Consider the following 124,520-nt stretch of genomic DNA (forward strand, 5'->3'; position numbering starts at 1 on the left):
GTTCCAGCTGGAATTGGGATATTGCCTTCTGCTGCTCATGGATCCTGGCCAACATATGATAGGTTGAATTCCATCTCATAGGGAGGTCACATATTAGTCTGTGACGAGGCAAGCTTTAAAGCCGCCACCAGATTAAAACCATTATCGCATACTACAATCCCTAAACGGAGGTCCAAGGGTGCAAGCCACTCATCTGTCTGCTCAGTTACTGCTTTGAAAAGCTCAGGTGCCATGTGCGATTTGTGACTGATACAGATGAGCTTCAGTAGAGCATGTTGCCACTTTGCCGAGGCAGTGCTGCTGAGATCCCAGCTGGGGAATGATGTCAACGGTTGGACACCGGTGGATGTTGAGGAGGATGCACAGGAGCCAGATGAAGAGTAGGAGTGTTACGGTATGGCTAGCTGATAGACTAATAGATGGAGAAATATGCCAATCTGAAGTAAGCGTCCACCGTACAGTGATGTTATGGCTGTTGCTGATAGATAGGTGCCTGAAATGCTACTAAATATTAGAGTCCCCTGAGTTAAAGAACCCACAGGGAGGAAAGTAAAGATAAGACCATGAACTCTATTACAACACAGAGAGGTATGGGGTATAGCTAAAGTAATGGCAAATCTGTTACTGCACAGGGCACCAAGACCTGAGATCTCGTGTTACAGATCACACGGATGCTCTAATATAAACTCTAATGAGCACTCTTAATTCACAGTGTGAGATTACGACTTATCACTTCTGTTACTTCACAGAAGCAAATATATATATATGTGTCGTACACAGTACGAATAGGGTGTATTTAGTGGACACTAACCGTATCCCTCAATGGAGGAGACTCAAAGGGTGTGTAGAGGAGTCAATGAGGTCACTAGCTCCTATCCAGGACTACTGTGGAGTTCCACCGGCTAACCACCAGTGAACCCAGTACTAGCGTAGCCAAGAAGCTTTGCCTAACCGGCAACTGACCCTAAACCGGTCTGATGTGACCGCGACACCTCGCCCTACACCTGCCTCCTAACTAGAGTTGAGCGCGGTTCGAGGTTCGAGGTTCTCCAGTTCTAGGCTCGAGTGGTTTTGGGGCCTGTTCTAGATCGAACTAGAACTCGAGCTTTTTGCAAAAGCTCGATAGTTCTAGAAACGTTCGAGAACGGTTCTAGCAGCAAAAAAACAGCTAATTCCTAGCTGGCTTTCCGGTGTAATAGTGTAAGTCACTCTGTGACTCACACTATTATGACATTTCAGTGTATAGTGTGCGTGAACAGCGCCTTCAGATCACTCCTGTTTGTATAATGGCGATCGCCATTTTTTTTTTTTCCTTGTCTTCCTTCCCTAAGCGCGCGCGTGTAGTGGGGAGGGCCATTATGTCAGCCAATCCCAGACACACACACAGCTAAGTGGACTTTTAGCCAGAGAAGCAACGGCATGTGTGATAGGATGTCCATGTCACATGTCCCTGCATTATAAAACCGGACATTTTCCTCCAGGACGCCATTATCTGCCTTCTGCGTCCTTGGTGTCAGACATCACTGGCGCAGCTCCGTCCTGAGTCCTATCGCTGATACAGCTGTATGCGCTCCATACACAGCGCTGGACAGCATAGGGATAGCACTTTCCATCAGTCCTTTTAAGGGCTCGTACCGGCAGGGTCAGAGCCATAGGTGACAGGTCCTGAAAACAGAGACAGCGTCTGTGTAGCTAAGGTCAGGGATTTCGTCGCTGCATTTCCCCATTAGGAGGGAATAGAAAGGCAGGCTTCCATTCCTCTACCCAGAGCCCCACAATCCTGGCACTGTACCCTCCTGTCCTCTGCACACTCCAACTCATTATAACTAAGCCATTATACTAGCAAACACTCAGTGTACCTAGTGGCATCCTAAACGTGGCTATTGGACTTTTGTCTAGTCACACTAGTGCAAAGACATTTGCAGCACCTCTACCTGCATTGCACACTCCAACTCATTATAACTAAGCCATTATACTAGCAAACACTCAGTGTACCTAGTGGCATCATAAACATGGCTATTGGACTTTGCTATAGTCCCACTAGTGCAAAGATATTTGCAGCACCTCTGCCTGCATTGCACACTCCAACTCATTATAACTAAGCCATTATACTAGCAAACACTCAGTGTACCTAGTGGCATCCTAAACGTGGCTATTGGACTTTTGTCCAGTCACACTAGTGCAAAGACATTTGCAGCACCTCTACCTGCATTGCACACTCCAACTCATTATAACTAAGCCATTATACTAGCAAACACTCAGTGTACCTAGTGGCATCCTAAACGTGGCTATTGGACTTTTGTCTAGTCACACTAGTGCAAAGACATTTGCAGCACCTCTACCTGCATTGCACACTCCAACTCATTATAACTAAGCCATTATACTAGCAATTGATGCTGCCAGCTTAAGGGCCGTAGTTGCATTGTCAGGGATATTTATTCTTTATTATTCTGCTGTTAATAAAGCTAGAACACCGCTGCAATCTACACCACCTCTCAATTTTTACTACCACATTTTCAGTGCACAATCTTGTCGCAATCAACATGAGTGGCAAAATGACAGATGCTGGTGGAAAGGGGAAGAGGCGTGGTGGAAAAGGAAAAAAAGGGTTTGTCCGTGGGGAAGGTGGCAAAGCTCCATTATCATCTGCTGAAGATAGACCATCTACCAGCAAAAGTAAGATGTCTACTACTTACCGTGGACAATCCGATGTGCTCCCTTTTTTACGGACACGAACAACAGGAACAAATGTAGATGATGGCCAAAAAAGGAAAATGCTTGAATGGATCTCAAGTGGTCCAACAAGTGCCCTCTCAGCCACTTCAAGTACTGCATCCAAAAAACACCAGTCCTCTGAGTTGTCATCCCAATCAAACTTGCTTTCTCCCAGCTCTGAAGTCTCCATCAGCCCTGCACAGTATGGTGGAACTGAGATGGCTGAGTCTGCAGAGCTGTTCAGTCACACTATAGCCTGGTAATCAGAGGTCTGCTCCCAAGCTACAGTGAGTACAGAACAGGAAATGGTCTGCAGTGATGCCCAGAACCTTTGTGACTCTGATTCAGGCCGTGAGGACCAAGTTTCAGAGCATAATGTTGACCCTTTGTCACAAACTGTAACACCTGTGGTTATAGACAATGAGGAACATACTGATGAAGATGAGACGCAGATACCCGATTGGGATGACAACTTAAATATTCGGTCAGGGCAAGAAGAGGCTCGGTCTGAGGGTGAGGGGAGTGCAAACACAACAATTGATGATGAAGTTCTAGATCCCACCTACTGTCAACCCACAGTCAGGCACTCGAGGAGGTCAACAGAGGTGGTGGAGGAGGATGCAACTGATGAAGAAGTTACCTTGCGCCTTCCTGGACACAGTCGGAGTACTGGTAGCACGTCTACAACTGCATCCTCAGCCACCACTCTGCCTCTGAGCATTATTCGGGGTGGATCAACAGGTCGCATGGCCTCTAAGCCTTGCCTAGCCTGGTCCTTTTTTGACATAGAAAAAGATCGCCCAAATTATGTGATCTGTAAAATTTGTCATGGTTCTCTTAGTAGAGGTCAAAACCTCAGCAGTTTGACAACTTCTTCCATGAATCGTCACATGAATAAATATCATATGTCCCAGTGGGAAGCTCACCGTGCTGCAATGCGGCCTAGCGGAGCGAACCATCCACCGCCTGCCCCTTCCAGTGCATCCGCGCGCTCGTCATCTTCTAGGACTGTGGGGACAGCTGTCACACCTGTTTTTCCATCCACAACTTCCATCACTGTAACCGCAACAGGCAGTTTGCTTGGTAGGTCGTCAGTTGGTTTGGAAGGGGAAACAAGTGAGTGTGTACAGCTCTCTCAGACATCGATAGCACCAACGTTGGATGAAGGCAACATCATGTCTCCGCCTGCACTTTCCTCACAAACCTGCATTTTTCCAGGGACACCCTACTCAACACCGTCTACACACAGCAACCAGATCTCTGTCCCTCAGATGTGGTCAAATAAAAGGCCACTTCCTGCGACCCATGACAAAGCTAAGAGGTTGACTCTATCCCTCTGTAAGCTGTTGGCTACCGAAATGCTGCCTTTCCGCCTAGTGGACACACAGGATTTTAGAGACCTTATGTCTGTCGCTGTGCCCCAGTACCAGATGCCTAGTCGCCACTACTTCTCTAAGAAAGGTGTGCCCGCGCTACACCAGCATGTCGCACACAACATCACTGCTTCCTTGAGAAACTCTGTGTGTGAACGGGTGCATTTCACCACCGATACTTGGACCAGTAAGCATGGACAGGGACGTTACATGTCGCTGACTGGGCACTGGGTAACTATGGTGATAGATGGTGAAGGGTCTGCTGCACAAGTCTTGCCATCCCCACGACTTGTGTGTCAATCCTCTGTCTGTCCAAGTTCCGCCACTGCGTCTGCATCCTCCACCTCATCTGGGTCCTCCACCTCCGCCCCAAGCCTGCCTGGTCAGGCCACCAGCGTTCTCACTGCGCAGAAGGAATCACGCACCCCTCATTACTATGCTGGCAGCAGAGCGCAACGGCATCAGGCAGTCTTTAGCTTGACATGTCTTGGGAATAAGAGTCACACAGCTGAGGAGTTGTGGTCAGCTCTGCGGTCCGAGTTTAATAAATGGTTGTCTCCACTCAACCTGCAGCCTGGTAAGGCCGTGTGCGACAATGCTGCAAACCTGGGTGCGGCCCTTCGCCTGGGCAAGGTGACACACGTACCTTGTATGGCTCACGTGTTGAACCTTGTCATCCAGCAATTTTTAACACAGTATCCCGGCCTAGATGGCCTTCTGAACAGGGCACGAAAACTGTCTGCTCACTTCCGCCGTTCAAGCGCCGCAGCTGAGCGACTTGCATCGCTCCAGAAGTCTTTCGGCCTGCCGGTTCATCGCCTGAAATGCGATGTGGCGACACGCTGGAATTCAACTCTCCACATGTTACAGCGACTGTGGCAGCACCGCCGAGCCCTGGTGCAATACGTCATGACGTATAGCCTGGGCCAACGAGATGCAGAGGTGGGTCAGATCACCCTGATGGAGTGGTCTCAGATCAAGGACCTATGCACCCTTCTGCACAGTTTCGACATGGCGACGAATATGTTTAGCGCTGACAATGCCATTATCAGCATGACGATTCCAGTCATTTACATGCTGGAGCACACGCTAAACACTATTCGGAGTCAGGGGGTGAGACAACAGGAAGGGGAGGAACTACAGGAGGATTCATATGCGCAAGGGACAACAACATCACCAAGGTCCAGACGTTCATCATCACCAACGCGGCAGGCATGGGACCATGGGGGACAGGGATCAACAAGGGCGCATAGTAGCAGGCTAAATGTTGAAGAAGGTGCAGGAGAACATGAAGAAATGGAGGACGAACTGTCCATGGACATGGAAGACTCAGCAGATGAGGGAGACCTTGGTCAAATTTCAGTTGAAAGAGGTTGGGGGGAGATGTCAGAGGAAGAAAGAACGGTTAGCACCTCTATGCCACAAACACAGCGTGGACTTGGTCCACATGGCTGCGCAAGACACATAAGTGCCTTCTTGTTGCACTACCTCCAACATGACCCTCGTATTGTCAAAATTAGAAGTGATGATAACTACAGGCTTGCCACACTATTAGATCCCCGGTACAAGTCCAAATTTTGTGACATAATTCCAGCCATAGAAAGGGACGCACGTATGCAGGAGTATCAGCAGAAGCTGTTACTCGATCTTAGCTCGGCTTTTCCACCAAACAACCGTGCAGGTGCAGGGAGTGATTCTCCCAGTTGTAACTTGCCAAACATGGGACGGTCTCGTCATCTTCAACAGTCTACCCGTACCAGTAGGACCGTATCTGGTGCTGGTAACAGCAATTTTATGGAATCTTTTCATAATTTTTTTAGACCCTCTTTTGCAAGGCCACCAGAGACAACAAGTCTGACACATAGTCAACGGCTGGAGAGAATGATACAGGAGTATCTCCAAATGAACATCGATGCCATGACTTTGCAAATGGAGCCTTGCTCCTTTTGGGCTTCAAATCTAGAAAAATGGCCAGAGCTCTCCAGTTACGCCTTGGAGATTTTGTCGTGTCCAGCTGCCAGCGTTGTCTCTGAACGTGTCTTCAGTGCTGCTGGGTGTGTGCTGACAGATAAGCGCACGCGTCTGTCCAGTGACAATGTGGACAGACTGACGTTCATCAAAATGAACAAGTCATGGATCCAGAAGGAATTTACTACCCCTGTGTCATCCTGGGGAGAGTAAATGCTTGTGGATTTGGAATGTGCTTGATGCAAATCAAAACATCCTGTTTGCAACTAGGGCACAACTGCTGCCACTGAAGGGGTGGGTGTGTGTGGGGCCCAATTTTTGGAAAAAAGGGAGACTCCGCTTGGAGTAACCCTTGCTTGCTGTGTTTTTTAAAAGGAGCCAAGATGAACAGAGCTGGGATCAGGAAAGACTTTGCTACCTACCCCGGAGTCATCCTGGGGACGGTTAATTATGGCGTATTTTTGAATGTGCTTGATGCAAATCTAGCTGTGAAGTGTACAACTGGGGCACAACTGCTGCCACTGAAGGGGTGGGTGTGTGTGGGGCCCAATTTTTTGAAAAAAGGGAGACTCCGCTTGGAGTAACCCTTGCTTACATTGTTTTTAAAAGAAGCCAAGATGAACAGAGCTGGGATCAGGAAAGACTTTGCTACCTACCCCGGTGTCATCCTGGGGACGGTTAAGAATAGCATATTTTTGAATGTGCTTGATGCAAATGTAGCTGTGAATTGTACAACTGGGGCACAACTGCTGCCACTGAAGGGGTGGGTGTGTGTGGGGCCCATTTTTTTGAAAAAAGGGAGACTCCGCTTGGAGTAACCCTTGCATACATTGTTTTTAAAAGAAGCCAAGATGAACAGAGGTGGGATCAGGAAAGACTTTGCTACCTACCCCGGTGTCATCCTGGGGACGGTTAAGAATAGCGTATTTTTGAATGTGCTTGATGCAAATGTAGCTGTGAATTGTACAACTGGGGCACAACTGCTGCCACTGAAGGGGTGGGTGTGTGTGTGGCCCAATTTTTGGAAAAAAAGGGAGACTCCGCTTGGAGTAACCCTTGATTGATGTGTTTTTTATAAATGATCCAAGATGAACAGAGCTGGGATCAGGAAAAACTTTGCTACCTACCCTGGTGTCATCCTGGGGACGGTTAATTATGACGTATTTTTGAATGTGCTTGATGCAAATCTAGCTGTGAAGTGTATAACTGGGGCACAACTGCTGCCACTGAAGGGGTGGGTGTGTGTGGGGCCCAATTTTTGGAAAAAAGGAAGACTCCGCTTGGAGTAACCCTTGCTTACATTGTTTTTAAAAGAAGCCAAGATGAACAGAGCTGGGATCAGGAAAGACTTTGCTACCTACCCTGGTGTCATCCTGGGGAAGGTTAATTATGGCGTATTTTTGAATGTGCTTGATGCAAATGTAGCTGTGAATTGTACAACTGGGGCACAACTGCTGCCACTGAAGGGGTGGGTGTGTGTGGGGCCCAATTTTTGGAAAAAAGGAAGACTCCGCTTGGAGTAACCCTTGCTTACATTGTTTTTAAAAGAAGCCAAGATGAACAGAGCTGGGATCAGGAAAGACTTTGCTACCTACCCCGGTGTCATCCTGGGGACGGTTAAGAATAGCGTATTTTTGAATGTGCTTGATGCAAATGTAGCTGTGAATTGTACAACTGGGGCACAACTGCTGCCACTGAAGGGGTGGGTGTGTGTGGAGCCCAATTTTTGGAAAAAAGGGAGACTCCGCTTGGAGTCACCTTGCGGTGTTTTACATGATTTTAGAAGGGCGTGCCATGCCTATATCTGTGTGTCCTCCACTTTTTCCTTGTCCTGCTCTTTTTTTTTCGCATGAGTATATGTCCTTGTCACTTTCCCATGTGTTTGTGTTGTGAGTTGTTTGTCACCTTTTGGACACCTTTGAGGGTGTTTTCTAGGTGTTTTTATGTGTTTGTGAATGCCTGCCATTGTTTCCTATGCGGTTCGAGTTCGGTTCGTCGAACGTTCGACGAGCCGAACTCGAACGGGACCTCCGTTCGGCGAACCGACCTCGAACCGAACCGGGACCGGTTCGCTCATCTCTACTCCTAACCCTGTATCAGTCCCAGAGGACTTAGACGCCTGGCCCTGTACTAACGTGGTAAGTGATTGCTGCACCATGTATGAAGACGACTGAGCGTGGCCATGTGGGTGCCCACGGCCTAAATAACCTAAGGACAACCCACAAGATGGGGATCCCTATGGCCCGCCCAAACCATAACCAATGAGCGGTCTTTCATTTGACCACACATCACTGATGACGTCACTGTGGCCAATGGGATTGTGCCACATCATCTGTGATGTCACTACGGCCAATGGGATCGTGCCACATCATTTGTGATGTCACTAGGCCAATGGGATCATGCCACGTCATTTGTGATGTCACTACGGCCAATGGATTGCACCACGTCATCTGGACACCTGATGCAGTAAGTGCCTGAGCATGCTCAGAAGCCTGAACCACTGACTTAGAGATACTTTGTACGCTGCGACATCACTATTGCGATATCGTCTGGGTCAAATCGAAAGTGACGCACATCCGGCGCCGGTAACGACGTCGCAACGTGTAAAGCCTAGATGCGCCGATAAACGATCGCAAAAGCATCAAAAATCGATGATCTGTGTAGCGTCGGTCATTTTCATAATGTCGCACCAATAGGAGATACAATGTTGTTCCTCATTCCCGCTGCAGCACATATGGCGCCCTGGACTAGCCAGGTCATCACAGGTAACACACACACACCCCCCCAACCCCCCAGACAGTTACATTAGCAAGACACAAAACCCTTGTTCCCTCCCTCCAGAGCATGATGTCCACACCAGGTGGGGCGGAGCCGGGCCGTTGGCCCCACCCACTGAGGAGTTCACAGGCCTGGAGCCGGGAAAAGTGACAGTTTAGTTCAGGAGGTGGAAGTGAGAGGAGTAAACACTTGAGGTGTATGGGTCGGAGCCCAGACACTGACAGCAAGGATTGGCAGATCGTGGTGGCCATCTGCAGGAGTTGGTGGAACTCCGCAGAGCCGTAAGGACCGGGGCTGGGCGGTGGCCCACTGGTACCGGACCGGGAAACAGAGTGAAGCTAAGCACACCCAGGCAGGGCCATCGGATCCCGACCAGGCTTGGAGCCGCTGTCAATAGTCAAATCCGAATGTGACAGGAAACCCCAGGGTTCCCTAACAATCAAGTCCCGATTGAAGGCAACCGCTCACACCGTGAGGATACACAGCCACCGCCAACGGCTAGAAATCCAAGGGCCAGCGCCTACGGGCAAAACGGGCTCCTCCGGTATCTATACACCGGGGAGCGGACTACCGTTGGGAAGCCATTGGAGTCAACACAGTACACAAAAAGGTGCAGGGAGAGACAGCCACCATCACCTGTCCGGGGAGAGACACAGCAGCCGCCTGCGGGACCCGTCCATCCAGCCGTTTGGTTTACCGGAGACTTTGTGCATCTCTTGCTGAGTGAGTACACCCATGCCATCCGGCACCGCGCCGCGCTGTCCCTGCAACCCTGCACCTCCCCGACCCTGCCTCCCCATCACACCACCGGGTCCCGGGACCACCAACCCCTACCCACGGAGCAGGAAAACAACATCCCAGCTGCTCCCTACCATCGCTCCCGGGATCCCTGTCACCAGCAGCGGTGGTGCCCATCTTCACCACAACCCGTGGGTGGTGTCACGGACTAAATCCCCAAACAATCCACCCCCTTTTAACTCACGGGCGAGGAGCGCCGCTCGAGTCCCCAGATCCGGCCCACTGTTCGAGCCACCGAGCAGCAGCAGCAGCGCCGGACCCGAGCGTTAGCGAGCGCAGCGCCCCGCTGCCCGCGACAACTTGGCGTCACGAACAGGATCCCCAAACAAACCACCCCCTTTTCACTCACGGGCGAGGAGCGCCGCTCGAGTCCCCGGATCCGGCCCACCGCTCGAGCCACCGAGCAGCAGCAGCAGCGCCAGACCCGAGCGTTAGCGAGCGCAGCGTCCCCTCCGCCCGCAACTTGGCGTCACGAACAGGATTGAACCCATCTACTTACCAGTAGAAGTGCGCCTTGTGGTCTCCGCCGGTGGCGTCCGGCCGAAAAATTTGAAGCGCCGCCATCTTTGGCGCGAAGATTTCCCGCTCGAGCGTCTTCCCCGAGCAGGGAAGGCGTGAAAGCCCCGCCCCGAACAAGCGGAAGTGCTGAAGAGAACCAAGGGGGGACGGGAAAAAAGATGTCTGCGCCCGACGGAGCCGTCGGAGGAGTGGCGGTCGCAGCCGCAGCAGCGCCCGTAGATGGAAACGGGATAGCCCATGCTCCGGCCGCAGTAGGGGAGGAAGCCGCGGGCCCAGCGGTCGCCCAGGTAATGCCGTTCTCCATGCCCTATATGCCCGGTGCTACCTGGCTACCGCAGTGCGATTGGAAGCCTGATGCTTTGCAGGTGTTCTGGTAAAAGATTAGCCCGGTCCTCGATTTATATCCCTTGATTGATAGGCAACGGGCAGCGGTGGTGCTAGGGCAGCTAACCGGTGCGGCTGAGCAGGAGACAGAGACCTGGACCGACGCGGACTGGGCCTCAGTGACTACCATTTTCGAGAAGCTACAAATCGCTTTTGAGACCCGCACGGAAGCGGAGCTGCGGATGCAGTTTTATCAGTGTCGACAGCGGCCTGCGGACAATATAAGATACTATGCCTTGCGTCTGCAAACAGCTCTCCGTACGCTGAAGCGGGTGGATACTATTAATGATTCGGATAGCAATAAGATGCTAGTGGAACAATTCCTGCAAGGGCTGGGGTCTGCAGAAGACCGCAAGCAGCTACGGCTGTGGGCCCTAGAACACCCCAATCTGGACTTTCAAAAAAAGAGAAAAGAGGCGATCAACGGTTCAATACTTATTTTATTAATATTCATAGAACATGTGGACAAGTGAAGGGAGGAAAAAACGGTGTACATCACCGCAAACAATATAGGTATAGATGATAATGTGCCAATTATATCCCAAATTCATAATATAGGGTCATATCCAGAAAGGGTGAAGGTCCCATCATTTGGAGAAAAGACCACATCAAGCCGCCACATCAAAACAATTCCTGCTAGATAGATACAATATATAGTATATATCTATATAAATAGAAGCAGGAAGGGTGAGACAAGACCCTTCAATGTGGAAGAGACTCCTTAGTCATCATATAGTCTATATCATGTGAAATACACCATAATAGTACACATCCATGTGCTCATACATCACATGAAGAACCCCAGTCAATATACATAAAAGTAACAAATGACAAGAACAGCAATATGGGGATACCTCACAGGATAATTGCAAGCATGTGTCTGCATATACACACATTTAATCCCACATGGAGATCAATGAATTGATCCCACGTGGAAGTCAATGAATTAATCCCACATGGAGGTCAATGTGTGTATCACATAGCATGAGGATTAAAGAAATTACTGGTGTATACATGCGCACATAGACGTGTTTACAGATGAGGCTGCAGCGAGAGGACACACACAGGCTATACCATCATAGCATCGTAAGAGCAATAATACAAGGCTCATACATATATATAACCTCACAATGGTGGCCAATCGTGTGTTCACCCTGCGGCGGCAGCGGCAATCACCAAACCACAGCACGTGCAGGTGTCAGTGTGAAATAAGGTATATAACACCACGGGGTAGAAAACCAATAGTACCACCGGGTAACCAAAACTATAACACCGACACCCCACACATGCTACCAGCCGGCGACCGCCACCATACTAGTACAGCACCCGGCGTCCCCGTCGCCATAGAGACGCACCTGCGAGAACAGGAAATCCAGGCAAGCGGCGCATGCGTCAACTACCCAGTCTCTATGGCGACGGGGACGCCGGGTGTTTTTACCCGGCGTTCTGTGGGGCCATGACGTGCTTGTGAGGCGGGACTTCCGGTCGGCCGGCGGCGGATGCGTCCGATCGTCTGCCCAATCAGGTGGGGGATGAAGGCCTATTTTAATGACACCCCCGTGTTTTCCGGTCACGCCCCCTGACGAAGGTACACTCCGAAATGCGCATCGGGCGCATTCCCTCTGCAAACTACTTATCTTAGGTAATGCCTTATCCATATTTTGGTTGATCCAGGAAGTGTCTTGATGTCCCTCATTGTGGGATTTTTCTTCCCATATGCTTCTATCTTGCTGTACTAGTATGGTGGCGGTCGCCGGCCGGTAGCATGTGTGGGGTGTCGGTGTTATAGTTTTGGTTACCCGGTGGTACTATTGGTTTTCTACCCCGTGGTGTTATATACCTTATTTCACACTGACACCTGCACGTGCTGTGGTTTGGTGATTGCCGCTGCCGCCGCAGGGTGAACACACGATTGGCCACCATTGTGAGGTTATATATATGTATGAACCTTGTATTATTGCTCTTACGATGCTATGATGGTATAGCCTGTGTGTGTCCTCTTGCTGCAGCCTCATCTGTAAACACGTCTATGTGCGCATGTATACACCAGTAATTTCTTTAATCCTCATGCTATGTGATACACACATTGACCTCCATGTGGGATGGTGTAGCCTGTGTGTGTCCTCTCGCTGCAGCCTCGTCTGTAAACACGTCTATGTGCACATGTATACACCAGTATCTCTTTGATCCTCATGCTATGTGATACACACATTGACCTCCATGTGGGATTAATTCATTGACTTCCACGTGGGATCAATTCATTGATCTCCATGTGGGATTAAATGTGTGTATATGCAGACACATGCTTGCAATTATCCTGTGAGGTATCCCCATATTGCTGTTCTTGTCATTTGTTACTTTTATGTATATTGACTGGGGTTCTTCATGTGATGTATGAGCACATGGATGTGTACTATTATGGTGTATTTCACATGATATAGGCTATATGATGACTAAGGAGTCTCTTCCACATTGAAGGGTCTTGTCTCACCCTTCCTGCTTCTATTTATATAGATATATACTATATATTGTATCTATCTAGCAGGAATTGTTTTGATGTGGCGTCTTGATGTGGTCTTTTCTCCAAATGATGGGACCTTCACCCTTTCTGGATATGACCCTATATTATGAATTTGGGATATAATTGGCACATTATCATCTATACCTATATTGTTTGCGGTGATGTACACCGTTTTTTCCTCCCTTCACTTGTCCACATGTTCTATGAATATTAATAAAATAAGTATTGAACCGTTGATCGCCTCTTTTCTCTTTTTTTGGTTGTTCCTTTAGCGATTTGGTTCATATATTATAGTCCTTTCTGCGCTATATATGATAAATATGTATGTATATGTGCATTACTATTTGAATTAACGATATGCAGATGTTTATGCCAATCTCTACCCCAATCTGGACTTTGCAGTATTGAAAGAGCGGGCCATCAAGACCCTGCAGGCCTCAACGCCAGACGCCCCTGAGGCGGCCTCATGGCCGGCTGAGACCGCTCCCATCATGGTGGCACCTCCTCTTCTGGCCCTACCGGCCCTTGTAGCACCCGTCCGTCGGGATGATGGAGGAGTTGGCTGCCCAGGTCCGCCGCATGGATGGAGACCTACCAAGATCCTCGCCGCCCTCCAGCTTCCGACGAGAGTCAAGCCCCCAGGAGGGATCCAGCTCGCCGACAGCCTGGAGGACGTCCCCTGGATGCAGCGGAGAAGGACCAATGACTCACGGTATGGGCCTCCTATTTGTTACAAGTGCAGCAAGCCTGGCCACTACTCTAGGCGGTGCCCGTTAAACGAGCAACCCCTGGGGCCAAGGGCCAATCCTCAGGAGTAGACACCAACGGCCCCCCCGATTGGCGAGACCGGTATGTCGGAGTTCGCCCCATAATCCCTCTGGCAGTGGATGGCATCGCGCTCATGGCCCTCTTGGACACAGAATTACAGGTAACCACTATACCATATACACTGTACCAGCAGTATTGGGGTACTGACGAACTTGCCCCCTCTGATGATAGCCTGACCCTTGTCGCAGCTAATGGACTCCTGCTAACCCAAGTGGGATACAAACAAGTGACCCTGACCGTGGGACGTGCGGAGTTAAAGAACCAAGGGATGATTGTGGTGATGAATGAACCCAGTGACCATAACCCAAAAGTAATCCTAGGGACCAATGTGATGGAGCATTGTATGAGTGAGGTGCTGAGTCTGTTGCAGCAGTTGGCCACCACAGCAGGAGGAGGCAGACAGAGGGCTGGGCAGCGTGAGATCCGGGCCCTTCTGTATTGGCAGCAAGTGAACTCAACCAGCAGTGAGGCTCTGGAACTCTCTTCCTGAGGAAGTGGTGATGGCCAACTCACTGAATGAATTTAAGAGAGGAATGGATGCATTTCTTGTTAGCAAAAGTATAGAAGGTTATAAATAGCATAATCTTACAGGTAGATAGAAGAGCGACCTAGATTATTAGAGGAATGGGGGGGGGCTGCAATACCAAGACAGGTTATTAAACTTGGGGTTAGTTAGTTAGGAAAAACAAAGGCTTAGGGGGATCTAATCACAATGTATAAATATATGAGGGGACAGTACAGAGACCTTTCCAAAGATCTCTTTACACCTAGGCCTGCGACTGGAACACGGGGGCATCCGCTACGTCTTGAGGAAAGAATGTTTAATCATAATCACAGATGAGGATTCTTTACTGTACGAGCAGTGAGACTATGGAGCTCTCTGCCGTATGATGTTGTAATGAGGGATTCACTAGTAAAATTTAAGCAGAGCCTGAACGCATTTCTTGAAAAATATAATATTACCAGTTATGTATATTAGATTTTATGACAGGGTGTTGATCCAGGGAACTAGTCTGATTGCCGTATGTGGAGTCAGGAAGGAATTTTTTTCCCCATTGGAGCTTATTTGACACATTGGGGTTTTTTTGCCTTCCTCTGGATCAACATGTTAGGCTAAGGGTTGAACTAGATGGACTTAGGGGCACTTTGCACACTGCGACATCGCAGGTGCGATGTCGGTGGGGTCAAATTGAAAATGACGCACTTCCGGCATCGCATGCGACATCGCAGTGTGTAAAGCCTGGATGATACGATTAACGAGCGCAAAAGCGTCGTAATCGTATCATCGGTGCAGCGTCGGCGTAATCCATGATTACGCTGACGCGACGGTCCGATGTTGTTCCTCGCTCCTGCGGCTGCACACATCGCTGTGTGTGAAGTCGCAGGAGCGAGGAACGTCTCCTACCGGCCTCACTGCGGCTTCCGTAGGATATGCGGAAGGAAGGAGGTGGGCAGGATGTTTACATCCTGCTCATCTCCGCCCCTCCGCTCTGATTGGTCGCCTGCCGTGTGACGTCGCAGTGACGCCGCACGACCCGCCCCCTTAACAAGGAGGCGGGTCGCCGGCCACAGGGACGTCGCACGGCAGGTGAGTGTGTGTGTGAAGCTAGCGTAGCGATAACTTTCGCTACGCCAGCTATCACCACATATCGCTGCTGCGACGGGGGCGGGCACTATCGCACTCGGCATCGCAGCATCGGCCTGCGATGTCTTAGTGTGCAAAGCCCGCCTTAGAGTCTCCCTTCAACCTTAAAAACTATGAAACTATGAAACCGGTGGAGAGATTGGTGGAGTAAGGGTGATGGATGTGGCCCCCTTGGTAGTGCCACCCCGAAGTGAGATGATGATTTGGTGCAGGCAGCAGTAGGCCCTCAGGGGCGCAACTACCCGGCGATGGTGGAACCCACGCCTTCTGAGCACTGGCCCACGGTGAAGGCAGCCAGAGGGGTGGTTGACGTAAAAAAGGGGAGAGTGCCTGTAAGAGTGCTGAATTGTAGAGAGGAGGAAGTCAAGCTTCCCTGTTACGCTACCCTTGCCAAGTTGCTCACCTTAGACCCTCACACCATTCACAAAGCCGTCCCTCCTACCTCAGCATCCTCTGCCAGTAACCATACACCCCCTGAACAGTTAGAGGAGTGGCGCCAGGAACTACGCGTAGGCACTGACTCCACACCCACGCATCACAAAAAGGGAGTATACAGGGTGGTGCAGGAGTATGAACAGGTTTTCAGCAAACACCCGTTAGATTTCGGGAGGATTAAGGGGGTTCAACACCATATCCCTACAGGCCTACATCCACCCATCAAAGAGAGGTATAGGCCCATTCCGCCAGCGCACTATCAATGCGCCAAAGACATGTTGAAGAAAATGAAGGAGGCAGGGGTCATTCGGGCTAGTTGTAGTCCCTAGGCAGCCCCACTGGTACTGGTAAAGAAGAAGGATGGCACCATGAGAATGTGTGTCGATTACCGGAAGATCAACCAGATCACGCATAAAGATGCCTATCCTCTCCCCCATATCGAAAAGTCGCTAGCTGCGCTGAGGACTGCTAACTTCTTCTCTACCCTTGACCTTACTAGCGGGTACTGGCAGGTAGCGGTTGCACCCAAGGACCATGAGAAGACTGAATTCGCCACTCCCATGGGGCTCTGCGAGTTTAACAGCATGCCGTTCAGGCTGTGCAATGCCCCTGGAACCTTCCAATGGCTCATGGAGTGTTGCCTGGGACATCTCAATTTTGAAACGGTCCTACTGTACCTGGACGATGTGATCATGTAGTCCCAGACGTACGAGGCCCACCTGGAACATCTGGCTGAAGTTTTCGCGTCCCTAGCCAAATATGGGTTGAAACTGAAGCCCTCTAAGTGCCACCTACTGAAACCCAGAGTGCAGTACCTCGGACATGTGGTGGGCGCGGAAGGCGTTGCCCCAGATCCCGAAAAGATCACTGCCATTCAGGACTGGCCGAGGCCGACCACGGTGAGAGAGGTGAGACAGTTCCTGGGTCTGGTGGGCTACTATCGCCGCATCATTAAGGGATACACGAAGACGGCTGCCCCCATGCAAGACCTCCTCGTGGGGCAGACCAAGGGTGGCAGGTCCCCTGGAACTCCGTTTGTGTGGGAGAAGAAGCATGAGGAGTCCTTTCACAAGCTGAAGACGGCCTTGACGGGAGAGGAGATCCTGGCGTACCCCGACTACAGCCTCCCGTTCGTCCTCTACACCGACGCCAGCAATGTGGGCTTGGGAGCAGTCCTATCCTAGGTCCAGGGTGGGCGAGAGTAGGTGATCGCCTATGCCAGCAGAAAACTCCGGCCCACGGAAAGGAACCCCGAGAATTACAGCTCCTTCAAGCTTGAGTTCCTAGCCCTGGTGTGGGCCATTATCGAGCAGTTCCGCCATTACCTCGCAGCAGCCAAGTTCACCGCCTATATGGACAATAATCCGTTAACCCATCTGGACACAGCCAAGCTGGGTGCGTTGGAGCAGCGGTGGGTGGCCAGGCTGTCTAACTATGACTTCACGATCAAGTACCGAGCAGGCCGCAAGAAAACCAACGCGGACGCGCTATCCCAGATGCCCCACCTGCCGGATGAGGGGTCGGAAGACGATGATCTCGAAGAAATCGAGTTTCTCGCATTCCACCGGCCACCAGTCGAGAAGTTGCATGTTAAGCAGCAACAGGTGAGCTTGGACCCGCTACCCAGTCAGGGTTGGAGAGAAGCTCAAGACCAAGCGCCTGCCGTCCAATTGATCAAGACCATGATTGAACAAGGCTCTGCTGGAATGGATCCTGCTGCTCCTCCCGAGGCCCAACGGCTGTGGAAAGAATGAGCCCGGCTGCATCTGTGCCAGGGGAAACTGTATCGGGAACTGATCAACCCGAAGACTCATGAGAAGGTTCGTCAGCTGGTGGTTCCCCAGGCTAGCGTGCCCGCAGTTCTACGAGCTTACCATGACGGTGTCGGGCACTTTGGGTGGAAGACGCTGGAGATGCTGTTGTGAGAGCGGGTCAATTGGAGTGGGATGCGGGAGTCTGTAGAGGCCTGGTTCCGAGAGTGTGGTCCCTGTGCACTGAGAAGAAGGGATGAAGCCAGCCAGAAGGCCCCTCTACGACCAATCATTACCCATCAACTGCTGGAGTTGGTCGCCATGGACCACGTCAAACTCACCCCTAGCCGAAGTGGGTACACATACGCCCTGACCATTGTAGACCAAGGTTCATGGTGGTTGTCCCAGTCAAAGATCTGACCGGCCGTACCGCAGCTAGAGCATTCCAGGCCTACTTTTGCCGACCTCACGGGTACCCGGAGAGGGTGCTTACCGATCGGGGCTCGGCTTTTGAAGCGGAGGTGTTTCAAGAATTCTGCCAGTTATACGGGTGTAAGAAGATTCGGACCATGCCATACCATGCCCAGACTAATGGCATGTGTGAGAAGTTGAACCATCTGGTCCTGGGTCTCCTTAAGACGCTACCGTTAGAAGACCAGAACCTGTGGCCAGAAAAGCTGCCTGACCTGGTAGACATGTACAATAACATTCCCTGTAGCTCGACCAAATGCACACCAGCGTATCTGATGAGAGCCCGACCGGGCCGGTTGCTGGTGGACCTGGAAATGGACTTGGAAGCTCCAGAGGCCCTTCCTTCGACTGCTGGTTGGGAAACTCGGCGGAGAGCACAGTACCAACAGGTCCAGGAGTACGTGGAAAGGAATCTGTGTTGGAGCCGGGAACAGCAAGAACAGTACTTCAACAGGCGGGCTCCAGCTGGTCCCTTTAAACCTGGGGATGTAGTGCTAAAACGGAAAAGAAGAACCCATAAGCTTGATGACCAGTGGGAGAAAACCCCGTATGTCATACAACCCACTGAATGGGAGAATGAGAAGGCCTACCAGATCAGTCGTGACCAGGGGAAGACTTCGGCCACAGTTTCCAGGGACCACTTGAAGAGGTGCCCATCTCCATTGAGGGTGGCAGCTGAAGTTCCGGCCCCTAGACCAACCGGGGAGAAAGAAAAAGAGGTGATCCACACAGTAATGGGTGACTTCCCAGCGGCCTGGCCTACGCAGAATGGCGTGGTGATTATTCCGATGATAATGTTCCCACAACACGTGGAAGAAACGGAGATGCCCGCCAGTGAACCACTAGAACAAACGCCCAGGGACGCACCTATACCCCCTCCCCTTGGGTCTCCACTCGCTATACCTGCCATCACTGATAACATTGGGCCCAGAAGGTCCACACACCCCAACCTAGGTCGACCTCCACTTAGGTACAGGGAAACTACCATCTAGGGGTGTTGTATGTTAATTGTGTAAATATGTGAGTGAATGAAAATTAATCAAACCGAAAAATCATCTGATTACCGTCCGAAAAGAGAACCGTCCCCGTTGGGACTGGAGTTGTCCTTGATAAGTTAACTCCCCATACCCACATGAGAAACTCCTCATGGACATGGCCGAGAACTTGCAGGCCACCCACGAACTGGTGGGTTTGTAAATAGTGTTGTGGGATGGATACCGTTGCCGCCTCCGGAGAGGCAGATTGGAGGAAGGGCCCGCAGCAGAGGAGGCTGTGGCCCGGCAACCACCTGGACCGGTGGCTATCCTCCGGGGGTCAGGGGTCCCCCTTTGACGTGGGGTCCCCTGAAGTGACAGTCGGGTGCGAGTTACCGTACCCGTTCCCGCTCGGGCAGCCTGAACCTGGACTGGGGTCAAGGGGTGCTGCCCACTTCTTAGGGGCAGCATCAGGGCTAGGTTGCTTGGGTGGGAGAGCGGAAGACATCCGTCCGTCTGTGATTAAAAATGTTTATATGTTTAACGTTTAAAGTGACTAAAATAATGCTTATGTTTTAAATGTTTACCATTACCATGTTATTTATATTTTTACAGTTTTGAAAAATAAAACCGGTGATGGACGGGCAGCCCGCGGATGGTCTGCATTTTACCAAGGGGGAATGTGGCGCCCTGGACTAGCCAGGTCGTCACAGGTAACACACACACACACACCCAACCCACCAGACAGTTACATTAGCAAGACACAAAACCCTTGTTGCCTCCCTCCAGGGCCTGCTGTCCACACCAGGTGGGGCGGAGCCGGGCGGTTGGCCCCACCTACCGAGGAGTTCACAGGCCTGGAGGCGGGAAAAGTGACAGTTTAGTTCAGGAGGTGGAAGTGAGAGGAGTAAACACTTGAGGTGTCTGGGTCGGAGCCCAGACACTGACAGCAAGGTTGGCAGACGGTGGTGGCCGTCTGCAGGAGTTGGAGGAACTCCGCAGAGCCTTAAGAACCGGGGCTGGGCAGTGGCCCACCAGTACCGGACCGCGGAACGGAGTGAAGCTAAGCACACCCAGGCAGGGCCATCGGACCCCGACCAGGCTTGGAGCCGCCGTCAATAGTCAAATCCAAATGTGACAGGAACCCACAGGGTTCCCTAACAATCAAGTCCCGATTGAAGGCAACCGCTCACACCGTGAGGATACACAGCCACCGCCAACGGCTAGAAATCCAAGGGCCAGCGCCTGCGGGCAAAATGGGCTCCTCCGGTATATATACACCGGGAAGCCATTGGAGTCAACACAGTACACAAAAAGGTGCAGGGAGAGACAGCCACCATCACCTGTCCGGGGAGAGACACAGCAGCCGGCTGCGGGACCCGTCCATCCAGCCGTTTGGTTTACCGGAGACTTTGTGCATCTCTTGCTGAGTGAGTACACCCATGCCATCCTGCACCACGCCGCGCTGTCCCTGCAACCCTGCATCTCACCGACCCTGCCTCCCCGTCACACCACCGGGCCCTGGGACCACAACCCCTACCCACAGAGGGGGAAAACAACATCCCAGCTGCTCCCTACCATCGCTCCCGGGATCCCTGTCACCAGCAGCGGTGGTGCCCATCTTCACCACAACCCGTGGGTGGCGTCACAGACTAAATCCCCAAACAACCACCCCCTTTTCACTCACAGGCGAGGAGCGCCGCTCGAGTCCCCAGATCCGGCCTACCACTCGAGCCACCGAGCAGCAGCAGCAGCGCCGGACCCGAGCGTTAGCGAGCACAGCGCCCCGCTGCCTGCGACACACATTGCTGTGTGTGAAGCCGCAGGAGCGAGGAACATCTCCTTACCTGCCTCTACCGGCTATGCAGAAAGAAAGAGTTGGGCGGGATGTTTACGTCCCGCTCATCTCCGCCCCTCCGCTTCTATTGGCCGCCTGCTGTGTGACGTCCCTGTGACGCCGCACAACCCGCCCCCTTAGGTAGGAGGCGGGTCACCAGACAGAGCGACATCGCAGAGGAGGTATGTGCGTGTGAAGCTGCCATAGCGATAATGTTCGCACGGCAGCTATCACAAGATATCGCATGTGCGACAGGGGCGGGTACTATCGCGCTCGGCATCGCTAGCCGATGCTAGCAATGTCGCAACTTGAAAAGTACTCCTTAGTCTCAGATTGAGACTATCAGGCTGAGTATGCTCAGAAGGCACAACCCAAGCTGAAAACACCTAGATGTTCGGGTCAGTACCTGAGACTCAAGGAAGCGAACCGAACGAGGCCGAGCATAGGGGGAAATCATCCCAGGAGGCATCCGAGAAGATTCCGCAGCTAGCTTTGTGACACTACCCCCTGTCTAAGACCCCCTCTCCTCCGGTGCTCAAAGGCAGCGGTCAAATCACGAGCCCTAATATTCTCCACAGGTTCCCAAGATCGGTGTTCTGGTCCATAGCCGTCCCAATCAATAAATAGAAGCGCAGGCCCCTAACCATCTTCATCTCCAGAATGGCCCGTACTGGGAAATCGGACGAGGAGGAATTGGGGGACGCTGGATCGGCTCTATAGGCATTAGTGAGCCCTATGGGCTTAAGTAAGGAAACATGGAATGTATCATAAATCTGGAGAGGAGATGGAATACGGAATTGATACACAACTGGATTTATCTGCCTCAGTACCTAATAAGGACCTAAATACTTCGGAGCGAACTTAATAAACTGTACTTTTAGTCTAACATTTTTGTCAGACAACCAAGCATAATCTCCTGGCAAGAAAACAGGTGCTGGACGACGAAATTTGTCTGCTGCAGTCTTCATACGTTCCTTCCCTAGCCGCTGACGCCCAGTCTGAAATGGCTGGAGAAGCGGATGTAACAGGCATGGGTACTGGCATTCTGGGATGTTACCCATTGTTTAAAATAAATGGGGTTTGCCCCGTTGCTTCTGAGACAAAATTATTTAGCGCAAATTCAGCCCATGGCAATAAATCGTACCAATCATCGTGGTTAGCTGAGATGAATTGTCGTAAATACGTAACGAGAGATTGGTTAGTACGTTCTACCAATCCATTTGTCTCAGGGTGGTAGGAAGACAAAATATTCAGTTCAACGCTGAGAAGTTGGCATAAATTCCTCCAGAACCAGGAGGTGAACTGAGGCCCCCGATCACACACGATCCTATTCGAAAGACTGTGTAGTCGAAAGACGTGCTTGATAAAGAGTTTGGCAAGTACTTGAGACGATGGGATACGAGGAAGGGGAACAAAATGAACTATGCGAGTGAAATGATCAGAAATCACCAAGATGAACTTATAACCTGGGGACTGTGGAAGATCACCCACAAAGTCCATCCCCATAACCTCTCATGGCCTATCTGGAACCGGTAAGGGATGTAATAAACCGGCAGGTCTCTAGCAGGAAGGTCTATTCCTTGCACACGACACGCAGGCTTGCAAGTACTCTCGTACATCTCGAGCCAAACATTGCCACCAGTACCATCTTTTGACTAGCTCGCGTGTACGATGGACTCCAAAATATCCCACTACCTTAGAGGTATGAGCCCAAGAGAGAACATCATTCTGTTTGTCGGGTGGAACAAACGACTTCCCTTGAGTTTTTTGATCCAAGAACATGGCCGAAATGCCACGGAAGGCCTCAGATGGAAGAATAAGTCTAGGTTCCTCGTTCTCCTCTTCCTGAGACAGGCATGATCTGGAAAGAGCATCAGCTCTAAGATATTTGTCTCCAGACAGATAATGAAGAGTGAAATCAAAATGAGAGAAAAATAAAGACCATCGAGCTTGTCTTGCATTGAGTCGTTGAGCTGTTTGAAGAAAGACCAAATGTTTATGGTCGGTAAATACTTGGAAAGCGTGTTTAGCTCCTTCCAAAAGGTAACGCCATTCCGAAAAAGCCAGTTTCATGGCTAACAGCAATCTGTCACCAATAGTGTAGTTTCTCTCTGCAGAAGAAAACGTTTTTGAAAAGAACAAACACGGTTTTTTTCTCCCATTATCATCTTTTTGATATGACTGCTCCAGCTCCAATGTAGGAAGCATCCACCTCCATCAAAAAGCGTTTTTCTACATTAGGTCGGTGTAACACCGGAGAACTTGAGAAATGCTCTTTCAGTGAGGTGAAAGCTCGAACGGTCTCCGGGGACCAGTTTTTTGGGTTAGCACCGTTTTTGGTGAGACCCACTAAAGGAGAAGCCAGTGTGAAAAAATGAGGACTAAAATTGTCTATAGTAGTTAACAAAACCAAGAAACCGTTGAATAGCCTTCAACGACCTTGATTCTGTCCAATTCCTCACCGCCATGACCTTAGCAGGATCCATCGCTAGTCCTTGATGGGAAACAATATAACCCAAAAGAGGAAAAGATGGCTGCTCAAAAATACATTTTTCAAGCATATAGAGAATTGTTGCGTAATCGGGTAAGCACCCTTGCAACGTCACGTCGATTTGTTTCTAAATCGGGGGAGTAGATCAAAATGTCGTCTAGATAAACTACGACGGATGACAGAAGTAAATCCTACAACACATCATTTACAAAATCCTGGAACACTGCGGGGGCATTACATAGTCCGAAAGGCATGACGAGGTATTTGTAGTAGCCATCATGAGTGTTAAATGCCATTTTCCACTCGTCACCCTCTCGGATTCTTACCAATTTATATGCCCCCCGCAGGTCCAGTTTTGTAAAAACGCAAGTCCCTCTCAAGTGGTCAAATAGTTCGGAAATGAGAGGTAATGGGTATTTTATATTTTACTGTAATGGCATTGAGACTGCGGTAATCAATGCATGGCCGTAAGTGCCCTCCTTTTTCCGAGCAAAAAAGAATCCTGCTCCCGCAGGTGACACAGACTTCCTAATGAACCCTTTCTCCAAGCTCTCCTTTATGTAGGCTGACATAGCCTCTGTCTCAGGGTACCGGGTATGAGATCGATGGCACAATCACACAATCGGTGGTGGGGTGGTAGAGTCTCAGATCCCTTTTTGGAAAATACATCAGCAAATTGATAAGGAGAAGGTAATACTGCTAATGGAGACGGCGTTATAGTAGCCATGGTTTTGACAGAAACCGCAAGACTATTCTCTGTACAAGCAGCACCCCAGGTTGTAATACATTCTAGACCAATCAATGTGTGGTGAATGGAGACGTAACCAGGGTAGACCGAGAAGGACTTCATCCATACCATTAGGAAGAATTAAAAATGAAATAACCTCTTGATGGTTCTGAGGCATAAGTAATGTGAGAGGCTTTATGGGTCACTTCCTCAGATAATAGCGAACCGTTCACCACACGTATAGGTTTTGGTTTTGGTAGTAGAAGAAGGGGAATAACATGTTGTTGGGCTACTTGGGAAGAAAGAAAGTTCCCATCTGCTACGGAATCTACACATGCCCTAACTTCTACTGTGGAAGTAAGAAAGGAAAGCGACCCTCGGAAAGATAGTTTAGAGGAAAAAGCAGATTCATCTAATAACCCCCCTCTACGAGTTATTAGATGGGGGCGTTTCGCTGACGTGTGGGTCATTTATTGGCATAGTGTTCCAGTTGTCTACAGGCAAAACATATGGGTGTAGGAACTTGACGACGCCCTCTAGCCCCAGTACGAGCAACCTCCATAGGAGTTGTAGTGGAATCAGATACCTGAGAAGAAGTGATAGGATTAGAGAAAGATGGAGCCAATCGCACCATAGGATGTGACTGGGCGACCTCCAACTTGCGCTCAGAATGCCTTATGTCGATTCTAATAGCTATAGTAATGAAAGCTTCTAGTGTACTGGGAATCTCTCTCGTAGCTAAAGCATCCTTTACGAAACCTGCTAGGCCTTTCCAAAATGTGGGAATTAGCACCTTCTCTGGCCAATCTAATTCTGAGGCCTGAACCTGATGGCATATGTACTGGTGCTGGACGATCCCTGACTGATGTTCAATAACTATAAGGCTGAATCAGGCGTGACTTGAGGGCCCACAAAAACATTTTTTAACGCCTCAAGGAATGAATCGGCTGTGGCAACTAGAGGGTCATTTCTCTCCCATAGGGAAGTGGACCATTCCAGGGCCCTGCCCTCTAGCAGGGACATGATAAACCCAACTTTTGACCTCTCCATAGGGTACTCCCTGGCTAGCAACTCTAAATGGATGGTACATTGGTTGACAAAGCCACGGCACTCTCTCCTGCAAACTTATTGGGAAGAGAGAGTTTGGGTTGAGCCTGCATAACCTGGACCACAGGGGTAACCAAGGCGGCTGCCTGAGCAGCCACTACCGCAAGGTCCGCATTAGCTGCATTAGCAGATCCTTGCTCCAGACCTTTGAGTCTGGTCTCCAATTTTTGGTACTTGTTGCAGCTAAGACATCCCAGCCAGACCCTTGGCTCAGTCGTTCTGTTACGGTATGGCTAGCTGATAGACTAATAGATGGAGAAATACGCCTATCAGAAGTCAGGGTCCACCGTGCAGTGATGTTATGGCTACTGCTGGTAGATAGGTGCCTGAACTGCAACTAGGCAAATGTTACTAAATATCAGAGTCCCCTGAGTTAAAGAACCCAGAGGGAGGAAAGTAAAGATAAGACCATGAACTCTATTACAACACAGAGAGGTATGGGGTATAGCTATAGTAATGGCAACTCTGTTACTGCACAGGGCACCAAGACCTGAGATCTCGTGTTACAGATCACATGGATGCTCTAATATCAACTCGACTGAGCACTGTTAATTCACACACACATATATATATATATATATATATATATATATATATATATATATATGTGGCATACACAGTACGAATAGGGTGTACTTAGTGGACACTAACCGTATCCCTCAATGGAGGAGACTCAAAGGGTGTGTAGAGGAGTCAATGAGGTCTCTAGCTCCTATCAAGGACTACTGTGGAGTTCCACTGGCTAACCACCAGTGAACCCAGTACTAGTGAAGCCCAGAAGCTCTGCCTAACCGGCAACTGACCGTAACCCGGTCTGATGTGACCGCGACGCCTCGCCCTACACCTGCCTCCTAACCCTGTATCAGTCCCATAGGACTTCGACGTCTGTCCCTGTACTAATGTTGAGGAGAGCCATAAGATGAAATACTTAATTAACTTCTTGACAAGGGATTGTGGGAAATATGTCGATTTGCCTTACATAATTCAGGTTTCAGATCATATACATGACACAGATATAAAGATGGCTGCCTTTTCCTGTTCTCCACACCTTGCTTGGAATGCAAGGAATGTCCAGATGAAAGAAGATACCATATAAGGGAAGACCCCGGGTCAAGCTAGAAGACCAACCCACAGATCAGATGAAATTGCAGACCAAACCATCAGCATGGATCCGTGGATCCACCAGATGACGTCCCTCCCATTACCATGGTTTCATCCACTGAAGTCAGACCCGCCCATCAACAGCAACACGGATCTCCCCATTGGCTAGCTCATGAACTGTTCCACTAAATGTGCATATCTGAACTTGTGTAGGCCCCTAGCCTTTATCAAGAGGATGCATGCTTCTCCTCAGTCTGTTCGGTGCCATCTTTACTGTGACCAAGAAGAGATTTCATATCCGACTGTGTCTGGTGTGAATTCTTTTACGCATGCACTTGGTTCATACCAATTCGGCCAGGCAGTAGGCAACTAGTGATCTCTGGTTAAGAGTTCACCTCAACATTATTCATGCCCAACGTGGGGCTAATAGACGGAGATACCTGAAATCCTGATGAACCCGCAACTGGAATGGCATGACGTGCTGGACACCCCAAGAATTTGATCACTTCCTAACAAGAGTACGGTAGGTCTGCTGATTTTTCCTAATCTGTAGTCTTCCCGTGGTCTCGGTGGGGTGTGTGGCACTGATTGCCTGACTGTGTCCGGTTTGTTGGGGTATCTGTTGACAGGCATACGGATCTCACGGCTATTGGCCATGTTAATCTCAGAAGAACCGTCACATATTCAGTTGCCTGCTGTCTATTGTGTGTATTTGTGAAGAGGGGAGATTGACTGGTAGTTAAGAGAGCATGTGGGTTTGTGAGTTCTGTTAGTTGTCGCCTGTGATATGGTTTGTGGTTCTAGTGGAGACTTAAGTAGTTAATACGGTTTGGTACAAGACCTAGAGATATAGCGCAGGTTTTAATTGGTCAGGTTAGGCACGTGTTTTTCACGGGCTCTCAAATTTGTTAATATGGTTTTGTACAAGGCCTGGATAAGAGGCTGGTATGTAATGACTAGAGATAAAGCGCAGGTTTTAATTGGTCAGGTTAGGCACGTGTTTTTCATGGGCTCTCAAATTTGTTGATATGGTTTTGTACAAGGCCTAGATAAGAGACTGGTATGTAATGACTAGAGATAAAGCGCAGGTTTTAATTGGTCAGGTTAGGCACGTGTTTTTCACGGGCTCTCAAATTGATAAAGCGCAGGTTTTAATTGGTCAGGTTAGGCACGTGTTTTTCACGGGCTCTCAAATTTGTTGATATGGTAAAGGATATTGTCTGGGGTACAGTAGTATACGGTTGTCGCCTGTGGTACAGTTTATGGCTCTGTAAGGAAATACGTGGGACTGCTGGTACGTGGTAATCTTGGGGCCTAGCGCAGTGTAGCGTGGAATGGCTGGTACGGATACCATTGGGGCATAGCGTTTAAGTTGCGCATTGTGGCTGGTACGTGGTAGTCTTGGGGCCTAACGCTGGACGTGAACTGGCTGGCACGGATACCATTGGGGCTTAGCACAAGCTTGGGTGATATAATTGGTATGAGGTGTCTTGGGGTCTAGAAAGAGCGCTGGACGTGAATCGGCTGGTACGGGCACCTTGTAGCCAGGGATGACACCATTGGTGTCTTTATGAATTACGGACCATGTAGAAACTGGGCAGGGACACCGTGACGAGTCGCCTGCTGCAAACTTAACAAAACTTTACTTAGTGTTTAAGTTGTGTGTGAGTTGTGAGTCATCTCCTCCTGTTTTTGTTCGTTGGTTTGGTTGGTGTTGTTTATCTTGAGAGAAAGATGGAGAAATTGATGAAGCGGTGTCTAATTGTTCCGGAAAAAAGCCAGATGAGAGTGGACTTTGTGGGGACTCTAGGCCGTAATCCTGTGATAAACCATGTGCTAGTCATGGAGGCAGACATTTTAGGTCAGATTTCAAAATGGTGGATGAAGCACATGGTGGCGAGGCATGCATGGTTTAAACAAATAAAAGGAAGTGAGTCGGGGGATGTGTGAAGATCATGTGCTCTGTAAATATTTGAACAAAGACTGGGTGGACTACTATATACTTAGACAGAAAAATAAGTGTTTTTATCTATAAGTAGACTTAGATCGTGGATGTGTGTGTGTGTGTGTGTGTATAAATATATATGTATAAGTACAGAGTATAGAAAAGAGGGGAGAAAGAGTTTGAGAAGATGTAAGGTAAAAATTCATAAATAATGTACCTTTGCAGTAGAGGTCATGATAAATAAGTAGATAATAAATATTCCAGTTATGTATCTGATAGAATAAATCCTGAGAGTTAAAAATAAATAAATAAATAAATATATAAAAAGATAAATATATCCATGCGAAGAGAGGTCGCAATGTTGAGTTGTCTTACAAAAAAAAACAAACAAAAAAAACAAACAAACCTGTTTGTGTCTTTGTGGCTACAGAGGGAGGGCGAAAATACAGGTTTTTCCACTAGAGTATCAGGTTACGGGGGGGGGGGGGGGGAGTAGTTCTATCTATTTAAGTTTACACCTAAAAGAACAGCCCAAGCAAAAGGAAAGGAAAAAAAAAATAGCTTTCTGCATTTAATTCATTGCAAATTATACTGGAAAAAGGTATAATTTATTTTACTAATTTTATCCTAAAGGAATAAAACTTAATTGTGTAAATGTTTAGATTTACTGGTAGATACAAAAGCATAGGAAGCTGTTTAATCAGGTGGATTTCTATGGTAAATCAGCATTTTATAAAAAAGTAGTAGTATTCATGGACAGAATTATCACAGAGATGCTGAAAATTTGCTGATGATGTCCTCAATTTTGCAAATATGAACGCCTCTATATCCATAGGTTGTGTTATGTTATTAATATTATTGTTGTTGTTAATAATAATGATAAAAATAATATTTTTTATTAATAATAATTTATTCATAATTACAATAATTTGGTTTAAAAGTATGTGGATTATTTATGGCATTCTGTGTTTTATATATAATGTATTGAATCATCTGTTTTCTTTTTATAGAAAGATTGTAATGCAGATTTCTGTGATTCAAGCGAAGGTTGAAAAGCCATTGAAATAGTTTTCCATTATAAAGGTTACACATAACATAATATTTATGGTGTTTCTGGTTAGGTACAATCTATACAATGTGACTTTCATGCCCAAATGTAGAGCTCTGGGGCCACGCACTTTTTGAATCTAATTATGCTTTGGATAATAGATTCAAAAAGGGGGGAAAGATGATGTGGAAAATCACACATATTATTTAAGGTTTTAATTTGTTCATCAAATTGAGTTTTTCTATTAAGTTGTCTTTATATTTTTATCTGTAAGGAGGATACAGCAGATTTACATATATCTCATGATTGCTCTGATGTAACAAGAATTGTCAGGTTTTGAACATGTCTCAGATGAGCCCATTGCTAATGCAGATTTTGAGTTTTTCCATAGATGGATCCAGATACCAAGATGCTTGTTGATTCTGCACTGGATATGCTGAGGTTATGCAACATGAGGTAATAAAAATCGAACCACTCACTCCTCTCCCATCGGAATAGGAGAACGAGATAAAGATTTGCGATCACTGTGGTTTGTAGAGTGGAGGGGGATAAGATAGTCAAATGTGGAGTGTGACGTGATAAATCTATAAAGACCATAGAGCGTGTGTATGAGCCCAGGTGGAGGCGCTCTCCTGTTATCAAAAGAGCCGGTGACTGATGGAGCAGACAACAAAAAAGCAGTGAATGAGCCTAGAGTTGAGAGTCCTTTACCAATGCAGACAAGTACCAGTACCTCGGTGGCTCCTGTCATGTCGTCTGTGACATCTGTCACTCCTTGTGTTCTTAAATCCTTACAGGAACAAGCGATTCAGCAAGGAACGGAGTGTGAGACGCATGGAGCCAGTGACCGAGGAAGGTCTGTGGATAAAGGGCGGTAAGCTTTCTCTGCCATGAGCGCTCTACTCAGTAATGGCCCAGGTAACCAATGAGCATGTGACAAAGGTGTTGGGATGGACAAGATATGGGCGGCACCACTGCTTCAGTACCCAGGTGGCCAGACACCTCCAGTCTTGTAAGATGTGTCTATTAAGGTAGAAAAAACTGTAAAGACCTCGCAGAAACACCCCCTCATCCACTCTACAGCTCCGGTGATTGCAGATTAGTCATATACATCTATCATGAGTAGGTTTATATGAGTTTTGTGCGTGTTGTGTGAATTTCTTTTCAGGCCTGCTCTGAAACATATCCAGTGTGGAAAACATTACTGCTGAAAAACTCATGATGCTGGTGGTATGTAAAGATGGAGTTTCTAAAAAGTGGTAAAAGTAGATATTCTATAGCAGAGGTCATTACAGAGATCTTACAGTACCTGGGGATGCCCTGATGAACCCCTGTCTGCCACTGTGAAGAGAGGAGAAATGCGTTGGGCTTCTTTCATGCTGAGTGTCTGACAAATATGCGTTTATTTTATTAGTCTGAGGGTGAATTGTACAGTGGAGAGTCTGTGATTGGACAAGATCTCCTCATGACTTTACCTGGCCTTATTATTATTATTATTATTATATTGATACAGTGGGTACATGTTATACATGTGAGATATTTAATTTCTTTTAGGGTTTGGTCCTTGAATTTGCTGTATCATATTGATTTAAGCTATTAAACAGCTATGTAAAATGCAGAGTTTGAATATTTAATCTTTGGGAATGAATTGGATATATATAATTGAATATTGACGTCTCTTTTTCCCCTGTATCTCATGGTTTCTATATTTCCTCACTGACATTAGCAGCACGTATTAGCTTAGCAGTGTAGGGATAGGGAGGGTGAGCCGTCGGTGAGCGGGGGCGCCAATTCGCCTTATAGGGTGCCGACCTCCGCTGCGAGGTAGGGAGAGTTTAGGGCTATTGCCCCAATCCCTGCCCCCTCCTTTATTGGAATATCTAATTGTGTTTATAGTTACTCACATGGGTGTATGTATGTTTGGAATTTTAATGATTATAACATAACATGCAATCCACAAGATAATGGTGGACGCTGGCAAATCATGTAACAAATGTTTGTTTTCCTTTTCCTTAATAATTAGATCTTTATATAAGATATTTTCGGTTTAGCACCTAGAATGTGATTATATTTCTTAGATACAGTGTGATATCCTGACTGACCAGTGATGTACGAGCCGTATACAACTGCCTGTATAGAGTGTTAAACAAGTGTATCCTCCAATTCCAGATCCTAAATCAGTGTTAGGAGCACGTGGTCTCCAGCCCGGAGACTGGGTGATCCTAACAAGACAAGTTAGAAAGAGCAATGAGTCAGAATCAGATGGGCCGAGCCAGCTTTTCCACAGAAGCTTGAGGGAAAACCCATCTGGAGACAACAACCGCTGTAAAGAGTCCATCGTACCAGCAGAATGAGGGTCACAACACACATAGTGCTGGATTATCTCACATAGAACCTTCTGGAAAATTTCTAGATTGGGGATGAAACATAGGAAATAACAATGATAAGGGAACAATGGGTACAGGAACATTACACAAATAAGGGCTCATAGTGGGAAAAACATTATCTGACCTGAACCAATCAATTATTTTATAAGTTTAAGTGACTTTTTAAAGATAACATACACCTGTAGGTAACTGGTATTGTCTTATTTGTTGGTATTTGAAGCCGTAAAAGTGCTACTCTGTGTTACTGAAGGTAATCGGATCCATGGGTAAGGGAAATCTTGTTAAAGACCCCGTGGTGGTAGATTATGAACCCAAGACAAAAAAAAAGATCCATTAGAGGTGTGATACAATCAGGTGTATTCAGGTAGAAAAGTCTAGAAGACGCGGACAGCACTCGGATGTTGACTGAGTATCAGTCTTTCAGAAACAGTAACGCTAAAAGCTGCAGCATAACGGTGAGAAGCTTATTCTTACAATTGCCTTACTCTTTCTAATCGATTAATCTCAAAATCTGGGTGAGCTCTTCAGCATTAAATAGTCTGTTCTAAGGACTGGGACATTACCTGTGCCTCTGTGAACTGTGTGTGCGGGATGTCATCAACTCTCTGATCATCAGTCTGTACCAGCGGGGTCAAAGGCTTAGCATTGCTTGTATAGCGGATAGAAAAATGAAAAAAGGTTGCAGTTAAAGCATTAGAGCTGATGTGTTAGAGGACCACGGTAGGCTCAGAAAGATAATAAAGTATTTAGGGGGGACTGTTGAGGAGAGCCATAAGATGAATTACTTAATTAACTTCTTGACAAGGGATTGTGGGAAATATGTCGATTTGCCTTACATAATTCAGGTTTCAGATCATATACAGTTAGGTCCAGAAATATTTGGACAGGGACACAATTTTCGCGAGTTGGGCTCTGCATGCCACCACATTGGATTTGAAATGAAACCTCTACAACAGAATTCAAGTGCAGATTGTAACGTTTAATTTGAAGGTTTGAACAAAAATATCTCATAGAAATTGTAGGAATTGTACACATTTCTTTACAAACAATCCACATTTTAGGAGGTCAAAAGTAATTGGACAAATAAACCGAACAAAATATTTTTATTTTCAATATTTTGTTGCGAATCCTTTGGAGGCAATCACTGCCTTAAGTCTGGAACCCATGGACATCACCAAACGCTGGGTTTCCTCCTTCTTAATGCTTTGCCAGGCCTTTACAGCCGCAGCCTTCAGGTCTTGCTTGTTTGTGGGTCTTTCCGTCTTAAGTCTGGATTTGAGCAAGTGAAATGCATGCTCAATTGGGTTAAGATCTGGTGATTGACTTGGCCATTGCAGAATGTTCCACTTTTTTGCACTCATGAACTCCTGGGTAGCTTTGGCTGTATGCTTGGGGTCATTGTCCATCTGTACTATGAAGCGCCGTCCGATCAACTTTGCGGCATTTGGCTGAATCTGGGCTGAAAGTATATCCCGGTACACTTCAGAATTCATCCGGCTACTCTTGTCTGCTGTTATGTCATCAATAAACACAAGTGACCCAGTGCCATTGAAAGCCATGCATGCCCATGCCATCACGTTGCCTCCACCATGTTTTACAGAGGATGTGGTGTGCCTTGGATCATGTGCCGTTCCCTTTCTTCTCCAAACTTTTTTCTTCCCATCATTCTGGTACAGGGTGATCTTGGTCTCATCTGTCCATAGAATACTTTTCCAGAACTGAGCTGGCTTCATGAGGTGTATTTCAGCAAATTTAACTCTGGCCTGTCTATTTTTGGAATTGATGAATGGTTTGCATCTAGATGTGAACCCTTTGTATTTACTTTCATGGAGTCTTCTCTTTACTGTTGACTTAGGGACAGATACACCTACTTCACTGAGAGTGTTCTGGACTTCAGTTGATGTTGTGAACGGGTTCTTCTTCACCAAAGAAAGTATGCGGCGATCATCCACCACTGTTGTCATCCGTGGACGCCCAGACCTTTTTGAGTTCCCAAGCTCACCAGTCAATTCCTTTTTTCTCAGAATGTACCCGACTGTTGATTTTGCTACTCCAAGCATGTCTGCTATCTCTCTGATGGATTTTTTCTTTTTTTTCAGCCTCAGGATGTTCTGCTTCACCTCAATTGAGAGTTCCTTAGACCGCATGTTGTCTGGTCACAGCAACAGCTTCCAAATGCAAAACCACACACCTGTAATCAACCCCAGACCTTTTAACTACTTCATTGATTACAGGTTAACGAGGGAGACGCCTTCAGAGTTAATTGCAGCCCTTAGAGTCCTTTGTCCAATTACTTTTGGTCCCTTTAAAAAGAGGAGGCTATGCATTACAGAGCTATGATTCCTAAACCCTTTCTCCGATTTGGATGTGAAAACTCTCATATTGCAGCTGGGAGTGTGCACTTTCAGCCCATATTATATATATAATTGTATTTCTGAACATGTTTTTGTAAACAGCTAAAATAACAAAACTTGTATCACTGTCCAAATATTTCTGGCCCTGACTGTACATGACACAGATATAAAGATGGCTGCCATTTCCTGTTCTCCACACCTTGCTTGGAATGCAAGGAATGTCCAGATGAAAGAAGATACCATATAAGGGAAGACCCCTAGTCAAGCTAGAAGACCAACCCACAGATCAGATGACATCACAGACCAAAGCATCAGCATGGATCCACCAGATGACGTCCCTCCCATCACCATGGTTTCATCCACTGAAGTCAGACCCGCCCATCAACAGCAACACGGATCTCCCCATTGGCTAGCTCATGAACTGTTCCACTAAATGTGCATATCTGAACTTGTGTAGCCCCTAGCCTATATCAAGAGGATGCATGCTTCTCCTCAGTCTATTCGGTGCCATCTTTACTGTGACTAAGAAGAGATTTCATATCTGACTGTGTCTGGTGTGAACTCTTTTATGCATGCACTTGGTTCATACCAATTCGGCCAGGCAGTAGGCAACTAGTGATCTCTGGTTAAGAGTTCACTTCAACACTAACGTGGTAAGTGCTTGCTGCACAACATATGAAGACGACTGAGCGTGGCCATGTGGGTGCCCAAGACTTATATAACCTATGGACAATCCACAAGATGGGGATTCCTATGGCCCGCCCAAACCATAACCAATGAGCGGTCTTCTATGTGACCACACATCACTGATGACGTCACTGTGGTCAATGGGATTGTGCCACATCATCTGTGATGTCGCTACGGCAAATGGGATCACGCCACGTCATCTGTGATGTCACAATAGCCAATGAGATCGTGCCACGTGATCTATGATGTCACCATGGCCAATGGTATTGTGCCACGTCATTGGGACACCTGATGCAGTAAGTGCCTGAGCATGCTCAGAAGCCTGAACCACTGACTTAAGGCCGCTTTACACACTGTGATATTGGTACCGATACCGCCATTGTGCATACCCGCCCCCATCTGTTGTGCGACACGGGCAAATCGCTGCCCGTGTCACACAACATCGCCCGGACCCGTCACACTACTTACCTTCCCTGCGACGTCACTGTGACTGGCGAACCGCCTCCTTTCTAAGGCGGCGGTTCGTTCAGCATCACAGCAACGACACTGCAGCGTCACTGTACCGCCGCCCAATAGAAGTGGAGGGGCGGAGATGAGCGGGACGAACATCCTGCCCACCTCCTTCCTTCCGCATTGTGGCTGGGAGGCAGGTAAGGAGAGCTTCCTCGTTCCTGCGGTGTCACACAGAGCGATGTGTGCTACCGCAGGAACGAGGAACAACTTCGTTACTGCTGCAGTAACGATATTTGAGAATGGACCCCCATGTCGCTGATGAGCGATTTTGCACGTTTTTGCGATAATGCAAAATTGCTCATAGGTGTCACACGCAACAGCATCGCTACAGCAACCGGATGTGCGTCACAAAATCCGTGTAAAGCCCCCTTTAGTCTCAGAATTGAGACTATCAGGCTGAGCATGCTCAGAAGGCATGACCCAGGACTTAGGCTGAAAACACCTAGATGTTCAAGTCAGTACCTGAAACTCAAGGAAGCGAACCGAACGAGGCTGAGCATAGGGGGAAATCATCCCAGGAGGCATCCAAAAAGACGCCGCAGCTCGATTTGTGACAACGAGGAGGAGGGAGTTGTTGCTGTGTAGGAGGCAACTGAAACTGTGATTGAAGTGGGGCCTGCTATTCTGGGTGTGGGAATTATATGGGATGTTGCCGGCTCAGACTCTGTACCAGCTGCCACCAGGTTCACCTAGTGTGCCATCAGTGAGATGTAGCATGCCTGTCTACTTCCACTTGTCCACATGTCTGTGGTTAAGTGGACTTTCCCTGTTATGGCGTTGGTGAGAGCCCGTTTGATGTTTATGGACACGTGATTGTGGAGTGCTGGGATGGCACAATGAGCAAAATAGTGGTGGCTAGGCACAGAGTACCGATGTTCTGCCACCGCCAAAAGGTCGCTGAAACCTTCTGTTCCGACAAGCCGATACGGCAACATCTCAAGGGCTATCAATCGTCCAATGTGTGCAGTTATGGTTTGTGCTCTTGGGTGCGTAACAGGGTATTTTTGCTTCTTTTCGAAGGTCTGTGGTATGGACAACTGAATGGAATGCTGAGACACCAAAATGGATGTAGTCAATGATGATTGAGTGTGATTCAGGTTGGGAGAAGGAGGCATCAGCGCCACCTTCTTGCACACGAGTTTGGGAAGCAGACAGCCCAGGGAAAGTGGCAGTGTTTTGAGTCTGGAAATCGTGTTTTTTACCTAGAGCTGTCAACCACCTAGTGGTGTGCTTGGCTAACATATGGTTTCTTATGCTGAAGTTGCCCAAGCTGGAAGTATTTCTGCCTCTGCTAAGCTTGGTCTGACAGATTTGACAAATGGAATCCGTTTGGTCTGAAGGACTCTTAGAAAAAAACTGTCACACAATGTGATCGAAACCCTATCTCTTACAGATTTTTTCATTACTATGTGTACATGCTCCTCAGCGCTGCTGCTCTCGCAATCCATGCCACCCGTCCATGTTGGATCAGTCACCTCATTATCGACCAGGTCGTCTTCACATTCCTGAAGGTCAACATCTTCGGTAAAGGAGGTTTCAGGCTGTCCTGAGGGCAACTGTGTCTCATCATCCTCCAACACTTCCACCTGTTTGCCCAGCATGTCACGGCCAACAACATGGCTTTCTTGTGGCCTTGGGTGCTCAAAGATCTGTGCATCACTGCATACCACGGCCTCACGTGCGTTGGTGGTGTTGCGCGGTGAGAGGCAAGAAAGGTCAAAGGGTCCCGTAAACAGTTCCTCAGAGTAACCTGCTTTGCAGTCATATGTTTCCTTAGAATACTGATGTTGTGAAGAAGGAGGACCAGGCTGAGGATTCTATGGTCAAGCCTCTGGGCTACTCAAGTCTGTCTGTGTGGGCCCTTGAGATTTGCTGCTAGACAAGTAACTGGAGTTATTTTCTGCTGGCCAACTTATTACCTGTTCGCACTGTTCAGGGCGCAAGATCAGTTTCCCACGTGGAACAGAAAATTGGGATAGGAAGGCAGAGGTTGATAAAGCAGGAACCTTTTCCTTTGGCGTGGTCACACTGCTTGGGCAACAACCACTGTCACTACTACCTCGTCCACAGCCCTTACCGCCTCTTTTTCCAATTTTTTGGGTTTGATTATTTGAAGGTGAGCACTGTAATGTGACTTTTTGTACAGGCAGTGGAACAACATTGATGCCGGGTTGGTAAACTTGTTTTAATAGTTTCCCACGATAGCTGTTTCTGTAAGTCTAAAAAAACGCAAGGTACCTTTATTGGACAAAGTACCACTTGGAGGAGTCGACAAAGATGTTATGTTGTGTCTTTCAGCCCTAAAAGAAAACAGGGTTTGACACCACTTTTTAGTATTGGTTTTTGGCACTCAAACTGTGTTTTAGTAGCAGCAGGCCACTATCTAGGTTTTGAAAGATATTAATGAAACACCAGGATGCTAGGTTGGTGCTGTAATGGTATTTGGCTACAGGCAGAAGTAGAGCCACTGATACCAAGTACTAATTAAAATTTTGTAACACTGACACTGTGTTTTAGTAGCAGCAGGCCATTATCTAGGTTCTGTAAAATATGAATGAAACACCAGGATGCTAGGTTGGTGCTATAATGGTATTTGGCTACAGGCAGAAGTAGAGCCACTGACATCGACTATTAATTAAAATTTTGTAACACTGACACTGAGATTTAGTAGCAGCAGGCCACTATCTAGGTTCTGTATGATATGAATGAAAGACCAGGATGCTAGGTTGGTTCTATGACGGTATTTGGCTTCAGGCAGAACTAAAGGCCGTAACAGCAATTTTTGTTGTTTTTTTTTTTACACTTACACTAATTTTTTTTAGCAGTAGGGTACTATGGAGTTTTATACTAGAACTACTGAGGTAGTCATTTTGACTACTTCGCACTATGTATTTCTCCTCTGTGACTACATTTTTTGGAATTCTGGCTTGAGACTCGGTGACATTTCCTCAAATAGGATGTTAAAAAAGATTTTGTGGCAATAAATAATTTAGGTGCAAAAATTGCGCATTTATTTCAACGTTCACCTATAACTACTAAAGGTAGTCATTTTGACTACCTGCTATATTTTGCTGTCCTTTTGTCACTAAAAGTTGCTGTAAGTTGCTGTAAAGTTTTGTGCATAATTTTTTCACTGTATCTTATTTACCCTGATGTTCATATAGATGTAGTTCAATTCAGATGTCAACTTTTCACATTTTCATTGTGTTACCTGGTTGTATTAATGTGTAATGCTGATCTGAATAGAGCTTTTTTTGTAAAACTGTAGGCTCTTATGTATCCACAACTAGAGATGAGCGAACTAGTCGCGGTTCGCCGAACAGAGACCTCCTTCGAGTTCGGTTCGGCGAACCGGTTCGGCGAACCACTCGAACCGCATAGGAAACAATAGGAGGCAATCACAAACACATAAAAACACCTAGAAAACACCCTCAAAGGTGTCCAAAAGGTGACAAACAACTCACAACACAACACAAACACATGGGAAAGTGACAAGGACATATACTCATGCGAAAACAAAAGAGCTGGACAAGGAAAAAGAGGAGGAGACACAGATATAGGCATGGCATGCCCTTCTAAAATCATGTAAAACACCTCAAGGTTACTCCAAGCGGAGTCTCCCTTTTTTCCAAAAATTGGGCCACACACACCCACCCCTACAGTGGCAGCACTTGTGCCCCAGTTGTACATTTCACAGGTAGATTTGCATCAAGCACATTTAAAAATACGCCATCCTTAACCGTCCCCAGAATGACACCGGGGTAGGTAGCTAAGTCTTTCCTGATCCCAGCTCTGTTCATCTTGGATCATTTTTAAAAACACTGTAAGCAAGGGTTACTCCAAGCGGAGTCTCCCTTTTTTCCAAAAATTGGGCCCCACACACACCCACTCCTTCAGTGGCAGCACTTGTGCCCCAGTTGTACACTTCACAGGTAGATTTGCATCAAGCACATTCAAAATCCACAAGCATTTACTCTCCCCAGGATGACACAGGGGTAGTAAATTCCTTGTGGATCCATGACTTGTTCATTTTGATGAACGTTAGTCTGTCCACATTGTCACTGGACAGACGCAAGCGCTTATCTGTCAGCACACACCCAGCAGCACTGAAGACATGTTCAGAGACAACGCTGGCAGCTGGACACGACAAAATCTCCAAGGCGTAACTGGAGAGCTCTGGCCATTTTTCAAGATTTGAAGCCCAAAATGAGCAAGGCTCCATTTGCAAAGTCATGGCATCGATGTTCATTTGGAGATACTCCTGTATCATCCTCTCCAGCCATTGACTATGTGTCAGACTTGTTGTCTCTGGTGGCCTTGCAAAGGATGGTCTAAAAAAATTATGAAAAGATTCAATAAAATTGCTGTTACCAGCACCAGATACGGTGCTACTGGTACGGGTAAACTGTTGAAGATGACGAGACCGTCCCATGTTTGTCAAGTTACAACTGGGAGATTCACTCCCTGCACGGTTGTTTGGTGGAAAAGCCGAACTAAGATCGAGTAACAGCTTCTGCTGATACTACTGCATACGTGCGTCCCTTTCTATGGCTGGAATTATGTCACAAAATTTGGACTTGTACCGGGGATCTAATAGTGTGGCAAGCCAGTAGTCATCATCACTTCTAATTTTGACAATACGAGGGTCACGTTGGAGGTAGTGCAGCAAGAAGGCACTCATGTTGATGTGATGTTGTGGTGTCTTGCGCATATGAATCCTCCTGTAGTTCCTCCCCTTCCTGCTGTCCCACCCCCTGACTCCGAATAGTGTTTAGCGTGTGCTCCAGCATGTAAATGACTGGAATTGTCATGCTGATAATGGCATTGTCAGCACTAAACATATTCATCGCCATGTCGAAACTGTGCAGAAGGGTGCATAGGTCCTTGATCAGAAACCACTCTATCAGGGTGATCTGCCCCACCTCTGCATCTCGTTGGCCCAGGCTATACGTCATGACGAATTGCACCAGGGCTCGACGGTGCTGCCACAGTCGCTGTAACATGTGGAGAGTCGAATTCCAGCGTGTCGGCACATCGCATTTCAGGCAATGAACCGGCAGGCCGAAAGACTTCTGGAGCGATGCAAGTCGCTCAGTAGCGGTGGTTGAACGGTGGAAGTGAGTAGACAGTTTTTGTGCCCTGTTCAGAAGGCCATCTAGGGCGGGATAGTGTGTTAAAAATTGCTGGACAACAAGGTTCAACACATAAGCCATACAAGGCACGTGTGTCACCTTGCCCAGGTGAAGGGCCGCACCCAGGTCTGCAGCATTGTTGCACATGGCCTTACCAGGCTGCAGGTTGAGTGGAGACAACCATTTATTAAATTCAGCCTCCAGAGCTGCCCACAACTCAGCCGCTGTGTGACTCTTATTTCCAAGACATTTCAAGCTAAAGACCGCCTGATGCCGTTGCGCTTTGCTGCCAACATAGTAATGAGGGGTGCGTGATTCCTTCTGCGCAGTTACAACGCTGGTGGCCTGACCAGGCAGGCTTGGGGCGGAGGTGGAGGACCCAGACGAGGTGGAGGAGGCAGAAGCAGTGGTGCAACTTGGACAGACAGAGGATTGACACACAAGTCGTGGGGACGGCAAGACTTGTGCAGCAGACCCTTCACCATCTATCACCATAGTTACTTAGTGCCCAGTCAGCGACATGTAACGTCCTGTCCATGCTTACTGGTCCAAGTATCGGTGGTGAAATGCACCCGTTCACACACATAGTTTCTCAAGGAAGCAGTGATGATGTGTGCGACATGCTGGTCTAGCGCAGGCACACCTTTCTTAGAGAAGTAGTGGCGACTGGGCATCTGGTACTCGGGCACAGCGACAGACATAAGGTCTCTAAAATCTTGTGTGTCTACCAGGCGGAAAGGCAGCATTTTGGTAGCCAAGAGCTTACAGAGGGATAAAGTCAACCTCTTAGCTTTGTCATGGGTCGCAGGAAATGGCCTTTTATTTGTCCACATCTGAGGGACAGAGATCTGGCTGCTCTGTGTAGACGAAGGTGAGTAGGGTGTCCCTGAAAAAATGCAGGTTTGTGAGGAAAGTGCAGGCGTAGACATGATGTTGCCTTCATCCAACGTTGATGCTATCGATGTCTGAGAGAGCTGTACACACGCACTTGTTTCCCCTTCCAAACCAAATGACGACCTACCAAGCAAACTGCCTGTTGTGGTTACAGTGGTGGAAGTTGTGCGTGGAAAACCAGGTGTGACAGCTGTCCCCACAGTCCTAGAAGATGAAGAGCGCACAGATACACTTGAAGGGGCAGGCGGTGGATGGTTCGCTCCGCTAGACCGCATTGCAGCACGGTGAGCTTCCCACTGGGACATATGATATTTATTCATGTGACGATTCATGGAAGAAGTTGTCAAACTCCTGAGGTTTTGCCCTCCACTAACAGAATCACGACAAATTTTACATATCACAGGATTTGGGCGATCTTTTTCTATGTCAAAAAAGGGCCAGGCTAGGCAAGGCGTAGAGGGCATGCGACCTGATGAGCCCCCCCGACTAGTGCTCAGAGGCACAGTGGTGGCTGAGGATGCAGTTGTAGACGTGCTACCTGTCCTACTCCTCTGTCCAGGAAGGCGCAAGGTAACTTCGTCGTCAGTAGCATCCTCCTCCACCGCCTCTGTTGACCTCCTCGAGTTCCTGACTGTGGGTTGACAGTAGGTGGGATCTAGATTTTCCTCATCAAGCGTTGTATTTTCACTCCCCTCACCCTCAGACCGAGCCTCTTCCTGACGTGAACCAATATTTAAGTTGTCATCCCAATCTGGTATCTGCATCTCATCGTCATCAGTATGTTCCTCATTGTCTATAACAACAGGTGTTACAGTTTGTGAATAAGGGTCAACATTATGCTCAGAAACTTAGTCCTCACGGCCGGAATCAGAGTCACAAAGGTTCTGGGCATCACTGCAGACCTTTTCCTGGTCTGTACTCACTGTAGCTTGGGAGCAGACCTCTGATTCCCAGGCTATAGTGTGACTGAACAGCTCTGCAGACTCAGCCATCTCAGTTCCACCATACTGTGCAGGGCGGATGGAGACTTCAGAGCTGGGAGAAAGCAAGTGAGATTGGGATGACAACTCAGAGGACTGGTGTTTTTTGGATGCGGTAGTTGAGATGGCGGAGAGGGCACTTGTTGGACCATTTGAGATCCATTCAAGCATTTTCTTTTTTTGGCCATCATCTACCTTTGTTCCGGTTGTTCGTGTCCGTAAAAAAGGGAGCACATCGGCTTGTCCACGGTAAGTAGTAGACATCTTACTTTTCCTGGAAGATGGTCTATCTTCAGCAGATGTTAATGGAGCTTTGCCACCTTCCCCATGGACAAACCCTTTTTTTCCTTTTCCAACACGCCTTTTCCCCTTTCCACCAGCATCTGTCATTTTGCCACTCATTTTGATTGCGACAAGATTGTGGAACCGTACACACTACACAGGTGCAGGCAAAGGCAGTCACCATCAACCTGCCGGGAGGAGAAACACCGCAGCCGTCCGTGCGACCCTTCCATCTAGCCGTTTGTTTTACTGTAGACTTTGTGTACATCATTGGCTGAGTGAGTACCACCGTGCCGTGCGGCACAGCGCTGCCCCCGCGACCCTGCACCTTGTCAGGCCCCGTAACCTGCCTGCCATCCAAACCCTACCCCCTCACCGGGCCCTGGAACAACCAACCCCCCTATCCACGGAGGGGAGAACCAACATCCAAGCTGCTCCCTGTCATCGCTCCCGGGATCCCCGTCCAGAGCAGCGGTGGTGTTACCAAACTCACCACAACCATGGGTGGCATCATGGACAATATCAAATCCCCACAATCAAAGCCCCTTTTCACTCACGGGCGAGGAACGCCGCTCGAGTCCCCGGGATCCGGCCCACTGCTCGAGCCACCACCGAGCACCAGCAGCAGCAGCCGGACCCGAGCAGTGGGAGAGCGCAGCGTCCCCTCCTCCGCCCGCGACATCCCTACCTTCGGAAGGACTGACACCATGAGGCCTTACGTCATCTGCCCGGTACTCCCCTTACCGCAACCCGCAGGTGGTGTCACAAATTATTTATCCCCTGTAAATACCCCCTTACATTTGAGTGGTCCAAAGCCCCCGGGTCTGGAGACTCTCGAGCCACAGCAACCCCCGGATTCGAGCAGTTAGACTGCTGCAGGGGCGGCACACATTCCTGACTCTATAAGTATAGTTTGCTTTTTTAAATCTTTTTTCGTTACTGCCATTTCCACTTGACCAAACAATTTTTATTTAAGTAATTCAATGCAAAAAGGGAAACACATATATTGTAAAGATTTATTACAAACAGAGTGATCTATTTCAAGTGTTTATTTCTATTAATGTTGATAATTATGGCTTACAGCCAATGCAAACCGAAACGTTATCTCAGAAAATTAGAACATTATATAAGATCAGCTGAAAAAAATATTTTAAATTCAGAAATGTTGGCCTATTGAAAAGTCTGTACAGTAATTGCATGGAGGTGATCAGCCTGTGGCACTGCTGAGGTGTTATGGAAGCCCAGGTTGCTTTGATAGCAGCCTTCAGCTCATCTGCATTGTTAGGTCTGGTGTCTCTCATCTTCCTCATGACAATACCCTATAGATGCTCTATGGGGTTTAGGTCCAGCAAGTTTGCTTGGCCAATCAGGCACAGTGATACCGTGGTTATTAAACCAGGTATTAGTATTTTTGGCAGTGTGGACAAGTGCCAAGTCCTGCTGGAAAATTACATTTCCATCTCCAAAAAGCTTGTCCGTAGAGGGAAGCATGAAATGCTCTAAAATTTCCTGGTAGATGGCTGCGCTGACTTTGGTCTTGATAAAACACAGTGGACCTACACCAGCAGCTAACATGACTCCCCAAACAATCACTGATTGTGGAAACTTCACACTAGACCTCAAGGAACTTGGATTGTGGCCTCTCCACTCTTCCTCCAGACTCTGGGACCTTGATTTCCAAATTAAATGAAAAATTTACTTTCATCTGAAAACAACACCTTGGACCACTGAGCAACAGTCCAGTTTTATCTCCTTGGCCCAGGTAAGACACTTCTGGCATTGTCTATTTTTCATGAGTGGCTTGACACAAGGAATGCGACACTTGTAGCCCATGTCCTGGATGTGTCCGTGTGTGGTTGCTCTTGAAGTATTGACTCCAACAGCAGTCCACTCCTTGTGAATCTCCCCCAAATTTTTGAATGGCCTTTTCTTAACAATCCTTTCAAGGCTGTGGTTATCCCGGTTGCTTGTGCACCTTTTTCCACCACACTTTCCATCCATTCAACTTTCCATTAATATGATTGGATACAGCACTCTATGAAAAGCCAGCTTCTTTAGCTATGAGCTTTTGTGGCTTACCCTCCTTATGGAGTGTGTCAATGATTGCCTTCAGGACATTTCTCAAGTCAGCAGTCTTCCACATGATTGTGTAGACTACTGAACCAGATTAAGGGATCATTCTAAACGCTTAGGAAGCCTTTGCAGGGGTTTTGTGGTAATTATTCTAACTTTCTGAGATAATGATTTTTGGCTTTTTATTGGCTACAAGCCATAATCATCAACATTAACAGAAAGAAACACTTGAAATAGATTACTGTTTGTAATGACCCTATATAATATATGTGTTTCCCTTTTTGTATTGAATTACTGAAATAAATGAACTTTTTGATGATATTCTAATTTACTGAGAGGCACCTGTATAATGTTTTTAATTGGTGAGGGCCCGGAGTAATATAAATATGTTGGTGTGTACTCTGTTGTCTATGGCTTGATAAAGAAAAGAGACCTATCTTTTTGTAAAGATGAAATGTTGTTGTCGCCCTATATTATGTGATGCATTAATATATGGTAGATGCTTTTTGCTTATGTGGATGCTGTTGTCACTTTCCTCACCATTGTGTAATCGAAAGAAGAGTCGGATGTCGCGGGCGGAGGAGGGGACGCTGCGCTCACCCACTGCTCGGGTCCGGCTGCTGCTGCTGCTGCTCGGTCGGTGGCTCGAGTGGTGGGCCGGATCCGGGGACTCGAGCGGCGTTCCTCGCCCATGAGTGAAAAGGGGTGGTTTGGGTCTAGGGATATTGTCCGTGACGCCATCCACGGTTGTGGTGAGGTTGTGACACCACCGCTGCTCTGGATGGGGATCCCGGGAGCGGTGACAGGGAGCAGCTTGGATGTTGGTTCTCCCCTCCATGGGTAGGGGGGTTGGTTGTCCCGGGGCCCGGTGAGGGGTAGGGATGGATGGCAGGCGGGTTACGGGGCCTGGTGAGGTGCAGGGTTGCGGGGGCAGCGCTGTGCCGCACGGCACGGTGGTACTCACTCAGCCGGTAATTTACACGGAGTCTCTGGTCAAACAAATGGCTGGATGGACGGGTCCCACAGGCGGCTGCGATGTTTTTCCCCTGACCCCAGGTTGGTAGTGTAAGTCCTTTCCTGCACCTTCGTGTACGCTCTTCCTGCGCTCCGGTTTCCAGCTGGCTCCCCGGTTCGGTACCGGTGGGCCACCGCCCAGCCCCGGCTACCTACGGTTCCACCAAGACTGTCTTCCCTGCTCCCGCAGACGGCCACTACCGTCTGCCTCACTGGCTACACGAGGGACCTAGGCTCCAACCTAGGCCCCAGTCTGTGTCTGCCTCTCTGCAGACCTCCTCTCTCTTCCTCTCCCTGGACTTGTCTGAGCTGGTTTTTGCCTCAGGCCAGCTAGACTCCTCGGTGGGCATGCCTATCTGCTTGACTCTGCCCACCTGGTGTGTCTGTCTGAACCCGAGGGAAGAAATCAGGTCTTACTGGGGATAACTGCTGGGAACTGCTGAGGGTGGGGGTGTGTGTGTGTTGTTACCTGTGGCCCCTGTCTTGTCCAGGGCGCCACACGGACATGCCAGAAAGTAAGGGGATTTGCAGGCCTCCAAAAGAGCTGTCACAGATTATTGACCTGGCCGATGTACTGAAGTCCTGCAAATTGATTCTCCAATCCTTAAAACATTAATGAAAAAAAAAGTCACATGAAATTTTAAATCTCTAATAATTCTATATTTTAGTCTGTTTACGACTCGTATATGTAGCATTGTCTGTCCTGGTCACTTGTTGCTGTGGGTAAGGATGGAGTCACACTTGTGTGAGACTCGTATGAAGATCGCTTCGCACTGCCCGAATCGGCCAGCGGCTATCCTGATAGGATAGTGCAGCTTCATAAAAATACATGAAGCTGACCTGCTCCTGTCAGGAGAGCCAACGGCCAGTCTAGGCAATGCAAAGCGATCCTCACGTGACTTTCACGCAAGTGTGACTCTAGTCTATTGGTGGCACTTAGCTGTGTCCTTTCCTCCTCCTCTCAGACATTATATAGTCATAACATTTGTCTCTTAGCAGTTGCCTAGAGAGTCACTAGTTAAGACTAGAGATGAGCGAACTGGCCGTGGTTCGGCTCGAGTTCGGTTCGTCGAACGGAGGTCTCGTTCGAGTTCAGTTCGGCGAACGTTCGACGAACTGAACTCGAACCAATAGGATATAATGGGAGGTAATCACAAACACATAAAAACGCAGTATAAACGTACACATACAGTTAATAAACATTGCCATAACACTTACCGGTCCCCGCGATCCCTCCTGCACTCTGTCTCCTGCCGCTATTCCATCCGATGATTGCTGAATCCTCCCGGTGACCAGCACTGCCAGCAGTGAGGCAGGACCTATCGTGACGTCAAAATAGCCATGTGACCAGTCACGTGGCTATTATCTCATTGGCCACAGACTGGTCACATGACTATGACGCGTCATTTAGGACCTGTCATTGCACTCTCCGGTACACGGTGCACATTTGTGTATCGCCGTGTACCGGCGACATGCTCTAGCACACGGTCGACTCCCCGTTCCGTTAGGGACCGGCTGACACAGCCGGTCATTAACGGAGATCCCCGTTGCCATAGCAATGCAGTTAGCGGTGACGTCACCGCTAACCGCGTCTCCGGGAATCACATGATCGGAGCCCTGTTGCTATGGTAACGCGTCTGTCACCGCCAGCAGCACTGATCTCTCATGGAGTGAAGGCTGCACGCTGCTTTCCGTGCAGCCTTCATGGAGTGAAGGCTGCACGGGAAGCAGCGTCTTCCCCCATGCAGCAGTGATGGAGCAGAGCTGCATTTGTTGAACGAGAAAGACAGAAGACCATGGATCGTGGAGGGCTGACAGGGGGTAATAAAGATGGAGTCTCTAATGTGTCTGTGTTTTTATTTCTATTAAAGTATTTTTTCTCTGTGTGGTGTTTTTTTTTAACCCTTTATTGGAAATTCTTAATGGCCGGGTCAAACGTGCCTGACATTAAGAATCTCTGGCTTAATACTGGCTAGTAAAACAAAGCCAGTATTAACTCATTATTACCCAACAAGCCACCCGGCTCCAGGGCTGTTGGAAGAGTTGGATACAGCGTCAGATGATGGCGCTTCTATGAGAGCGCCATTTTCTGGGGCGGCTGCGGACTGCAATTCGCAGCAGAGGCGCCCAGAAACCTCGAGCTAACCTGTGCTGTGGATTCCAATCCCCAGCTGCCTAGTTGTACCTGGCTGGACACAAAAATGGGGCGAAGCCCACGTCATTTGTTTTTTAATTATTTCATGAAATAAGTGAAATAATTAAAAAAAACGGGCTTCCCTATATTTTTGGTTCCCAGCTGGGTACAAATAGGCAACTGGGGGTTGGAGGCAGCCCGTGGCTGCCTGCTGTACCTGGCTAGCATACAAAAATATGGCGAAGCCCACGTCATTTTTTTGGTGGGCAAAAAACTTCTGCATACAGTCCTGGATGGAGTATGCTGAGCCTTGTAGTTCTGCAGCTGCTGTCTGCTCTTCTCCATACAGACAGACAGCAGCTGCAGAACTACAAGGTTCAGCATACTCCAAACAGGACTGTATGCAGAAGTTTTTTGCCCCCTGAAAAACTTATGTGGGCTTCGCCATATTTTTGTATGCTAGCCAGGTACAGCAGGCAGGTACGGCTGCCCCCAACCCCCAGTTGCCTATTTGTACCCGGCTGGGAACCAAAAATAAAGGGAAGCCCTTTTTTTATTATTTCATGAATTTCATGAAATAATTAGAAAACAAATGACGTAGGCTTCGCCCCATTTTTGTGTCCAGCCAGGTACAACTAGGCAGCTGGGGATTGGAATCCCCAGCACAGGTTGGCCTGAGCTTTCTGGGCCCCACTGCTGCGAATTGAAGTCTGCAGCCGCCTCAGAAAATGGCACTTTCATAGAAGCGCCATCTTCTGGCGCTGTATCCAACTCTTCCAGCACCTGCCTGCTATACCTGGCTAGCATACAAAAATATGGCGAAGCTCACGTCCTTTTTTCGTAATTTTTTGGCAAAAAAAATAAAAAATGCTTCCCTGGATTTTCCATTGCCAGTGAAGGTAACACCAAGCAGTGGGGGTTAGCAGCCAGTAGCTGCTTGGATTACCCTTAGCTAGCAATACAAAAAATGCAGCGGGAGCCCATATACAGTGCCTACAAGTAGTTATCAACCCCCTGCAGATTTAGCAGGTTTACACATTCGGAATTAACTTAGCATTGTGACATTTGGACTGTAGATCAGCCTGGAAGTGTGAAATGCACTGCAGCAAAAAAGAATGTTATTTTTATTTTTATTTTTTTTTTAAATTGTGAAAAGTTTATTCAGAGGTTCATTTATTATTCAACCCCTCAAACCACAAGAATTCTGTTTGGTTCCCCTAAGGTATTAAGAAGTATTTCAGGCACAAAGAACAATGAGTATTATTAATTATTCTATGTCAGTATCATATAACAAGTGATGCAATTTTTTTTAGGTATATTTAGTTTTTATGCCTTAGTTTTTCTATTAAGTCGGACTATTGTCCGTGCTCTGGCATAATCATCTTGTGTTTGTTTATTACGTTGGTATGTTCTTTTGTTTTTGAACCAATTCGGCTATATGCCTAACATGTTTATCTAATTGTGATATCTGACCACTGTCAGTACCATGTATAAGAACATGATGAATTTTTGTTAGGTATATTCAGTTTTTGTGCCTTAGTTTTTTCTATCAAAATTGGACCAAAAATCCATATCTGGCATAAACATATTGTGTTTGTTTATTTTGTTGGTTTATTTAGTTGTTTGAACTAGTGTGTTCATTGTCTTTGAACCAATTCGGCTATATGCCTAACATGTACCAATAATCGCGGTATCTGACCGCTGTCAGTACCATTATAAGAACATGGTGAATTTTTGTTAGGTTTATTTAGTTTTTATGCCTTAGTTTATTCTATCAAATTGGACCAAAAATCCATATCTGGCATAAACATATTGTGTTTGTTTATTATGTTGGTTTATTTAGTTGTTTTTGAACTAGTGGCCTCCACCATGACGTTCTAAAAGCGGCATGAAATGGGCACGCACTGATTACACATGGTGAAGGCTTTGTGAATTGAGAATTTATTCGAGGGAGTGGATTCCTCTTTTAGAATAATTAATAAAGGATTTATTTTAATGCTCATAACTATACCTACTAATTGGGATTGCTGTATTACCTACAAAGAACAATGAGCTTCACATGTTTGGATTAATTATCTCTTTTTCCAGCCTTTTTTGACTAATTAAGACCCTCTCCAAACTTGTGAACAGCACTCATACTTGGTCAACATGGGAAAGAGAAGGGAGCATTCCAAGGCCATCAGAGACAAGATCGTGGAGGGTCACAAGGCTGGCAAGGGGTACAAAACCCTTTCCAAGGAGTTGGGCCTACCTGTCTCCACTGTTGGGAGCATCATCCAGAAGTGGAAGGCTTATGGAACTACTGTTAGCCTTCCACGGCCTGGACAGCCTTTCAAAGTTTCCACCAGTGCCGAGGCCAGGCTTGTCCGAAGAGTCAAGGCTAACCCAAGGACAACAAGGAAGGAGCTCCGGGAAGATCTCATGGCAGTGGGGACATTGGTTTCAGTCAATACCATAAGTAACGTACTCCACCGCAATGGTCTCCGTTCCAGACGAGCCCGTAAGGTACCTTTACTTTTAAAGCGTCATATAAAGGCTCGTCTACAGTTTGCTCATGATCACTTGGAGGACTCTGAGACAGACTGGTTCAAGGTTCTCTGGTCTGATGAGACCAAGATCGAGATCTTTGGTGCCAACCACACACGTGACGTTTGGAGACTGGATGGCACTGCATACGACCCCAAGAATACCATCCCTACAGTCAAGCATGGTGGTGGCAGCATCATGCTGTGGGGCTGTTTCTCAGCCAAGGGGCCTGGCCATCTGGTCCGCATCCATGGGAAGATGGATAGCACGGCCTACCTGGAGATTTTGGCCAAGAACCTTCGCTCCTCCATCAAGGATCTTAAAATGGGTCGTCATTTCATCTTCCAACAAGACAACGACCCAAAGCACACAGCCAAGAAAACCAAGGCCTGGTTCAAGAGGGAAAAAATCAAGGTGTTGCAGTGGCCTAGTCAGTCTCCTGACCTTAACCCAATTGAAAACTTGTGGAAGGAGCTCAAGATTAAAGTCCACATGAGACACCCAAAGAACCTAGATAACTTGGAGAAGATCTGCATGGAGGAGTGGACCAAGATAGCTCCAGAGACCTGTGCCGGCCTGATCAGGTCTTATAAAAGACGATTATTAGCTGTAATTGCAAACAAGGGTTATTCCACAAAATATTAAACCTAGGGGTTGAATAATAATTGACCCACACTTTTATGTTGAAAATTTATTAAAATTGAACTGAGCAACATAACTTGTTGGTTTGTAAGATTTATGCATCTGTTAATAAATCCTGCTCTTGTTTGAAGTTTGCAGGCTCTAACTTATTTGCATCTTATCAAACCTGCTAAATCTGCAGGGGGTTGAATACTACTTGTAGGCACTGTATATTTTTTTTAATTATTTATTTAAATAACTAAAAACAAAATTGCCTTCCCTGTATTTTGATTGCTGGACATCACAGTGCTGTAAAAATAAATCTTTAAAAAAATGACGTAGCGCTTCGCGGTATTTTTGATTCTCAGCACAGATAAAGCAGACAGCTATGGGTTGCCACCCCCATCTGCCTGCCGTTACCTTGGTTGGCAATCAAAATACAGGGAAGCCCATTAATTTTTTCTATTTAAAAAATAGTTAAAAAAAAAAATGACGTTGGGTCCCCCCATTTTTGATAGCCAGCTAGGGTAAAGCAGACGGCTGTAGCCTGAAAACCACAGCTGGCAGCTTTACCGTGGTTGGGGATCCAATGTGGAGGTCCCCCCAGGCTCTTTTTTTATAATTATTTTATAAATATTAATAATTACACAAAAAAAGTAGGGTCCCCCCTAAATTGGATCACCAGCCAAGGTAAAGCGGACAGCTGTGGTCTGGTATTCTCAGGATGGGAAGGTCCATAGTTATTGGGCCTTCACAGCCTAAAAATAGCAGGCCGCAGGCACCCCAGACGTGGCGCATCGACTAGAAGCGCCAATCCTGGCGCTTCACCCCAGCTCATCCCGTGCCCTGGTGCAGTGGCAAACGGGGTAATAAATCGGGTTGATACTAGCTGTAAAGTCACCTGAGATCAAGCCCAGCAGTTTGTGATGTCATGGCGTCTATTAGATACCCAACATCATAAACTGTCAGTACTAACAAAAAAAAATCGACAAAATAAATTTATTTGAAAAAACAGTCCCCAAAACATTTCCTCTTTCACCAATTTATTGTAAGAAAAAAAATAAAGGGGTCCCACGACGACTCTGGACCGTCTAGAATATGGGGGGGAGACACTCAGGAAACGTATCCCCCATTTTCTAGGAGTGCAGACCCTTCATGTGAGGAGTGTGGGTGCAATGATTCTGCACTCACTCTCCCCGGGTCCACAGCAGCAGAGTCCATGTCGTAATGGTTGCTACCAAAGCTGCAATGCCCTGCTCATGAGGTAAGGGCATGCCTAATCAGGAGAACTATTCTACATTTCCAAATATTGGTATTTGCTGATATTATTGCTATTCCACCTACTATATATTGGGGATAGGATCTTGGAGATGGAATACCCCTTTAAGTCCAGTTATCCAGCTGAATGAATACTTAACAACAGAGCTCGCTATTTAGATGTGTTTTCTTGTGGCGTATAACGGACTCTCATGTTTGGTAGTCGTTCAGCAGGGAAACTATAAAAGCAAATCCCTCCATTTGGAAATGTAGTATATAGCTCTCCTGATCAATTATGTTCCTTACCTCATGAGCAGGGCATTGCAGTAATAATAATAATTTATTCATTTATATAGCGTTATTAATTCCATAGCGCTGTATGTCTTTGGAGTGTGGGAGGAAACCGGAGTACGTGGAGGAAACCCACGCAAACACGGGGAGAACATACAAACTCCTTGCAGATGGTGCCCTTGGTGAGAATTGAACCCAGGACCTCAGCGCTGCAAGACTGCAGTGCTAACCACTGAGCAACCGTGCCGCCCATTTAGCTTACAGATGCATAACCACCAATCACTGTGTCTGAACACAGGAAGCTGAGCTGACAGCCGCTCTGTGCATGCGGCAGCGTCTATTGTGAAGGAGAGGGCCGCGGGGGGATCAACGCTGCACAGGTACCGTGGGACACCGGGGAACACCGGTGGGGTTATAGGGGGTGACCTGGCAGGGCCTGGGAAGGAGTTTTCTGTCGCATGTGTCATGGCACATGCGACAGAAATCAGAGGAGTAGGGTGAATGCGGCCGGCGCGCTGCTGTGCGCGCGGCCATCTTGGACTTCTGGGAGGGCATCAGGGGGGGCAGTTTGGTGACACCGGGGGACCGGAGGGGACCGGGGAGGAGATTTATCATGTTTGTTCATGCCAGATGGGAGATAAATAATTTTTTACTGGCGCTGTCATTTACTGTAACGTGATCATCGGTATACGGTGTATACCTGTGATCACATTAGCGGGGACCGGAAAAACCGTCCTGAATCATGATCTCCAGGGTCTCAGCTAGCCCTCAAACCCCAGAGATTTTCTGACGCTGGGGGGCATTATTCACTTATTTCTGCCTGCTGTTTATAAACGGCAGATCAGAATAAGGCTACATTCACACGACCGATCCATTTTTGTGGTCTGCAAAAAACAGTCCATTTTTTTTCACGGGTGCATCCGTGTGGCATCCGTTTCCGTTCCGTAGACGGTCCGTCATCTGTTTGTCATCCGTGTGCCTTCCGTTTTTTTTGTGTACTGCAAAAAAACTGAAGGAGGGAAAATACATAAATTTACCCAGGATCCTTAGCTTCAACCTACATGAGGCGGTCACATGTTCACTCCAGTGCCATTTTCTACTCCTTTTCACAGCGTAAAGCGCTCTGGTGATTTTCCTGTGCTTGTACACTTCATATCAGTCTTTTCTGTCATTATAATGGCAGAAAGACACATAATGTCCCACTCTCCTGCATTTTGTAATTTTGCACCCTTTGGTGCCTTTCATGTGGCACTAAGGGGTGCTTAGCTTTGTATTTAGCCAAAAAAATGAAAAAAAAAATGACGTAGGGTTCCCCCTATTTTTGTAGCCAGCTAGGGTAAAGCAGACGCTGCAGCCTGCAGACCACAGCTGGCAGCCTCACCTTGGCTGGTAATCCATAACTGAGGGAACCCCACGCTGTTATTTTAAATTAAATAAATAGTTAAAAAAAAAAACACGTAGGTGCCCCCCCAAAATTGGATCACCAGCCAAGGTAAAGCAGACAGCTGGGGTCTGATATTCTCAGACTAGGGAGGTCCATGGTTATTGGACTCTCCCCAGCCTAAAAATAGCAGGCCGCAGCCGCCCCAGAAGTGGCGCATCCATTAGATGCGCCAATCCTGGTGCTTCGCCCCAGCTCATCCCGTCCCTGGTGCGGTGGCAAACGGGGTAATATATGGGGTTAATACCAGATGTGTAATGTCACCTGGCACCAAGCCCTGGAGTTGGTGAGGTCAGGCGTCTATCAGATACCCGACATCACCAACCCAGTCAGTAATAAAAAAAAATAGACGACAAACACATTTTTATTTGAAAAAACACTCCCCAATACATTCCCTTTTTAACCAATTTATTAGAAAGAAAAACAAATCCAGGTCTGGTGTAATCCAAGGGGTTGCCATGATGATCCACACTGTCCCAGTCAATGAAGAGCAGGATGTTCCCCATTGGCTGGGAGAGCAGTGCAGTGACCTGAGCTAACATCAATGGGTCAGTCCAGGTCACTGCAGGGCATGACAAGTGCTGCTGTCAGCGAGGTACATTACCTGCGCTGATCTCCTGCACTGCTGACAGCACCTGTCACTGAGTTCAATGACCGCCGCCTTCACAGCCAAGTATCGCGAGAGGCCCGTGACGTCACCGCTAGTCAGTCTCGGGTCGGAAGCGAGAGAAGGTGATGTGACAAGCGGCGGCCATGGAGGACAGTGACAGCGCTGAGGTCGGGACTTCATCACCGCAGGTAAGCTGAGCGGGACCATGTGTGCAGAGTGCCAGGAGGACGTCAGTGTCGTGGACTGCATGGCTGGGGACGTGTGTGTGTGTGTGTGTGTGTGTGTGTACATGCCGCGTGCAGGAGGGGGCGGAGTGAGCTGAGCGGGGAAGTGTGGGCTTCCTGCACGTAACTAGGATAAACATCGGGTTACTAACCAAAGCGCTTTGCTTGGATACCCAATGTTTATCTTGGTTACCAGCTTCTGGCAGGCTGCCAGCGATGGCTCCTGCACACTGTAGCTGTAAAAAGCCCTGCTTTTCGCTGCTAGAACCGTTCTCGAACGTATCTAGAACTATTGAGCTTAAGCAAAAAGCTCGAGTTCTAGTTCAATCTAGAACAGCTCCCAAAATCACTCGAGCCGCGAACTGGAGAACCTCGAACCGCGAACCGCGCTCAACTCTAGTTAAGACCATGCTCATAAGTTCAATATTTTACCTCAGTATTTGTAAGCCAAAATCAAGAGTGTGTGATAAATTACGAAGTGGTGCCCGCGTCTCTATTAGGCTATGTGCGCATGTTGCCTTTTTTTGTGACCACAAAGATGCAGTGTTTTTGGCAGCAAAAAACGCACAAAAACGCACCCGCGGTGAAAACGCATGCGTTTTTACCGCATTTTTGTGTGTTTTTGGCTGCATTTTGCTGCGTTTTTCCAATACATTGCATGGGTAGAAAAATGCAGAAAAGAATTGACATGTTGCTTTATTTTTCACCTCAAAAACGCAGCTAAAAAAAAGCACAGTGTGGACAGCAAAAATGAAAACTCATAGACTTTGCTGTGGAATCAAAGTCTTGCAGTTTTGTGACTAAAAACGCACCCGAAAAATGTGCAAAAATGCAGTGAAAAATGCACTGTGTGCACATAGCCTTAGGCTGCAGACACGTTAGCGTATGACATCCGATGCAAGAGTAACGGATGTGATATGCTAATGACCCTCGGCTCAGGCTCTGCTGTGAGCGTGAGCCGAGTGTCATACGAGTGTGACCGGATCTTGCGATCGGATCACAGCTGTGAAGATAAAGGCGGACGCTGCGTAGGAGAGGGAGGGGTTAATCCCCCCATCTCCTCCATTGTCAGCCTATGCGTATATCACACTACACTTGGATAACATCCGAGTGCAGTCTGATGTTTCTATCGCACCCATACACTCAGTGGCGTAACTAGAGTTTGATGGGCCCCGGTGCAAAGTTTGGACCTGGGCCCCCCTCCACATACACCAACACTTAAGGTACGGGACAATGACAATGACACTCGGGGTACGGGATAATGACGCTGACACTTGGCTCTTACCTTCAGCATCCAGATTTCCCATGATCTGAAATCCCTCTATCAGCACCCAGCTTTCCTATGTTCTGATATCCATCTTGTCCTTGGCACCCAGCTTCCCCATGCTCTGCTATACATCTTTCCCTCAGCACCCAGCTTTCCCATATCAGAGCATGGGAAAGCTGGGTGCTGAGAGATATATAGCAGAGCATGGGAAAGCTGGGTGCTGAGGGAAAGAGCCCTTTTCCCTCAGCACAAAACGTTCCCATCCCATGCTTGTATATTTGTCCCCCCTTGTATATAGTTCTCCAAATACTATAATGGCCTCCACATAGCCTTCCATATAGTATAAAGGGTGCCACATAACCCTTCATATATTAGAATGCATCTCCATAGTCCTCCATGTATTATAATGCATTTCCCATAGTTCTCCATATATTATAATTCACCCCATAGTTCTCCATATATCCCCATAGCACTTCATATATTATACTGCACCACATAGTCCTCCATGATTTATAATGCACCCCCATAGTCCATGTATAAGGTAGCCTCCATAGTCCTCCATATATTATAATGTAGCCCCCATAGTCCTATATGTTTTATAATGCATCCCCATAAAACCTTCATATTGTATTATGCAGCCATGTATAAGGTGTCCGTCATGTTGTATAATGCAGCCCCATTGACCTCCATGTATAATGCAGCCAGCCCCCCATGCTCCATGTATAATGCAGGCAGCCCCCCCATGCTCCATGTATAATGTAGGCAGCCCCCCCATTCTCCATGTATAATGCAGCCCCCCATTCTCCATGTATAATGCAGCCCCCCATGCTCCATGTATAATGCAGGCAGCCCCCCATGCTCCATGTATAATGCAGGCAGCCCCCCCCATGCTCCATGTATAATGTAGGCAGCCCCCCATTCTCCATGTATAATGCAGACCCCAAGCTCCATGTATAATGCAACCCCCCAAGCTCCATGTATAATGCAGCCCCCCCATGCTCCATGTATAATGTAGGCAGCCGCCCCATGCTCCATGTATAATGCAGGAAGCCGCCCCATGCTCCATGTATAATGCAGGCAGCCCCCCATGCTTTATGTATAATGCAGGCAGCCCCCCATGCTCCATGTATAATGTAGGCAGCCTCCCATGCTCCATGTATAATGTAGGCAGCCCCATATTTTCCATGTATAATGCAGCCCCCCATGCTCCATGTATAATGCAGCCTCCCCATTCTCCATGTATAATGGAGGCAGCCACCCCATGCTCCATATATAATGCAGGCAGCCCCCCATGCTCCATGTATAATGCAGGCAGCCCCCCCATGCTCCATGTATAATACAGGCAGCCCTCCATGTATAATACAGGCAGCCCCCTATGCTCCATGTATAATGCAGGCAACCATCCATGCTCCATTTATAATGCAGCCCCCCCCCCTCTCCTTGGCCTCTGGCCACTGTGTATGCACTAATTTAAAAAAACAAAAAAAAACAAAGAAATACAAACAAGTTCTTACCTCTCTCCTGTTCCTCCACTGCTCCGTCCCCACCTCTCTCCTGTTCCCCCGCTGCTCTGGTCGGCATCCTCCCATCCTGTGCTCTGTGCTCTGAGCACAGCAGTCGCACAGGAGTGACGTCACCGCGCAGCCACAGGAGGAGAATGATGGAGCGTGGAGCGGCACGGACTGCTCCACGCTTAATTTTTGCTGTGCGCGATGATGGAGGAGGGGGGCCAATGCCACCGCTGACACAGGGGGCTTGATGTCAGCGGCAGTACCAGGTCATATAGCGGCCGCGTGGTCTGCGCCAGAACTGCGCAGCTCCTCTCTGACATAAAGGAGCTGGCTGCTGATCTGCAGAGCGGGCCCCTAAGTTTCCGGGCTCGTTCGCAGTCGCGACCTTTGCGACCGCGGTAGTTACGCCCCTGCATACACTTGAATGGATGCAACTGATACGGCTCTTGCAGAAAATCGCAGCATGCTGCGATTTTTTCCTCAGTCTGTTTAGGGCTGAGAAAAAAATCACAGATCTGAGCTACAGCATTGTCTATCATGGGACCGAGTGCAATCCGATATTTTCTCACATTGCACTCATCCGATTTATACGCTCGTGTGAGCGTGACCTTATACTTTTTCTCTGTTCCTTTCCTGGTTTTGGCTGCAAATACTGATGTAAGAAACTTGTAAAATACTGAACATGGCCTAAAAGACACATTCACTCTGCTGAAAAGTGTCATATTACTACTGTAATTCCCTTCAGCAACGAGACCTTTGACCCAGGGCAGTGTGTCCATACGTCTGCTGGTCCCATCACTTTTAGGTGAGTCACGGAGCTTTTGTTTTCACCATTTGTTTTCACCATTTGTTTGCTTTTATTCCTTGACACTTATTTTTACATTCTAGAATGACGTGAAGTGGGTGGATTGATACTAAAGACTGAAAAGACCATGTAAAAACTGCTTAATTTTTGCTGTGCGCGATGATGGAGGAGGGGGGCCAATGCCACCGCTGACACAGGGGGCTTGATGTCAGCGGCAGTACCAGGTCATATAGCGGCCGCGTGGTCTGCGCCAGAACTGCGCAGCTCCTCTCTGACATAAAGGAGCTGGCTGCTGATCTGCAGAGCGGGCCCCTAAGTTTCCGGGCTCGTTCGCAGTCGCGACCTTTGCGACCGCGGTAGTTACGCCCCTGCATACACTTGAATGGATGCAACTGATACGGCTCTCGCAGAAAATCGCAGCATGCTGCGATTTTTTCCTCAGTCTGTTTAGAGCTGAGAAAAAAATCACAGATCTGAGCTACAGCATTGTCTATCATGGGACCGAGTGCAATCCGATATTTTCTCACATTGCACTCATCCGATTTATACGCTCGTGTGAGCGTGACCTTATACTTTTTCTCTGTTCCTTTCCTGGTTTTGGCTGCAAATACTGATGTAAGAAACTTGTAAAATACTGAACATGGCCTAAAAGACACATTCACTCTGCTGAAAAGTGTCATATTACTACCGTAATTCCCTTCAGCAACGAGACCTTTGACCCAGGGCAGTGTGTCCATACGTCTGCTGGTCCCATCACTTTTAGGTGAGTCACGGAGCTTTTGTTTTCACCATTTGTTTTCACCATTTGTTTGCTTTTATTCCTTGACACTTTTTTTTACATTCTAGAATGACGTGAAGTGGGTGGATTGATACTAAAGACTGAAAAGACCATGTAAAAACTGCACTGTCCATGACTGATTAGCAGGTAAATTATATTGTTATGCTAGACATAAGCTCTAGGTTACCAAAAATGTGACAAGTATGCTTGTGACCTGTAATCGTTTACAGGTCTGAAAGGGTTAATGATTGCAATGATTCACTGCTAGGTGCCTGGTATGGATGACAGTGCAGTAATTCTAGCACTGTGTACACTTCCCAAGCAGCAGAGCTCCCAGAAGAAGGCTAGCTCCGAACTCTGCGGAGTGGACCTGTTGTCTTTCCAGCCCCCATAGACACAACATGCATTGGTATGACAGGATTACACACATGAGCCGGGGTTCTGACCTACACGGGTTTAACCTTTTAATGGCTGACACAAAACATCAGGCACATTTTCTCTCTGTTGTTCAAGTTTGTGAGATCTCTCCTATTCGGTTTATATTACTACAGAGATTCCTGGATATTGATTTGTGAAGAACCCTTTGATTCCATGAATAATAATTTACATTAGAAGAGACAACCTGCTAGGGACAATGGAAAACGTGGAAGTAAAATGAAAAGGAAAATGAATGACTGAAGAGTAGACGTGAAATACAAGGTATGTTATTTCCTGTTATTAGATTTGTTATTTCCTATTATTAGACTTATTTCCTATTATTAGATTTATTTCCTATTATTAGATTTGTTATTTCCTACTCCCACTCACAATCTGATTTCAATATTTGAAACTCCTTTTTCACAGTATGTCGGGAAGCCGTCACCAGATTTTTCATGTGTAAACTAAGACTTGCGCCTTTAGCATCATCTGTGCTGCATTCCATAAAGGTGTATATTATCCCCTGACTCCCCTTGTATAAGGCTCCAAAAACCATTTTATATTCTCCCGCACTCTATGTAAATCCGGACGATCCGTTCTGATGGGCATCCTTGGTGTGGTGTCTATCCCTCCTCTTCGCTGCTGATTTCCATCCTCTTGCTTTGATTAATGTGGATGACACCTCCTGCGTCACACACATAGCCAGGCGAAATCTCATGTCTACGCAGAAACATCGTCAGCTCATGCATGTACACTTATGTTTTAGACTCTGCCTGCAGTATGGCAGAGCAAAGTGCGCATGCGGATGTCTTGGCTCAGTCGCAATGATTTGCCCAGCGACGTGGATTACCGATGCGCACTTATGTTTAAGGCTCTGCCGGCAGCAGCACAGACCAAAGTGCGGATGCGCGAGTCAGCGATGTCTCTGCACAGATGTTAGATTTTGCCCAGCTATATGGATGACACAGGATGCATATGTAGCACCCAGGGGGCAGGGGTTTGTCAGGCACGGGGTGTCTCGTATCTGCGTTACTCGTCAAAGGGCGGGTGTGATGATCTGGGATGTCGCGGTGGCCTGCCCGGCTTCGTGCCCTGAGGTGTACACCAATTAGGAGGTTGGATTATGGGGGCAGTAGTAGGATGAATGTCGTGACGCCACCTGTGGCATGTGGCCAGGAACTAGCTGCCGCTGCTTTCGCTGTTCTCCGGGGCAGATGGTAGTAGCAGCTGGAGATGGTATCGCTCCCCACAGGTGAAGCGGGCCCCGGGGAGGATGATAAGGGGAGTAGTGATGGCGTTTGGCACCGAGGCGGAGGGCGGCGGCACTGGTAATCAAGAGTCAGTAGCTGCGGTTCCAGGTGTCTTTACTTACTCTTTGTGCCGCTCGCCCGGATAGTACTGGTCACCCGCTGTGATTGGCTCCGTCGAACCCGAATTCCTTAAGAGGTCAGTCCGGTGTGGTGCTCGGTGAGTCCCTTCCTCCTAGTGCCGTGTGTGTTGGATCCCCGTGGCTTAAAGCTACTTGGGGACCCCAGTTCATCTCGAGTAGTACTCTTGTCCTTATTTGCAGGTACCGCGGCTCCGCAGTGGGGCCTGGCGCTGTCCGTGGCCCCAGATCCTATCTGGCACTGTGCTTTTGGGCTCTTTGTGGCCAAGGAAGCTTGAAAACTCCCTGTCCCGGCAGATTTTGGAAAACAAACTTGGAGAATGATATTCCCTAGGGTCCTGCACCCTGAGTGTGGCGCCGGTTTTGAGGGAGCAATGAAGCTCTCCCTTCGGCAACTGCATGAACTCCTGTGTCTCACCAGAGCACCGATGAGGCACATCTTCTCCTTTCCTCTTCTGCTGGGGAACGCTGTTAACTGTTGTGTTGGCTCCTAACTCCCCCTTGTGGCTGCTCCTCCCACAGGTCCCTGTCACTGGTGGGTGGTGCCCCCCAAGTTTGAAGGCAACCTTAAGACCCTACCCTAGCCCGGTCCCCATTGGGGAGGGCAACCTGGTTGTGTATTTGAGTGTGTAAGTGGTGAAACCGGTACCAACCTCCTCCAGATCCGGGTGCAGCATTACACCTTAAATCAGGTACAATACTATGTGGGAACAGAAGCCTCAGGGGCACACATAGTCCATGTCAATCAAAGCAAGAGGATGGCGATTAGCAGTGGAGAGCACGAATAGATGCCAATCTAAGGACATGGTCATGATTAAGGACACCTGGTCTACTCATGCTGTGATTATGGACTTTTTCTGTTTTTAATGTTTTTCAATAAAAAGTCATGTTTTAATCTTCAATTAGCAGTTGCTGGATCCTTTCCATTTTTTGCCGATCTAAGGACACCCATCAAATAGGACCATACAATTTACATAGAGCACAAAAGAATGTAAAAGGATTTTGGAGAGTTTACAAGGGGAGTCAGGGAATAATATACGGTACATCATTATGGAATGCAACACAATCGCTGCTGAAGGTGCTAGTTAGTTCACATATGAAAAAAACTAGAAAAGTTCCCTTAAAAGTGTGGGAAGGAAATATAAACACTGTACGGATGTTGCTTGTGGTCAGATTTGCACCCATAGCACCAGCATTTCATACAAATTTGCTAACCACAAAGCTGTTGTTTCTCTTTTTTGTCAGCATTTTTTCCCTCTGGGTCTGTGGTTTAAGCATTTTTAAAGTGGTGTTGGGCCTCAATTTTTCCGGTACGTGTGCTATCTGTTATTTTTATGGATAGATCATAGACCCAATACAATCAATGGGCCTTTTTTATGTTCTTTTTTTGTGGACCAGTTACAAAGAAGGAGACATGTCCTATGATGAACTTAAGGAAGTCAAGGGCCTGGGCAAAAAAATTGGATAGCACATGGATACAAAAAGGTTTCTAATAACTGAATTATGACTCAAAACTGGATCTAACACCATGAAAGAAACATGTATGGGGGAAAAAATGATGTGTAAAGCTATCCTCACTGTTTTGAGATGAAATAGTCAATAAACATGTACATTCATAATCTTTCTGAATTTTTACTTAAAGTGTTTGAATGTAGTTTTCTGCAGGCTTCCATAGGGTATTAGTTGGATTTTTGTTTGAATATATTTTGTCCTACAAAAGTGGTGTTTCTGTATGACAGGTTAGACCTGGTGCAAAACTTGTGCCTGCTTTAGAAAAGTTGTCATACATTGTGAAACAATTAAAACCTATATTACAACATCATAGTCTGTCTCATAACCGTATTGAAAAGTCAAATCAGTATCGATTATATCTACCGTATATTTCGGACTATAAGACGCACCAGACCATAAGACGCACCCTGGTTTTAGAGGAGGAAAATAGGAAAATAACATTTTAAGCAAAAATGTGCTCATGACACTGTTATGGGGTGAGGATCTGCTGCTGACACTGTTATGGGGGTAATGTCCCCAAATTCTCTACTAAGGTACCCCATCCTGGTCCTGCCTTGTATATGATCCCCATCTTTGTATATATGTCCCTCATCCTGGTATAGCCCCAATCCTGATAAATACCCCCATCCTGATAAATACCCCCATCCTGATAAATACCCCTGTCCTGCTATATACCCCCATCCTGGTATATGCCCTCATCTTGCTATATACCCCATCCTGCTATATGGCCTGTATCCTATGGCAAAGAAAAAAAAAACGTTTATACTCCTTTCCTCACTCCCTGCAGCATCGATCATCTTCCTCTCTGTCAGCAGCAACGCCGCTGACCTGTGTGGAGCCGTTCCCTGCAGCATCGCGATGTCCTCCTGTCTGCCGGCTCGCTGATGTGTGTGGAGACTAGTGGTGTGCACAGGGATGATGTCATCCCTGTGCTCACCGTTCTCTACACAATCAGCTGGCCGGCAGACAGGAGGACATCGCGATGCTGCAGGGAACGGTGAGTATACCGTACTTATTCACTACCCCCCGAGCTGATGATGATGTGCATGGGGCAGTGATTATAGCCGCACATGATCACTCCAGGCTGTAGTTGCCAGGGGTGATCACGCGGGCCTCTTTACTATGTGTGCCCCCACCGCCCATCATTCCGCCCACCTTTCAGCACTGGTTTCAGTGCTGAGAGATGATGGCCGGAAGGATGGTCATGCATATGAAATGAGCGGGCCCACGTGGTCACGGCAGGTGCTGCTACAGCCTGCTTCTGCCACCGATGACCCGCTCCACCGCAGCACCCTCATTCCCCGCAGCTGTACATTCAGACTATAAGATGCACCCCCCACTTTCCCCAAACATTTGGGGGGAAAAAGTGCGTCTTATAGTCCGAAAAATACGATATGTGTCCAGAGCTTAAATATTAATGACTTATCCCTAGATCAGTAGGTCTGCGCCCCATGCGTCCCCACCGATCAGCTGAAATCTTCTCCAACAGCAGACAAACAGAATTATTGTATGGAGCAGAACACCGCAGTTTTATCCAATGTTTAGTCGTTGTCGAGTACTTCAGTTTATTTCCTATCTATTTCATAGTGTTGTCACAACTGTATTGTAATAATAGTTATTTCTGTTTTGAATTACAACCATATGCAAAAAAGAAAAAAAAACACATACGAGATACATTTTTTTTAACACGTCAATGACGTATTGATTGTAACTGAATGTTGCTAATTCTGATGTATATAAGTAATGGATTGTTTCAAGCGGTTTTGACTTGTGGTGAAGTTGTCTTTTGTCCTAAAAAGTATACACTACAAGATTATAAATATAATCAGTCATGGCCGAAAGTTTTTTAGCAACAATTTTGGAAAGGTGCCAATAATTTTGTCTGCCCTCTTTTGGGGAATTTGTGTTAAATGATGTCCAATTTGCCTTTCATCCTCAGTTTTGGATATTGTTCTATAAAATTAAGTATTTCTGCCAGAAAATTATTACAATTACATGTTTTGTTATGCACATATTTATTTCCTTACTGTGTATTGGAAAAACACAAAAAAAAACTGAGGATAAAAGGCAAATTGGACATCATTTAACACAAAATCCCCAAAATAGGCCAGACAAAATTATTGGCACCTTTCCAAAATTGTTGCTAAACAACTTTGTTTCAAGCATGTGATGCGCATTCAAACTCATCTGTGGCAAGTAACAGATGTGGGTAATATGAAAATGACACCTGAAACCGGATAAGGGGAGAAGTTAACTCAATGTTTGCATTGTGTCTGTGTGTACCACACTAAGCCTGGGGAACAAAAAGAGAAGAAGGAGATTGAAAACCAAAATTGTTTAAAAATACCAGCAATCTCAAGGTTATAAGTCCAGCTGCAGAGATCTTGGTGTTCCTTTGTCCACAGTATGCAACATAATCAAGAAGTTTACGACTCATGGCACTGTAGCTAATCTCCCTGGACGTCGACAGAAGAGAAAAATTGATGAATGGTTGCAATCTAGATCAGAGGTCTCAAACATGCGGCCCGCGGGCTGCATGCAGCCCCTGAGGCTGATTGTTGCGGCCCGCAGACCCTGTGACAATTGCGGCTCTATGCTGAGGGTCGGCGCCAGCATGAACCTTACTGCATTTGAATCCATCTGCGGTGCCCCGCAAGGAGCTGTCAGTTCTATCCCAGTTGCTCCTGCTGTCTGCCAATCAGATGCAAAAAGGTGATGTCATACAGCGACGTCACTTCCTTGCATCTGATTGGCAGGCAGCAGCCATTGGTCCAGACACAGCTCCTCTGCGCGGCACTGCAAATGAATTCAAATGCAGTGAAATTCCTGCCAGCGCCGACCCTAAGCATAGAGCCGCGATCATCACGGGCCGCGACAAGCAGGTAAGGTATGTGCTCAAGATCAGAACCCGCTGCGTCCTGGGTACAGCGGGTCCTGATCGGCGGGGCCACAAGTCTCCTCCTTAGGAGACCGCAGCTGCCCGTGCCTGCGATCAGGGGTTCGGGCCGCTGCCGTCTCCTCGCTGTGCTCTGCCTAGGGAGGACGCTTCCGACTCCGCAGCATAAATTCACATACTGCGGCCTCTGGAAGCCGCACCGCAGTTCCGTGTTCACTGTGGGCCTTACATGCACAGTGGGCATGGGGTTTTTAGAAACCCCATGCCCACTGTGCGTTTACCCTACATAGCAGGGTTTTGGACACAGCTGAAGCATGCTGCATCCAAAACTCTGCAAGTACTGATCGTCGGCACGCAGGGAACGAAGGAAAAGTGAGGAGAATTTTTTTTTTTGTTTGCGTATTACTAAAGGATGGACACAATACTACAGGGATGGGCAGAATACTGCAGGGATGGACAGAATACTACAGGGATGGCCACAATACTACAGGAATGGCCACAATACTACAGGGCTGGCCACAATACTACAGGAATGGCCACAATACTACAGGGATGGCCACAATACTACAGGGATGGCCACAATACTACAGGGATGGACAAAATACTACAGGGATGGCCACAATGCAACAGGGATGGGCTGAATACTACAGAGATGGGCTGAATGCTACAGGGATGGCCACAATACTACAAGGGTGGGCAGAATATTATAGGGATGGGCAGAATACTACAGGGATGGCCACAATACTACAAGGGTGGGCAGAATACTACAGGGATGGGCAGAATACTACAGGGATGGCCACAATACTACAGGGATGGCCACAATACTACAGGGATGGCCACAATACTACAGGGATGGCCACAATACTACAGGGTTGGCCACAATACTACAGGGATGGGCAGAATACTACAGGGATGGCCACAATACTACAGGGATGGGCAGAATACTACAGGGATGGCCACAATACTACAGGGATGGCCACAATACTACATGGATGGGCAGAATACTACAGGGATGGCCACAATAGTACAGGGATGGGCTGAATACTACAAAGATGGCCACAATACTACAGGGATGGACTGAATGCTACAGGGATGGAAACAATACTACAGGGATGGGCTGAATACTACAGGGATGGGCTGAATACTACAGGGATGGCCACAATATTACAGTAATGGGCTGAATACTACAGGGATGGCCACAATACTACAGGGATGGGCTGAATGCTACAGGGATGGCCACAATTCCTCAAGGATGGGCACAATATTACAATAATGGGCTGAATACTACAGAGATGGCCACAATACTACAAGGGTGGGCAGAGTATTACAGGGATGGGCAGAATACTACAGAGCACAATACTACAGAGCACAATACTACAAGGATGGGCAGAATACTACAGGGCTGGCCACAATACTACAGGGCTGGCCACAATACTACAGGGCTGGCCACAATACTACAGGGCTGGCCACATTACTACAGGGATGGGCTGAATACTACAGGGATGGGCAGAATACTACAGGAATGGCCACAATACTACAGGGATGGGCTGAATACTACAGGGATGGCCACAATACTACGGGGATGGCGACAATACTACGGGGATGGCCACAATACTACGGGGATGGCCACAATACTACGGGGATGGCCACAATACTAAGGGAATGGGCACAATACTAAGGGAATGGGCAGAATACTACAGAGCACAATACTACAAGGATGAGCACAATAGTACAAGGATGGGCACAATACTACAAGGATGGGCACAATACTACAAGGATGGGCACAATATTACTGGGCACAAAACTACAGGGCACAAGGATGGGCACTATTCTACTAGGCACATACTACAAGGATGGGCACCTTACTTATTTTTTTTTTACATTAAAAATGCTTTTCTGTATATAAACTTAACAAAAAAAAGTGCACGTTTGTTATAATAAACAAGCGAAAAAATGTTTAAAAAAGTGATCCAAGATGTATAGAAAAAAAAACATGGATTCATTAAAAATGTTCACTTTGTCCTGCAAATAATGCGCCCCCCCTCAATTTTTTTTTTCTATATGCGGCCCATGCACCCAGCTGAGTTTGAGACCCCTGATCTAGATGGTGTATAAGCAGCCTTAATAAAGTTCCAAAAAAATTCAAGATGTCCTACAGGCTCAGGGTGCATCAGTGTCAGGTGAAAGTATCCGACATTTTAATGAAATTAAACATTATGGTTGGAGACCCAGGAGGTCCCCACTGCTGGCACAGAGACATAAAAAAAGCTACATTGCAGTTTGCCAAAATGTATGTGAGTGAGCCAAAATCCTTCTGAGAAATCGTCTTGGGAAGAGTTGAGATAGAGCTTTTTGGTAAAACACATCATTCTATTTGCCGAAAATGTAATGAGGCCCACAAAGAAAAGAACACAGTACCTACAGTCAAATATAGTGAGGTTCAAAGATATTTTGGGATTGTTTTGCTGCCTCTGGCATTGGGCGCCTTGTCTGTGTGCAAGGCATCATGTAGTCTGAATATTACGAAAGGATTTTGGATTATAATGTAGGGACCAGCGTCAGAAAGCTTGTTTTGCATCCTAGGTCATGGGTCTTCCTACAGGAAAATGACCCCACACAACACCAATAAACAGATAGAAACAAAGCACTGGAGAGTTCTGAAATGGCCAGCAATGAGTCTGGATCTAAATCCTATTGAACACCTATGGAGAGATCTTAAAATTCCTGTTGGGAGAAGGCAAATATGAGAGACCTGGAAAAGTTTTCAAAAGAAGAGTGGCCCAAAATTCCAGTTGAGAGGTGTAAGAAGCTTGTTGATGGTTATAGGGAGTGATTGATTGCAGTTATTTATTCCAAAGGGTGTGCAACCAAAAGTTAAAGAGGTTGTCCACTACATTGTCTATCTTTAAGATAGGTTATCAATGTCTGATCGGCCGGGGTCCGACACCTGGCACCCCTAATTAGCAGCTGCTATCGGTGCCAGCAGTGGCAGCAGGTGGTTTGAAATGCTCAGTTTTATAGCTGCCCCATCTTCTGATAGCGTCCAGGTACTTAACATCCACCTCCTATTGATTTGAATGAGATACAGATGTGCAGTACCTGGCCGCGGCTGTTAATGGGGCAAATCTGGAACTCAGCATTTCTGGTTGCCTGCAGCCATTGCCAGCACCAAGATCAACTGATCGGCGGGTATGTGGGGTGTCAAACCCTGACTGATTCAGACGTGGATTACCTATCCTAAGGTACTTGCTAATGTTATTATTACACCTACAGTATTACAAATTAGGTTAGGATGTTGAAGATGGGAATACCCCTTTAAGAAGCGCCTTGTTATTTCTTAAATGTTTTTTTTTCTGGAATGTTAATCTTATTTTGTTTTCTTTTTTTAGCACTTTTAGAATATCATTTACTTGGACTCATCTGAAGACGGCTTGAAACATGAGTGATTATATGCCATGATTTTATCAGAGCAGATTCTGGCCTCGCACATTCTAAGTACATTGGACTATTCTGATGTCAGGAATTGTAATATATAGATCTATTTTACTGAAAGTGAATGGACTAGCATATGGGTTTACATTTTTCTATCCCAAGAAGGATTTGGCATGAAGCATAATGTCATGTTTTAGATGGTCTTGAACTGAGTCGCAAGCCTGAAGATGTTATGTTCAAAGAAGAAGAAAGCCAGTCTTAAGCATTCTACAACTATAGCTGTCCCTTCTATGAAAGGTCATGGTTACCTTGATTACACTATTGAAAACCATTCTTCAAAAGCTTTTGAAAAGATGGATGAACTTCGAAAGAACAATCAGCTTTGTGATGTCCTTCTAAAAGTTATTTATAATGGGCAGGAAGAACACTTTCCTGTACATAAGATTGTCCTAGCATCTAGCAGCTCATTTTTCAGAGCTATGTTTACCAATAACTTTCGTGAGTGCTATGCCAAGGAAGTCACCATCAAAGACATATGTCCCATAGTAATGCAAAGGCTAATAGAATTTGCCTATACATCAAGGATAACAGTAGGAGAAAAGTGTGTCTTACATGTGCTCTTAGCTGCAATGAGATACCAAATGGAGGATGTGGCAAAGGCTTGCAGTGACTTTCTCATGAAGCATCTAGAACCCAGTAATGTCATTGGAATCTCCAACTTTGCTGCACAAATAGGATGTACAGAGTTGCATCACACAGGAAGAGACTACATCAATATGCACTTCAGTGAGGTAACTGTCTCTGTAGAAATGATTTATATGGTAAATAAGTGAAAGTAATGCATCCCTATCCCTTAAAACTTAGAGTCACCATGTAACATAGTTCTCCTAAAGGGGTATTACAGCTTTCTTTAATACTTATTCATTGTATAACTCATAGTTACATAATTCCACAATATATTTTCAGAATCAAATCCTCATAGTGTTCATTTGTCATTGTGTACCGCCCCGCGCTCGGCTGCAGCCGAGCCGTTCGAATCTGGGCTTGTTGGTGGGTGGCTCGAGCACCTCCGGACCCGGGGTCACTTCGCTCTGAATGGGTGCTGGCGCTACTTAGGGGGGTGGTAGGTAGGTATACGGCCGGAGCCGTGTTTGAGTTTGTGACGCCACCCACGGGATGTGGTGGTGTAGACACCACCGCTGCAGTTATGGGGCACCCGGGGGAGATGGTTAAGCAGCAAGATGTTAACCCCTCCGTGGGCAAGGATGATGGCCCCAGGACCCGTTGGGGAGAGTAGCTGGGCGGTGCGCGGCCGGATGGCACTGTCGTACTCACTGTCATTGACACACACAAGTCTCTGGTAAACAAAGTTGATGGTGGTCGGTGCCCGCAGCTGGCTGCATCTGGTCCCCCACCCGGTAAGGTGGTCTTTGCCTTTCTCCTGCACCGTGTAGTGTATGTGTAGACTGCCTGCGCTTCAGCGACGGGAGTCCGCTCCGCGGCTGTGTATATGTCGGGAGAGCCCGTTTGCCCGCAGACGCTGGCCCGTGGGATCTCTCTGCCTGTGCGGTGGCTTTCTATCCCCCTCGGTAGGCTGTTGTCTTCGGTCGGGACTTGGGTAGGAAAGGACCTATAGTCCAGACCGCAATCAGTGAATTAACTCAGTCCAGTGGATTCTGGACCTTGTTTCAGGGTCTGAGTACCCCCCTGTGTGCTCCAGTTTTCAGTCGGTTCCCCGGGTCGGTACCGGCGGGCCACTACCCTGTCCCGGTCTACCACGGTTTCACCGAGCCATCTTCCCAGCTCCTGCAGGCTAGGCCACCGTATGCCTCCTAGCCAAGGTACCATGGCTCCTACCATGGCACCTGTCAGTTAGTTGCAGACCTGACACACAGGCCTGCCTCCACTCAGCTTCACTCTCTGACTAGACTCCAACTGAACTGACTTGTGTTTCCTGCCTCAGGCACTCCGAACTCCTCGGTGGACGTGGCCAACTGCCTGGCTCTGCCCCCCTGGTGTGTCCATCAAGCTCTGAGGGAGGTGACTAGGGTTTATGGTTTGGCTGGAGTTCCCTTATGTGGGACTGGTGTTGTGCGGGGCGCTATCTGTGACTACCTGGCTAGTCCAGGGCGTCACAATTGCATAGAGTTGGTCTCTGTTTCGTCACTTGATGATCACTGATGTATACAACTTTTTCTCGACACTGCTCTGATTTTTGTACTGTACATGTACCAATCTGTGCAAATGTATGATCATCACATGAACAGGATAGATTTTCATCAACGGACTAAACAATGAGGAGTGCTAAATGTCAAAAATGATTTAATCAATCAAAAATTTTATTTAGAAGTATCAATGGGCTTCCAAAGCAAAGCTTAAATGGAGCTCCCTCTCTACAGTGACCACCATCCATTCAGATCATACTTGTTAACCTCAGGCCCATGGGTCAAATCTGTCCTGCAGTGTAATTATATTTGGCTTGTGAGGAACTAGCCAATATCTACTAGAGCTGACACAACCTAGTAGACAGTACATGCTAATACTACAAAGACATACCCACGTCCTCCTAATCTATCACAATCTGCCAATATGGCCACACCAATGGCGGTGAACATCCCTGTACATGCCTCCAGCACCTCACGTCACTCCCTTGATGACATGGCACTGCAAGCAGTTTCATCCCCAAAACATGTCGCAACCCCAGAGTGACACACTAGGACTTCTCAGTGCTGTACCTGGGGGTTCAGAAAGATTGCTGGGTCAGTTTAATCAGATAGCAGAGTTTCAGCACTGAAGACGTGGCCAGACGTCTGCTGGACTCTTAGTAAGTAACTTGAGGACACTGAGAACTTACTATGAATATGATGTGTTCTATGCGCTTTTACTGTACATATAGCTGCAGCTGATGATCAGATGTCATTGCTGCCACATGTATAGGTAGTGCCCTCAAACACCATATCCAATACATGTCTATGGCATCACATGGCAATTTAGGATATTACATGGCTGCAAGAACAACACTGCCCATTGTGATCAACAGCCTCTGAAAACAGGGCATCTGATCAGACAAGGGTCTCTTTCTAATTGGTTAGAGGGGGGTCTCAGGTGTCTTAAGCTGGTGTCACACACAGCGACAACGACGTCGCTGCTACGTCACCATTTTCTGTGACGTTGCAGCGACGTCTTGTCGCTGTCGCTGTGTGTGACATCCAGCAACGACCTGGCCCCTGCTGTGAGGTCGCCGGTCGTTGCTGAATGTCCAGCTTCATTTTTTGGTCGTCACTCTCCCGCTGTGACACACACATCGCTGTGTGTGATAGCGAGAGAGCGACGAAATGAAGCGAGCAGGGAGCAGGAGCCGGCGTCTGGCAGCTGCGGTAAGCTGTAACCAGCGTAAACATCGGGTAACCAAGGGAAGACCTTTCCCTGGTTACCCGATATTTACCTTCGTTACCAGCCTCCCCTCTTGCTGCCAGTGTCGGCTCCTGCTCTGTGCACATGTGGCTGCAATACACATCGGGTTAATTAACCCGATGTATACTGTAGCAAGGAGAGCAAGGAGCCAGCATTAAGCAGTGTGCGCGGCTCCCTGCTCTCTGCACTGTGACATGTAGCTGCAGTACACATCTGGTTAATTAACCCGATGTGTACTGTACCTAGGAGAGCAAGGAGCCAGCGCTAAGCGCGGCTCCCTGCTCTCTGCACATGTAGCACAGCGACGTTATGATCGCTGCTTCTGCTGTGTTTGACAGCTAAGCAGCGATCATAACAGCGACTTACAAGGTCGCTGTTACGTCACCGAAAATGGTGACGTAACAGCGACGTCGTTGTCGCTGTCGCTTAGTGTGAACCCAGCTTTAGTACTAGACCTGATATTGGGATTAGAAATCCACAGATGTTCTCTCTCTCCTTTGATTAAAATGAACTTTGTTTATGGGACAACCCCTGCTTGTAAGTTTAAAGAAGTTGTCTGTCCACAAAATCCAAACACTTTTTTAAGCTAATCTATGCTGTATTGTCATCTAAAACACCCCTATATTATTTTTTGTTGTTTCTAACTTTTGTTTCTCTTGAATTATCCCTTTATTCTCTGCAACCACTTTATTTACCTACAGCTCAACCAAACATGACATCTTCCTGTGCTTGATTGCCAAACCTCAAAAGTCAGAAATGGCACCACCCAGCCTCAATGTTCAGCCCCGCCCTCTGCTTGCCCTCTGTCCACCCTCTGCAGTAATCTACCCCAGCATCTTATAGATAAATGAGTATTATGTAATGAAAACTATATATAGCACACACGCGCAGACACACATATATTCAGACACACATATACACACATATACTGTACATACACAAACACATACGTGTATACACACTTGGAGCTATATAATGTTGTATATATATTATCCCCCCGCAGTCTCTCTTCTCTCCCCTGTGATCACTCATCTCCCATTTGTGGTCTCTCTGTAAGATCTGTTAACATTTACATATATAGGCTAGAAGACTGTGGACTTTTCCTTGTTATGCTGCCACCTACTGTCAAAACAAAGAACAGCGGGCACAAACCCCTGCTGCTTGATTTACTTGGTACAGTCCTGAACAGGATGTGCAGAGGAGCTAGTTTGGTTTGGTAGCTGTTTTTATGCAGAGAAGTGTGTGTCCGGACGTGCGGAAGAAGGCAAGGCCGCATTCTGCCCTGCTGAACAAGGTCCAAGTACCTGAGTGTTGCGTGACATCTCCCCAAGACACAGATCCAAGAAAGGCTGGATGTGGAGCGAGGAGCCAGACAGCACGGGCAAATTACAGATCCGGGACAAAGACTGAACTTTAGAGGTGTCTGCCAGCGGAATACGGGCCCCAACGGTGACGAGGTACCCCACGCTGAAACCTGCAGTTAAGTGTGCACACTACTTTAGTTAGGGACAGATAGGAAAAGACTCTGCACTGTGTTATACGAGTAAGATAACAAGGACTCTGCGGTTTTTTTGTTTAATAAGGATTTTTGTGTTTTGCTTTTGGGAGTACAATCTGAGGCTTCCTATCCTTGACAAGCTATTCAAAGTAGTTGTATGTATATTGCATTATCTCTACTGCTGTGCTCCTTTCCCGCATTTTTGCTACACCTGTGTTGTGCAATATGTTATTAAATTTGCATTGATTAACCCCCGTGGTTCCGTGCAGTCCTTGCGTATCCCGTTACCTGCAGGTTATTACATTTGGCGTAGTCGGCAGGATACGCAGGCTGGTACGGAACAATGGACGGACAGGGGGGTGTCGCTGATGGAGGTGTTCTAATACAACCTGATGGGGGAATACCAGCAAGGCAGCTGTCCCTGGGGGCTATGCTGACCCATATACCAAAATTTACTGGCAGCAATGTACCTCTCCATGACTGGGCGCAGAGAGTGAGGGGCATGTTGAGAGTAGCAGGAGTGACTGCAGAAAATCAAGGGGAGATATTGTTGATTGCCCTTGAAGGCCATGCTCAAGAGACCATTTTATTGCGCCCTGAGAGTGAACGAAAGACGTTAGAGCAGGTGGTGAAGATTCTTGAGAGAGTGTATGGCGGGAAACCAGAAGCAGGAGATTTACAGGCGCAACTGTTCTACAGGCTGCAGGGTGAAGAAGAAGGTCTGCCACAGTATGCAAATGCACTCCAGAGAATAATGAGACAAATGCTTACAGCAGAGCCAGAGCTAGCACAAACCCCCAGTTATGCTGACCGTACCCTACGAGATCAATTCCTCCGTGGGTTACATAACCCCAAGATCAAAGGTGCCCTCCGTGAACGGCTCAGGGTAGAAAAAAAACTAACTTTCCAGCAGATATTGGAAGAAGCAGTCTCCCGCGCACAAACTGAAAATTGCGACCCGCAGAACGCCTGGGGTGAAGTTTGTATGCATAAGGTAGTCCCGGGTGAGAAAAACCGAGAACCGAGCCAGCTTGAGGCTAAAGTGGATCAGTTACAAGAGACTGTTACTGCTCTACAAGAGTTGCTGAAGAATATGCAAGCCCCAGCGTCAGAAGTAAGAACTACAGCACCGCGGCCAAATACCCGCACGCATACCTATCAAGAAGAGAGGGGACAGATAGAGCAGAGACGATCAAGACCCGCTGGAGACTACCAGTGTTTGAACTGTGGAAATCGGAATCATTTATTCCGACACTGTCCGGAGAGGAAGACGTCTCAAGAAAGACCGCCGTTAAACTAGTGCCTCCCTCCATGGATGGGCACATGGCGGGGAGACCAACTGAGCTTAGAGAAAACCAACGCCCTGAAGATATAGCAGCCTGCACGCCGACGATCATGGCCGAATTTGAAGGGAAAGAAGTAAGATGCCTGATGGATACTGGGTCCCAAGTGACCACCATGCCAGAACAGTTCTTCTACCAACATTTTGGACAAACTGTATCCATTGACAAAGGGGCACATATCAAACTGAGGGCTGCAAACAATCTTCCCATTCCGGTTGTAGGGGTCGTGTGGATGGACATACGTGCCTGTGGCCAGAACTTAGGCAAAAAAGGGATTGTGTTAACGAAGGGCCGGTACGACAGAGAGGTGCCAGCTATCGTGGGCATGAACGTCCTGAAAGAATTAGACCAGTTGCTCTTCAACAAGGGGGGCTGTGATTACTGGAAGACAACAGTTGCTAACAGGCCCGCCCAAAAGGTCTTCCAACACCTTATCCGTGCCCCAGGACTGTGGAAGAATGGTGGGAGCCGCTACCCGGTGGGGAGGGTTCGAGTCCCAAGACAGACAACAATTACTCTACCTCCAAATCGTGAGACAGTCCTCACCTTGCCAGTCGGGGCCCACCGTACACTCGAGGGGATGGAGGTGTTGGTGGAGTCTTACCGTGGTGAAGAGAACGGAGACGAACCGTTGGTGGCTCGCACTTTAGCAACAGTAAGAAATGGAAGGGTCCCTTTCCGTTGCGTGAACACCGGTGAACAGGCCTACACCTTGACCTCGGGAGTTGTTCTGGCCCATGTCTACCTGGCGCCTGAAGAGGTGGCGGCTGCAGAATCGATTGAATTGCAGCCCATGGCAGGGGAAGCCTTGACTTGGGCTGTTTCTATGGAAAGAAAAGAGAAACCCACTGATCAATGGAACAGTTGCGTCATCTTAGGGCAGATGGGAGTGGACCTGAGCCCCTTCGCTTCGGAGCAAGCCCAAGCCATAGAGGACTTTATTTGGGAGAATCAAGCCACGTTCTCCCGTCACGCAGAAGATTTCGGCTGTACTGACAAGATTCAGCACGAAATACCCACAGGAGATGCCCCACCGATCAGGGAAAGGTACAGACAAATACCCCCAAAGTGCTACCAAGAGGTAAAAGAGCTTTTGGCGCAGATGCTGAAGAGCGGGGTGGTAAGAGAAAGTCAGAGTCCATGGGCTGCCCCAATCGTGCTGGTCAAGAAAAGGATGGGTCTACCCGCTTCTGTGTTGACTACCGCAAGCTTAATGGATACACGGTTCGTGATTCCTACCCTCTGCCCCGGATAGAGGAGTCCCTGTCGGCGTTGGGAAAGGCACGTTACTTCTCCTCCTTCGATCTGGCTAGCGGATATTGGCAGGTCCCTGTGGCAGAGAAAGACAAGGCCAAGACCGCATTTATTGTACCCATGGGACTCTTCGAGTTCAATCGCATGCCGTTTGGACTAAATAATGCCCCAGGAACTTTTCAGCGCCTCATGGAAAGTTGCCTTGGAGACATGAACTTCGAGGCCACATTGATTTACCTGGACGACATAGTAGTGTATTCTGCAACTTTTGAGAAACATCTAGAAAACCTGGGCCAAGTGTTTCAGCGGTTACGGGCCCATGGGCTTAAACTAAAACCAAAAAAATGCCGGATCTTTCAGGAAGAGATTGAATATCTCGGACACAAAATGTCAGAAGCCGGCGTACAGCCCTCCGATGGGAAAGTGAGAGCAGTGCTACAATGGCCCACACCCAGCACAGTGCGAGAGGTTCGAGCTTTCCTGGGGCTAGCCGGATATTACCGTCGCTTTATCAAAGATCTCGCGAAGGAGGCAGAACCTTTGCACGAATTGCTCCGAGGGACTGCGAAAGGACCAAAAGCACAGAAAATTTGCTGGGGACCAAGACAAGCAGAAGCCTTACACCGATTGAAAGAGGCCTTGGTTAGCGCCCCTGTGCTTGCCTATGCAGACTATAACCTCCCCTTTCGGTTGTATACAGACGCGAGCCTCTACGGCCTGGGTGCAGTACTGGCCCAGGTACAGAATGGTACTGAACGGGTGATTGCATATGGAAGTCGGACGTTGCGAGAAGCCGAGGCAATCCCGAGAATTACAGTTCCTTTCGGCTGGAGTTACTGGCACTAGTATGGGCAATAACCGAAAGGTTCTCGGAATATCTCACGGGAGCCCAAATTGAAGTCTATACGGATAATAATCCCCTGGCTCACATCTCCACCGCCAAACTGGGAGCAATGGAACAGAGGTGGCTGGCACGACTCTCCAGATACAATTATCATGTGCAGTACTGCTCTAAGCATGAAAATCAGAATGCGGATGCCCTTTCTCGTGTTACCACCGAAGCCCCAGTGGGGGAGAGAGATGAACAGTTGGAGGAAGACGAAATTCCGGACTTCAGTAAATTCACCGCTCAAGTGGTAGAGGCTCGTATGCTGGAAATTACGTCGGGCACGACATCACGCCTGCTTGGCCAAACCAGAGAGGAATGGGTGAAAATCCAGTCATCTGACCCAGATCTGCTTCAAGTGAAAGAGTGGGTGATCCAGCAGCGCAAGTCTAGAAAGCAAATACGGGCCACGCTGTCGCACGTGGCCCTCCAGATTCTCAGCCAGTGGGATAAGCTGTCGGTGCAAGAAGGGATGCTGTATCGGAAGGTGCACCTAGCTACAGAGTTGGAAGTACGGTGGCAAGTAGTGATACCCCAGAAGATGGCAGTACCACTGGCCCGAGAGGCGCATGAGAAGGGAGCCCATTTCGGACCGGACAAGACTTACCAGTGGTTGCAAAGAATAGTATACTGTCCTCAGATGCTTCGGGCAGTAGAGAAGGCCTGTAAACTGTGCCGTTGGTGCGAGTTAAGTAAGGCTCCCCCACAGCAAGCACCAGTACAGACTATTGTAACCAAAGAGCCGTTGGAAGTACTCATGATCGATTATCTGAAGATTGGCCACTCCCACCGGGGCTATCAGTTCTGCCTTGTGATGACAGATCATTTCTCCAAATTTGAGGTGGTGACGCCCACCAGAGATCAGACAGCTGAATCAGCTGCTCGAGCAATCAGTGATGACTTTATCCGGGTGTACGGCTGCCCCAAAAGAATACATTCCGACCAAGGGGCTTGCTTTCAGGGCAGTGTCATGAGAGAGCTGCAAAGGATTTACGGAATGTAGAAGTCAAGGACTACGCCTTATCATCCGCAGGGCAACGGAGCCTGCGAGAGATTTAACCGGACCCTCCTACAAATGCTACGCACGTTGGAAGATGATCGTAAGAATCACTGGCCCGGCTATCTCGCAGAACTCGTGTGGGCGTACAATAATCGTGTCCACTCCACCACTGGGTACACCCCATACGTACTACTGTTTGGAAGAGCCGGAAGAGGCATTGAAGAGCTCAACCTGGCTCCCCCCGAGATCAGCGAAGGTCAGAGCGTAGGTTCCTGGGTTGACTGTCGCCGTCGACGGCTGGAGACTATCCATCGAATTGTCACCAAGCGGCTGCAAGAAAAGACACACCCGCAGCGGAAACCTGTGTGTGAAACCCCGTTCGTGCCAGGAGACCGAGTACTAGTTGCAGAGAAACACCCGAGACACAAGTTGAGTGAGCGCTGGAAAACGGAGCCGTACATTGTGATCAGAAGAATCTCTCCCCACGGATCAGTATACGAAGTGAGAGGTGAGCGAAGAGGCGACACCCTCATCCTGCATCGTAATATGCTGGGGCCCTGCTATTCAGAAGACAGGACCAGACAAACTACCTCGGAGACGGTGCCCGTGCCCGTTCCTGTTACCGTCGAAGAGGGCTCTGACGATGAAGAATGGTGGCGGGCCACGACCAACCCATCAGACTGGGAGAGATCCACACCCCCATCCATTCAAGACACAGGTGCCACCCCTGCAGAGCAGGAGTCACCAATCGCCAGCGATGGGGACGAGAATCCTGTACTCCCTGATACGGCGCCGACGTATGGTGACTTAGCCGTAGTACGACGCCGGACTGAGCGGGCTAACGCTGGTATTCCCCCTGATCGGTACTTGGCAGATGAATTTGTGTGTTCTGTCACTGGATCCTGTTTTAAGACATTGGCTCCCAAGCACCAGGTTGTGAAGCAGGGCAGGAGTTGCCACCGTGTGCCCCTGTGCAGAGCGCCTCAGGAGAGTATCGGCCGGGACGGCCGAGGTTAAAGAGGGGGGGAAATGTAAGATCTGTTAACATTTACATATATAGGTTAGAAGACTGTGAACTTTTCCTTGTTATGCTGCCACCTACTGTCAAAACAAAGAACAGCGGGCACAAACCCCTGCTGCTTGATTTACTTGGTACAGTCCTGAACAGGATGTGCAGAGGAGCTAGTTTGGTTTGGTAGCTGTTTTTATGCAGAGAAGTGTGTGTCCGGACGTGCGGAAGAAGGCAAGGCCGCATTCTGCCCTGCTGAACAAGGTCCAAGTACCTGAGTGTTGCGTGACATCTCCCCAAGACACAGATCCAAGAAAGGCTGGATGTGGAGCGAGGAGCCAGACAGCACGGGCAAATTACAGATCCGGGACAAAGACTGAACTTTAGAGGTGTCTGCCGGCGGAATACGGGCCCCAACGGTGACGAGGTACCCCACGCTGAAACCTGCAGTTAAGTGTGCACACTACTTTAGTTAGGGACAGATAGGAAAAGACTCTGCACTGTGTTATACGAGTAAGATAACAAGGACTCTGCGTTTTTTTTGTTTAATAAGGATTTTTGTGTTTTGCTTTTGGGAGTACAATCTGAGGCTTCCTATCCTTGACAAGCTATTCAAAGTAGTTGTATGTATATTGCATTATCTCTACTGCTGTGCTCCTTTCCCGCATTTTTCCTCCACCTGTGTTGTGCAATATGTTATTAAATTTGCATTGATTAACCCCCGTGGTTCCGTGCAGTCCTTGCGTATCCCGTTACCTGCAGGTTATTACATCTCCCCCCTGCGCTGTCTCCTCTGCCTCCCAGCAATGTCTCCTCTCCCCCGTGCTTTCTCTTCTCCCCTGCGCTGTGATGAGCGCAGTGTCATTACAGCTGAGCAGTGTCCCAATGATGCAGAGATCAGTGCTGCTGACTGTTAAGTGACAGGTGACATCCCTGGTCTCTGCTCCCGACAGCATTCCAAAGCAAGAAGCATAGGACGCTGCACTCATCACATAGTGCAGAGAGACAATGCACAAGAGGAAAGCACAAGTGGGAGTGGGGAGACAGTTACCCATGCCTCATACATTATAATAGGCTGGGGACACCACCTGGTAAACAGTTCTGACGGTGTCCCCGACAGCTTGTGGGTCCCCTTGTTTGTCCAGGATCCCGGCAGCTATATCTCAGGGGAGAAGACAGTGCATGCACAGATATCAGCTCACAGGGAGTGGGGGAGAGTACGGAATGTGGAGAGGGGGTGCGGGCTGTGTCGCACTGTACCTGGTTGGTAGCAGGTCGGCAACATGATGTCGGCTGTGATGACAATCAACAAGGTCTGCCCCTGTCAACATGACATTACAAGAAGCAGCAAAATCCTGGCAGGAGTGGTCACATGACCGCTCTAAGCCGGGGAGAGGAGCCGACAGCAGGGCAGGTAGGTAGACTGTATCTATCTACCTGCCCCTATGTATCCCAATAGTGAAAAAATAAGCCAGATAACCCCTTTAACAAAGTCCTATGAGTCAAAGCCAAAAGTGGATCCTGGAGGACATGTAAGTCCTTCCTTTAAAATCCAATTGAGGCTTTGGCATAAAAAGTTACAAAAAATACCTCTAGATTTGCCATAAAAACTGTACTCTTTTCCTAGGAAACATTGTGCATGAAAAACTTTAAAATGATTTTGATTATTGCATGTATAATGAACATACATTTTTCTTTTCCACTTCAGGTTATAAAGGAGGACGAGTTTTTAAATCTTTCTCATTGTGAACTATTGGACTTGGTCAGTCAAGAAAGTCTGAATGTCCTCTGCGAGACAGAAGTGTACAACGCCTGTGTACGATGGATGCAGTGGGATTTGAAAAGCAGAGCCCAATATTTTAATGCCCTGCTAAATGCCGTTCATCTTTATGCTCTACCACCAAAGTTCCTGGCAGTTCAGCTAAAGCAATGTCCCATTCTGAACAAGGAAAATTCATGCAGGATGTATCTGTCTAAGATTTTCCAAGAAATGTCTTTACACAAGCCCCTGCCACCAGCAAAAGTACGAGGCAACCAACTAATTTATGTTGCTGGTGGCTACCTTCATAACTCACTGAATTCTATGAATGCCTTTAACCCACAGACTGGAGAGTGGATTAAGCTCGGAAACATGCTAGAACCAAGAAGTGGTCTTGGAGCTTGTATCGTCAGTGGTTTGTTCTATACTGTGGGTGGAAGGAATCATTCATCAACAGACAATACAGACTCAAATTCTTTAGCTTGTTTCAATCCATTAAATAATCAATGGACATCAAAAACATCAATGAATGTTCCCAGAAATCGTGTTGGAGTAGCAGAAATTGATGGTGCCATTTACGCAGTGGGAGGATCATCTGGATCTGATCATCACAAAAGTGTTGAAAGGTAAATAGCTTCACAGCTTGTGCAATATGTAGTCTAGTATTGTATGTTTGGAAACCTATACAAATCTTCAAAAAGTATGTCTGAAATAGAAATTATTGCTGGATTTCATAGGTAATTGTGCCATGTTATAGTTAAATGATTTTGTGAAAATTGAGGAGAGATTTAATATATACCCGGTATTATCAGAAAAAGAATATGGCAGTCGTTCAATGGAGGACTAACAATAAAAGAAATGTGGTACTATGATTCCAAAATACTGCATATGTCCAGTATAACTTATATATGGTAAGTTTGCCAAAGTGCATAAGGGACAGTCATCCTTTAGGCTATGTGCACACGTTGCTTTTTTTTCAGCGCGGAAAAAAACGCACCCTCTGGCAGAGGGGAGAATTGTAAACAATGCTTTTTGAGAAAAACGCATCGAAAACGCATGCGTTTTTCATGCGTTTTTCATGCGTTTTTTTAGGTGCGTTTTTTAAGACTTGTCAGTGTTAATAAAGTTGGTTGAACACAGACCTTTGGAAAAAAAACCTGTGATGTCATTTCCTTCTTCTCCACATTCTGTTTGGATAAATGGGAGGGCTTGGAATGGAAGGAGCACCATTTGTATTTTGGAAAAGTTGAAATAAACTTTGCGCACCATGTCACATTAGCAGGGCCCCTTGGGTACCTATACGTCAGAAAACCCCCACAAGTGACCCCATTTTGGAATCTGCACCCCTCAAGGATTTTATTCAGGAGTATATTAAGCATTTTGAATCCACAGCTACTTCACCCAAAATGTTGCTGTAGCAACAATATTCTCACTTTTAGGCTATGTGGCTGTGATCCAGCGACACGGCGTCTAGTACACAGTGTCAGCCTTCCTGCAGAGATGTGAGTGTTGTCCACGGGAGAACGCAGCTGCCCATGCCCACGATTTGGGTTCAGGCTGCTGTGGACTTTAGCTCTATTCTACCTGCAGAGAGCACTCTCGTCTCCACAGCATAAATTGACATGCTGAGGCTCGGGAAGCCACGCCACCGGTCAGTTTATGCTGCGGAGAAAAGAAGCACAGTGGGCATGGGATCTCCAAAAATCCTTCCACTGTGCTTCTACTGCACAACGCAGCGTTATGGACGCAGGGATAACACTCAGTGCCCAAACCACTGCAAAACCTGATTGTGGGCGCACAGCCAAAGAAGCGTCAATGGATGAATGGATGTCAAATATATATAACGTCCCACCCCCGCCTGCATATTCTAAGCTGGCACCTTTAGTACCTTTCATGTGGCACTAAAGGGTGCCTAGCATAGTATTTATCAAAAAAAAAAAAAAAACAATGAAAAAAATGGCGTGGGGTCCCCCCTATTTTTGATAGCCAAGGTATAGCAGACAGCTGTAGCCTGCAAACCACAGCTTGCAGCTTCATCTTGTCTGGTGATCAATTTGGAGGGCTCCCCAGGCTTTTTTTTTTATTTATAAATAAAGAATTAAAAAAAAAATAAGCTGACAGCTGGGGTCTGGTATTCTCAGGGTGGGAAGAGCCATGGTTATTGGACTCTTCCAAACCTAAAAATAGAAGGCCGCAGCCGCCCCAGAAGTGGCGCATCCATTAGATTCGCCAATACTGGCGCTTCGCCCCAACTCATCCCGCGCCCTGGTGCGTTGGCAAACAGGGTAATAAATGGGGTTGATACCAGATGTGTAATGTCACCTGGCATCAAGCCCAGCAATTAGTGATGTCACGGCGTCTATCAGATACCAGACATAACTAATTGACAGTAAACAAAAGCAAAAAAAATGACAAAAAAATTTTTATCAGAAAAAACACTCCCCAAGTCATACCCTCGTTCACCAATTTAATCAAAAAATTTTAAAAAAATGGGTCCGCAGAAATCCATTTGGACGTCCCACGTCAGCTCTGGACCTTCTAGAATATGGGGGCACGTTCAGGGAACGTATCCCCCATTTTCTAGGAGGGCAGACCCTCCATTTGAGGAGAGTGGGTGCCAAAAATCTGCACCCACTCTCCCCGGGTGACAGCTGCAGAGTGCGAGCAGCCAGCACAGCTCTCTGAACACAGTGCTGGCTGTCAGCTGCTCTGCTCATGTGACCGCACTGACCGGCGTCTGCTGTGAAGGAGGAGGGGGCCGCGGAGGATCAACGCTGCAACCGGACAGGTAAGGGGGGATACCGGGGGGAATAGGGGGTGACCTGGCAGGGCATGGGGGGCATTTTTCTGTCGCATGTCTCAAGGCACATGCGACAGAAATCATAGGAGTAGGTTGCGGCCGGTGCGCTACTGTGCGCGCGGCCATTTTGGATTTTCGGGAGGGGGGTCGGGGGTCGGGGCGGGCACTTTGGCGACACCGGGGGCTTTCCAGGACTTTGCCAGGAAGTGAGGTCAACAGGAAACCTCTTGACCTCACTTCCAGGTAAATGCCTGCGTTCTGGCGTGCCGACAAAGGCCGCGGACCGCAACAAAAAAGCAGCTCACTGCGGTGTAGCTGCGTTCTGACCCACATCATTGATTTCAATGGGGGAGAGAACGCAGCCACAACGCACAAAAGAAGTGACATGCTGCTTTTCTTTCCGCACCGATTTTTGGCATCCAAAACGCTGCGTTTAGAAACGCAACGTGTGCACTGATTTTTCGGCTTTCTCATACACTTTGCTGCGAAAGCTGAACGCATGCTATTTGCCACTGAAACGCTGCGGTTCTAAACGCAGCGTTTCCGCGGTAAAAAAACGCAACGTGTGCACACAGCCTTAAAAGCAATTTATCAGCAGGTTTTTGCTACCTCATCTAAGAGCGGCATGATATAGGCAAGGGGATTCTGAATCCAATGAGTTATTGGCTGGAGCAATTTTGACACAATCTGAATTTTTAGATTTAGTCATGTAGCTGAGCCCACCCACACCAGTCTCTATAGAGAATGTGCATTGACAGTGAGGTGTCAATCACATCAGGGAGTGTGTCAGACTGCCATGCAAGTGAGTTTCTAGTCCTGTAATGATAAGCGTCCTGTTACTTAAACAAACATAGCAAATAAACAACAGATCAGACTGTTACAAAACAGGCATGCCTGAACTTTCTGTATTAACCATTGCAGCATACTTGCTTCAGATTACTTAGCAAAATAGGGTCTGTCCAAGGTTTCAGCACTGAATAAATGAACAGTTGATGACAATGTGTATGGCAAGCCTAAAGCGAGCCATACAAATCATATACAAGTTACTCAAACCTGGAGAAATGTTGTCAGCTTCTCACTCTCTGTTCAAGTTTTTATAGTTTCATATCTACCGTGGCCTGTTTATAATCCTCACTATTCAATACTTTAGGTACGATCCTGAAATGAACAAGTGGACATTTGTAAATCCCATGCATGCTGCACGAATTGGGGCTGGAATAACATCCTGCCGTGGGCTTTTGTATGCAGTTGGTGGATTTGATGGGGAAAACCGTCTGAACACTGTAGAGTGTTATCACCCTGAAACTGATAGATGGTGTTTTGTCACACCAATGAAAACTATTAAAAGTGGTGCAGGTCAGTATATCTCAATGGATGTAGATTGTGCATTTCAGTAAAATATACTTAGCCATCATCTAGTGCACAGTTGATAGAAAAGGTCTTAGATCTTTCAGTTCAGCTCATGAAAAATAGGCACGCATAGAATATAAGAAATTTAAACTGCATTAATGCTATATAGAATATACTTAGAAAAATGAAGATTCTTCACACAAGAATTAGCCAATTCTTGTATACACATCAACTGTGGCAAGGTGACTTTTTTTTCTTATGGGACCCTATCCTTGTGTCATGCCTCTCCTGGGCTAAAAGCCTTTTCATATATTCAATGAGCGCATAGATCTTGGCGCTTCCCGAGTGCTTCTATAACCTTTTGTTTGTACTTCAGGAAAAGGAGTTAAGGAATCTCGAATATCACTATAGGGGTGACATGAGTCAGACATTTAACTGATGGACATGCTATTAATGTCTAAGATGGCAATAAGCACCTACAGAGCAAATTACTAAATACTTTTGATATGAGGCCAGCTCACCAATCATGTAGTCACCTGGGGCTCAAAAGCAACCTAAAACCTTGCATTTGGTAGGCATGAAAAAGAATGAAAAGTTCAAGCCACTTGATGCTTATTAAAATTCAGTGTTAATTAAGTTAAAATATAAAACAGTTTTGCATAGTCCAAACACTTATGCGCTTCCTAGATGTTCTTAAATTTGTGTTACCAATGAATATACAAACATATAATGGAGTTGTTAAGGTCTATAAAAGTTTTAGGGCCCAATTCTTAGGCTATGTGCGCACGTTGCGTACAGTTCACTGCAGAAATTTCTGCAGCGATCTGAAGAGCACATGTGCGCTTTAAATCGCTGCAGAAATGTCCGTAGTGAAGCCGATTCCATGCGCTCTGCCTGCAGCTCTTGCCATAGACAGAGCAGGAGCTGCCGGCAAAGCGCAGGAAAGAAGTGACATGTCACTTCTTTTTACGCAGCGCTTCGGGCAGTAGCCGAAGCGCTGCGCTCAAAAAGGCCACGTGCGCACGGCCCCTGCACAATCTCCATAGACTGTGCAGGGGACGCAGGACGCATGCAGTTACGCAGCGCTACAAAGCGCAGCGTAACTGCATGTATTTGCGCAACGTGCGCACATAGCCTCAAAGGAATCTATCACTAGAATTTTCGCTATGAAACTAAAAGATTCCCCTTCTGCAGCTTCGGGGCTGCATTCTAGAAAGGTTCATCTTCCTACTGGCCCCCCTTTCAGACCTAAATAAACACTTAAAATCTTACCTTTTGGTATGCTAATGAGCTTTGCTGGCCACAGGGGCAGGCTGTATTGCGTCCCTTATTCCTCCTCCTGCCACCGTTTGCCATCCCCCAGTATTGATTGACATAGATGAGGCCGCCGCCCTCATGTTACTCCGTGCTCCTGAAGCCTTGCGCATGCCCAGTGGCACTATCGCGGGACTGAGCACTGTTCAAATAGCGAGCGACGGTGATGTTATTGCGCAGGCGCGAGATTATGTGCGGGTACTTGGATAACGCTGGTGGTGACAATGTCATCACCAGCGTCATCCACGTAGCCGCCCATAATCTCGCGCCTGCGCAATAACATCACTGGCGCTCGCGATTTGAAGTATCCAGTGATAGTGTCACTGCGCATGCGCGAGATTATGGGCAGCTACTTGGATGACCCTAGTGATGACAATGTCATCACTAGCGTCATCCAAGTAGCCGCCCATAATCTCACGCATGCGCAGTGGCACTATCGCTGGACAGCACTGTTTTCAAATTGTGAGCGCCGGTGATGTTATTGCGCATGCGCGAGATTATGGGCGGCTACTTGGATGATGCTGGTGATGACATTGTCATCACCAGCATCATCCAAGTAGCCGCCCATAATCTCGCGCCTGCGCAATAAGATCATTGGTGCTCGCTATATGAACAGTGCTCAGTCCCGCGATAGTGCCACTGGGCATGCACGACACTTCAGGAGCACGGAGTAACATAAGGGTGGCGGCCTCATGTATGTCAATCAACATTGGGGGATGGCGAACAGCGGCATGGGGGGAATAACGGACGCAATACAGCCCGCCCCCATGGCCAGCAAAGCTCATTAGCATACCAAAAGGTAAGATTTTATAAAGTGTTTATTTAGGTCTGAAAGGGGGGCCAGTAGGAAGATGAACCTTTCTAGAATGCAGCCCCGGAGCTGCAGAAGGGGATTCTTTTAGTTTCATAATGAAAATTCTAGTGACAGGTTCCCTTTAAGACTAGTGTTGTTCACACCAATCTTGATGATGGGGTGTGCTGCAGTCAGAGGCGCCTTTTAGCGGATGAGCAATGTATGAAAGGTGGTGTGAGCCTCGTCACAAATCTTACACCACTCATGGCCTAGAGTAAGATTTCTGATGTAAGCGTACCTCACAGCTTGTCATAAATTAGGTAAGCTGTGGTATCACCCCGTCCTTGTACGACCCCAGCTCAGCCAAAAGTTGCAAAAATGTTGTGCAACTCCGCATGGGACCAAAATTTAGTGACATTTTTAAAGTTGTCCCTAGTGATATGTTTAGAGAGCTACAACTGTAGTACATTAAGAACGTTAATTACGGTTATATTTATCTTATGTTCATGTGAGACACAGGGCTTTTAACTGTGTTTGCGTATTCACAAAGAAATCCAAATAGTTCTTTCCACTATTTCACCCTAACTACAGTAGAATGTTTCCCTTTTTTCAGCACTTTATATGGTATAATAATGGTGCCATTCAAAGCTAAAATTCATTCTGCAAAACCAAACCACTCATATTTTTACTGTATGCTTATGAAAAAAAATATGATTTGAAGAAAAATGGGAGGAAAAAAGTAAAATAGTTTTTTTTTTTTTTTTTAAATTGGCCCACTCAGTAAGTGGTTAAAAAGAGCTTGTATATGAGTATGGCCAAATCTGGCAGAATTTTATGGATTCTGCAATAGATTTCACCCATTATATTGCAGAGTGTAATTTATTCTTAAAATCTGCTAAAACACAACTCAAATTATAAGTGGTAAAAAATTAGGCTGGAGCTACACAGCATCTTTGGCTGTCATATCTATCAAGTGACTAAAGTTCACAAGGCGTTACTAATACATCATGCATTGCAATACTAAAGGTACAGTGACTTTAAAATAGAAGTCGCAAGAAATCTGAAATGGAATCTGTCAGCAGGTTTTTTCTATGTAAGGCCTGTTTCACACGTCAGTGAAAAACACAGACATTCTTCACTGACGTGTAAAACACGCACATGTCCCTCCATGTTCCGTGATTCACGGCACATGTGGGTTGTCCATGTGCAATCCGTGATCCGTGATTGCATATGGACATTACTCACCTGCCTTCGCTCCTGCTGTCCATGGTGCTGAAGTCTCTGGCTCTGCAGCGTCCGCCCACCACTCTCTGCAGCTACTTCCTGGTCGGCTATTCCTGCTCTCATGAATATTCATGAGCCGGGCAGGAGCTGCCGAGAGCGGAGGCTGCAGAGCAAATCGCAGGCAAGGTAAGTTGAAAATATTTAATATTTAATTTGTCCGTGATTTTCTGATGCGTGTCTCACGGATCACACACGGATCACACCATAGTGGGGTCCGTGGGTCATCAGTGATGCCAGAAAAAAACTGACTTGTCTCCGTGCAGAATCACGGACACGGGTGTACGCTGCACGGAGACACGTTCAGTGAAAAATCACTGATGTGTGAGCAGACTCATTGATTATAATGGGTCTACATATGTCAGTGATTCTGGTACGTATAAAAAAAACACATACGTACCAGAATCACTGATGTGTGAAGGGGGCCTAAGCTGAAGCCAGCATGCTGTAGGGGTTAAAAAACAAAACTCAACTATGCCTCTCTTATCAGGCTGTGTGCTGTTGTTTACTTACACTAAAGGCTTTATTGCTTGGTGATTATTATTTCTAGGTCTAGCTGGCATGTAAACAGCAGTCCAACTCGCCCCCTACTGTGATTAACACCTCCGTGGCTATGTACAATCTCTATAGAGAGCCTGGTGCAGGTGGGGACAGCTCCCTGGGCTAAGCTACATGACTAAAGCTAAAAATGCACATTGTGTGAGAACGGCCACAGCCAGTAATCTGTGTGATATACCATTAGATCCAGAATGTCTTTGCTTACATTATGCTGCTCCCAGATAAGGTAGCAAAAACCTGCTGAAAGATTCCCTTTAAGGCCTAAGCCACACGGCGAGAAAATCGGTGCGAGTGGAGTGCGATAAAAAATCGCATTCCACTCGGCCCAATATTAGCCTGTGTATCAGCGCACATGAGCGATTATTTTCTCAGCCCTAATCAGACCAAGAAAACAATTGCACCATGCTGCCACTGTAATACGAGACTCTTTTGTCTCGCACCCATTCAAGTGAATGGGGCGAGAGAAAAATCGCACTGCACTCGTGGTACACCAGTGTACCGCGCATGCAGAGAGAGAATCGCAGTAGCCGGCTACGGAGGAGAGAGGGAGAGAAATCACTCCCTCCCCTCCTCCGTGCCAGACCACCCCTCCGCAGCGCTGGCCGCCCCTCCTCAGAGCCAGACCGCCAGCTGCAGCTGAGGTCCGCTCGCACAGTCGGACCGCAGTCGCAGGGATACTAGCATGACACTGGGCTCCTGCTGTGCTGCCAGCGTGAGCTGAGTCTCATGCGAGCATTGCACTAGTGCCCCGTGTGGCCCCGGCCTAAGACTTCTTGGAACTTGTATTTTACAGTCACAGTACCCAGATTTTTTATAGTGACTGAAGTTATGTCAATGCTAATTCATTCCATCTTAAAATTCATAGGTTGCCTTTTAGATTGACCGCAAAAATCCATGTACATACATCTAAGAATATCATTCACACTTATTGTACTGTTCATTTTTGCATCAGATATGCAACGTGGACTGAAGGAAGTATTATTTGTTTCCACTTTTTGGTATCCGTTCTCAGAGAACAAATCACAATATGAAAATGTGATATTGACTAACAGCTATTCTTGGGATTGGGTGCAGCTTTGTTAACAGAGCCCTTAGAAATAACCTAATAGTGCCCCATAATATGTTTGCTGCATATAAGTAATTATCAGTAAACGATAATTGAATCTGTTTTATCTGATAGTAAAGAATGTACGAGTTGTACTTATTATATACATCTTTTTGCTAACCCTTGGTTAAAATAGTAAAATGATTTCCTCTAACAGGAGTTGTGTGTCTGGACAATTATTTATATGCTATTGGAGGATATGATGGCAATATTCAGCTAAACACTGTAGAACGCTACAACATAGACCATGATTACTGGGAGACTGTGGCACCAATGAAGCACAAAAGGAGTGCGCATGGTCTGGCTCTGCACCAAGGAAAGATATATGCTCTTGGTAAGTTTTTCATTCACTGGCAGTGACAAACCTCTTATAGAAAACAGCCAATATACATTGTATTCTGCTGTCACATATATTGTAAGGGTGATTCCTCACGTAAATTCATCTGTAACTAAAATATAATTACGCCTACCATGATCAACAAAAAAAAAACAAATTTTATATTTTTGCTTTAATTCACATTTTAAATAAATGTCATTCTTATCACTAAATTCCATAATAAACATTTCCAATGGAAAATATGTGATGATCACATGCAATGTGGAATGCGATCTATAGCCAGAAGAATAGTCAAAAACTTGATATAACCACGACTCATTAATTCATTATGTGAAACTAAATAACTAAAAATAAAGTGCATTGCCATTTACTAGAAAGAGGATAAATGGTATGATATATTTGATGACATTATTGTCCAGATATATTATATACTGTGTGCACAATTAATAGGCAATTTGTGTTTTGATATATAATTTTATAATTGAACTACTAAAGAGCTGTCAGTCAATATCAAAGGTTAATAAACCTGAATACTTAATGTATAAGAGAGAATTTATCTTTCTTAGGAGGATATCTATGTGTGCATAATCATCGGGCACCTAATATTGTATAGAATTATTATAAAACTAAATGAAAATTGAACATGTTCCCATCAAAATTGTTTATGTTCATCTCTTTAAAGTGAGAAAAATAACTAAACAACTGAAATGTACAAAAATACATTTCACAAATGAATCAGTGTTAAATATAGCGCCCTTCTTTTCAATGCCAGTCATAAGTCTTTCACTCATGGAGTCTCACTCTCTTTATCTGTTGATGTTGAACTATTTATGCAGCACCAACCACAACCCAGCACATACTGATCAGACAGGTGACTGTTTGCTTTCACTATATAGTAAATCTCCTGTTTAAGAAGGGCCCACAAGTTCTCAATAGGGTTTAGGTCAGGAGAGTAGGGAGCCATTATTCCTTCATCTTTAAGGCCTTTACTAGCCAAGCAGTGGACACTTCGATGCATGTGATGAGCATTGTCCTGCATAACAATCTTGTTTTTCTTAAAAGATGAAAAACTTTTTCCTACACCACTGTTTGAGAAAAGTGTCTAAAAATTGAGAATAGGTCTAGAAGTTGATTTTGGGGGGTTGAAGGGGACAGCTGTGAGAACAGGGTTGCTGAAGGTCCAGAACTCCTGTTTGTTTACTTAGCTCCTGCACAACCTTCAAAAGTAGCTGCTTTTACTCAATTGAATTAGTATTATTTGGGCACATTTTGTGCAGAAGACTACTAGATCCATGACTGAGCAACAGTCCAGAAGAGGATTGTCCACAGCAAAATGAAATCATTGTTTAAGGTCCAAAGGAAAAAGATGAGCGTCAATAGCTCATGACTTAGTGCTACAGCAGTGGTGACATCATCAAAGAACTGACCCCGCTCTACATTAAAAGTTCTCTCTTCAACACTGAACTACTGTTTAAGGGATGAACAAAATCAGAAATCCAATGGCTTGTTGATTCACTGACATGATACTGTTTAGGTCAAACACTTGACACTGATGTATATGGAATAATATGCAATAGATTCTCCACTGTGTTTTGTACAACATAACAGCACATTTTTAGTGGTCACAGATAACACAGATCTTCCTATAAAGATTCTGAAAGAACAGCTTTGCATGAGAGGTTACTCCGTCCTTATTATTATTACTAGAAGGTGGCCCGATTCTACCGTATCGGGTAGTCTAGAATGTGTATGTAGGTTAGCAGATTGAATAATAAGGTAATGAATGGACTGGATGGGTTAGGTTTAATTTAGTATTCTTATAATTGTTTATTGGTTTTAAAATGGTGTGTGGCTGTGTGTTCAGTGTATACATGCGGAGGGGAGAGTGCGGGTAGGGCGGAGTGCGGGGAGGGCAGAGCCGAGCGGTGTAATGTGTGTGGGGGGCGGAGTGCGAGGGGGGGTGGAGCCGAGCGGGGCCATGGCGCTGAGGACGTCAGTGCTGGGGACTGCATGGCTGGGGTCAGGTGACTATTCATGTGTGTGTTTTCAGTGTATACATGCGGAGGGTGGAGTGCAAGCGGGGTGGAGCCGAGTGGGGTAATGTGTGCGGGGGGGTGGAGGCTAGTGGTGGGTATGTGTCGACTGGGTTGCCGGTGTGGGCTCCCGGGGGTGCAGCACTCACCGGGGAGTCGGGACTCCGTGTGGGTGCGGGGAAGAGTGTCAAGCGTCGTCCTGTCGGCCAGTAGTTTGGGCTGTTCAGTTAGCTGAGCCGTTGGTCGCAGTCTCTTTAGCGCGCGGTGTGGCGACGGTTGTCACTGTAATGACGTCATGTTGGAGCAAGACAGACAGACAGACAGACAGAAAAAGGCAGTTATATATATATATAGATAAGTCCAGCTGTACAGTCTGGCTCCAGATCTACCTTCTATTCAAGCTTGTCCCGTAGACTAAGCACACCAACTTCTGTTGCTGCGTTGAAGTTTGAAAGTCCCAAAGTGCCCCTTCTCAGCCCACTTAGGAAACTGTAACACCTGTAGGTCTTTCTGCTGTTCGTACTCCCTTACTCCTTGCCCCACACACACACACACACACACACAATCTTTCTTTTATTTATATAGTGGTGTTCTACCTCTGTATAGCTCAAAAGTACCAACCCTATCTAAAGTTCCAGAGAAAACTGTACCTTTTCCCTGCATGCTAACCTCTCCACTATAAGCTAGTCTCAACAATTAGGGTATGTGCCCACGATCAGGATCCACTGCGTCCTGGATACGGTGCGTCCTGGACTTGGCGGGTTCTGACCTGCGGGGCTGTGAGTCTCCTCCACAGGAGACTGCAGCTGCCCGTGCCCACGATCAGGGTTCGAGGCACTGCAGTCTCTTGCTTGTGTTCTCCCTACAGATAACATTTGCGACTTCACAGAAAAGAATTGACATGTTGCAGCTTGGAAAGCCGCACCTCAGGTCAGTTTTCGTTGAGAGCCGTACATGCACATTGGGCACGAGATTTCTAGAAATCCCATCCACAGTTCTTGTACTGTACAACACAGGGTTTTGGACACAGCAAAAACATGCTGCAACCAAAACACTGCAAACACTGGTCGTGGGCATGCATCCTAACTCTGTCTGCCCTTGCAGTCTGTTGCTGGGCAGACTTAAAGCATAGCCGTCATTTTAATTTTATTGCATAAATCAATAGTACACATGAAAATAAGCAACTTTGTAATATTTCTTATCAAAGAAATCTTCCTCTTTCTCTGCCAAAATTGATCAGTCATTATCAAATTTCTTAATTCTGAGGTAAAATTTGTATTCAGGGAAGACTTTCCCATTACTGAGATAGGAGATGGCAGGTGTTACTGATCAGATTCTATATAGATAAGAGGGAAGAGGGGGAGGAGCTCTGCCTCTAGCTCCTCCCTCTGCCTCTAGCTCCTGCCTTTAGTTCGTCCCTCTATCTCATTCCTCTTCCTATAGGCCCTCCCTCTGCATCTAGCTCCTCCCTTGTCCCATCGTTATATGATATAGATAGACCCACACACACACACCCCTTTCCTATGTCGGTCTGAGCACAGATTTGGGTCTCCTGCCTCCTGATTCAATGTGTACACATTGCAGGTTTTTAACACATGGTTTATCTCGTGGTGTGGATTTTAAAACCCTCATCCTAGTCCTAATCATAGTATTAACCTTTATCCTTGTCTTAACCCTTGTACTATAGGTAGGTTCACACGACCGTATTAAAAAAAAAAAAAATTGGTCCGAATATTATCCAGAAAAGTGGGACAATTTTTTTCTCACTTGTCATCTGTGTGCACTCTGATTTTTTACTCAGCAGCTTTAAACATGAGCATTTGAAGTTTCCTAAGTTATACAACTGCAATGTATCCATAACAATCGGATCCTTCACTGTGGCATCTAATTTTTTTCCTGCACCCTTAAACTTGAATGAGTCTCATCCACTATATAATAGAAACTCAAGTATGCTACAATTTATTTCACACAGATTTGATCATTGAAAAAAATTAGTCATCTGCACCGCCTCATTGAATAACATTGGTCCGAGTGCTGTCCATTCTTTTCACAGATGGCACCCAGATCAAAAATATGGTCATCTGCAACAGCCCTTAGGGTGGCCAATTGCAATCAGCCAAAACATCACATCTTAGACCAATGTTATACTATTGGTCCATGTGCATATCCAATTTTTTCCTCAGACTGAGTGGTCCAATGGAAAATAATAGCAGCATGCATTATTTACCTTGGTAAATTGGATCTTGGCAATGCAAAGTCAATGGCTCTGTGAAAAAAATCAGACTGCACTTGGAAGACATCTGAGTGCGGTCCAATTTCCATGGAAAAACAGATCCCACTTTATCCATACTCTGATCAGAGTCAGCTCAGAATAATTGGACCATTTTTCTCAGATAAAGAAAATACAGGCTAGGGTCACACGACAATCACAAAGTTTAATCCTAACCCTTAGGGGCACTTTGAACGCTGCGATATCACAGGCTGCGATGCCGAGCGCGATAGTCCCCGCCCCCATCGCAGCAGCGATATCCTTGTGATAGCTGCCGTAGCGAACATTATCGCTACGGCAGCTGCACATGGACTCACCTGTCCTGCGACCGTCACTCTGGCCGGCGACCCGCCTCCTTGTTAAGGGGGCGGGTCGTGCGGCGTCACTGCGACGTCACACGGCAGGCGGCCAATAGGAGAGGAGGGGCGGAGATGAGCAGGATGTAAACATCCCGCCCACCTCCTTCCTTCCGCATATCCTACGGAAGCCGCAGTGACGCCGGTAGGAGATGTTCCTCGCTCCTGCAGCTTCACACACAGCGATGTGTGCTGCCACAGGAGCGAGGAACAACATCGGACTGTCGCGTCAGCGTAATTATGGATTACGCCAACGCTGCACCGATGATACGATTACGACGCTTTTGCGCTCGTTAATCGTATCATCGAGCCTTTACACACTACGATGTCGCATGCGATGCCGGAAGTGCGTCATTTTCAATTTGACCCCACCGACATCGCACCTGCGATGTCGTAGTGTGCAAAGCCCGCCTTAGTCTTAACCCTCATCCTGGTCATAATCTTACCCTAATCTTAGCCCTAACCCTACTTAGTGTTTGAAAAATTATGTAAAGCAGTGAGAGAACAGAAAGTGAGCAGGGGAGCAATGGGAGGACGTACTGTAGCTGTGGATGGAGAGCTGGGGAGCTGGGAAGCTGAGGAGCTGTGGCTGGAGTGGCAGGGAGCTGAACAGTAAAGCATTCTGTAAGTGTTTTGTTTCCTTAACCGCTGCTGTCAGTGCAAAGAGGAGCAGTTGTGATGAGTTTGTCATCAAGTTGCTGCATTCTGCATAGAAAGAACCTGAAGTGAAAAAGCTGTCGGTGTAATGTCATCTCTGTTGTTCCCTTTGTAGAGAGCAGCAACCGGTTAACAAACTCATCACAACCGCTGCTCTCTGCTCTTGCAGTAGTGATTGAGAAAACAAGCAGTTACTGACTTCTCTGATTCAGCTCCCTTGGGGAAAGGGTGGGGGAAGTCCTGTAGACAGCAGGATATGTGTGAAAGCAGAGATCAGCAATCAGAGTAAGAAGTGGGCGAAGACTGACCTGTGCCAAGAGAGGATGAGATGAATCAGTAAAGCCATCATTAAAGGGGTTGTGCCACCAAAAAAATGTAGATAATGCTGCTGACATCTATTAAAGGATTGCTTTTGTAAATTAAACCTATTAACAATGATGCCTCATTCAAAAGATAAATACTTTTGATGTTTATTATGGCGCCCTCTAGTGATGGCATTACTGGTATCTTATATGTCTGTTCATCTAACCCCATCTACTAGAGGCCAACCATGTGCAGTTCCCTTTCACTTTCAAATGGCAACACCAGCTATACGGGAGAATCAGTGTGTGCTTGCGCCCTGCAATTTCTGACTTTATTCTTTATTGTTCCACCTCCTACAGGCATAGGCTTCATGTTTTTTCTGTGCAGGTGCCGTACATCACTGCTGCTGGGAGTGGAAGTAGCGGTGATCACTGGCACCTGCGTAGAAGGAATGTGACGCCTATGCCCATAGGAGGGTGGGACAATAAAGTGTAAGCTCGGGAATTGCAAAGCGCGGGATTTCAGGACATCAGCAGAGATCACTGGGCACAGTGACACTGCTGGGCAGAAATATGTAGGCTAATGAAGTGCTGAGGCAGCGCTATATTCCATGTACGTCCGCCCTATAGCCCGGAAGACATTTTTCAGCATTCTATTATCTGTTTGCCCATATTACTAGGTTTGGTAGCTCAAATGTTGTGACAGATTCTCTTTAGGTCTCTGTGTTAATTCAAACAAAACCCTTTGCCCACCCCATCCACAATAAATATCTCGACCCTGACAAGGATACATAAACATCTATATAGGCAAGTTTTTTTTTGTTTTATTCTATTTACATACTTACATACATACATACATACATACATACTTCTAGTACATACAGTATATATTAGTTAACTATGTAATGACATTGTATAATACAGTTAGTTACAGGTATGGGGAGGGACATTACAAGTGTATGCTTGTCAGTTGTGGGGTTTTTTTTCACTGTCTTATTTAATTGTTTTCTTTCCCTTTGCTCTATTTCATCATCTTCCCCTCCAATAACATTTTTTTCTTTACTATTTTCCCATTTCCTTATTTCTTTACCTTATTTTTGAAATTTTTAAAACCTAATAAAAATATCTGAACACGAAGTTGATTTTGATTTCTTCTTTAACTCGAAAAGGTCCAACTATCTCATCTGTAATAATACCAGCCCATAGCAGTACCTCACCTCTGCTTTGCTGGCATCAGGGTTGAAGTGGAGGTCTGTGCTCATCCATCACAGGCCCATCCATCTGGTTCATCAAAAGTCCCTTTAATCTCATTAGTCCATAAAACCTTTGAAAAACCTGTCATCAGATATATCTTGGCCCAGCTTTGACATTTCTACTTCCGAGTCTTGCTCAGTGGTGGTTGGGCTTCAGTCTTCCTTTCCTTGGCCATGTCTCTGAGCACCTTTTACTTCTGGCCCTCCAGGGAGGTTGCAGTTCTGGAAAATGACAGCACTGGATAATGGGTTCCTGGTCGCTTCAAAATTGATTCTTCTGAAGGCTTTGGCAGTTAATGTGCATCTTTTTTTTCTCAACCCATTTTTTGTGACCGCTTTGGCTATTTGCAACAAAAGTTTTGATGGTTAAGTACCCCTCTGTAAGACTTTTAACAATTTTTGAAGTTTCAGAGTCAATTAAACCTTTTTTCTGGCCCATTTTTCCTGAGGAAAGCAAACTGCCTATTAATCTTCACACCTTGATAAATGGTGTTGCATCCGTTTAAACATGGACGTGTGAGGGAGCCTTTATGCAGCTTGGAATTGGAAAATCTGCATAAAATTGAAGATATTGTCAAAATACTCACTTTAATCATTGTGCACACAGTGAATAATTGAGTCCATCCGTAGCTACTCACAATGGCCAGATAAAGAACATTATCATATTGTGTTGGTATGCCTATCCATGGACACAGTTGGCCCCTCCATAGACTTTGCATATGAAAAATGATTATAAAATCCTAGGCATCGTAGAGGTACCTTCAAACTGGCGGGCACCCCAATGCTTGTTTTGTCCTTCTTTCTAATTTTGTGTAACATCATCTCATTTTTTTGGCTATGGATTGTATTTCAGAATTGTACGTCAATTTTGTTGCATGATTTGTTGAGTATATTTTACATTCACCTATCCAGCAATCAAAAGTAGTAATATTTCAGATTACGTACATTGAATTAAAATATTTTTAGCTAATAGTCTGTTAGATCTTACCTTGGTATTGTTTTAGTATCAATGTCTAAGGATTGGGCTACTATACTAATGCTAACTACAAAAAAATCAAGCTATTGAACAGCAAATCTCAAGAAATCTAATACTGCTGGCTTATATGAAATTTGAGTATTGTTATGTGACCACATTGATTTCTCAATTTTATAATGCAATGAAGCATCATCAAAGTGCGATCTCCTCTATGGAGTTCAAGTATCTATTGCAAAAGATTAATTAGCAAATTTCATAGTTTCCGAATGTTTGAGATGGAGAGTAGTCATAGGTCCATTGATGTCTACCTATAGCCTAACGTTGATCCAGAAGATGGTTAAAATCCCATGGAGCAGACATTAAAATGCACATTATGGGAAAAATGTCATTCCCAACTCCACATACAGCAATCAGACTAGTTCCCTGGATCAGCGCCCAATCACAGAATCTAGTGCCCATAACCAGTAATATATTTTACAAAAAGAAAGGCATCCAGGCTGAACTATACTATATGGAGTTGTCGCACAAAGTATGCAGTATTAAATGAAGTACATATCAGTGCCAAACCAACACAAAATAGCTGCTCTTACAATAATCTTAGCAGTAAAATTATTATTATTATTATAGTACTTGATGTAATCTAAAGGGTTAAGAAAAAGGTTGTAATATATATGTATACACTTCTTTTCACAGGTGGTTTTAATGCAGAAGGCTTTCTTTCTTCAGTAGAATGTTATTGCCCAAAAAGCAACACATGGACAGAAGTGGCAGAAATGCCTGTAGGGTGCAGCGGTATGGGTGTAGCAGTAACCATGGAACCATGCCCAAATATTGTCAAAGACAATGAAGAAAATTCATGAAAAGCAAAGTTTGGAATGTAATTATTTCATATTATCTTTTTCTGTTTGGATACATTGCTGCTTTCAGAAAGACATTGCCTGCTGCTGGATACTGGCCCATATTTAGTTTTCACTTTGTCTCATGTGACTTTAGTCAGGCACCTATCAAACCTCTGACATGTCTTCTGATAGATTTTCTGTGAATCCATACACCACTTTTTCCATTCTCTGATAAGAGAGAAGCAGAGACTAATAGAAACCAAGGAGCACAATTCTCAGCAGAGGTGTTAGCACACAGAACTACACTACTCAAACCCCTTTTTCATGCCATTATGATAGCTCATAAAGTATACTGTATACTAAATGATATTTAGTCTAACTTTTAGCTGTCATTAAAACTCCCACAGTGCATTGTTCATTGAAGACATTAAAAAGACTCGTTTGGAATAGAAAAAAAAGAAAAGAAAATGTAATTTTGCATACATTCTTAAATATCTATTTGCAAATCACATTAGTTTTTGTCTACAGTATCTGAAAATGGAAGATTTCTGATTACACTGATAGATAGCTATCCTAGAATGTTAATAGAGCAGGTGCCTGTGTTCATGTGCAGTACATAGATACGCTACTGTGGCCTGGAGATATCCTATACCATATACAGTCAATCTGCTGCTCAATACTCATAAAAACAGGGTTAACAGCAGTGTGAGCAGCCTCTTCTTATGTCACTAGTTCTGGTATCTCTAGTACTAGATCATAAAGAAAAGGTGGACTGCAATGTGAGCAGGCTCTTCTTACCTCAGCACTCCTGGTATCACCAGTATTGGATCAGATAGACATTGTGAACAGCTGTGTGAGCAGCCTCTTCTTGCCTCAGCACTCCTGGTATCTCCAGTGTTAGATCAGAAAGACAGGGTGGACAGCAGTGTGAGCAGCCTCTTTTTACCTCAGCACAATTGATATCTCAAGTATTTGATCAGAAAGACAGGGTGGACTGCAATGTGAGCAGCCTCTGCTTACTTTAGCATAATTGGAATCTCAAGTATTTGATCAGAAAGAGAGGACCTCAGTGTGGATGGCCTCTTTTTACAATATCAGCAGTGTGAGCAGTCATTGATCATCAGCCACTCATCAACTGTAACCTATACTATTTTATCAGAGCAAATGCCTGCCCTGGTGGAATATTGACGAGTAGCAGCTGCTGATTGGTGGCAGCTAGCATGTGGCACAACAGTCTCATGTCACTGCTGTGAACAGCTGGAATGGCGTGCCACTGTAAGGAGTGAGTGTACTTTGTCTTAACATATTTTGATTCCTGAATTGATTAAACTAGGGTTGTTCAGTGGGGGAGAAACCTTTTAAGGAGTTGTCTGATTTGATTAACCAAATTCATCTTTCCTTAAAAGGGTTTTTTCATAAACAAATTTAATTTTATAGTTGATTTAGATCAATAGATCTTGGAATAATAATACGTTCCACAATTGGATATATCATATATAATAATCTTATGTATGTGCCCATGCTATGTACTGTGTAATGGATGTGTCTGACCGTACAGGGACATGGTCTGATCATACCACATCTGTAGGTCAGGGAAGGACCCAAAAGAGTAAACAGACAGGACAGCATGCGATCATAACCGATACTTTTTGTGAGGTAAAGCATTTCCCTCCCTGTTTTTAAAAAGTGTTTTACCCCAAAGAAAGAATAATTTGCGATCCTGTGCTGTGTTATCTGTATACTTTTTTCACTTCTTCCCAGGCCCAGAATATGTGGTATGATCACACCAGGTCCCTATACGGTCAGACACATCCATTACACAGTACATAGCAGGGACACATATATAAGACTATCTCAGCCCAGAAGATGTGGTATGATCAGACTATGTCCCTGTATGGTCAGACATTACCATTACACAGCACATAGCAGGGGCAGATAAATAAGATTATCTCAGCACAGGAGATGTGGTATGATCAGACCATGTACCTGTACAGTCAGACACGGCCTTTACACAGTACATAGCAGGGACACATATATAAGATTATCTCAGCACAGGAGATGTGGTATGATCAGACCATGTACCTGTACAGTCAGACACAGCCATTACACAGTACATAGCAGGGGCACATATATAAAATTATCTCAGCAGAGGAACATTATTTTTAAAACATATCTAATTGTGGAAATTATTATTATCCCAAGAGCTATTGATTAAAATGAACTTTATTCTTGGGACAACCCCTTTAATATTTTCCTCTTTGTTTCCAATTTTGGATGTGGCTCAAAAACCTTAATCAAAAACTGAATTTGTGAATTGGCCACAAAAGGAAAAAGGTCACTAGAGCACAGTTGCGTAAGATATGTGGCTTATTCTAAGTTGGTACTCAGAAGTGAAGTTTAAAGGGAACCTGGCATCAGAAAATTAAATGTTAGAGGGAACCTGTCAGGTCCCTTATGTGTTCTAACCTAGAAGAAGGGTGATGTGTGGCCTAGTAACCCCTTCCTAGCCATCCCTATGTTGTAATAGTGTGTAATATGAATGTATAAAAATATGTTTTATTACTTACGTGTTCCCTTTGTAAATAAGCAGAGGCTCTAGTCCCCTGGGCATCGCATCTCCCTGTGGGCTTTTGCATGGTTTCCATGGTATCACGCCCCTGTGGACGTGATACCATGGATTTACATGAGTGACATAACTATCGCTCCTTGAGATCCCGCACGTGTGCGCTTACCATTCCCGCAGCCTTCTTAGGCTACTTTCACACTTGCTCTTTTGGCAGCCGTCGTAATCCGCCGCTTTGGGAAACAGCGCAATCCGTTAACGGATGTGCGCTGTTTCCCATAGACTTGTATTGACGATGCATTGCGACGGATGGCCTTGCATTGCATTCGCCGGGCAGAAAGAACGCAGCATGTAGCGTTTTTCTGCGCTTCCCAGAGCGTCAAAAAAACGCAATGTGCAGGATTCTGTCGGCTTTCGTCGTTTTTTTATAATGGAAGTCTATGGTGGCAGAATCCGTCGGAATCTGTCATTTGACGGATTCCTGTGACGGATCCGTCTTTACACAACTGAGCATGCTCAGTTGAGTAAATCGCTGAAAAAAAAAAGCTACAACGGATTGCGTTGTTTTGCAGGATCCGTCGCATCAGTTGTGCCATTATATACAACGCATCCGTTACATCCGTCACACAACGCAATGCGACGGATGCCGCACAACGCAAGTGTAAAAGTAGCCTTATCCGGGTGCTTGCTTCTCAGCTTCAGACGCACACTGCGCATGCTCAGAAGACTCCTGCGGTTCCGACCGTGCGTAGAATGCGTCTGAAGCCGAGAAGCAAGCACCCGGATAACAAGGCTGCAGGAATGGTAAGCGCGCATGCGTGGGATCTCAAGGAGCGATGGTGACGTCGCTCATTTAAATCCATGGTATCACGCCCACAGGGACGTGATACCATGGAAACCATGCAAACGCCCTCAGGGCGATGCGACGCCCAGGGAGCTAGAGCCTCTGCTCATTTACATAGGGAACATGTAAGTAATAAAACATATTTTTATACATTCACATTATACATTATTACAAAACAGGGATGGGTAGGAAGGGGTTACTAGGCCACACACAACCCTGTTTCTAGGTTAGAACGCATAAGGGACCTGACAGGTTCCCTTTAAGCTAATCCCAGGCTCCTGCAGAAAATTGAATAACGTTTGTAGCTAAAGTACATTTATTGTGTAATGATTTTACTATAGTCATACAGTAAAAACTTGTTTCTGTGAGTGGAAAACAGTTACATTGAGACACCTGGGAGGTACAGTATATTGGCCAAATAAACAAATAACCCTCCATTCCTTTCAATTGAACATGTGATAGCAGCCCCAACATCTTGGAAATCAAGCACACACACTTACGTGGTTTGTGCTCGAAATGCCTCAGCCTCACCAAGATCAAGTACAATTTTAGTGTATTTTTATAACTTTTTATTTAGTTAAAAGGGTTGTCTACTACTTGGACAACTCCTTCTCTTTCCCCATATATGCCCCTGTTAAGTTAAAAAAGCTTATACAGTACTCACCTCCCGTGCCATCAATTTCTCTTCCGATGGTCACGCGAGGTTGTTATATCACGTGAGCCTCGTGCACAATCAGTACTGGTTTCATTGTCCTCACTTTCGGACAAATAAGTAATGAAGCTGCGGCTCCAAATTTAGTTCAGAATTGTTGGCCTGATTTCACATTTTAGACACACAGTCAAATAGGGAGAGGGGCTGGAGAGCTGGAAGTGCATTATCCCACCCTCCTGCAGTTACGACTCATTAGCATATTATTTAAACCATGGGATAATGACAAAATGGCAAAACGGAAGTGGCAAGGTAAAAATGTAATCAGCAAGAAGGGTCTTTACAAACATGCGATTAGTTAAGGGAATAAAATCCTGATGACAAGTTCCCTTTAAGTAGGTCTCCATAGTGCAAATATGATTTTTCTAAAAGATGCTTATCACTTTAGTATTTGTTAGGAATCCATAATTATTAAAACAAAAGGGCAAAAAATACAAACTCCATATTGGCATTCAGGGATGTTTGCGCACGTCTTGCCAATCCACTATTACAAGTGAAGGAACAAAGCCCTTTCCCAAGTGCTACATTCAGTTGCCTACTACTGCTCTTGTCTATGCCATTTTGATAATAAGAAATAGTGTTGAGTGAAAATGGCCTAAGGCAAGTAGACACTAAGTTTTTTTTCTAAATAAAGAACATATATATATATATATATATATATATATATATATATATATATATAGTTACATACAGTTATATAGGTTGAAAAAAGTCCTAAGTCCTTCTAATTCAACCTTCCTCCACCAATGATATATTTTTGTCACTAAATTATCTATAACGCACAATGTTGTTTGTACTGAGGAAATCATCCAGCCCTGATATAAAGCTGTTGTAGTATCTTCCATTACTACCTCTTGTGGTAGTGTATTCCACAGCCTGGCTGCTCTAACTGTAAAGAACCCTTTCCTATTTAGGTGTCGGAATCGCTTTTCTTCCACTCGCAGTGAGTGCCCCCTGGTCCTTAGTATTGTCTTCGGAAGAAATAAGTCATGTGCCAGTCCTTTATATTGACCACACATGTATTTATACATATAAATGAGATCTCCTCTGAGATGTCTTTTTTTCCAAGGTAAATAAATCCAACTTTTCCAACCTGTCATCATATGGGAGGTCTTCCATCCCTTGTAATAATCTAGTTGCCTACCTTTAAACTGACTGTTCTGACATAATTGTTATTTATTTTAGCCAATATCTTTGCCAATTTAAAATGTATATACTTTAGTAAAAACTAATATTGCTTACATATTTAGTATACAAGTGTTAACTTTGTGTACAGTGCATTGATTATACGGATTCTTTGTTACCATCAGGGTGCAGAAGACTGGCATTAGCTCTATGCATAGCATCCCTTTGTATGGTGACATACATAGCTGTTAAATTTAAGTCAGTATGTTGCACTGTTGGCCTGATTTTACATCTGGTTTCGATCTGACACATCTAGAGACAGAAGGGGGCTAGCTTAGCTAAAGAACTAAGTCAGCCCCCTTCATCGCGTGCCGTAGAGAGCGGACAGGAAGCTCTGTGCATGGGTCAGAAATTCCGTGAAAGTAGACCTCCAGGACCACAAGATGGCATCCCAACCCGGGAAAATAGTGCAACCTCAGAATTAATACACATTAACAAGTTTCATTAATTTACATGTAGGCAACAACCAAATAACACGATATGTTGTCAGATGTTAACTCTTTACATGTATAGCATGTTATTGGACAGTCTACCTCTGCCTGTGTGCATAGGTTCACAATGCCATGAATTTAGTAGTATCGTCAGTGACATATATTCTGTAACCTGTAAAGCTGCTGCAATTACATTTTGGAAAAAAAAGATTATTATTCTTGTGCCAAAAGGAAGGAATAATGTGAAATGTAAATATTTCTGTAAAAATGTAATTATTGTACAGCAAGTTGTATTTGTAAATATGTAATAAATGTTGTGTTCTTAATATTTTGTCTACTGACCAATCTTGTCTTATATTACTTGTTCTATGAGTTTATGCATTGTAAGAATAACTACAGTAAATACAGAAATGCTCACATACCATTGAATTGCTGACACATGTTTTCTCGTCAGCTGATACCAAGGTACTGTATGTTCCCAACTTCACATATGCTAATTAGCATAAATAGATTCAACAACACCCTATTTCCAGAAAGTTAGTATTCACTTATTACATCCAAGCTGCATGAATTAACCTTCAGACCTTCCTCTAGGGCTCCTTCAGACTTTGATTAGAGTCTGACCACTTCAATCACAGACTGCTCCTACCGATGATACAGCAGCTTCAACAACAGAGCAATGGTTTCTTTTCTGCTGTGCTCTAGAAATGGGGCAGGACAGTGCCGCCAAAGTCATGCTGATTGACAGCTGGTCCCTGTTGCTTAACTGGGGGACCCAGATGTCAATCAGCATGACGTCAGCTCTGCCACCATGTCTACAGAGCAGATGAGAAGACACCTCACTGTTGACGCGACATCAGCAGGAGCAGCTGAATCGACACCAGGAGTGGACTGTGACTACTCTGTACTGACGAAGAACGGCTTCAGGCAAAACAGGCAGTTAGGTACCGTAACAACTACCTGCCTGTTAGTGCCTATGTATATAAGGGATATACCCTTTAAGTCTACAAGAACAGCATCTATAAGAAGTTTGTATGTTCTCCCCATGCTTGCGTAGCTTTCCTCTGGGTTCTCCGGTTTCCTCCACAATCCAAAGACATACAGATATGGAATTTAGATTGTGAGCCCCTAATGTATGTGAAGCTCTGCGGCATATGATGGTGCTTTATAAGCAAAGTGTAGTAAATAAATAATACTGTTTGCTGCAAACATGTACTGGGACTGAAATTTAGCCCAGGCTTTTGAAAGCACACAGGCCCATTGTGTCCCTGCCCCGAGACCCAGATGGGGATATATATTACTAATATTACCCTGCCTGGAGGAAATCAAGATTTACATCAAAACTAATACTTCTCATAATACCGATATTACTCTGCTATATAACATTAAATAATAATAATATTGCAATATAACATACAAATACCAAATAAAACATAACCATATATTACCAGTATACACAGTAGTGATAATACTGATCATTAAATGGGTTGAGGTTAAAGTGTACATGACCTAAGACTTCTGAATCCTCACAGCACACATTGCCATTTGACCAAAAGTATGCAATTTCCACATCTCCAGTAAAGATGAGCGAACCTGTTTGATAAAGGCTCACCAAACTCCGATCCGGCATGAACCTGAGCTTGTTCGTTTGGGCCTAGCAAACACAAGCATTACACTTAAAACACGGTGTTTCCACAAACGCATTTGGAATCCGGTGCAAAGGGATAGGAGCAAGCGCTTCATACTCACCGATTCACCGGGGCAGCTGTCACACTGTTCCTGCGCGGCTTTATGCTACTGTCGTGGCCTCTCCTTCACTTCCTGGGATGCTCATCATATATGCACTGCTGTCCCTACCCATCAGCTGGCTGAGGTCTCTGATTAGTTGCAGTCAGTCGTGCCCCCAGCCTGTGTGACAGCGTCTGCCTGCAACCAATCACAGGCACTGTCTGTGAGTCAGTATCATGGTATAAAAATAAATAAATAAAAACAATTAGCGTAGGGTCCCCCTATATTCTGATACCCAGCACAGATAAAGCATATGGCTACAGGGTGCAGTCCTCAGCCCTGTGCTTATCTAGGCTGTATATCATCAAAATAAGAGGAACTGCATGCGGCTTTTTTTTTTTTCTATTTAAATAAATAATTTAAAAACCCAGCAAGCGGTCCCCCTATTTGTGATACCCAGCCAAGATAAAGCCTGACAGCTGGGGCTGGTATTCTCAGACTTGGGAGACCTATGGTTATTAGGCCCCCCAGCCTAAAAATAGCAACCTGTAGCTGCCCCAGATTGTTGCATCCATTAAGCCCCACACCGTCACGTAATGATGTCTCGTGTCTTGTGTGCAGCTTCACCTGGATGGGGGACCTGACAGGATGGGGAACTTGCCAGGATTGGGGATCTGACAGGATGGGGGATTTGCCAAGATAGGGGATCTTTCAGGATGGAGAACCTTCCGGGAAGGGGGACCTACCAGAATAGGGAACATACCAGGATGGGGGATCTGCTAGGATTGGGGATATGCCAGGATGGGGAACCTGTCAAGATGGGTACCTGCCAGGATGGGGGACCTGCCAGCAATGGGGGACATTACTACATAATGAAGAGGGAGAGGAACAACTAGTATGTCTTTATGGGATTTAGAGATGTTCACAGTTTGAAATGTAGATGTGGATTTCAGGTTGGAATCTCTGTGCATTCTGTGCTAAAATCTATCTGTCTATCTATCTATCTATCAATATTCTGCATTTTTTTCCAAAAAGATTAATCCAACTGGTGTGTCTAGAATGGGCAGTGGGAGTGGGAGCTTCAATGTGTGGTAAGCACATATGAGCTAGATGCCCCCGTGCTGAAGAAAAGAGAAGACTGCAAAAGTAAGTTTAAAATCAATCGTTTACATAATGCTACTGTCGTGGCCTCTCCTTCACTTCCTGGGATGCTCATCATATATGCACTGCTATCCCTACCCATCAGCTGGCTGAGGTCTCTGATTAGTTGCAGTCAGTCGTGCCCCCAGCCCGTGTGACAGCGTCTGCCTGCAACCAATCACAGGCACTGTCTGTGAGTCAGTATCATGGTATAAAAATAAATAAAAACAATTAGCGTAGGGTCCCCCTATATTCTGATACCCAGCACAGATAAAGCATATGGCTACAGGGTGCAGTCCTCAGCCCTGTGCTTATCTAGGCTGTATATCATCAAAATAAGAGGAACTGCCTGCGGCTTTTTTTTTTTTTTCTATTTAAATAAATAATTTAAAAACCCGGCAAGCGGTCCCCCTATTTGTGATACCCAGCCGAGATAAAGCCTGACAGCTGGGGCTGGTATTCTCAGACTTGAGAGACCTATGGTTATTAGGCCCCCCAGCCTAAAAATAGCAACCTGTAGCAACCTGAATATTGGTTAAATTGCCATGTTGGCACTTCTCAAAAAAAAAATTGGGTTTTGGATTGTAGTACTTGGCCTGTGATAGGTTCGCCATTACTGCTCTATCATCATTCTCCCGCTGTGTCTGCTGTACTCTGACGTGTGAGCACAGCATAGCGTGATCATGTCACTACTGCACAACACTGTGCTGAGATGTGCAGAGAGCGGCAGAACAGTGGACACGCTGAGGAGACCGGAGCAGTGGGGGAATGAGGTGAAGTAAGTATTTATGTATGACGGTAGCCAGACGACTATTGGGGCTATATTATACTATATAGGGGCTTGCATAAAAGTATATGGAGGTACATAATAATATATGGGGCGCACAATACTATATAGGGGCTGCATAGTACTATATGGAGGAATTTGGGTGCTGCATAATGCTATATGAAGAAATATAAGGGGTGCATAATACTATATTGAAAAATATGGGGGCTGGATATTGTATGGTTGTATGGTTGTATGGCTGTATGGTTGAATATGGGACTGCATACTACTATATGGAAGAATATGGGCTCTGCTTAATACTATATGGAGGAATATGTGGCCTGAATAATACTATATGGAGGAATATGGGGCCTGAATAATACTATATGGAGGAATATGGGATCTGCATAATACTATATGGAGGCTGCATACTATTATGTGATGGAATATGGGGCTACATTTCTCCTCGCTTCAATACTCCTTTCCTATGTCATAGGCCTGTTGCCTAGGAGACAGTGGAGCATCATTATTAAGCCCCACACTATCACAAAATGATGTATTGTGGCCACGCAGGAACTAAGGGCCCAGCGGTGTGCAGCAGTGGAGTGGGTGTTGGAACGCGAGTATGTTTTTTTTTAAACTGTGTGTGGCTGTACCAGGATGGGGACTTGCCATGATGGGGACCTGCCAGGATGGGGGAACCTGTCAGGTTGTGGAACCTGCCAGGATAGAGCTCAGACCAGGATGGGGAATATAACAGGATAAGGGGACCTGTCAGGATGGGGGACCTGCAAGAATGTGGGACCTGCCAGAATAAAGATCATACAAGGATGGGGAACATACCAGGATGAAGGACCTGCCAGGATGGGGAACATACTAGGATGGGGTCTTTGCCAAGATGGGGAAATGGGGAACATACCAGGATAACAGATCTGCCAGGATGGGGGACCTGCCAAGGTGGAGGACCTGCAAGGATGGGTGACCTGCCAGGATGAGTGACCTACCAGCATGAGTGACCTGCCAGGATGGCACGAGGTATTGTACAGGGATGGAGGGATACAGGATGACAGGAGGTGTTGTCCAGGGATGGAGAGATACAGGGTGACAGGAGGTGGTGTACAGGGATAGAGGGATGCAGGGTGACAGGAGGTGTTGTACAGGGATAAAGTGATACATGATGACAGGATCCCACGGCTAGAAGGACCTTGGGCATGACTGGCTTCATTGGTGGGTGTGGTGGCTTAACTTACCTCCAGAAAACAACTTCTATTATAATCAATATAAATATGTATTACGACTATCGGTGGTGGGACGTGATTGGTTTCTCTCTTTGCCTGTCTTGGCGGCGGATTTGACGTTATAAGGTCCCTCCCAATAGTGCCCTTGGTTCCGTGATACTTTTACCGGTTGGCGCAGTTATTGTGCTGGACTCACACCCCACTTCCGGCCATATGATGGTTGGCCGGGGGAAACTGACTGTGGAATGCAACGTGCGTTTCGGCATGAGTATTTTACGGATTTGGCACTGTATATGCGATATTTCTGCCCAAGGCACTGACGAAATAGAGAGAGATGGCAAGGACAGATGGACCGTGGAACACATATTGCGCTCCAGTTGTAACATCTTCCGGGTCTGGTCCTGGGCATACGCCACTTCCGCCCAAGATGCTGATGGGTGTATCCAGCAGATGTGTTCCCCTGGCGGGGATTTTAAATTGCAACATGTATAGGACCCACACTAGCGTACACAGGACCGCGGTGTAAACTATTGGCACACTGATCTGGCCTAACCAGACATCGTGACCGGGCACTTAATGACTTTGCGAGACTCTCTCTAAGGGGTAAGACATTTAACATATGGTATTTATATCCACAAACGGAAGGATTTCTGGTTCTATGTATCAATTTCTTTCCTTTCAGGTGGCACTTTGAGCAATCAGGATGCGACTAGGCCCTGATTGCTATCTTTGATTTCCCTGATGAACCCCAATAATTAGTGGGGGGGAAACGCGTTGGGAGAATAGATTCCCCTAAACTATACAATACCGGGGATTGCTCTTAACTAGAGATGAGCGAACCGGTCGCGGTTCGGCTCGAGGTTGGTTCGCCGAACGGACCTCCCGTTCGAGTTCGGTTCATCGAACGTTCGACAAACCGAACTCGAACTGCATAGGAAACAATGGCAGGCAATCACAAACACAGAAAAACACCTAGAAAACACCCTCAAAGGTGTCCTAAAGGTGACAAACAACTCAAACACATTGGAAAGTGACAAGGACATATACTCATGCGAAAACAAAACAGCTGGACAAGGAAAAAGAGGAAGACACACAGATATAGGCATGGCACGCCCTTCTAAAATCATGTAAAACACCGCAAGGTGACTCCAAGCGGAGTCTCCATTTTTTTCCAAAAATTGGGCCACACACACACCCACCCCCTTCAGTGGCAGCAGTTGTGCCCCAGTTGTACACTTCACAGCTACATTTGCATCAAGCACATTCAAAAATACGCCATTCTTATCCATCCCCAGGATGACACCGGGGTAGGTAGCAAAGTCTTTGCTGACCCATGACTTGTTCATCTTGGCTTCTTTTAAAAACAATGAAGCAAGGGTTACTCCAAGCGCAGTCTCCCTTTTTTCCAAAAATTGGGCCACACAGACACCCACCCCATCAGTGGCAGCACTTGGGCCCTAGTTGCAAACAGGATGTTTTGATTTGCATCAAGCACATTCAAAAATACGCCATTCTTATCCGTCCCCAGGATGACACCGGGGTAGGTAGCAAAGTCTTTCCTGATCCCAGCTCTGTTCATCTTGGCTTCTTTTAAAAACACATCAAGCAAGGGTTACTCCAAGCGGAGTCTCCCTTTTTTTCCAAAAATTGGGCCACACAGACACCCACCCCATCAGTGGCAGCACTTGGGCCCTAGTTGCAAACAGGATGTTTTGATTTGCATCAAGCACATTCAAAAATACGCCATTCTTATCCGTCCCCAGGATGACACCGGGGTAGGTAGCAAAGTCTTTGCTGATCCCAGCTCTGTTCATCTTGGCTTCTTTTAAAAACACATCAAGCAAGGGTTACTCCAAGCGGAGTCTCCCTTTTTTTCCAAAAATTGGGCCACACAGACACCCACCCCATCAGTGGCAGCACTTGGGCCCTAGTTGCAAACAGGATGTTTTGATTTGCATCAAGCACATTCAAAAATACGCCATTCTTATCCGTCCCCAGGATGACACCGGGGTAGGTAGCAAAGTCTTTGCTGATCCCAGCTCTGTTCATCTTGGCTTCTTTTAAAAACACATCAAGCAAGGGTTACTCCAAGCGGAGTCTCCCTTTTTTTCCAAAAATTGGGCCACACAGACACCCACCCCATCAGTGGCAGCACTTGGGCCCTAGTTGCAAACAGGATGTTTTGATTTGCATCAAGCACATTCAAAAATACGCCATTCTTATCCGTCCCCAGGATGACACCGGGGTAGGTAGCAAAGTCTTTGCTGATCCCAGCTCTGTTCATCTTGGCTTCTTTTAAAAACACATCAAGCAAGGGTTACTCCAAGCAGAGTCTCCCTTTTTTTCCAAAAATTGGGCCACACAGACACCCACCCCATCAGTGGCAGCACTTGGGCCCTAGTTCCAAACAGGATGTTTTGATTTGCATCAAGCACATTCAAAAATACGCCATTCTTATCCGTCCCCAGGATGACACCGGGGTAGGTAGCAAAGTCTTTCCTGATCCCAGCTCTGTTCATCTTGGCTTCTTTTAAAAACACATCAAGCAAGGGTTACTCCAAGCGGAGTCTCCCTTTTTTTCCAAAAATTGGGCCACACAGACACCCACCCCATCAGTGGCAGCACTTGGGCCCTAGTTGCAAACAGGATGTTTTGATTTGCATCAATCACATTCAAAAATACCCCATAATTAACCGTCCCCAGGATGACACCGGGGTAGGTAGCAAAGTCTTTGCTGACCCATGACTTGTTCATCTTGGCTTCTTTTAAAAACAATGTAAGCAAGGGTTACTCCAAGCGGAGTCTCCCTTTTTTCCAAAAATTGGGCCACACAGACACCCACCCCATCAGTGGCAGCACTTGGGCCCTAGTTGCAAACAGGATGTTTTGATTTGCATCAAGCACATTCAAAAATACGCCATTCTTATCCGTCCCCAGGATGACACCGTGGTAGGTAGCAAAGTCTTTGCTGATCCCAGCTCTGTTCATCTTGGCTTCTTTTAAAAACACATCAAGCAAGGGTTACTCCAAGCGGAGTCTCCCTTTTTTTCCAAAAATTGGGCCACACAGACACCCACCCCATCAGTGGCAGCACTTGGGCCCTAGTTGCAAACAGGATGTTTTGATTTGCATCAAGCACATTCAAAAATACGCCATTCTTATCCGTCCCCAGGATGACACCGGGGTAGGTAGCAAAGTCTTTGCTGATCCCAGCTCTGTTCATCTTGGCTTCTTTTAAAAACACATCAAGCAAGGGTTACTCCAAGCGGAGTCTCCCTTTTTTTCCAAAAATTGGGCCACACAGACACCCACCCCATCAGTGGCAGCACTTGGGCCCTAGTTGCAAACAGGATGTTTTGATTTGCATCAAGCACATTCAAAAATACGCCATTCTTATCCGTCCCCAGGATGACACCGGGGTAGGTAGCAAAGTCTTTGCTGATCCCAGCTCTGTTCATCAGCTCTGTTCATCTTGGCTTCTTTTAAAAAACACATCAAGCAAGGGTTACTCCAAGCGGAGTCTCCCTTTTTTTCCAAAAATTGGGCCACACAGACACCCCACCCCCATCAGTGGCAGCACTTGGGCCCTAGTTGCAAACAGGATGTTTTGATTTGCATCAATCACATTCAAAAATACCCCATAATTAACCGCCCCCAGGATGACACCGGGGTAGGTAGCAAAGTCTTTGCTGACCCATGACTTGTTCATCTTGGCTTCTTTTAAAAACAATGTAAGCAAGGGTTACTCCAAGCGGAGTCTCCCTTTTTTCCAAAAATTGGGCCACACAGACACCCACCCCATCAGTGGCAGCACTTGGGCCCTAGTTGCAAACAGGATGTTTTGATTTGCATCAAGCACATTCAAAAATACGCCATTCTTATCCGTCCCCAGGATGACACCGGGGTAGGTAGCAAAGTCTTTGCTGATCCCAGCTCTGTTCATCTTGGCTTCTTTTAAAAACACATCAAGCAAGGGTTACTCCAAGCGGAGTCTCCCTTTTTTTCCAAAAATTGGGCCACACAGACACCCACCCCATCAGTGGCAGCACTTGGGCCCTAGTTGCAAACAGGATGTTTTGATTTGCATCAATCACATTCAAAAATACCCCATAATTAACCGTCCCCAGGATGACACCGGGGTAGGTAGCAAAGTCTTTGCTGATCCCAGCTCTGTTCATCTTGGCTTCTTTTAAAAACACATCAAGCAAGGGTTACTCCAAGCGGAGTCTCCTTTTTTTCCAAAAATTGTGCCACACAGACACCCACCCCATCAGTGGCAGCACTTGGGCCCTAGTTGCAAACAGGATGTTTTGATTTGCATCAATCACATTCAAAAAATACCCCATAATTAACCGTCCCCAGGATGACACCGGGGTAGGTAGCAAAGTCTTTGCTGACCCATGACTTGTTCATCTTGGCTTCTTTTAAAAACAATGTAAGCAAGGGTTACTCCAAGCGGGAGTCTCCCTTTTTTCCAAAAATTGGGCCACACAGACACCCACCCCATCAGTGGCAGCACTTGGGCCCTAGTTGCAAACAGGATGTTTTGATTTGCATCAAGCACATTCCAAATCCACAAGCATTTACTCTCCCCAGGATGACACAGGGGTAGTAAATTCCTTCTGGATCCCATGACTTGTTCATTTTGATGAACGTCAGTCTTGTCCACATTGTCACTGGACAGACGCGTGCGCTTATCTGTCAGCACACACCCAGCAGCACTGAAGACACGTTCAGAGACAACGCTGGCAGCTGGACACGACAAAATCTCCAAGGCGTAACTGGAGAGCTCTGGCCATTTTTCTATGTTTGAAGCCCAAAAGGAGCAAGGCTCCAGTTGCACAGTCATGGCATCGATGTTCATTTGGAGATACTCCTGTATCATCCTCTCCAGCCGTTGAGTATGTGTCAGACTTGTTGTCTCTGGTGGCCTTGCAAAAGAGGGGTCTAAAAAAATTATGAAAAGATTCCATAAAATTGCTGTTACCGGCACCAGATACGGTCCTACTGGTACGGGTAGACTGGTGAAGATGACGAGACCGTCCCATGTTTGTCAAGTTACAACTGGGAGATTCCCTCCCTGCACCTGCACGGTTGTTTGGTGGAAAAGCCGAGCTAAGATCGAGTAACAGCTTCTGCTGATACTCCTGCATACGTGCGTCCCTTTCTATGGCTGGAATTATGTCACAAAATTTGGACTTGTACCGGGGGATCTAATAGTGTGGCAATCCAGTAGTCATCATCACTTCTAATTTTGACAATACGACTGTCATGTTGGATGGTAGTGCAACAAAAAAGCACTCATGTGTCTTGCGCAGCCATGCGGACCAAGTCCACGCTGTGTTTGTGGCATAGAGGTGCTACCCGTTCTTTCTTCCTCTGACATCTCCCCCCAACCTCTTTCAACTGAAATTTGACCAAGGTCTCCCTCATCCGCTGAGTCTTCCATGTCCATGGACAGTTCGTCCTCCATTTCTTCATGTTCTCCTGCACCTTGCTCAACATTTCGCCTGCTACTATGCGCCCTTGTCGATCCCTGTTCCCCATGGTCCCATGCCTGCTGCGTTGTGTGATGATGAACGTCTGGACCTTGGTGATGTTGTTGTCCCTTGCACATATGAATCCTCCTGTAGTTCCTCCCCTTCATGTTGTCCCACCCCCTGACTCCGAATAGTGTTTAGCGTGTGCTCCAGCATGTAAATGACTGGAATCATCATGCTGATAATGGCATTGTCAGAGCTAAACATATTCGTCGCCATGTCGAAACTGTGCAGAAGGGTGCATAGGTCCTTGATCTGAGACCACTCCATCAGGGTGATCTGCCCCACCTCTGCATCTCGTTGGCCCAGGCTATACGTCATGACGTATTGCACCAGGGCTCTGCGGTGCTGCCACAGTCGCTGTAACATGTGGAGAGTTGAATTCCAGCGTGTCGCCACATCGCATTTCAGGCGATGAACCGGCAGGCCGAAAGACTTCTGTAGCGATGCAAGTCGCTCAGCTGCGGCGCTTGAACGCCGGAAGTGAGCAGACAGTTTTCGTGCCCTGTTCAGAAGGCCATCTAGGCCGGGATAGTGTGTTAAAAATTGCTGCACGACAAGGTTCAACACGTGAGCCATACAAGGTACGTGTGTCACCTTGCCCAGGCGAAGGGCCGCACCCAGGTTTGCAGCATTGTCGCACACGGCCTTACCAGGCTGCAGGTTGAGTGGAGACAACCATTTATTAAACTCGGACCGCAGAGCTGACCACAACTCCTCAGCTGTGTGACTCTTATTACCAAGACATGTCAAGCTAAAGACCGCCTGATGCCGTTGCGCTCGGCTGCCAGCATAGTAATGAGGCGTGCGTGATTCCTTCTGCGCAGTGAGAACGCTGGTGGCCTGACTCAGGCAGGCTTGGGGCGGAGGTGGAGGACCCAGATGAGGTGGAGGATGCAGAAGCTGTGGCGGAACTTGGACAGACAGAGGATTGACACACAAGTCGTGGGGACGGCAAGACTTGTGCAGCAGACCCTTCACCATCTATCACCATAGTTACCCAGTGCCCAGTCAGCGACATGTAACGTCCCTGTCCATGCTTACTGGTCCAAGTATCGGTGGTGAAATGCACCCGTTCACACACAGAGTTTCTCAAGGAAGCGGTGATGTTGTGTGCGACATGCTGGTGTAGCGCGGGCACACCTTTCTTATAGAAGTAGTGGCGACTAGGCATCTGGTACTGGGGCACAGCGACAGACATAAGGTCTCTAAAATCCTGTGTGTCCACTAGGTGGAAAGGCAGCATTTCGGTAGCCAACAGCTTACAGAGGGATAGAGTCAACCTCTTAGCTTTGTCATGGGTCGGAGGAAGTGGCCTTTTATTTGACCACATCTGAGGGACAGAGATCTGGCTGCTGTGTGTAGACGGTGTTGAGTAGGGTGTCCCTGGAAAAATGCAGGTTTGTGAGGAAAGTGCAGGCGGAGACATGATGTTGCCTTCATCCAACGTTGGTGCTATCGATCTGACGACCTTACAAGCAAACTGCCTGTTGCGGTACAGTGGTGGAAGTTGTGCGTGGAAAACCAGGTGTGACAGCTGTCCCCACAGTCCTAGAAGATGAAGAGCGCGCGGATGCACTGGAAGGGGGCGGGCGTGGATGGTTCGCTCCGCTAGCCGGCATTGCAGCACGGTGAGCTTCCACCGGGACTTATGATATTTATTCATGTGACGATTCATGGAAGAAGTTGTCAAACTGCTGAGGTTTTGACCTCTACTAACAGAATCATGACAAATGTTACATATCACATGAGTTGGGCGATCTTTTTTCGATGTGAAAAAAGGCCCAGGCTAGGCAAGGCTTAGAGGCCATGCGACCTGTTGATCCACCCCGAATAATGCTCATAGGCAGAGTGGTGGCTGAGGGATGCAGTTGTAGACGTGCTACCAGTGCTCCGACTCTGTCCAGGAAGGCGCAAGGTAACTTCGTCGTCGGTTGCATCCTCCTCCACCGCCTCTGTTGACCTCCTCGAGTGCCTGACTGGGGGTTGACAGTAGGTGGGATCTAGAACGTCATCATCAATTGTTGTGTTCGCACTCCCCTCCCCTCAGACCGAGCCTCTTCTTGCCCTGACCGAATATTTAAGTTGTCATCCCAATCGGGTATCTGCGTCTCATCTTCATCAGTATGTTCCTCATTGTCTATAACCACAGGTGTTACAGTTTGTGACAAAGGGTCAACATTATGCTCAGAAACTTGGTCCTCACGGCCTGAATCTGAGTCACAAAGGTTCTGGGCATCACTGCAGACCATTTCCTGTTCTGTACTCACTGTAGCTTGGGAGCAGACCTCTGATTCCCAGGCTATAGTGTGACTGAACAGCTCTGCAGACTCAGCCATCTCAGTTCCACCATACTGTGCAGGGCTGATGGAGACTTCAGAGCTGGGAGAAATCAAGTGTGATTGGGATGACAACTCAGAGGAATGGTGTTTTTTGGATGCGGTACTTGAAGTGGCTGAGAGGGCACTTGTTGGACCACTTGAGATCCATTCAAGCATTTTCCTTTTTTGCCCATCATCTACCTTTGTTCCTCTTGTTCGTGTCCGTAAAAAAGGGAGCACATCGGATTGTCCACAATAAGTAGTAGACATCTTACTTTTGCTAGTAGATGGTCTATCTTCAGCAGATGATAATGGAGCTTTGGCACCTTCCCACTGACAAAACCTTTTTTGCCTTTTCCACCACGCCTCTTCCCCTTTCACCAGCATCTGTCATTTTGCCACTCATGTTGATTGCGACAAGATTGTGGACTGAAATGTGGTAGTAAAAATTGAGAGGTGGTGAAGATTGCAGTGGTGGTCTAGCTTTATTAACAGCAGAATAATAAAGAATAAATATCCCTGACAATGTAACTTAGTTATAATTCGTTGGAGTGTGCAACGCAGGCAGACGTGCTGCAAATGTCTTGGCACTAGTGGGACTATAGCAAAGTCCAATAGCCACGTATAGGATGCCACTAGGTACACTGAGTGTGTGCTAGTATAATGGCTTAGTTATAATTAGTTGGAGTGTGCAACGCAGGCAGATGCGCTCTGCAAATGTCTTGGCACTAGTAGGACTATAGCAAAGTCCAATAGCCACGTATAGGATGCCACTAGGTACACTGAGTGTATGCTAGTATAATGGCTTAGTTATAATTAGTTGGAGTGTGCAACACAGGCAGACGTGCTGCAAATGTCTTGGCACTAGTGGGACTATAGCAAAGTCCAATAGCCACGTATAGGATGCCACTAGGTACACTGAGTGTGTGCTAGTATAATGGCTTAGTTATAATTAGTTGGAGTGTGCAACGCAGGCAGACGTGCTGCAAATGTCTTGGCACTAGTGGGACTATAGCAAAGTCCAATAGCCACGTATAGGATGCCACTAGGTACACTGAGTGTGTGCTAGTATAATGGCTTAGTTATAATTAGTTGGAGTGTGCAACGCAGGCAGACGTGCTGCAAATGTCTTGGCACTAGTGGGACTATAGCAAAGTCCAATAGCCACGTATAGGATGCCACTAGGTACACTGAGTGTGTGCTAGTATAATGGCTTAGTTATAATTAGTTGGAGTGTGCAACGCAGGCAGACGTGCTGCAAATGTCTTGGCACTAGTGGGACTATAGCAAAGTCAATAGCCAGGTATAGGATGCCACTAGGTACACTGAGTGTGTGCTAGTATAATGGCTTAGTTATAATTAGTTGGAGTGTGCAACGCAGGCAGACGTGCTGCAAATGTCTTGGCACTAGTGGGACTATAGCAAAGTCCAATATCCACGTATAGGATGCCACTAGGTTCACTGAGTGTGTGCTAGTATAATGGCTTAGTTATAATTAGTTGGAGTGTGCAACGCAGGCAGATGCGCTCTGTAAATGTCTTGGCACTAGTAGGACTATAGCAAAGTCCAATAGCCACGTATAGTATGCCACTAGGTACACTGAGTGTGTGCTAGTATAATGGCTTAGTTATAATTAGTTGGAGTGTGCAACGCAGGCAGACGTGCTGCAAATGTCTTGGCACTAGTGGGACTATAGCAAAGTCCAATAGCCACGTATAGGATGCCACTAGGTACACTGAGTGTGTGCTAGTATAATGGCTTAGTTATAATTAGTTGGAGTGTGCAACGCAGGCAGACGTGCTGCAAATGTCTTGGCACTAGTGGGACTATAGCAAAGTCCAATAGCCACGTATAGGATGCCACTAGGTACACTGAGTGTGTGCTAGTATAATGGCTTAGTTATAATTAGTTGGAGTGTGCAACGCAGGCAGACGTGCTGCAAATGTCTTGGCACTAGTGGGACTATAGCAAAGTCCAATAGCCACGTATAGGATGCCACTAGGTACACTGAGTGTGTGCTAGTATAATGGCTTAGTTATAATTAGTTGGAGTGTGCAACGCAGGCAGACGTGCTGCAAATGTCTTGGCACTAGTGGGACTATAGCAAAGTCCAATAGCCACGTATAGGATGCCACTAGGTACACTGAGTGTGTGCTAGTATAATGGCTTAGTTATAATTAGTTGGAGTGTGCAACGCAGGCAGACGTGCTGCAAATGTCTTGGCACTAGTGGGACTATAGCAAAGTCCAATATTCACGTATAGGATGCCACTAGGTTCACTGAGTGTGTGCTAGTATAATGGCTTAGTTATAATTAGTTGGAGTGTGCAACGCAGGCAGATGCGCTCTGCAAATGTCTTGGCACTAGTGGGACTATAGCAAAGTCCAATAGCCACGTATAGGATGCCACTAGGTACACTGAGTGTGTGCTAGTATAATGGCTTAGTTATAATTAGTTGGAGTGTGCAACGCAGGCAGACGTGCTGCAAATGTCTTGGCACTAGTGGGACTATAGCAAAGTCCAATAGCCACGTATAGGATGCCACTAGGTACACTGAGTGTGTGCTAGTATAATGGCTTAGTTATAATTAGTTGGAGTGTGCAACGCAGGCAGACGTGCTGCAAATGTCTTGGCACTAGTGGGACTATAGCAAAGTCCAATAGCCACGTATAGGATGCCACTAGGTACACTGAGTGTGTGCTAGTATAATGGCTTAGTTATAATTAGTTGGAGTGTGCAACGCAGGCAGACGTGCTGCAAATGTCTTGGCACTAGTGGGACTATAGCAAAGTCCAATAGCCACGTATAGGATGCCACTAGGTACACTGAGTGTGTGCTAGTATAATGGCTTAGTTATAATTAGTTGGAGTGTGCAACGCAGGCAGACGTGCTGCAAATGTCTTGGAACTAGTGGGACTATAGCAAAGTCCAATAGCCACGTATAGGATGCCACTAGGTACACTGAGTGTGTGCTAGTATAATGGCTTAGTTATAATTAGTTGGAGTGTGCAACGCAGGCAGACGTGCTGCAAATGTCTTGGCACTAGTGGGACTATAGCAAAGTCCAATATCCACGTATAGGATGCCACTAGGTTCACTGAGTGTGTGCTAGTATAATGGCTTAGTTATAATTAGTTGGAGTGTGCAACGCAGGCAGATGCGCTCTGCAAATGTCTTGGCACTAGTAGGACTATAGCAAAGTCCAATTGCCACGTATAGGATGCCACTAGGTACACTGAGTGTGTGCTAGTATAATGGCTTAGTTATAATTAGTTGGAGTGTGCAACGCAGGCAGACGTGCTGCAAATGTCTTGGCACTAGTGGGACTATAGCAAAGTCCAATAGCCACGTATAGGATGCCACTAGGTACACTGAGTGTGTGCTAGTATAATGGCTTAGTTATAATTAGTTGGAGTGTGCAACGCAGGCAGACGTGCTGCAAATGTCTTGGCACTAGTGGGACTATAGCAAAGTCCAATAGCCACGTATAGGATGCCACTAGGTACACTGAGTGTGTGCTAGTATAATGGCTTAGTTATAATTAGTTGGAGTGTGCAACGCAGGCAGACGTGCTGCAAATGTCTTGGCACTAGTGGGACTATAGCAAAGTCCAATAGCCACGTATAGGATGCCACTAGGTACACTGAGTGTGTGCTAGTATAATGGCTTAGTTATAATTAGTTGGAGTGTGCAACGCAGGCAGACGTGCTGCAAATGTCTTGGCACTAGTGGGACTATAGCAAAGTCCAATAGCCACGTATAGGATGCCACTAGGTACACTGAGTGTGTGCTAGTATAATGGCTTAGTTATAATTAGTTGGAGTGTGCAACGCAGGCAGACGTGCTGCAAATGTCTTGGCACTAGTGGGACTATAGCAAAGTCCAATATCCACGTATAGGATGCCACTAGGTTCACTGAGTGTGTGCTAGTATAATGGCTTAGTTATAATTAGTTGGAGTGTGCAACGCAGGCAGATGCGCTCTGCAAATGTCTTGGCACTAGTAGGACTATAGCAAAGTCCAATAGCCACGTATAGGATGCCACTAGGTACACTGAGTGTGTGCTAGTATAATGGCTTAGTTATAATTAGTTGGAGTGAGCAACGCAGGCAGACGTGCTGCAAATGTCTTGGCACTAGTGGGACTATAGCAAAGTCCAATAGCCACGTATAGGATGCCACTAGGTACACTGAGTGTGTGCTAGTATAATGGCTTAGTTATAATTAGTTGGAGTGTGCAACGCAGGCAGACGTGCTGCAAATGTCTTGGCACTAGTGGGACTATAGCAAAGTCCAATAGCCACGTATAGGATGCCACTAGGTACACTGAGTGTGTGCTAGTATAATGGCTTAGTTATAATTAGTTGGAGTGTGCAACGCAGGCAGACGTGCTGCAAATGTCTTGGCACTAGTGGGACTATAGCAAAGTCCAATAGCCACGTATAGGATGCCACTAGGTACACTGAGTGTGTGCTAGTATAATGGCTTAGTTATAATTAGTTGGAGTGTGCAACGCAGGCAGACGTGCTGCAAATGTCTTGGCACTAGTGGGACTATAGCAAAGTCCAATAGCCACGTATAGGATGCCACTAGGTACACTGAGTGTGTGCTAGTATAATGGCTTAGTTATAATTAGTTGGAGTGTGCAACGCAGGCAGACGTGCTGCAAATGTCTTGGCACTAGTGGGACTATAGCAAAGTCCAATATCCACGTATAGGATGCCACTAGGTTCACTGAGTGTGTGCTAGTATAATGGCTTAGTTATAATTAGTTGGAGTGTGCAACGCAGGCAGATGCGCTGCTGCAAATGTCTTGGCACTAGTAGGGACTATAGCAAAGTCCAATAGCCACGTATAGGATGCCACTAGGTCACTGAGTGTGTGCTAGTATAATGGCTTAGTTATAATTAGTTGGAGTGTGCAACGCAGGCAGACGTGCTGCAAATGTCTTGGCACTAGTGGGACTATAGCAAAGTCCAATAGCCACGTATAGGATGCCACTAGGTACACTGAGTGTGTGCTAGTATAATGGCTTAGTTATAATTAGTTGGAGTGTGCAACGCAGGCAGACGTGCTGCAAATGTCTTGGCACTAGTGGGACTATAGCAAAGTCCAATAGCCACGTATAGGATGCCACTAGGTACACTGAGTGTGTGCTAGTATAATGGCTTAGTTATAATTAGTTGGAGTGTGCAACGCAGGCAGACGTGCTGCAAATGTCTTGGCACTAGTGGGACTATAGCAAAGTCCAATAGCCACGTATAGGATGCCACTAGGTACACTGAGTGTGTGCTAGTATAATGGCTTAGTTATAATTAGTTGGAGTGTGCAACGCAGGCAGACGTGCTGCAAATGTCTTGGCACTAGTGGGACTATAGCAAAGTCCAATAGCCACGTATAGGATGCCACTAGGTACACTGAGTGTGTGCTAGTATAATGGCTTAGTTATAATTAGTTGGAGTGTGCAACGCAGGCAGACGTGCTGCAAATGTCTTGGCACTAGTGGGACTATAGCAAAGTCCAATAGCCACGTATAGGATGCCACTAGGTACACTGAGTGTGTGCTAGTATAATGGCTTAGTTATAATTAGTTGGAGTGTGCAACGCAGGCAGACGTGCTGCAAATGTCTTGGCACTAGTGGGACTATAGCAAAGTCCAATAGCCACGTATAGGATGCCACTAGGTACACTGAGTGTGTGCTAGTATAATGGCTTAGTTATAATTAGTTGGAGTGTGCAACGCAGGCAGACGTGCTGCAAATGTCTTGGCACTAGTGGGACTATAGCAAAGTCCAATAGCCACGTATAGGATGCCACTAGGTACACTGAGTGTGTGCTAGTATAATGGCTTAGTTATAATTAGTTGGAGTGTGCAACGCAGGCAGACGTGCTGCAAATGTCTTGGCACTAGTGGGACTATAGCAAAGTCCAATAGCCACGTATAGGATGCCACTAGGTACACTGAGTGTGTGCTAGTATAATGGCTTAGTTATAATTAGTTGGAGTGTGCAACGCAGGCAGACGTGCTGCAAATGTCTTGGCACTAGTGGGACTATAGCAAAGTCCAATAGCCACGTATAGGATGCCACTAGGTACACTGAGTGTGTGCTAGTATAATGGCTTAGTTATAATTAGTTGGAGTGTGCAACGCAGGCAGACGTGCTGCAAATGTCTTGGCACTAGTGGGACTATAGCAAAGTCCAATAGCCACGTATAGGATGCCACTAGGTACACTGAGTGTGTGCTAGTATAATGGCTTAGTTATAATTAGTTGGAGTGTGCAACGCAGGCAGACGTGCTGCAAATGTCTTGGCACTAGTGGGACTATAGCAAAGTCCAATAGCCACGTATAGGATGCCACTAGGTACACTGAGTGTGTGCTAGTATAATGGCTTAGTTATAATTAGTTGGAGTGTGCAACGCAGGCAGACGTGCTGCAAATGTCTTGGCACTAGTGGGACTATAGCAAAGTCCAATAGCCACGTATAGGATGCCACTAGGTACACTGAGTGTGTGCTAGTATAATGGCTTAGTTATAATTAGTTGGAGTGTGCAACGCAGGCAGACGTGCTGCAAATGTCTTGGCACTAGTGGGACTATAGCAAAGTCCAATAGCCACGTATAGGATGCCACTAGGTTCACTGAGTGTGTGCTAGTATAATGGCTTAGTTATAATTAGTTGGAGTGTGCAACGAGGCAGATGCGCTCTGCAAATGTCTTGGCACTAGTAGGACTATAGCAAAGTCCAATAGCCACGTATAGGATGCCACTAGGTACACTGAGTGTGTGCTAGTATAATGGCTTAGTTATAATTAGTTGGAGTGTGCAA

At 46.4% G+C, this 124,520-nt stretch overlaps 1 protein-coding gene across 2 annotated transcripts; it reads left to right on the forward strand.

Annotated features, from left to right (window-relative positions):
• The first annotated feature begins 59,497 nt into the window (after nucleotides 1-59,497).
• Nucleotides 59,498-101,681, forward strand: LOC142316036 (kelch-like ECH-associated protein 1A). Of its 2 annotated transcripts, XM_075352594.1 has the most exons (7): nucleotides 59,498-59,606; nucleotides 59,749-59,896; nucleotides 68,799-69,632; nucleotides 80,954-81,630; nucleotides 84,955-85,160; nucleotides 90,363-90,539; nucleotides 99,082-101,681. In XM_075352594.1, the coding sequence occupies exons 3-7, from the start codon at nucleotides 69,069-69,071 to the stop codon at nucleotides 99,246-99,248; spliced, it is 1,791 nt and encodes a 596-aa protein (XP_075208709.1). In that variant the 5' UTR covers nucleotides 59,498-59,606; nucleotides 59,749-59,896; nucleotides 68,799-69,068; the 3' UTR covers nucleotides 99,249-101,681. The 2 variants fall into 2 exon arrangements, with proteins under 2 accessions (XP_075208709.1, XP_075208708.1); XM_075352593.1 differs by having other exon boundaries at nucleotides 59,498-59,896.
• Nucleotides 101,682-124,520: the final 22,839 nt, after the last annotated feature.

The sequence above is a fragment of the Anomaloglossus baeobatrachus genome, chromosome 1, assembly GCF_048569485.1.
Source record: "Anomaloglossus baeobatrachus isolate aAnoBae1 chromosome 1, aAnoBae1.hap1, whole genome shotgun sequence".
Lineage (NCBI taxonomy): Eukaryota > Metazoa > Chordata > Amphibia > Anura > Aromobatidae > Anomaloglossus > Anomaloglossus baeobatrachus.

Bases quoted from the DNA above. Each gene is read 5' to 3' on its own strand.
- LOC142316036 (XM_075352593.1), top strand. From the start codon at position 69,069: ATGTTATGTTCAAAGAAGAAGAAAGCCAGTCTTAAGCATTCTACAACT. The intron at 81,631-84,954 runs GTAAATAGCTTC...TCAATACTTTAG, and splicing joins CATCACAAAAGTGTTGAAAG to GTACGATCCTGAAATGAACA. The intron at 85,161-90,362 runs GTCAGTATATCT...TTCCTCTAACAG, and splicing joins AACTATTAAAAGTGGTGCAG to GAGTTGTGTGTCTGGACAAT.